A 143,334-nucleotide genomic window follows, 5' to 3' on the forward strand; every position below is an offset into this window, starting at 1 on the left:
AGTATTACAACCTTTATGAGGATTTAAATATGAAAAATAAATAATTTTTTTAACTTGTTTTTAAAATATTTTCTATATTTTTAATTGTCTTATAATTTATTTTAAAACAATCGATTTTCAAAACTATTTTTGTAAAAATTTGTTACACATGTTTTATGAGTCAAAAAATGTTTTTTGAAACTTGTTTTTAAAAATTATTTTTTATTGTTTAACTTAAAAACAATGTGTAAGAATAAATTTTTAAAAACATAACTAATCGTGTTCGTATTTTTCTTTTGTTTTTAAAAACTAATAAAAATAACTTTTACTTTTTCTCTAAAAATTGTTCTTTATTTTACTTTATTTTTAAAATTTATTTTAAGAGAATAATGGTCAAACAGTGTTAAAAAAATTTTAAAATAGTTTTCTCTTTTTAAAAATGAAAAATTGTTTTAAATCACATGACCACTAATTACTTTTTAAAAAAATAGGAGAATGATTATTGGATTTAAGGATCTGTTTGATCATATTTTCAAGAGTAGTTTTCAAATAAAATCTAAGGATCTATTTGATCATATTTTCTGAAACTTGTTTTTAAAAATTATTTTTTATTGTTTAACTTAAAAATAGTTTATAAAAATAAGTTTTAAAAAACATAATCAATTAGGTCCGTATTTTTCTTTTGTTTTTAAAAACTGATAAAAACAACTCTGATTTTTTCTCTAAAAATTATTCTTTATTTTATTTTATTTTAAAATTTTATTTTCAAAGAATAAAGTCAAATAGTGTTAAAAAAATTTAAAATAGTTTTCTCTTTTTAAAAACAAAAAATTATTTTTAAATCACATGACAAAACAGGCTCGAAGTTATTTGAATAATGTTTTTAATCAAAATAGTCTCTATGGATTAACGGGACAAAATTTTTAAGAAACCATATGATGCTAACATAAAGAGAGACAAAAAAGAAAGAAAATATTGAGAATGATGATAAAATCATTCACATAAAACCTTTTAAAGTGGATTTAGAGGAAGGAAAAGGGAGGAATATAGGTTACTATAGCTCTTTTTGATGCTATAATAAAATGATGAAATGGTGATTTTTTAATGGTTTGTCTATCATTTTGCCCATGTTATGTTTCTTCCTTTTTTTTAAAACTGAAGTTGTTAGTGAGTAGTGAATGGGACTAGAGCTTCATTTGCTCAACATGGTGATGGAGGATGGCACCCACATGTTTAAATTTAGAACTCCACTGGAGACACCTTGATTTGACAATCCTTTTGTCAAAAGTTGAGTGTCTATTATGACTACATATCCCTAAACTTTCTTACCATATTCGTCCTTACAACAATTTGTGATCTTTAGTCATGTTACTCTACATAATAAGCCACCAACATCCTAATTATACAAGATTCTATGAAGGTGATTATTTTGTATGCAATGTGTAGGGTAAATTTGATCTAACATCCCTTAGTTTAAGTTTCACCTATGGTGGTCCAAAATCTCGTTGGTCGGCTTCCTAGGGTTTTTCTTTAATTAAGTAGTAGGATCATCGGCTTTTTAGGGGTTTTCCTAATTGAGTAGTAAGACAATAAACTATAGTCACTATTCCAACACCATAAATCGATCATTACCTATATTGTTAAACCCTATAATCTTGATCTTCTTTGACAATTATAGCATACAAAGAGGCATAAGCTTAGGACTCCTTGTCTTTGGAAAAGTGACCCTACCGACAAAATACATTACATTATCGGGACATTAGTCATGTAGATAATCTATTAGGGCCTAGAGATAACAATTGAATAGTCATATTCGATTCGTGGCATCATGATTAAGTTATAAGATTCTGCACCCTAAATCATGATATAAGTCACAACTTTTGGAACTTTTTTTTGCCAACTTTTACTTTAAAGGGGGAAGAGGTCACCCCACATTTACCCTTTTCTTTTTTTCTTTACATTGTTGTCATCCCAGGGCGGATCATAGGAGTCCCCCCAAGACCCAATACCTTATGCTCTAAATCAGAGCCTACCATTGAACTTTTGTACTTCATCTGTCTGTGGTTGTTGGGCTCTCACTAGAATTTTACTGAATGGTTGGTTGGTCAAATGATTCTCTCCAAGGAATTTTTATGAATGGTGGGGTCTTTGTGTTTGCTATTTACAAGTGGATGACTAAGACAAAGCTTTAACTTAATTATTCCATAGTTAGGCAGTGGTTCAAGGTACTTTTGAATCAAATCTTAGTTATTCTTCAATCTTTATGTTCTCTGACCATACATGTTTTTCATTCATCATCCCTTTTGAACCAAGTAAGAAAAAGTTTTGTGAACACAACCTTTTAAAATATGTATATATTTTTATTTTTAGAGGGGGTTGTCTCCTTCCTTTTGTGTCACCTACTCTTCACCCTTTATAGACTAATTGTTAGAGATTCTTATCCACCTACATGTAATTCAGGCCATTGATGAGGAACAATCTTCTACCACACCTTTGCTATGATGCTTTGGAACACAAATCTTTAATTAAATTAAATTACCAAGTTTTAACAGTTAAGACATAGAGGTAAGAAGTTTATCCAATAAGCATAATAGTATTTGTCTTTTGAGAAAAAATTAATAGTTTATAGGAGACATGATTATGTCGTTAAAAGAGGGTTTCTTTGTGTTGTAAACACGGTATAGTACCATGAGATTTAATCCATCGGGCGTGAAAAATAATTTAGTCTGAATTATATAATTTGGTTGTGTCGGAAGTAGTATGGTGAAATTTAGAAGTGATTTGATTATATCTAAAAAGAATAACCTAATCATATTTGAGAAATAAATTCTTCATTTTTTTTAAAGCAGTTGATTTAAACTTAAACCTTACGATTTGATTATTTATTTATTTATTTATTTTAGCATGTCACAACTTCCAGGAGACCTAAAATTGGGTCTATAACTTTAAGTAAAAGGTTTGATCCTAGTAATTATACTATATCGAGACTGGGGTCAACTTAATTATTTTGATTACTTTAAAACCTAATTTCACATAACATTACTAAAAGGGGTTCTAATTAAGTAGATTCTCAAATCGATCTAACTAAAATACCTTTTGAATTAGTTGGACGTGTTTTAAAGTTATGAAGGCAACCATAAAGATTAAGGGCCAAAAGTAGACAATATTCACTTAATAATGACATTGACAATATTCACTCGATGTTGGCATCAACAATATTTACCCAACATTGACATCGATAATATTTATCCAATATTGTCAAAGATAATCTTTACCCGTTATAAGTGGGTTATGATAGTAATATTAGAGTCAATCCTACCCTAGAAAGTACGTAGAGTCGAACATATCTTGCAACGTATGGACGGACGAAGGTGTCAAATCTATATATGGGAAGGTGAGTTTTGATTTGGGGAGAAGAAATCTCTAATACTAATAAAGGTCTCTGAATTGGTTAGACGGTTTTAAAGCCGTGAGAGAAACCGCAAATGCAATGGGCTTGAAACAAATATAGAAGAATCGTGACATTCTAACTTAGGAAAACAAAAATATCCCTTAGTATTGCCACACGCATTTCAATGTGAACGCAAGAGGGGCTGTTGGGCTGAACACATAACAACAAAATGATACATAGTGTTGGACAAATATGGAGACTAGGCTTAAAAATCAGGCCTTAGAACGCATGAGGCCTTAGAACATAACTCTAGGTTGATTTGGAAGATTACTACCAAGGCCCATGTTATTGGCTATCAAAGAAATCACACTGATCCAAGCAGTGGACAAATCTTTCTCACCCACGACACTTGTTTGGATGCCCAGAAAGCAACTTCTCCAAAGTGTACCATTTTCCCACTAAAGACCATATTGGAATATATACCCAGAACAATTCTCTCCCCCTTGTTGAGCCAAACATGACTTAAAGGTGGCTGTAAGCTACTGTGAGCTTCCTTCAACTCCCCTCCCTTCTGATTCATTTTCTCACCAATTTTCCCAGCATTCATTTCATGTCTATCACCTGCACCTACAGTTGTAATCATGGTAACATGTTGATGTTGATTAATATAATGCAAGGGAAATCATTCATGATCCTAAATTTGATGAATTTGTTGTCAGTTAAAAACATTTGGAAACAAGTGAAAATACTAAATTAGCCCCATGGAATCAAAGCAATTCTAAATTGAAAAAAAAAAAAAAAATTGTTATTGCTTTGAGAATAGAATATTTTGAAGAAGTGATTAAATATTATAAATTAGTAGTGGGGAGCATGGTTCTGCTGAATGCTGATTTTCACAAGTGGGTTGCACGTACTTTCTCATTCATGTGATGAGATTCTCAACAATGTTCTTCTTTCTCTCTTTTTTTAAATTTTTAAATTTTTAATTTTTAATTTTTTTAAATTTAAGTCTATTCAAGGGGAGAATTTTGAAATACAGCCTCGATTATATTAAACTTTATCCAATTTTATAAATATGATAAAAATGAAAAATCATATAAATATAAATTTTTTTCTTCCCTTATATATTAACACAAATATATTTTAACATAAAAAACCAATAAAAAAAGAAAAGGGAAAATCCATTCTTACAATGAGTTTAATTTTTTTTCTTTTGGGTTTCAATTTAATTTTTTAATGACTTTTTATCACTTGAAATATCTTTACTTTATTTTATTTTATGATATATATCATGGTTTTAAAAATTAGATCGAATGGATTAATCCGACTTTCGATCAATCATTATTTTGATTTGAATGGTTTGATTCGATATTTTAAATTGTCTAGGCCTTGGACCGATCTCGACCTATCAGAACCGACAATCAATCTGGTGAATCAATTGATCGAGTGATTCTCCCTAAATGGAACAATTCAAAAGCTATCTTTAGCCCTTAAAATGACCTTATTTTGATGTATGCTCTCCATCCAACCTCCACGCTCTAACTGCAACATCGTCAGACCCGACACCACCAATTGATGAGGACGTCCACGCCGTAGATAGTCTCCCACAATGGGTTGCATTGTTGCAATTTACAAAGTTTCAATTGAATATTAAATATTTAATATTTTATTATATATTAAATATTAATATTTATTATTCATTAAATCATTTGAGAAAAATTTATTATTTTTATTTTTTAAATTATTTTATTTTAATAATATATAAAATATATATTTATGAGATCAAATATAATTTTGAAGATATATATATATATATATAACTCGTTTATAAAATTTAATGAATTTATTTTATATTTTAAAATTTTAATAACTGATAAAGAAATTTAAATTTTTTAATCTTTTATTTATTTATTTTGTAAATTATGGTACGTAGCATTTAACATTTAATAAATATCGAATCATGTCAGGTGGCGTCTGGTGATACTGATACCATCATGCTATTGTGTCCGTACACCACTAAAGTAACCATAATTCCATATCCCACCATTCACTTTTTGCCACGTGTCAATGATCTGGGATAAATTTGGCCGGCGACTTCACGGAGTAAACTGTGAAATTTTTAAATAACTAAACAAGAAGAAGACCGCCGTCAATGTCACCTCCGAAAACCTCGAACGGCACAAAACGGATAAATATTTGTTAATTATCTTTTTATTTTTTTATTTTTAACACCTGCATTTCATTGGGTTCCGTTATATTCGCTAGCCTACTAGACTCGGACTCCGAACCTCAGGCTCGGGTTCCCCCCTTAAAAACGGCTCAAGTCTTTTCTTGCTCTCAGCGTTCACTCAGTCGCCGTTAAGTTTTGTCCCCGGCAGCCAGGTTTTACTTCAGAGATTGCTTGCCGGAGTCTGATGGCCGATCATGCGGGCGAGTCCGAATCCGCCATGGAGTCGGTGATGGAAAAGATAACCGCAAAGCTTCATGGCCATGACTCGCCCTCGTCGTCAGACTCCGAGGACGGCAAGAAGTCGCTGGTGGAGGCTGTGAAATCGAAGAGTTACAGGCTTTTCGGAAGGGAAAAGCCTCTTCACAAGGTCCTAGGGGGTGGAAAACGTATGCCCACCTCTCTATCAATATAAACACGTCTTTTATGGAGTTTATTGAATCGTGATATTAGGGTTTTATAAATGATTTTCGAATAGAGGATTTTGGTATCTTTATTTTCCTCTTTTTTTTGGTCTATGTGGACGGGCATTTTGGTTTTGCGGCGTTTGGTTCGGGAGAAACCGGAGGAAAATAAAGGAAAGAAAAAACAAAAATTGAATTAGGTTGTTTCATATAAATGAATTACTTAAAAAGGAAGTGAACGCAATTAATCCGAACGATGAAACTTGTTTTCATTTATTTTCTTTCTTTCCTACATTTTCTCGGCAATGTATTGGTCGAATCCGCATGTTATTCTACTCTCTGATTGGTCATGTGGATTTGATTGATGATCTTTTCACGATGCTAGAGTAGACATGTATAAGGATTTGCAGAGAATAGTGGTTGCAGATTTGATCGGAGAAAATCTGCGAGGAACAGTCCTTGAACTTTGTTCCCACGCTTGTTACAGTCTCATTCTTGTGTTTGTCGCATCCAAAAACATTCTTGAAAATGATTCCAAAAACATATGATTAAATTTCTGTAGTCGCAGCATGAATCTGATTATATCATCTTACATTCATTTTTTATTTTTTTTTGGTGCAGCTGCTGATGTTTTCCTGTGGAGAAATAAGAAAATTTCAGCCAGTGTGCTCGGCTGCGCCACAGCAATTTGGGTTCTCTTTGAAATGCTTGAATACCAATTGCTTCCTCTACTATGCCACATTTTAATGCTCAGTTTGGCATCCCTTTTCCTGTGGTCCAATGCATCCATCGTCATCAAGAAGTAAGTAGTCGGTTTTGTGATGCATTCTCTTGTACGATTCAAATTGATTTGCATTCTCACTTTTTCTGTGTTCCATACCTAGGTCACCTCCAAACATCCCAGTGGTTGGAGTTCCTGAGAAAGCTGTCATGGAGATTACCTCTGCCCTGCTATATGCAATCAACCGAGGTCTAACTTCACTGCACAACATTGCATCCGGGAGACATTTGAAGCAGTTTCTTGCGGTACGTTGATTTTCATTCTCTTGCATTTGTGATTTCTAAACAAGCCCTCTAGTAGGGGTTGAACCGTGTTTCTGATTATCAGGTCACTGCTGGATTATGGGTTTTGTCAGCTGTGGGGAGATGGTGTAACTTCATCACCTTGTTCTACTTATGTAAGGAATTCAATTAGTAGTCATCTATTTTCTTAATTTTTTCACAATTATCCTCATTTAACTTTGAGTATCGGAAGACAGTGTTTGTTTTGCTACACACGGTGCCTGTCATTTACGAGAAGTATGAGGATGAAGTGGATTCGTCAGCTGAGAAAGTTAAGACCGAAATCAAAAACCAGTACAGACTCCTTTGCGAGAAGGTTCTCAAAGGACGACCTGGAGACGTGTTGAAGGTCAGGAAGATGTCTTAGGTTTTCATGAGTATCATTGGATTCCACTGTTTTAGGGTTTTGATAAGTAATAGTTTTAGGTCATGCTTCACTTTAGAGCTACTATAGAGCCTGTTTGGCATTCATGTATTGACATTGCTATGACACAAGGCAGCGTTCTTGGGGTTTGCCCCTTCTTTCTTTGCCTTCTGCTTCGGCACATCGTCTCAATTTGATTTCTTTGTAACCACCAAAAGAGCTCATTCGTTTTCCGCCCCCAATGGGATGGGGAATTTTTAACCCCCTATTTATACTTTTTGGCTCTTCATCTTTTTGAATCGGGGCCCGGCCCGGCTCGCATCGTTCCAAGAACCGGCGGGGAGCACCATCGTGCACAGTAACTGGGAGTCCTATTAGACCGAAAATTTAAAAATAATTAATTCTAAATTTTTTTAGAACTTATTTTAATTATATTTAATAATTTTTTGACAATTTTTTTAAAACAAGGTGTTTTTGTTAAAAAATATATATATATTTTAATTGTTTTCACTTGTATCTAGAAATTTTAAAAATAATTAATTATAAAAAAATTTTAGAATTTATTTTAATTATTTTTAATTGTTTTCTCTTTTATAGGATTATTGTAAAAAGTAATTATATAAATATAGAAAATGATTATATGTAAAAATATAAGTAAAACATTACAAATAAAAATTAATTTTAAAAATATAGAAAACATTTCATGTTTTCAAATAAATTTTTATTAGAAAATATGGTTTGATTCTCATAAGGAATTAAGAAAATAAAAAATAAAAAAATGATTTAATAATTTTTTTTTTCATTAGAAAAAAAATCAAATATAATTAGAATTAATTAAAAATTTATATATATTTTAAAATTAAAATTATTTAATGATATACGTATTCTCTTTAATTTTTTTATTCACTACTATTTTTCCTCTTAATTTTCTTTTATCCTCATTTTCCCTCAAATTTTTTGAGTAAACATAGCCTAAGAGACTTGTTTTTAAAATTCTTTTTAAAAACTATTTTTTTAAGAACTATTTTAGAAAATGTTCCCCATGGTTTTTTTTTTCTTCTTTAAAAAAAAAACATATTTTAATTGTTTTCCAAAATAATTAGACAAATATAAAAATATTAAAAATAAAAATTATTTTTAAACAATATTTAGAACATAAAAAACAGAGCGCTAACATTCCAAAATTCCAAACAAACTTAGAAAACATTCTCAAACAGTCCCCAGCTTTTGCAATTCTCCAATGCCATCCATTCATTCTTCTCAAATAAAATTCAACAAAATGTAGTGTTTTATACCTTCCTTACATAGTGTTTTCAGCTTTCAATCAATACCAATGTACCTTGGATAAGTCCACAGCTTGGAGAGCAACCCTCCTTCCGAATCACTATCACTATCCGAAGAGGATGTCATTGACAAAGAATCATCCAATATATATTCAACAATCTGGAAACAAAGAATATGTCAACAACAAGAAATACGAGTTATCGGTTATTCTGCCAATGCTGAGATTCCTGCTGGACACAGCAAGGAGAAACGGAAAATACCACGAATACGAAAATTACCTGCTGAGGTGATACAGGCTTAATCTGCTGATTTTCAGACTTCACTCCAGGGTGTCTTTTAGGACATTTCATGTTACTGAGCCAAACTATCGTGTGGCAAACTCCGCAATATCCCCTATTAGATGTGAATCGTTTTGCCCGCTTGCCTGAAATCCAGTCAGATAATCGTTATATTAGCTAGCAATATTTTCATTCTTTTTTGTTTAGTTTTGACAAAATAGTTAGTCCAAACTAGATTAGTCGGTAAATACTGGTTTTTCCAATGTTTTGCTACTTGGGAAGAATATGCTCTCCCTTCTAAGGGACTCTCTACACTGATTTTTGTTGTATGAATCAGCTTATTCTGATACTTTTTGACTATCAAGCAATCTTCTCTCTTCAAAGACTATGGAGCTTTGTTTTTGAATCCAAGTTCCATCAAACCCATCTTTTATTAGCCAATGTCCTTGATCATTCAAGTAGAAAAAGCAAACCAAAGCACAAAAAACACAAAATTTCCATAACCAGTCAAAAGGCCGATAGATTATATACTACTGAAATTGTGTGTGCTTCATTGACAAAAGTGCAGAAGTGCAAAATGAACATTTCAGCAGGGCAGAGCCTAATGTGAACAAACCAAAAGGCAACCCAACTGTGAGCTTGCCCAGCTGCATGGATTCATTTTTGCAACATGTATTTCACAACAAATCCAACTGAACTAGAGATCTTGAAAGACAATAGAGTAGCATACCTATATATTTTCTTTTGAAGGCATCTCTCCAGTCAATACCGGTTCTCGTGGCAATGTCCTCTTTTAGATTAGTTTCTTCCTTATCTTCAACTAGTTCACCATCCCTGTGCCCTTTCATCTTGGAAATATCTTCAGAATTACCAAAGCAAATAGTATATTGCAACTGCCACAAACAGTTATCGCTTGCTGCTGAGTTCCATGACCTTCACAAACATTCAAAGGTTATTAAACCAACAAGTTTGCAGAAAATTTGATGATGGGGGACGATTTAGCAAAATCATATACCAGGCAGTGCTTTTAATCCTTAGAGGAAGCCACTAATGGGCATGGCATGGTAAACTAAGACATGTCGGGAACTTACAACTCATCTTTAATTTTGTGAATGGTAAAGGAAGAAAAGATTACCAGCAGACTAACCCAACAGAAAGTAGGGATTGCATATCCAGGAAACCGAAGATATGCACAAGAACATCTTGAGGCAGATGGGCCAAACCTGAAAATAAGGAAAAAGATCGAGACGGTCCATGTGTGGCAGAAATAGAATCAGTACACATAAGTTTAGGACTGCAACTTAAGCGAGTTGGGTTGGGTTGGTAGCTTACCCAAGCACAACCAAATTAAGACAAAATCAACCCAAGCCATTTCTTAACTTAAATATTACCTTCTTCTTCCTGTCGAGCTTTAGAGCGCCTTTTGCAAGCAACCTTTGCATGCTTAAATTCTGTAACTGCCTGAGTTCTCTTCTGCTTTGGCAACACAGCCTCTGCACTCTGCAGGAGGAGATTAGCTGCTGAAACAGCACTCTGTGTCTGCATTCTAGGATTGAAACAACCATTAAACAATTAATAAAATTTTATCCAACATAGAGATAGTTAATAAGTCCAAGCACTTGAGCCATGCCCCACATTTGCAGGCCATTACTGGGCTTAAAACCAACTTTTACTATTAGTTTCAGCTTAAACAGGATAACTAAGTAAAATCCTTAGTACTTTTATATGCCTATGAAATTGGTTTACACTGAATAGAAATCTTTTAAATTCTCATGGTTTAGACAAATCCATGGTCCATAAAAACAGAGGTATGTTTTCAGGAGACATAGTGATAATTACTTATATAGACATATTCAAATATATATGCATGCATATACTCAACTATTCGGTCCACAAATTGGAACATCTAGATCATCAATTTTAAGCACTAATAATTCTAAATTACTTTTAAAACCAAGGTTTTGCCACCATCTTAATACATTTACCAATCGACAATATTCGCTTTGCATAAATCATCACACTTCTCATTTGGGCATAAAAAAAAATTAAAAAAAAGGTCAAGCTGCAACTTTGCTTGTTAGTGCTTATATGATGAAAAATGAAACAACTAAATCAATCCTGAATTAAATCATTTGAGCTTCCAAATGCAAATTTTTTAGGCAAACTCCATATTCTGCTAGGAATCAGAGCTTTCATCTCAAAGTTCCCAGACTGCCTACTCAAAAGGAAGGCTCAAGAATTTCAGATGGCATATAAAAATTGATTTTTCCAACAATTCATTAGATTTGGCTGCTAAATAAAAGCCCCTTCAGAATATAAAACCAACTTCTCAACAATTTGTTGGAAGATCGCTTATAAGTAAACAGCCCAACAAATACTGATTCAACATAGTCAAAGGGGCTAAATCATATTCAATAAGGATCCACTTCCGATTACCAGAAATCTATAGGAATAAATGCAGCTTCAACCACGAAAATTTCAAAATTAATTCCCAATTCACACCTTGCAGCTATTACAAAACCCAGAGAACCACAATTCAAAAAAGGATAAAAAAAAAAAGAAAAAAATTGTTAAGAACTATGAACAGAACAATATGAAACATGAAAAATCAAAACCAATTTTGAATCCACAATCTGGGACCATCACAAAATCCGCAATCACGAACTGGGTATCAAAACCCACACAACGAACAATTTGAAAACAAAATCAATAACTGGGTACTGAAATATAAAAATTGGAGGCATCACAAAACCCAGAAGCACGAACCGGGTATTGATTGAAATTCACCTAATAAGCAATACCAAAAAAGAAATATGGGAAAATTGGATACATACTGGGGAAGGAGACGAAAAGCAGCGAGGGTATCTTGGAAGACGAGAGACTGGAGATTTTTGGGGAGTTTATTATAAGCGCCTCTGAGAATGAAGCTCAACTCTTTGCAGACGAACGGATATTGATAGATTCGAGGGAGGGAGTCTCTCAGACCGAGTTTTTGGTATCTCTCCAATGGGGTACTCATCTTATTTCATGAAATTCTGAAAACAATACAGCTACTCCATTGCTGGGATCAACAAGAAAAAACCCGCAAGCAGAGGAAAACACCCACTTTTTTTTTCCCCTGTTCTTTTCTTTTCTTTCCCGTCCTGCTTAAAAGGGAAAATGATTTTGAGGGTGGTGAAGAAAATTTGCAAACTCCGAAAAATTTTCCTCAATGAGATTAGGGGCGCAGGTTGGATCCAAGGTGCTTTACCTCAAGTGCGATCCAACTTTTGATTCTTCAAGCTTGGGTTGAGTTTGAATTATACTCGAATTTTTACATTTATAAATTTAAATACTAAATTTAGAAACCTAATGCATTTATTTAAGAAGCCCTACATAATTTTTTTCCTTCTTTCCATAATTCCTTGAACCTCATACAATCTAATTTACATTAACACTATTTTTGAAAACTATTTTTTAAAATAGTTTTCTTTTTTAAAAAAGTAAAAATAAAAATGTATGAACTCGTGTTTGACAACAAGAAAATAAAAAAGGTTTTTTGTTATTAAAAATAAAATATAAGAGTAAATGTTTTTAAAAATGGTTTTTTGTTTTTCAAAATAAAAAAATAAGAAAACACATTTATCATTAGAAAAAAATTATTTTCTATTTTTTATTCTTAAAAATAAAAAATATATTATTTTCATAATATTTTTAATTATTTTCACTTATTTTCATTTGTTTTTTAATACTATTCCTTAAAAAATAATTATAAAAATAAAATATATATTAAAAATATTAAAATTAAGTTTAAAATATTTCAAATTTCCAAGGAGACTTCGATGTTATAAAATATTAGAGAACAATTTTTAAAACCGTTTTTGAAAACAGATACTAAACAGGGTTGAGTGTTTTCAGATAACACTTTTAGTAGCTGTTTTTAATTATTTTCATTTGATTTTTTAATACTATTTTTAAAAAGTAATTATACAAATATGAGAACTATTAAAAAATATATTTTAAATTTAAAAATATAGAATACCCTTTTTAAAACATTTCGAGTTTCAAAAACAATTTTCTGACAACATTTTTCAAAGGCCTTAATTTCCAGCACTATCTGCAAATGGATAGAGATCTCCAAGTAGCACACATTTACATAAACATTACTAACAAATAACCAGAAACTGGTGGCAGTTTGTTTTGTATTCTGTAGAATGGCTTCTTAATAAATACTGACAACTGAGGATATACTAAAGCCAAAGGAACCAATATGAAGGATAAACTAAACCAACCCCATTCAAGCTTCTCAGGGTTTTCCAGATTTGTTTGTCCATCTCACTCTACAGCTTTCAATTCAATGTTGCATGCCCATAACCAGCTGGTTTCAGGTGAAGGGCTTTCTGGCTTCCCAAACTCTCATTCCTTCTCACAGAGAATAGTATTGCTGCTGCTGATGTGTGTATAGGATGTGGCCTATAGGAAGTAGGCCAGTTGTTTCTTCTTCCTTGAACCGCCATCTCCATACAATTCATTCCACTGCTTCAGCTTGTTCATTACTGCTTCATCAGAAGCAAAACTAGCAGCAACCCGATTCTTTGCCTGCTTCATGTCTTCCATGTTTAAGGGCCTCTTAACAATTACCTTTTCCCCTTTGGCTTCTTCATTGGTACCCGAAGCATCCTCTGAGCTTTTCCCTTCATCAGCTTTCTGCTTCTTTTTCTGTGAAAAGAAATATCAGAAAAAAAGACCTTGCTCTACTGTGGAAAACTAGTTGGAAAAAGGGAAAAGGAGGAAAATGATACTTGGAAGAGGTAAGAGAGTTCTTACCTTATCCTCCTTCAATCTCTCTTGTTGTAGTAGCTCCTTTACAGGACGATAAGCTGCTGTCATGCACAAATTCTGTTTCAACGATTAATCCCAAGAGTCAACACAACAGCAGATTCTTAATCAATTCACCATTGATATCAGTAGAAGTACAAACCTTAAGATCACTTCCAGTATAACCTTCTGTCATGGTTGCAAGCTCCTTAAAGTCAAGATCCTCTGCTTTTTCTTTTGCCAAGAGAGTCTTCAATATCATCTCCCTGCTCTCCACAGATGGTAGACCAACCATAATTCTGTTCATCACAGATACCATTAGTTTGCCTACTCGAAGCATGGTGACACATTCATCTATCTTCAATATATCCTTCTCCGTACAACACGGCTTTAGTTTAAATGAGGTAAAATGATGAAAATGATGCCGAGTGTGACACAATATGCAAATCTACCTGTGCTCAAACCGCCTGATAATCGCCTCATCAAGGTCAAATGGCCTGTTGGTTGCAGCAAGAACGAGGACCCGTTCACCAGCTTTTGTCAGTAGTCCATCCCAATGTGTCATGAACTCATTCTTAATCTGTCGCATAGCATAATGCTCTCCAACTTCGGTCCGCTGCCCAAGCAAGCTATCAGCCTCATCCACAAAAATAATAGTTGGGGAGATCTTTGCTGCGAGTGTGAACAGAGCTCGAACATTCTTCTCAACTTCACCAAACCATTTTGAAGTGACGGTGGACATTGAGACATTGATGAAGCGTGCTCCAGCTTCATTGGCAATGGCCTTTGCCAGCATAGTTTTTCCATTACCAGGAGGTCCGAAGAGTAATATCCCCCTGCAAGGCTTCAGAAGCCCACCCTTGAAGAGGTCTGGCCTCTGAAGAGGGAGCATAACCAGCTCCTGAAGAGATTCTTTAATGTCATCCAAGGCACCAATGTCCTCAAATGCCACTCCTATCTGATTTGCTGGGATAACCTCTGGCCTTATACGCCTCTCAAATTCATTGTAAGGTGGAACCAACTGTGGGGAAACAATTAAAAGAGTAAGGGAATATTGGAAAATTTTCTTAGTAAAATTTTCTGCAACAAAAAGGGGAAAACAAATGCAAGGGAACCTCCTTACAGTATGCACCAAAGAAATCTACAAAATCTGCATCATCTTCTCTTTACTTTGTTGTTAAACTTTCGGAAGAAAGTGGCATTTGTGACATGCCAAGCATCTCAAAGAAATCTTGTGGGTGAATACCCACAAGATTCAGTAGGAAACAGAAGCAGCATACAAATAAAACACATTGATACAGTTAAGACTTAAAGAGTCGATGTCAAGATGTAAAACAAACCTTAGAAGATTCAGCATTTGTCTTTCGTGTGTCTTCCTTGAATATACTCAATCCATGGGACAAACTGTACCAGGGCCACAATTGTAGTTATATGAAACTTTGTCTACAATAAGAAGCTAAAAAGACACAAGCATGGAAACAATTGTATCTACCTCTTGGAAGATATGACAAGCTTTCCATTTCGGTATTCTGGATTTTTGTTATGCATCAAATGATAAGATAGTGCAGATATTACAATCTCTTCTATGTGATCACTTAGAATCATGGAGTCTGCATGGCAGATTGAACCCAAATTATCACAGCCAAGATCATTTGCTGCAAGCACCTCAGCAATATGATTTTTATTTTCCTGAAACTGGATCATCTCTCTCTCCTTTTCCAGTTGGGCTTCCCAGATATCAAGACAAGTCTCATCCTCGGGCTCCTTGATTTCAATATTGTAAGGGAATAAGAGACTCACCCTTTCATCCATTTCTTCGTCCTCATCATCAGGGTCTAGCATGCGGGAACCAAGTATCAGAACTGATCCTGATAATCTACCCAACATTTTCTGGAACAATTTGTATAATCTTTCTGATTGGAGAAGAAGCTTCTCGACATCCCTGAGGTATAAAATAATGGGACATGTTTCTGATACTGAATCCAAGACCTGTTAGTAATATAACACATCATCAAAACAAGATCAAGCATGAATGTGATAGCTAGGACTCTCAGACTTAGAACAGAAAACCGATTCCTCATAGATTACCTTGTAAAGTGACTGCAATAGATGCTTCTCATCAAAAGCCCAGTTGCTTGTGCGCTTGAAATGAGCTACAAAAGAAATGAGCAGCAGTAAGAATAACATCTACTTCCAGAGAATAACATCATAGCATCGGATGTTCTCTTCTTAGGACAAAACTAGTAACCTGGACTTGTAGTAACACGTTGAGAAACAACAGTGTTCTTTGTATTAGATGGAGTAGAAGCATTCCTACCATGCTTTGGGGGATTCATACATCTGCAAATGTGTATAGGTGTAGGTTTAGAAGTAATGCATGAGAGACTTAATACCAAAATAGACAACCATTGAAGCCCAATTGTTTGAGGCCCGTATAACTAATTAAGAGTCCAAGTGGCCTACCATACCTTGATTTAACATGGGCACCACTGCTTTGCCTAGACAATGTGCCGGCATTAGAAGTCCTGACCCGAGCTAAGTTGCGGATAAAATAAAATCAACAAAAAGTTAAAAAGAACAAGACAGCAAAGAAAATCAGAAGGCGTGAGTTGAAGTTGGTTCAAAGAATGTAATGTCTGGATCAACTAAGATGGTGTAGTATATCAAGACTAATGATCAATGCTAACAACAAAATTAAGCATCTTTAAGAGCATAGTTATTCCTCCTCTGCCTAATAACAAAATATTATGAACTATATATGGAAATTGTTAGGGCTTTAGCACCAAGTGTAAAATATTGACACGACATACACATTAAGCTAGCTTTGGGATCAATTGGTCACCTAACATGGCATCAGGACCTTTGGTTTCCAAGAGGTTATTCTTTTTATTGTAACCACTCTTTATTTCTCCATTTATTAAGCCTATGTGCAAAACTAAAAAAGATTGCCTAGGACATGAGGTATTATAGATTAACCCAAATATAAGTTGGCATGACATACATAGTTGGCACGTTACCTAATAGTTTAAATATTTAGGTCAATTGGTAGTGCCATGATTTATGGAAGGTTTTGGATCGGGTTTTGACAATTTCATTTGAAAACTAATTGATGGTCACTAGGATAGGTCAAATCTTTTATGACATTCGACATCACATCCTATGGGCTTATTCTAAGAGTCATCATTTAGGTGACTCATCTTCAAGCTTAAGAGTGGCATTGTTACACCCCAACAATCCCTCCCTCAACATGACACTCTTGTAACTCGAATTCATGACCCTAACTTTGATATTAATTTTTGGATCGAACTTTTGACTATCTCATCTGAAAACCAATTAGAGGTCAATGAGGGTAGGTCAAACCTTTAATGGTATTTAACATCACACCCCGTGGGCCTATTTTAAGAGTCATCATTTAGGTGATCCATCCTTGAACTTAAAGAGTAATATTGTTGCACCCCAATAGAAAATAATATGTTTGAACCTTGCCAATGTTTATTTCTTCATTAATTAGGCCCAATTGCAAGCCCAATAAAGAATTCAGGTGAGAGGGTAGCAAGGTCTTTAGCCTAAGTTTAAGTTGGCACTAGTACACGTAATTTGCCGAAAAGCTATAGCTTTGAGGTCAATTGCTAGCCACAAAAAGTTAAAAACAATAAAAGAAAAATCACAAGGCACTCTACAAACCACAAGTTGTACAACTTGATTCTTATGAACATTAAGGAGGGTATTCTGTTGATAGTACCTTTGGTTTCTTCTTCTTCACTCTGGGGAAAGATTGAGAAAGAGCCAAGAAAACCAGACATCGGCCCCAGTGTCACCTCTGAGATGGACTTCTTGGAAGACTACGAAAAGAAAACTAAATGAGAGCGGAAGTCTTCATGGATGGAAAGGCATTTTTATTCACCAAGCAAAGAAACATGCTTACAGATTCTCTTTTGGGGCTTCCATATTTGCTCTGCATCTGAGAAATGACAATCATAGCAAGATTTAGCGATATATACAGTATGAAAAGCTAAATTTAAGGAAGATTGAGTCTCTACATATTAATTTCACCTTCAGAGAAAAGTCATTAAGGTCCAACAGCAGCAACTTTGCTTGGAAGAAATGAGCTAGAGCTTTGGCGAGTGTTTGCTGGTACAGTTCTGTAAAGGCAACCAAGTTAATTAGGCCATTGAAAGGACTCAGAACCATAGTTAAATATCCAAATGCAGGGTCAGATCACATAGTCTAGACGGCATACCAGCAGGTCCTGAGAGCAAAATAGCTCTGCTTGCAGGCGTAAGGTTTCGGGTGTGCTTAGAAAAGTCAGACTGCCTTAGATGGAAATGTGCAGCACTTGTCAGTAACACTCTTGTCTGCTTACTGTCATGGCCATTGACAACTACATTAGTTTGTGTAAATATCAATATTACATATGGAAGTAATAAATCATTACGCACCTGAGGAAATAAGGAAACTTGTCGAAGGTGATCTTGCTTTCCCTTCCATCCATGACCTGTCGCCGTAGCTCATGCTCAATCTGCTCTTCTGTAATTGCGTCCGGCCAGAGTTTCAGCCCCGTCCATCGACACACTGTCTGTCCAGAAGCCAAACCAAGGCCAACCGAGACGCCCACCCCAACGATCAAGGCAGACAACAATATGTGCTTCTGTTCCATCACTTGAGGCCTCCACCATGAAACTATGCGCGCGGCTCCTCCATCCAACCTTAACACAAACAAACAGAAAACAAACAACAGTCGTTTATACTCTTGCCCACTAATCACACTAAAACAAGCATTCAACACAAACCCATCAACCAAAGGCCTCTGAAAAACTTCATCCCCAACACATTTGTTTTCACACCAGATAAGTGGCATACTGTCACAACTCAACACACCCACCCTAGAAACATGACCTCACAGACATTCATAATTTCATATATACTAAGAAGAATTGAGACTCAACAAAAGACCCACCAACAAGCACGTTGATGAAGAAACTTCTCACTAGAAAAGTGTAGAGGTTTGGACACAGAAATGTATGAATCTCTGTTTGGACAGGTTTATAACTGAGAATTTGGCTGTGTTCTTTGTTCTTCCGGGGCTACTTATATATATATATTTTCATTTTTGTTTTTTAGCATGGTTTTGAAAGTGGGACAGATCGGATTAAGCGCCCTTTTCCCCTCTCCTGCGTGTCAGTGCACTCCTCCCAACGTTTGAAACTGCCATTTTTATTTAGGACATGATTTGTAATAGTAAATTTAGACTGTACTGAAAATTTAAGCCATGCCGACATCAAATATTTGTATATATGCCGACATCAAATATTAATATATGGATAGATAGTGTTGGTGTGATCTTGTAAGTGCGGTTGGGCAGTGACCAGGTCGACACCGAAATACATGACGAGTGGATAGCGTTAGGATGTGTTTGATTGCACGAAAGAACCAAAGATCTTAAGTGCATATCATTTTAGGAAAAATTAAAATACGAATGAAGACAAACCATAACACATCAAAGAATTCAAAATTCTAACCATTGTAAGCTTTGATTTAAGTAAATTTTTATTTTTAGTCTCGTCTCTAGTGAGTATTCTAACACAATCATGAATGACAAATGGAAAATCCTCTCAAACGATACTTTTGCCCAATGCTTTATTTTTGGAAAATAGAAAAAAAAAATTAATTATTTTTTACGATTTTTTTTATATATATATAAAGATTATATAGTTTTAAATTTTTAACTAATTTTAATTATATTTGATTTTATTTTAATATTTCATTGGATAAATCAAATTTTAAAAAAAAAATTATTATTATTATTATTATTATTTCACACCAAATGTAATTTGAATCATTTGATTTCATAATTGTATCATTTTTATGGTGAAAATAATAGTTGTTCTAATTTTTTAAACCCCAACTCTCATCTCTAGTGCATTGAGAATCACTTTTAAAAATTTAAATTGAGAGAATCATTTGAAATGATTTATTTAGAAAAAAAAGGAACAAAAGCCATAGCTCCCCGGAGCCATTCACACCCCTCCGTAGGCCCACAGTCTGTCCAGAAGCATACCGAAGCCCAATCGAAACACCCACCACGCTCAACGCAGACAACAAAAAGTGCTTCGGTCCCATCTCCCTTTAGGCCTCCACCAACAAACTACACACAAACAAACAGAAAAACAAAGCTCAATCCCAAGAACCAAACACACAAACAAGCAGTGTTGATGGCAGAATGTGATTGAAAACTCAGAGAAATTTGGCAAATACTGAGAAGGGTCTTCTGGGGTTGGTATTTAGAGCCTACCCTTTTCGCATGGTACGAGTTTGGACGCAGAAATGGCATCAATCTCTGCCTCCTTCGCTCTTTCTTCTCTCACTTCTCTGTTCTTCGAGGGCTACTTATAACGGTGCGTTGTTTTGTTTTGTTCTGCTTTGCTACTTTGTTTTGTTTTATTATTATTAAAATATATTTAAAAATATAGAGTGCAGTGTGGGGACATTCCAAGTTCCAACTACGCTAGGAAAAAACTATTTTTGAAAACATTTTCCAAACAACCTCTCACTTTCTGCAAATCCATTGGCATCTCCAAGTAGCAAACATTTACAAAAACATTACTAACAAATACCCAGAAACTGGTGGCAGTTTGTTTATATTTTGTAGAATGGCCTGTTAATAAATAATGACAACTCCCCTCTAAGAATGATATACATAAGCAAGGAACCAATATGAAGGATATTCAAGCTTTCTCTGGGTTGTCCAGATTTCCTTGCCCATCTCACTCTACTGCTTTCAATTCAATGTTGCATGCCCATATCTAGCTGGTTTCAGGTGAAGGGCTTTCTGGCTTCCCAAACTTCCTATAGGATGTGCCCTATAGAAAGTAGGTCAGCTGTTCCTTCTCCCTTGAACCGCCTTCTCCATACAATTCATTCCACTGCTTCAGCTTGTTCATTGCCGCTCCATCAGAAGCAAAACTAGGAGCAACCTGATTCTTTGCCTGCCTCATGTCTTCCATGTTTAAGGGTCTCAGAACAATTACCTTTTCCCCTTTGGCTTCTTCTTTGGTACCCGAAGCATCCTCTGAGCTTTTTCCTTCATCAGCTTTCTGCTTCTTTTTCTGTGAAAAGAAAAATCAGAAAAACACCATTGATCTACCATGGAAAACTTGTTGGAAAAAGCGAGAAGGAAGAAAATGATACTTGGAAGAGTTAAGAGAGTTCTTACTTTATCCTTCTTCATTCTCTCTTGTTGCACTAGCTCCCTTACAGGACAATAAGCTGCTGCCATGCACAAGTTCTGTTTCAATTGTTAATCCCAAGAGTCAACACAGCTGATTCTTAATCAATTCATCATTGCCATCAGAAGTACAAACCTTAAGATCACTTCCAGTATAACCTTCTGTCATGGTTGCAAGCTCCTTAAAGTCAAGATCCTCGGCTTGTTCTTTAGCCAAGAGAGTCTTCAGGATCATCTCTCTGCTCTCCACAGATGGTAGACCAACCATAATTCTGTTCATCACAGATACCATTAGTTTGCCTACTCAAAGCATGGTGACACATTCATCTATCTTTAATATATCCTTCTCCATAGCTTCAGAGTAAAAGGATGAAAATGATGCTGAGTGTAACACAATATGCAAATCTACCTGTGGTCAAACCGCCTGATAATCGCCTCATCAAGGTCAAATGGCCTGTTGGTTGCAGCAAGAACAAGGACTCGTTCACCAGCTTTTGTCAGTAGTCCATCCCAATGTGTCATGAATTCATTCTTAATCTTTCGCATACTACAATCCTCTCCAAATTCAAGTCGCTGCCCAAGCATGCTATCAACCTCATCCAGAAAAATAATAGTTGGGGAGATCTTTGCCGCAAGTGTGAACAGAGCTCGAACATTCTTCTCATTTTCACCAAACCATTTTGAAGTGATGGTGGACATTGAGACATTGATGAAGCTTGCTCCAGCTTCATTGGCCATAGCCTTTGCCAGCATCGTTTTTCCAGTACCAGGAGGCCCGAAGAGTAGTATCCCCCTGCAAGGCTTAAGAAGCCCACCCTTGAAGATCTCTGGTCTTTGAAGAGGGAACATGACCAACTCCTCCAGTGATTCTTTAATGTCATCCAAGGCACCGATGTCATCAAATGTCACTCCTATCTGATTTGGTGGGATAACCTCTGGCCTTATACGACTCTCAAATTCATTGCAACGTGGAAATACCTACAGGGAAACAATAAGAACAACAGCAATTAGAAGAGTAAGGTCATGTTTGGTTCCAGAAAATACTAAAGGAATAAAAAAAAATACTAAAAAAAATTATTTTCTCATGTTTGATTTTATTTTAGAAATATGAAAGAAAATCAAATATAATTAAAATTAGTACAAAATTTATATATTTTTAAATTATTTAATCTTTTTATAAAAGAGCTAAATAAGTTAAATGACTTTGAAGTAAGATATGAAAATAATTTACTGACTTTAAATTTATTTTTTATTTTTCTTCACTTTTTCTTTCCTTTACTTTTCCTCTCTATTTTTGTTCCCTCACGTTTTCACTCAAACTTTCCAAAAATCAAACACAACCTTAAGGAATTGGAAAATTTTCTTGGTAAAATTTTCTTTCACCAAAAAGGAAAAACAAATGCAAGGGAACCTCTTTACAGTATGCAACAGAGAAATCTACAAAATTGGCATCATCTTCTGTTTAACTTTGTTGTTAAACTTTCAGAACAGAGTGACAGACTAAGAATCTCAATTGCATTAAAATTCAAAGCATCCACCCACAAGATTCAATAGAAAACAGAAGCATACCAATAAGCACATTGTTGCTGTTAAGGGTCAATATCATTCACACTATGCTCAGATTGTTGAATGGTAGAATGTTGAGATGTAGAACGAACCTTAGATTCAGCATTTGGTGCGTCTTCCTGGAATAAACTCAATCCATGGGACAAACTGTACCAGGGCCACAAGAATATTTATATGGAACTTTGTTTCAAATAAAAATAAATAAATAAATAAAGAAGCAAAAGAAGACACAAGCATAGAAACAATTGTATCTACCTCTTAGAAGATATGACAAGCTTTCCGTTTCGGTATTCTGGATCTTTGTTATTCAACAAATGATAAGATATTGCAGATATTACAATTTCTTCTGTGTAATCACTTAGAATTTCAGAGTCTGCATAGCAGATTGAATCCAAATCATCACAGTCAAGATCATTTTCTGCAAGCACCTTAGCCATATAATTTTTGTTGTCCTGAAACTGGATCATCTTTGTCTGCTCTTTCAGTTGGGCTTCCCATCTATCAAGATGAGTCTCATCCTCAGGTTTCTCGATTTCAATATTGCAAGGGAATAAAAGACTCACCCTTTCATCCATTTCATTGTCCTCATCATCAGGGTCTAACATGCGGGAACCAAGTATCAGAACTGATCCCGATAATTTGTCCAACATTTTCTGGAACAATTTGTAAAATCTATCTGATAGCAGAAGAAGCTTGTCAACATCCCTGATGTATAAAATCATGGAACATGTTTCCGATACTGAAACCAAGACCTGTTAGTAATATAACACATCTGCCTGTCAGTAACTAAAATAAGCAATATTTGTCACTCTCAATCATGATAAAGCATCATCAGAACGAGATCATAAATGAATCTGATAAGACTGTCAGATTTAGAACAGAAAACTTATTCTTAGATTACCTTGTAAAGCGACTGCAAAAGATGTTTCTCGTCAAAAGCCCAGTTGCTTGTGCACTTGATATGAGCTACAAAAGAAATGAGCAGCAGTAAGATAACATCTAGTTCCAGTAATTTTTTTAAACAAACAGACTTAAAACTATAAATACACAACAGAAAAAAGTAAAGAAATAAACTGTATGAAATGTAAAAGAGACGACATTCAAAGGAGTAAGAGGGACAAAATAAATATTCCTGGAACAAAAGTTCATAGCATTGGATGTGCTATACCTAGGACAAATCATATTCATTGATCTATTTGGTGAAAAATAATGTATATAATGGATGCTCAATAGTTGGGATTGGATATGTTCATGAGGTTGAGATGGTTCAGGGATAATCTCCCTCATAGGATCCATCCAATGTGGAATTCTTATAGATCTGTCATTGAATGACAGTGATGCAGACGAAACCAAGAGTATTCCAATTTAGTTCTAAGACGTAACCTGAACTTGTAGTAGTACATTGGGAGGAATGGTGCTCACATTAGATGAAGTAGAAGCACAGCCACAATGCTGTGGAGGATCCATACTTCTGCAAATGCATATAGCTACAGGTTTAGAAATGATACATGGGACTCAATACCTAAATAGATGACCATTGAATCCCAATTATTTAGGGGCCGGCAGAATTAAGAGTGTAAGCGGTCTACCATACTTTGACTTAATATTGGCACCAGTGCTTTGCCTAGATAATGTGTCTGTATTAGAAGTTGGGATCAAAGCTAAGTTGTGGAGAAATTAGAATCGACAAGAAGTAAAAAGAACAAGACACCAAAGAAAATCAAAAGGTGTGAGTTGAAGTTCATTAAAAGAATGTAATGTGTGGTTCAAATAAAAAGGTGTAGTATATCACGACTAATGATCAGTGCTAACTACAAAAGCATCTTTAAAACCATAGTTATTCCTCCTCTGTCTATTATGAGTTATATGGACATTGTTAGGACTTTAGCTTAAGCGTAAGTTGGCATAACATACATAGTTGTACCACTTTAACTGAGCTTGTATCAAAATTAAAGTTTTAAATATTAGGAGCTGCAATTCTATTAATACCTTGGGTTTCTTCTCTTTGGGGAAGGGTTGAGAAAGAGCCAAGAAACCTAGAGATTTGCTTCAATGTCGTCTCTGGGATGGACTTCTTGGAAGACTACAAAAAGAAGCCACCCGTTCAGGAAATACTCCACTTAGAAAACGCAGGGCAAGTTAAACATGAAGTGCTGGAATGAACAATATTTAGTTCACAACAAAGAATGATGATTGCAATGTTACATGGTTAACCTTGATCAACCCTACTAAATCAGAATGCAAGGATTCATGGATGGAAAGGCACTTTCATTTTCAGCAAACAAAGAAATACACTTTCATCATCAGAATAATTCAGCGAAGGCTTACATATTCTTTTCTGGGACAACCATATTTGCTCTGCATCTGAGAAATGCCAATCATAGTGAGATTTAGTGATGTAGTATCAAAAGCTAAATTTGAGGAAGATTGAGTTAGTGCATATTTCACCTTTAGAGAAAAGTCATTAACATCCAACAGCAGCAACTTTGCTTCAAAGAATTGTGCTAAAGCTTTGGCAAGTGCTCGCTGATAAAGTTCTTCAGAAGATAAACAAGAATAAAAATGAAGCAAAAGGCAACCAAATTGGGCCAATTAAAAGGACTAAGAAACATAAATATCCATATCAGATCACATATTCCAGACAACATACCAGCAGGTCCTGAGAGCAAAATAGCCCTGCCTGCAGGCATAAGTTTCTGGGTGTACTTAGAAAAGTCAGAGAGCCTTAGATGAACATGTGCAGCACTTGTCAGTAATCCTCGTGTCTGCTTACTGTTGTAGCCATTGATAGAAAGGAACAACATTAAAATAAATATAAAAAGAGATCACATTGTAATGAATATGCTTAGAATTATAGTGTCTATGTAAACTAGAACAATATGAGAGTGCTCTATAGCTACTTCAGAATATGCACCATCAACATTTATTTTGTGTTTCAAAATAACAGTGATCTTAGGCCATTTAACAAGAAAACTCAAATCACCCCAAATTGCATCCTAGTCTGAACTTTTTCGTTAGGTAAGGGACCTTCAGACAAAGTCTTAAACATATGTACCTCAACAAAGGGACCCTAATCCCCAAATAACTACTCTTCTCTTTAGTCCATTAAATCTAAATAATGAAGCTTAGTACCCAAACTGAAAAATCACAGTTTGATTGCTGCAGAGGCAAATGCAATAGCTAATTGGTGAGAAGGAAAATCAAACAGAAAATTTCCATATTCACTATACAATTGAGTGACACAAACCAGCAATATGAAACAAAAAAAAAAAAAAAAAAAAAAAAAAAAAAAAAACAAAAACAAAAAACAAAAAAAAAAAAAAAAAACAAAACAAAAAGAAATATAAATATGGGGGAAAAAAATGAAACCCCCATCAATCAGAATCCCCAAAAGAAGATTATTAAAGGAATTTCAAAAGGGTATAGAAGAACCAGTACTGTGATAGCAGTACATAGTGACAGAAGCAGCATATGCAGCATACAATTTTCTCTAATACAACCTTTCATATAGACGTAAGAACAAACAATACATATGCAAGTAATGAATCATTACCTGAGGAAATAAGGAAACTCCTCAAATGTGATCTTGCTTTCCTTTCCATCCACAACCTGTCCCCGTAGCTCATGCTCAAGCTGCGCTTCTGTAATTGCGCCTGCCGAGCAGTTCAGCAGCCCGGTCCATCGGCTCATTGTCTGTCCAGAGGCCAAAGTAAGGCCAACCGAAACACCGATCCCAAGGCTCAGAGCAGACAGCAAGATTTGCTTCTGTTCCATTACTTCAGGCCTTCCCCAACCTCAAATTCTCTCCCAAAAAAGACTATACCCTCCTCTATCCAACCTTAGCAGACAAAACAAACAGAAAACAAAGCTCAATTCTAAGAAGCAATTAAACAAACAACACTTGTTTCTACTCTTTCCCACTAATCACACTTCTTCAATACTCAATCCACATGGAAAATACCAGAGGAAAAAAAAAAAAAAACAATTCAAACCCATCACCCAAATTCCTCTTTATAATAAAAAAAAAAAATGATTGTTCTGTGGAAAACTTCAACCTCACCACATCTGTGTTCACACCAGATAAATGGCATGGTAGTACCACTCAACACACCCACGTGAGAAACAGGAACCCAGAGGGTTTCACACCAAGATAAAATGGAATCAATGATGATTGAAACAAAACAAAAGACCACTAAAATGTACGTTGGAGAAAAAACTTCACTCTAGGACAAGGTAATACTATGAGCAGTGTTGATGGCAGAATATGTTTGAAAATCCCGAGAAATTTTTGGCAGAGATTGAGAAGTACTTTTGGGGTTGGAATTTTCAGCCTACCCTTCCAGTATGGTAGAGGTTTGAACACAGGAATGCATGAATCTCTGATTGGCACGCCATTGGTGTACCAGTTTGGACAGGTGTGTAACTAGGGACTGGTTTTCCTTCTTTTTTTATAATTTTATTATATATATATATATATATATTTTAATAGGTGTCATATTATGTTTGGGCTGACTTGTGGTGGGTTGCCGTTGACGCCGAAGTCGATCGGGTCCATTGCTTTGGCCTTTTTTGCTTTATTGGTAATTATAATAGTATTATTATAGAGCAGGTATAGGGCTAAAGTTATGCACACGGTCAAGGTTTGAAATTCCGGAAAATTTCGTCAAAATATCGGATATTGGTCAATCCCGAAGCGAAATATCGGTCAAATTATAAAAAGGGGTGGTTTTTAAAATTCTGAATTGGGCTTCCATGGACCGGCCCAAAGGATGGCCTTCATGCGCACTCACCACAGCCCAGCCCGGTAGGCATTAAACCCTTGATTCCATGCATGAAATGAAAGGCCCCACCATTAAGCCAACCTTGCTTAGGGTGTACGCATCACGAACCACCATTATATCTAAGGTTTATAAATGTAATTATATTATAAATTAATTAGAATAAAATTATTGTAAATAAATTAATTTCAAATATAATGTATTTTACGTAATAATTAAATTCAAAATAAATATAATTCTATAATTAAAATTATCAATGTTTTAAAATAAAAAATATCAATACATATGTTATCATTTCTTTTATATCATTGAATACATCCTACATTTAAATTTTTGAATATTATTATTGGTTGTCATAAATTATATCTTACATATATTATTTATTTTTAATAAAACAACTTTAAAATTGTTAGGTTTTAAGGGTATAGAAACAAATGACTAGTCCAAAAGACACAAACAAATAACAAAATTAATAAGAATAAAAACTTATCGACTGAAGTGTAACAAACACTATCCTTAGAATAGATCACCATCTTCGAAGACGAACTTGGTGCACTAGGGTACCAGTGGTCTACCTCTAGGATTCAATAGCCAAATCTCGTATTGGGTGCACTTTGTAAGCTCGATTCTCAAAAAATTCCTCTAAATAGATGTATGAAAGACTCTGAAAAACTCTCTAAAAATATAAGACTAATAGAATAAAATAAAATAAAAATAAAAACTATTTACATTCTTCCTACAATCCCCCACAGAGTGTAAACGTAATTTTTTTTTTTTTTTTTAGGAAAAAAAAATCCAATGCATCAGTACTGGTGTCCAAAGGCTATGAAACAGTCTTAAGACAAATTAAGTATTAAGTCACAAATCACGGTGAAAATAAATTTCTATGAACCAGTGTTTCTTGATGTAACTCAAGAGACTTTTATCCACATTAGTTTTCTCAACTACACTACGAGTTGTACAAAACGGGTTGGCACAAATAGGTCATGCACCTTGCCTGGATATTCATGAGAGCTCTAGAGAACCTGCCTAAGTTCTCATTGGAAGTGACCCCACCTCCACTCTCATATAGGTGAATCCATCAAGTATGTTTTGCATTTAAACATACCATCCATAAGGAATATAGTATTCATTAACAGTAAACACTCAACCTTAATTAATGCAGAATACGCTCTATCTACACCATATGGCTAAACTCTCATACAATTAGAGTTGATAGAGCACATCAAGTCAACAATTTGTTAATACCCATATGAACCTACTTCATGGAATTTCCATTCTAATAGGTTGGGTTACGATCACTCTTGACTTCTATAATAGGCATAAGCCTCATCCCCCTCGATGTTTCTTCCACTAGTTTCTTATTTAGTGGTTTGGTCAAAGGATCGACCAAATTCAACTATGACCTCACAAATTCTAGGATATAACCCCTGTTTCAAGTAACTGCTACACAATATTGTACCTTAGGCGTATATGCATGTTCTTCCCATTAGATATTTTACTCTTAGCCTTATCAATTACAGCTTGGCTATCACAATGCATAGACACAGACGGAGCTGGTCTCGTCCATCAAGGGATATCTACTAAGAGGTTTCTAAGCCACTCAACCTCATAACTTGTCTTTTCTAAGGCAATATCTATGGTAGACCGAGTAATGCAAGTTTACTTAACAGACTTCCAAGAAACTGCACTTCCACCAAGGATAAAAACATATCCATTAGCGGATTTCATCTCAGCTGAATCCGAGATCCAATTTTCATCTCTAAATCCTTCAAGGACACTTCGAAATCCACTAAAGCACAAACCATAGTTAATGGTGCCTCTCAAATACTAAAGGACTCTACGAACAACAATCTAATAGTTCTAATTAGGACTTTGGGTGTACCAACTCAATCTACCTACTACATAAGCAATGTCAGGTTTGGCACAGTTCATTAAGTACATTAGGCTCCTTATGATCTGAGCATACTCTATTTAAGCAATACTATGTTCTCTATTTTTCTTCAACTGTGAGCTAGGATCATAAGGAATTGACACTGGTTTACAATCAAAGTATTCAAACTTCCTTAAGATCGATCTTTTCAACATAGTGCTCTTGAGAAAGTTTAAGCCCATTAGGTGTTCTAGTTATTTTAATTTCTAGAATCACCTCTACCTCTCCTAGGTCTTTCATATCAAACTTAGAACCTGGGAATTTCTTGGTCTCACACACAACCTTTAGGCTAGTTCCAAATATCAACATCTCATCAACATAAAGGCAAATGACTAAACATGTGTTATTCTCATACTTGCTATAGATACACTTACCAACATCATTAATGGAATATCCATTAGTTACTAACACATGATCAAACTTGTTGTGTCACTGTTTGGGAGCTTGTTTTAACCCTTCCACAACTCATAAGGAGTTTTACCAGTTTTTTTGTAGGGTACTCTATTTTAAATATGACATGCGGATAGGATAGCTTCCCCCCACAAGTTCAAGGGTGCTCTTAAACTTACCAACATTGCAGAGAAAACCCTTTCCTGCCATCTCTTAAAGAATGTCTCGTTGAATGGATCAATTTTAGAGGTGTCAGGACGGGTGTGAACTAGGAAAGCTTCCATTTGGATATATTTTAAGATTGTTGGGTTTTAAGGATATGGAAATAAAGGACTAGCCCAAAAGATACAAACAAATAACAGAATTAATAAGAATAAAAACTTATCGGTTGAGGCGTAACAAACACTGTCCTTTAAATAGATCCACCCTCCTCGAAAACGAACTTGATGCACTAGGGTACTAATGGTCTACCTCCAGGATTCAATAGTCAAATCTCGTATTAGGTGCACTCAGTAAGCTAGGTTCTCAAAAATTCTCTGAAAATTTGCTATTCATATATAGAGAGTGAGGGGCGACCTACTTTTATAGGCTATTAACACAGTTCTAATGAGAATCTACTTGTAATCAGAACAAGACTCAAAGTGGAAGGGAATTTTACTTCTAAAAGGAATGAGACTCCACTAAAAATAATTCCCAAGAAGACTATTCCCAAAAATATAAGACTAATAGAATAAAATTAAATTAAATAAATACAATTTCTAATAGGACTCTTCCCAAAAATATAAGACTAATAGAATAAAATAAAATAAAAATAAAAATTATTTACACTCTTCCCACCAATATTTTTCAATATATACGTAAAACATGTTATCGATATATTCGTAAAAACCTAATATTTTCATCCTTGTATATTAACAAAGCACTTAGAAGCAAGGAAAAATCTCAAATCCTAAGATATTTCAAATTCTATTAATATTGTTGATGACGAGTTTGATAAGGAAGGTGATGCTTTTTAATTATAGTTGCTAAAAACTTTGTTAACTCTTGGATTTTGGATTCTTGAAGTTCCTTTTACATGTGCCCATATAAGGAGTAGTTTGATATCTATAAGGAATGTAATGCTAGTACTATTTGAATGGGCAATGATTCAAGCTCCAAAGTCACTAGGATTGGTTCCATAAAAGGTGAGGATGTTTGATGGTGTTGTGAGGATATTGAGTAATGTCAAGCACGTTTCTAAGTTGAGGAAAAGTTTAATTTCTTTAGGGGCTTTGCACAATTTAGGTTATGATTTTTATACAAAGAACAATATTATGAAGATCAACAAAGATACTTTGATAGCTATGAAAGGGAAAAGGGTGAAAAAATTTTACGCATTGATCAAGAAAACAATTTTAAGTAGAGCTATGAAGGTAAATCCAAGTCATGAAGAGTCTTTTGCGAGTGTTGAAAGAAATTGTCAAATTAGAAGAGCACAACAAGATGATCAAAACTTTGTTTTTGTTAAGAGTACTCATTGGCACAAAGATGAGAGTAATTGTAAAATGAATGAAGTTATAAAGAAGATCAAGATGATTTTTCGAGTCAAGTTTGATGAGAGTTTAAACTTGACACATGCTTGTTCTCATTAATAATACAGGATTGAGAAAATTTGAGTCAAGTGGAGTATATTGGGATTTGACTCAAATTTATTTATTTATTTTTAACTTTTAGAAAAGTCAATATTCATAGAGTTTGTATTTTGATAAATTACCTTTTTAAGTTTGATTAGAATTAGGAAACAATAGTTTTAAGGTTAACAAGTAAGGTTCTATAAATATTTGGTTTTATTTTAGAAATAGAGAAAAAATACTGGGTAAGAAAAGTGTGAAGAGAAATAGATAAAAGGACGTATCGGGCTTTAGGTAGAGAAAGGTTGTGAGAGTTTAAAATGTGTAATCTTGAAAGTTATAATAAATTTGATTTCTCTTTCGCGTGGACATGAGTGCTTACACTAAACTATGTAAATAGTTTGTCTTCTCTATTTTATTTTATTTTTTTCCATTGCATTTAAATGTCGTGATTCTTCCTAACAAGTGATATCAGATCTTCTGTATACTCAACAAATGGCATCAGAGCTAACACCTATGAGAGTTCTTGGGCCGTTTTCAATCCACACTACCTAAACTCAAACTATAGCTCCAAGTGCTAATCATCTTGTCTACTAGATGAACCGGGAACGGAGCCGGCCAAAAGCAAGTCCATAAAGACTTGAAATTTTAAGCTATAATAAAAGGACTATCTATTCACAAACACCCCCCCACCCCTGGGGAACCAAGATTCAAACCTTCACCCCCTCTCCCAAATCAACTCTAAGTTATTTATCGATATCATACCAGTACTACAATATGTTTGTCATATCTGATGAATAAGCAGTGAAATATTGCAGCAAATGCAAATCATTCAAAATGTGAAAATCATTTTGTAGAATCTAACTACAGCTACTGTACCATGAAGTTTACACTACCAATGTACAAATGCTACTGCATGAAGAGAGTCCACACAGAAATAGCCAAACCCAATAGTAGTTTCTCTCACTTTCTGCAAATCCATAGGCATCTCCAAGTACCACACATTTACATAATAATCATTACTAAGAAACACCCAGAAACTGGTAACAGTTTGTTTGTATAATGGCCTAATAAATACCGATATGAAGGATACACTAAAACACCCCTATGCATGCTTTTCTGGGCTGTCCAGATTTCTTTGCCCATCTCACTCTACAGCTTTCAATTCAGTGTTGCATGGCCATAACTAGCGGGTTTTAGGTGAATGGCTTTCTGGCTTCCCAAACTTTTTCAACCCTTCTCACAAAGAATGGTGCTGCTGATGCGTGTGTATAGGATGTGGCCTATAGGAAGTAGGTCAGTTGTTTCTTCTTCCTTGAACCACCTTCTCCATACAACTCATTCCACTGCTTCAGCTCATTCATTACTGCTCCCTCAGAAGCAAAACTAGAAGCAACCTGCAACCAGGTTAAAGATATTAGATGCATGTCCACTCCTGTGAAAGCCAGAAGTTTTGTGCATTGCATTTCAAGAAGAAAAATGAGACTCAGAAGTAGTTACCTGATTCTTTGCCTGCCTCATGTCTTCCATGTTTAAGGGTCTCAGAACAATTTCTTTCTCCTCTTTAGCTTCTTCTTTGGCATCCAAAGCATCCTCTGAGCTTTGCCCTTCATCAGCTTTCTGCTTCTTTTCCTGTAAAAAGAAAAATCATGAGGAAAAAAAAAAAAGCCATTGTGTTCTACTGTGGAAAACATGTTGGAAAGAGGGAAAAAGGAAGAAAAGAATACTTGGAGAAGCTAAGAAAGTTGTTACCTTATCCTTCATCATTCTCTCTTGTTGTAGTAGCTCCCTAACAGGTCGATAAGCTGCCGTCACGCACAAGTTCTGTTTCAATAGTTAATGCCAAGGTTAACACAGCTGATTCTTAATCAATTCACCATTGCCATCAGTAGAAGTACAAACCTTAAGATCACTTCCAGTATATCCTTCTGTCATGGTTGCAAGCTCCTTAAAGTCAAGATCCTCTGCTTTTTCTTTTGCCAGGAGAGTCTTCAAGATCATCTCCCTGCTCTCCACAGATGGTAGACCAACCATAATTCTGTTCATCATATAGACCATTAGTTTGTCTGATCGAAGCACAGTGACACGCTTATCTACTTAAAACATTTCTGATATTTTGATTTGATAACACAGAAGATGATAAAGTAAAGGGAAAAGTTTCTCTTAGAATTTGAGATTGATAGTCAAAGGAGAGACATGTTTTCTAGGGAGTCAAGTGCAAGCTCAAGGGAGTAAAAGAGAATGGGTAAAAGTGGAAAACGTCACAAATATTACTACATGGATTTACTTAAAACTATTTGAGTTTTCATGCTTTGATGAAGATCTGGCCTTTTTTGTAGTTGAAGATTAAGGGATGCAGTAAAACGATGAGAATGATGCTGAGTGTAATACAATATACAAATCTACCTGCGCTCAAACCGCCTGATAATTGCCTCGTCAAGGTCAAATGGCCTGTTGGTTGCAGCAAGAACAAGGATTCGTTCACCAGCTTTTGTCAGTAGCCCATCCCAATGTGTCATGAACTCATTCTTAATCTTACGCATTGCTTCATGCTCTCCAACTCTAGTCCGCTGCCCGAGCATGCTATCGACCTCATCCACAAAAATAATAGTTGGGGAGACCTTTGCTGCGAGTGTGAACAGAGCTCGAACATTCTTCTCATCTTCACCAAACCATTTTGAAGTGATGGTGGACATTGAGACATTGATGAAGCTTGCTCCAGCTTCATTGGCAATGGCCTTTGCCAGCATGGTTTTTCCAGTACCAGGAGGCCCAAAGAGCAATATTCCCCTACAAGGCTTAAGAAGCCCACCCTTGAAGAGGTCTGGCCTTCGAAGAGGGAGCATGACCAGCTCCTGAAGTGATTCTTTAATGTCACTCAAAGCACCGATATCATCAAATGTCACTCCTATCTCATTCGCTGGGATAACCTCTGGCCTTATACGCTTCTCAAATTCATTGTCAGGTGGAACGTCCTGGAGGGAAACAATTAACAGTTCAACAGTTAAAAGAGTAAGGGAATGATGGAAAATTTTCCCAATAAAATTTTCTTTTACAAAAATCAGCATTGTAATCGCTTAGCTTTGTTTTAAACTTTCAGAAGACAGGGACATTTGTGACACACCTAGAATCTAAGTTGCATTAAATTCAATGCATGAACCCACAAGATTTATCTCACATCCCCTATTCTATCCCTCTTTTCAAACGAACATTGAAGGAAAAGGACTTACTGCAGCTTTTGTTGCAGGTTGATTCTCACCATCCTTCTTTGCTAGTGCAGATTTCTCAGTCTCACTCTTGCTTCCAGGTGCTGAAGTCTCAGCCTTTCCTTCAGGCTTTCCACCAGTACTCTCTTCCCCTTCAGTATCCTAAATTCAATAGAAAAACAAAGCATATAATTAAAGCACATTGGTATAGTTAAGTTCCAATATCAACCACACTATGATCAGATTGTTGAATTGTAGAATGCCGAGATGTAAAACAAACCTTAGAAGATTCAGCATTTGTTTCCAGTTTTAGTGTATCTTTTCCACCACTTTTACCTTGCTGGAATATATTCAAGCCATGGGACAAACTGTACCAGGGCCACAAGATGAGTTATATGGAACTCTGTTTAAACTAAACTAAATAAATAAAGAAGCTGAGAAGACAGAAGCATAGAAACAATTGTATCTACCTCTTGGAAGATATGACAAGCTTTCCATTTCGGTATTCTGGATCTTTGTTATTCATCAAATGATAAGATATTGCAGATATTACAATCTCTTCTATGTAGTTACTTAGAATCATAGAGTCTGCATGGCAGATTGAACCCAAATCATCACAGTCGAGATCATTTGCTGCAAGCACCTCAGCAATATGGTTTTTGTTTTCCTGAAACTGGAGCATCTTTATCTCCTCTTCCAGTTGAGCTTTCCAGCTATCAAGACGTGTCTCATCCTCCGGTGCCCTGATTTCAATATTGTAAGGGAATAGAAGGCCCACTCTCTCATCCACTTCTCTGCCCTCATCATCATTGTCCAACATGCGGGAACCAAGTATCAGAACTGACCCTGAAAGTTTGTCCAACATTTTCTGGAACAATTTGTAAAATCTATCTGATTGGAGAAGAAACTTCTCAACATCCCTGATGTATAAAATAATGGAACGTGCTTCCGATACTGAAACCAAGACCTGTTAGTAATATAACACATCTGCCTGTCAGTAACTAAAATAAGCAAGATTTGCATCTTCTCTCAATCATGATAAAACATCATCAAAACAAGATCATGCATGAATATGATAGGACTCTCAGATTTAGAACAGAAAACTTATTCGTCCTAGATTACCTTGCAAAGTGACTGCAAAAGACGTTTCTCATCAAAAGCCCAGCTGCTTGTGCGCTTGACATGAGCTAAAAAAAATAAAAGAAATGAACAGCAGTAAGAATAACATTTCTTTCCAAAGAGAGGTGAGTAGCTAAAAATTATGGAGTGACAATTAAATAACACCAATATAAAAGCAAGAAAATAGAGCATGTCACAGTACTATATCCCAAAGGACAAATAGGGCCATGCTTAAACTACTCAGTAGCTGGTCTCAAAAATTTCGAAATAGGAACAAATATAAATTTGAAGGGAAATAGTCAAATGCAAAAGTTTACAAAACTTAAGAGATAATGTTTTCATTTAGCAAAATAACGTGACTAGTTATATCAAAAAGCTGAAAATTCATAAAGGAAGGGTACTTATAGCTGTATATTGTGAACATTCAGACCCAAAAAAATGAATAGCAAAATAAAAACAACTTGCACAAAATTGTGAGTTCAAGTGTTCTATTGGTTGAATGCTAGACAATTGGTTCACTAGTTGCAAACCTTCAAATGTAGCATTTATGAAAATAAAGTCAAGATGGGAAAATGGATTCAAATTAAGCATCACATGATAAGGAGAACCCCATCTCATATGCTCCCTAATGCTCACATGTAGTAAAACAAAATCCAGATTGATTGGAAAAACTTAACTACCATATTCATTGATCAATTTGGTGAAAAATAATGGATAAACAATGGATACTCAACAATTGGAATTGGATAGGTTCATAAGGTTGAGATGATTCAGGTGATATTCTCCTTGATAGAATCCATCCAATGTGGAATTCCTATAGATTTGTGTTATTGAATGGCAGTGATGCAGAGGAAACTAAGGGTATTTCAATTAAGTTCTGAGATGCAACCTGAACTTTGAGTGGTAGATTGGGAAGCAACAGTGTTCATATCAGATGAAGTAGAAGCATTCCTGCGATGCTTTGGAGGATTATTAGCACCTTCCATACATCTGCAAATAAGCACAGCTACAGCTTTAGAAGTGATACATGAGACTTAATACCTAAATGGACAAACCCTTGAATCCCAATTACTTGGGCCAGCAGAATTTAGAGTATGAGTGATCTACCATACCTTGATTTAATATCGGCACCACTGCTTTGCCTAGATAATGTGCCTGTAATAGAAGTTCTTATCAGAGCTAAGTTGTGGAGAAAATAGAGTCAACACAAAGTAAAAATAACAACACAGTAAAGAAAATAAAAAGGCATGAGTAGTAGTTTGTTAAAAGAATGTAATGTTTGGTTCATCTAACCAGGTATAGTATATCACAATTAATGATCAGTGATAACTACAAACGCATCTTTAAAACCGTAGGTATTCCTCCTCTGCCTATTATGAGTTATATGGACATTGTTAGGGCTTTAGCTCAAGTGTAAATGGATATGTTACACATATTTGGCCTAGTACTCAACAAATTAAGCTTTTAGGTCAATTGATCACCTAACATGGCATCAGAATCTTGGTTTACGGGAGGATATATTTTTTGTTCTAACCAATGTTTATTTCTCCATTTATCAAGCCTATGTGCAAACCCAAAAAAGACTGCCAAGGACAAAGGGTATTAGGGCTTTAACCCAAGTGTAAGTTGCAATGACATACATAGTTGGCACATCACCTAACAGTTTAAACTTTTAGGTCAACTGGTACCCTAATACGGTATCAGTGCCTTGTTTTATGGGAGGCAATATGTTTGAACCTCACCAATGTTTATTTATTCATTGATTAATCCTAAGTGCAAGCTCAAAGAAGTCTTCATGTGACAAGGGTTCTTAGGACTTGGGAGTGTAAGTTGGTATGATATACATGGTTGGCCCAAAAGCTTAAGTTTTTAGGCCAATTGCTAGCTTAATTAACATGAACAAAAACCAAATGTTTAGCAACATAAACTATAGCAGGTTTTACATGAAGAAGATTTGGCTCAACATGTTCTATTCAATACGGGTAGGAGAGGAACCCGACTCAGTATTCTTAAAAATATACAGGAATCAAAAAAATCACAAAGCACTCAACAAACCACAAAGTTGTACCACTTGAATCTTGTGAAAATTAAAGTTTTAAATATTAGAAGCTGGAATTCTGTTAATACCTTTGGTTTCTTCTCTTTGGGGAAGGATTGAGAAAGAGCCAAGAAAACTAGACATTCGCCCCAATGTTGTTTCTGAGATGGACTTCTTGGAAGACTACAAAAAGAAGCTTTCCAGTTAGGAAATACTCCATTAGAGCCCATTGGTTAACTTATTTAACACAGGGCAAGTTAAACATGAATTGCTGGAATGAAAAGTATTTAGTTGACAACAGAGAATGATGATTGCAATGTTACATGGTTAAACTTGATTGACCCTACTAAATCAAAATGCAAGTATTCATGGAGGGAAAGGCGTTTTCATTTCAGCAAACAAAGAAATCAGAGAAAGCTTACAGATTCTTTTTTGGGACAACCATATTTGCCTTGCAGCTGTGAAATGGCAATCATAGCAAGATTTAGTGATATAGCATGCAAAGATAAACTTCAGGATGATTGAGTCTGTACATGTTTCACCTTTAGAGAAAAGTCATTAACATCCAACAGCAGCAACTTTGCTTCAAAGAAATGTGCTAAAGCTTTGGCAAGTGTTTGCTGGTAAAGTTCTTCAAAAGATTAACAAAAATAAAAGTAAAGCAAAAGGCAAACAAGTTAGGCCATCAAAAGGACTCAGAAACATAAATATCCAAATGCAGGGTCAGAGAACATATTCCAGAGAGCATACCAGCAGGTCCTGAGAGCAAAATAGCCCTGCTTGCAGGTGCAAGGTTTCGAGTGTGCTTAGAAAAGTCAGAGTGTTTTAGATGAACATATGCAGCACTTGTAAGTAATACTCGTGTCTGCTCACTGTCATAGCCATTAATAGAAAGGAACAACATTAGCATAAATATAATAAGAGATCAAGAGACGTTTAGATCAATGTAATGAATCTGAGTTTAGAATTAGTGTCTATGTAAACTAGAATGATATGGGAGTGTTCTATGACTACTTCAAAAAATTGCGACACTCTGCACAGTCAACATTTTACATGGCATTTCAAAAAAGGCCTATTAGAAACAATAGCTAAGAACTCCATGTATATCTTAATAAAGAATGATAAATGTAACATCTCAAAAGTAACAAATTTGTGAAAGCTAAGACCTTGGAAGATGCCAATGCTGTCAAGTTTCTACTTCCTCAAACCATGATTTGCATACTACTAACCTGATCACAGAAAAAGACCAAAAGAAAATCCTTGGAGTACATTTAATTAAGAGGAAAATTTGAAGTTTCAGACTTGAGGATCAAACAGTGTCAACAATTTGCATAAAAACCCAAGAATACAAAAATAAATATTCTCATATAGAAAAAGTGCTTTCAAAGTGCTAACACCAGTTACAACCTTTCATGGACATCCATACGCCCACATGAAGTGGCAAATACACAAACTGGACCAGTTTTACAAGATGCAAGTTGCATATGACAGCAGATATTAAAGGGTAACTTAAAGACAGCACTGGTGCATGAAAAAGAAACCGACAAGCCTGGAAAGTTGGATTGGAAATGATGTGCCCAACATCTCACTTCCAGTGCCACATAGTGCTCATGGTCACCAACCTTTCTTCTGGCATCTGCACTTACCAATATTGAGAAACACCAAAACAAAATACAGAACAGACGGCTCCAAGGAACTTCCATTTTTAGAATTTCCTCACCAAAATGCCGAATGGTTTACACAGAGATTAATTCTAATTGCAAAAACTAGAATTGAGAAGAATTGGTACTTGAGATGGATTGATCGTCTCTCATCAGCTACTCTATGAGTAAACTATGTTATAACGGATATTCACAACAACCAGGAGCAACTGTTGTTGATATGCCCTTGACTGAAAATCATACCTCTAAATATGTAATATTAGCATACATCCGATAAGTATGGGAATAATAGGTAGATCCAGTACTGCTACAGGATGAAGCCTATGTGGGAAAAAAGGGGGAAAGGAAGAAGATGCTTTATGGGCACTTTTGAGATTGAGTGAACTTCTTTTTGAACATAAGACTTTAGAAGACATGAGAGTCTCAAAAAGAAATAACAGTGATCTTAGGCAATTTAACAGGGAAACTCTAACCACCCCAAATTGCATCCTAGTCTAAACTTTTTCCTTATAGGTAAGGGACCTTCAGACAAAGTCATAAGCATATGTACCTCAAAAAAGACACCCTTCATTCCCAAATTCCCAAATAATTACTCCTCTTTCTAATCCATTAAATCTAAAAGATGAAGCTTAGAACACAAAACTGAAGTGAAATGGAAATCAAAGAGAGAATCCCCAGATTCGCTTGGATTCAATAACACAAACCAATAATATGACAGGAAAAAAAAATCCAGAAAGATGGGAAGAAAAAAAAATGAAACCCCCATCAATTAGAATCCCCAAAAGAAAATTATTAAAAGAATTTCAGAAGGGTATTGAAGAATCAGTAGTTTAACAGCAATACATCATGGGTGACAGAAGAAGCATATGCAGAAAATATCTTAATACCAGATCATCCACATGGTGGTAATAACAGACTAAATTGATTAAAACAATCAAACAATAATATTAGTTTTACACTAAATATCAATACAATTTTCTCTAACAAGGCCTCTAAATTTTCATATGGATTTAAGAATAAGGAATACATATGCAAATAATGAATCATTGGGGATGAAAAATTCATCAATCTCATTACCTGAGGAAATAAGGAAATTCATCAAAGGTGACCTTGCTTTCCCTTCCATCCACAACCTGCCGCAGAAGCTCATGCTCAATCTGCTCTTCTGTAATGGCGTCCGGCGAGCAATTCAGCCCTGTCCATCGACTCACTGTCTGTCCAGAAGCCAAACCAAGCCCAACCGAGACACCCACCCCAACGCTCAGCGCAGACAACAAAATGTGCTTCTGTTCCATCACTTTAGGCCTCCTCCAAACCAAATTCAATTCTCTCCCAAAAAAGCAATACCCCTCCTGTCTCTCTCCAACCTTCACACACAGACAAACAGAAAACAAAGCTCAATCCCAAGAAGCAAACAAGCAACAGTTGTATATACTATTTCTTTCCCACTAATCGCACTTCTTCAATATTCAATCCCACATCTTTGAACACAAGTACCAGAGAAAAAAACAAGCAAACAATACAAACCCATCTCCCAAAAGCCTGCTATCCAATCAGAAAATGGTTTGTTTCCTGGAAAACTTCATCCCCAATACATTTGTTTTCACACCAAATAAATGACATACTAGTACTACTCAACACACCCACACTAGAAACATGAACCCACAGGGACTCACACCAAGAAGAAATGAAACCAATGATGATTGAAACTGAAGAAAAGGATACCCAAAAGTACGTTGGTGAAAAAATCTTCACACTAGAACAAAGTAATATTATGAGCGGTTGTTTATGGCAGAATATGATTGAAAATCCAGAGAAATCTGGCAAAGATTGACAAGGGACTTTTGGGGTTGGAGTTTAGAGCCTACCCTTTCAGTAAGGTAGAAGTTTGGACACAGGAATGTATGAATCTCCGATTGGTACGACGTTGGTGGACCAGTTTCGACAGGTAAATGACTTGGAATTTGGCTGTGTTCTTTGTTCTTCGGGCTATTAATAGGTGCAACTACAGAAGGATTACCGGAGACTGGCAACTCTCGGTTGTTTTTTTTTGTTTTTTCAGTTTTTATTTGTTTATTCTTTATTTTTTATTTTGGTTTTTTTTTTTTTCTTGCCTTTTTCTTTTTTGTTTTGTTTGTTATTATAATAATAATAATTGTAGAGCTGGTATTCAGGTAAAGTTGGTACTCACTTCTCTGTCTCTTTCCTCATTCTGGTTGGCATTCTTGCTCCTCTTTTTCTCTTAAATTTATTTTCCTTTTTTAGGGTTTTAGTATTTCATTTTCGAAATACAAATCATTTCCCTTATATAATAAAACTACGATGGATTAGTTGCATTAATACAAAAAATACATACTCTCGATTCCCTATCATACTAAATTTTGAATCAGGATTTGTTTTAATTATACGAGAAAACTTAAATCGTTGAATAATGACACATATGAAATATTTAAGTACCAATAAGTAAAAACAAGTAATTAGGATAAAAATACAAATTAATAAAATCAGAGATAAGATACAAAGTAATAAGATATTAAATATAAAACGATCAGGATCGAGATGTGCACTGACTTTTTTTTATTAACAATACAATAATATTTTCGATATTAATTTGATAGGAATGTTATATCACTATACCGGGTTTTATTGAATTCTTATTTAAATTATTTCAATAATACATTTAATGCAAATGTTACAAGGCATATTATAAGATAAAGAATATTTGATACCCGAAAAATGAATTAAAATGTGTTGTGAATTATCACATTACATGAAAAGAAAAGAATTAAAATACAAGTAAATTATAATATTATGTGAAAAATTAAATTAACAAATAATAATTATTGAAATTTTGGGTTTAAACCCTAATCCTAAAAAAAGAAAAAGAAAAAAAAGAGGGTTTAATTAGGTCACTTTTTGGTTCTTTTCTTATAAATAAACCAAACTTGAGCCTCAAGCAAATGCAAATTCAATGAAATATCATTTAGAACTTTAGTATTGGGCCCAATACTTTTGACCCCACATACATGATGTACACAAAAGTTGTCCAAAACATAATTTTCCTTTAGGCATTCCCACATTTTATGCTAGAAAAAAAATCCCCTCTCTGGTTTTTTTTTTTTCTTTTTTTTTTTCAAAAAAAAATCTTTTAAAAAAGGGAAAAAAAAAAAAAAAAAAAAAAGGTTAAGAAGCAAAAGGAAGCTTCTCAATCTTGGAGTTTTTTGAAATGTCGTTTGGTGGACAAGTTGATGTTGGGGGCATTGACAAAGGTTCAACGTCCCTGGTTCTACATTATTTGATATCCCACTTGATCAAACTTTATAATTCATCCTACCCTTTTACGTCTTTTCACATCTCAAATTTTATAAAAATATAATTGTATGTGATGCTTTAATTAATTTAATAAAAAAAGAAATAAAATATTTTGAAAAATGCTTTCTTAAATTGACCGTTGCAAGTGTTTTTATGGAAATCACTTTTTTGTTATAGATATAAATAAAATTAGTAAAAAATAAATCGTATAACAATCTTTTATGTGTAAAAAAACTATAAATCTTATCTAGATCGTTAGATAATTCACTAAATATGAGAAAAAAAAAAGTATATAATTTTACCTAATTGTTTGTGCTCTTTGACGGTTATCAAAGTTTTACAGCAAGATCTCTGACTTTTACTATAGTCAAAAGTTACTTTTAAGAAAGATCTTAAAAGTTTGCGAGTTGAAGAATCAAGTTTTTAAAAATACTTGTACTCTCTTAAGATTTACGAAAGTTCATCGACATCATTCAAATAAGATATATTTGTTTATATTTATATATATTTTTAGAATTATAGAGAGTTTCCTAATTCTAAAATATTTTAAAAATCATTTTTAAAATCAAATACTAATTTAGAGTCAAATACAAATTTCAAAACTTATTAAAAACAAATTTTGAAATTAGAAATATAGTAGAAATCAAATTACATAATACAAAAACATTATTTTCCTAATTTCTTATATTAGTCGTTCTAAAAACTTTACCACCCATAAATACAAGCTTATATTAAATTTTACAATTTTAATTAACCAGAACTTGATGAAGTTCAAAATTATCTTAAAAATGAATAAGATCCAATAAAATAAATTACATATAACTAATAAGAAATAAATAAAACTAACAACTAAACAAAATACCCTAAGAGAAATCAAAGTATATTTAACCTAAATAAATGTAAATATTTTTAATTATTTAAAATTTTATTATTGTGTATAATAACACCCTAAGAAACAATGAGAAGAAGAGAGAAAAATGCAAGCAAAATTTTAATAATAATTTTAAAGTATTTTTTTATATTTCCAATTATTTCTCAATCAATTCTATAAAAACTATTGATAAATTTCTCAAATTTATTTTAAAAAAAACAATATATTTTAGAAAAAATAAACCTTTAATTGATAAAAAATTTTTTTTTTTTTAAAAAAGGATGCTTTTGAAATTAACTTTTACTTTCTGATGGGCGGTATATTACTTTACACGTGTGCAACGGCTGCATAAAAGTTTAACGCACGTGCCTTCTTTTTGCCCTTTTTTTCTTTTAAAAATTTTAAATTTTGTATTATTTATTGCTTTCCACGTTACAGCTCCCCCCACCATAATTTTAATGGCGGCTAAAAACATAATTTTGTAAAGTATAAAGTCCTACGTTTCGTCAATCCGAAAGTTTTATTTGGTGGGGGCGGCTCCAAATTAATGAATTTTGCAAAACAGTCTCCACGTGTCCAATGGGCCCATCCGTACAAATATTAAAAATATTATTGTCAAAAATATAATAATTATAATATGGTATGAGGCTAGGGAGCGTGACATTAAAAATAATATTTATTGAGTTCGAACCCATTGAAAACTCGTTAATTAATTTTTAATCACTAGTGTATTATAGCCCATTTTGCACTTTAGTGTAGCCATGATGAGTGACCATAAATTCCATTTTCATGGCCTCGTGAACTCAAATTTATTTCACAAACTTTGACAATGACAACACGTGGATATTTTAAGAGATAAAAGTTATTCTGTGTTTCGTCGGACAAATAAATTTAATTAAAATAAATTATTTTTATATGTTATTTTAAATTTATTTTTTATTGGGTATGTATAAATTTTTAAATAATTTTAATATTATATTTAAATACCGACCGTTGGGACCCGTAAAAGAGAACCAAAAGCGAAGTTCTATGAAGGAAGATGTAGTAGAGAAATTTGACACAAATTTGAAGCAAATGAAAAATATATGGGAACCAAGCATGACCCAAAGGAGAAGGATTCATGGATCTAAAGAGAGCAAACAAAGGAAGAAAAGAAAGAAAGAAAGAAGGAAAAGAGAGAGTAGTTGGGTTGTGTTCATGGAGAGAGACCCATTCATTGGATTCTTTATCTTTTTGCTTTTTGTTCATTCTTCTTTACAATTTTCATTGATGGGTGAGTGGGGATCTATGCATTGCTCCCCCACCCTCCACCCTCCACCCCAACCCAACCCCACCCGCCCATAGTACAAATGGTGATTTTGTTTTTGTTGTTAACTTCTTGTTGGGTCCTCTGCCTCACAAAGCCCCTTTACCCTAAACCCTAAGGCTTGTAGTATTTTAATATGTTGTGGAAAAAAATAGTGAAAAAAAGTGAGCAGTGATAGCCTTACCAAGTTATCAAAAGGGATGGGGAGGGAGGGGGCTAATAAGAGAATCTTGAGGAAAGTTGTTTGGTAAGAAGACAGGGGAAATGAGAGGAGAGATACCGCCCAAGCCAAAAAGCAATGATCCCACAATGTTTCATAGTCCTTTGAGGCCCCCTCTTTTCCAACTCAGACTCACATGCTATCCTTTGATTTGTGGGTTACACGCAATGCCACTATACTTTTCACTACTTTATTACAAGCCCACACACCCACACCCACACCCACACCCACACCCACACCCAAAAGCTCCTTTTTTTCTTCATGTCAATACAAAAACCCTAAGTGGTCCTAGTCAACATAGTTTTCTTCTTTGGTTTATTACCCTCCTTTCCCATTGATTTTGCTTCATTTTGTGGGGGTTTCTTGATTTTGGTATTGGTTAATTGCTTTTGGTACGAGAAAGCTATATTGGGTTCACGAAAAATTTGAGTGAAAAATGTAAGAGAATGAAAATAAGATTATTTTTTAATATAGTTTTTGTTTTCCAAAAGAAAAAAATATGAAAAATAAAATATTACACAAAAATTTATTTTTAGAATATATTTAATAACATAAAAAGTAGGTTTAGAATATTTTATATCTCTAAATATAAAGAATAATTTATAAAAACTATTTTTCATAATTATTTTTAAAAATATTTTTTAAATAGAAGAAATGATAATAAAGAAGCATCTTTATCATTGAATTCTTATAGGAATGTCATAAATGACTGGTTCAATAAAATTAATAATTTTGTTTGGAATTTGGAAAAAGTATAAAGTGAAAAAAAGAAAAATAGATGGTAGACTTTGGAATCATATGTTACTTGCATAAAGGGTTAGGAATATTAGGGCATGGTGAATTTATTTTATTTTATTTTTAATTTCTTGGTTGCTTCCTCATGAGGAATTCCCTATAGAAGAAGAAAATCTTTTAAGCCTACTTTTTGGTCTTTCCCTTTTGGTCATGCACTTGTGCTTAATGGGGGCTTGCTTTTTTTTTTTCTCCCCCCTTTCTAATGAAAGCTATGGGCACAATGAACGAATGCTTGGGCTTTCCTTGCATTTTAGGTCAAGGCTTTGTTCACATTTTTTTGATTGATATGATACCTAGAAAACAAATGCCATGAGACCAAATAATCCAATGAATATTACTATATAAAATCATTTTAATTATATTTAATTTTTTAAATATTTTTTATAATAAATCAAATCAAATATAAATTTTTTTTTTCATATGGGGTATTTAGAACGCTGCCCGATAATATTTGTAATGATTCATTTCTTCGTAGTTTATATTTATTATTTTAAATGTGTTTACATTTTTTAAAAAATGGCTTATAATGTCATAAACTTACTTTAAAAAAACCGATAATAATTTCAAAGCTATGTTAAAATGTATATTCCAAGAATATGTTTGGAGAAAAATCAATAATATGGTTATTGTCAAACATTCATTAATGAGTCCCCAAAGCATGGATAATAGATTCGTGCACTTGTCACACAACCACAATTATATAAGATGTCCCTCCCAAATTCCCAATGTTTTGCCCCCACCTTTATAGATGAACAAAGTAACAACTTTCTAGTCAACCAAACATGCCCAATTAGAAAAAGAAAAGAAAAAAAGGGTAAAAATTTGGTAAAGCTCTCAATTACCATGGAGTCTTTGACCCAAAAGACAAGACATTCCAATTGAAGAAAGTGTGGGTCATTGAAAACCAGGCCCTCCTCCCCCACCACCATGAACCCCTCCATAGAATATTTTAGAGTTTGTTAGCTGTTTCTTCCATTAATGCATTTATATACATTCCAATTGAATTATAGCCATTCATTGGGAGGAGCCCATATAAAGTTGAAAATTTGAAAAGAAGAGACCATGGTTGGAGCATAGGCACAATCTTGAAAAGATTCAATGATGTTTTGGGAGATTTTTGCCCAAGGCACAACCCTTTAGTGTCGGTAGTAAAGCCAAAATAGAGACATGATTGAAGGGGCACACACAATGGCCTTAGAGCCTTGTGAGCTTTTGGTCCATGATTAGCTTTGGGTTGGAAAGTTAGGGGATTTGAAGAAACATACATTTATCTTTGATTGAGTATTAATGGAACATATGTTGGTTGGTTTGAATCTTAATTTGGAGATTTATTTATAATAATAAAAAAAAAAGGAGTTGATAGCCTAATACGATTAAAAATTCACAAAAATCTAGGAGTTCGTCTTTTTATAGTTACATCTTGAATCATAATTAGGGTCTAAATCATTAACAACTTTTAATTTATGCAAATCTAAATTAAGTCATCTTAATGGAAATTAACACTTGATTATGAATAGTAAAAACTAAAAAATCAATATAATTGATTTGATTTTCAATTACTATAAAGTTTGATTCAATTTACGAGTTTTAAAAATCAATTTTATCGGTTCAGTTTTTTATTTCGTAATCTCCTAACTAGTAACAACCTAATCAAATCAAAATATAAGACTTTCATCTCTTATGATTTGTAATTGCTCGATGTTTAATGGTTTTTTTTTTATATATTTATTATTTACATATTTTTTAGATTTTGTTAAAATAATTTACTATCATTAAAAATTTTAAATATATTCTAAGCCTCAAACCCATATAATTTTTTTTTAAATGGGCTTTAGGTCTAAATTAATTTGAATATAATTGATCATATAAGCATAACCAATTCGACTTTAAACAAGTTTGGTTTGGTTTAGCTTTTTGATTACCAAAATGCTTGATCGATATTTTATTTAAATATAAATCGATCATGTTGATTCGACTACTCTTCCACTTATATGAACTACTAATGATGAATATTAAAACCTTAAATAAATATCCATCGTTACCAACCTTATGACAAAGATAACATAAAAAAAAATAATTTTTTAAGATCATGTGTTAGGAACATTTATAAATATCTAAGACCACGAATGTCAAAAACCCTAACACTAAATATTATAAACTACTAACTTTTGATGACACATTTTTAAGAAAGCATTATAAAACTAGAATAAATTCAGTAATTTTATATTATTAATTTAAAAAATTAAAAAAAGTACTTTTATTTGTTTTTTACTAGTAAGTTAGAAAATGTGGGTAAAGACACCACAAATCAGAACCGACCCACATGGTGGCCAACTTGAACCCCAGTGTGGATAGAGGCAGGACCAGCTTGGCCCAGCCAGAAAATTGTCTTCTGCCTCTTTCTTGGTAGTGGTGGTAGAGGCCAGGCAATAGGCAAACAGAGAGAGAGAGAGAGAGAGAGAGAGAGGGAGAGAGAGAGAGAGAGAGAGTAGTAATAACAACAACAACAATAATAATAATAATAATGAAATAGAAAAGAGAGAGAGGTCCGAGTAGGTCAAAAGGCAGGCAACAATACAGGAACTACCTAACTTAAGAGAAAGAAAGAAAAATAATAAATAAAAAAGAGGGGAAAAAAAATAGTGGTCCAAAGCAATTTCACATCATCTCCTAAAAGGTATAATCCCACATGAAACCCATCTTTCTTCTCTAATATACTCATTTTTTTATTGTTAGTGCACCCCTCTTAGAATATTGATTGAGAGTGACATGAGGCCCCCATTATGGAGGCCCTAGTCAAAATTTTGTTAAGGTGGTGGTAGTTCTTTACATGAAAAATTATCACTTTTTTTTTTCATACTGTCTTTAGGCGGAGGGCAGATTGGGAACATAATTTCTAATTTAAATCTACCTTAAATAATCTCGGAGTTAAAAATCAACCGAGTCCAATCCCAAGTGTATCATACCAAGTTTAGATGTGAGATATATTGGGATTTAACCAAAAATTCTCAAGCGGGCTCGAATTGGATTTTGGACATACGAGCCAGACTTACAAGTTATTTATAAAATTAAGAATATTTATTCATTATTAAAAAATGTGATAGAAATCGAAAACATAAATAAAAATTTCCACCTCCAAGTATATTTTTTGAAAGTTTACCACAATTTTCTTCTTTCATCTGGATGAGAATGTTAATTTGGAGGAAAATTTTGCTCCAAATCTGCTTATACCCTCAATTACATCATGGGTGTGTAGCTTCTAAATTCTATAATTTTGAGTTTGTATTTGGGTAAGGTGCTTGGCCCAACTTTGCCAGGCCTAATATACAACTTGATCATAAAAGTCCCAATCTTAAGACTATGAACTTTAGCACAAAAATTTCACCCGGGGCCCATTTTAATACTTTGGGCTAGGCCCAATTCAAGTATAAATCTCCCAAACACAAAATCTTTTTTGTGTACGTGACATTAAAGTTCTTTTAACCCTCTACATTGAGTTTAAGGTGAAGGGGTGCAATTTGGGCCTATTGGGTCGGATTGGAAGTCATTTGAGCCTATTAGGTCGGATTGGCAGTCAATTGGACCTATTGGGTCGGGTTGATAGTCAATTCGAGGTCAACTCTTACACGAATCTTTTTTTTTTTTTTTTTTATTTACTTTACACTTCCCTTGAAAGAGAGAAAGAAAACTAAATTTCTTGAAGTATATAAAAATGATTTATTAAATTTAAATAATTTCTAAAATTTTTCTCCAATTTTTTTCTCCTATTTGTCTACACTATTTCATTGATTTTTTGAGATTCAAATGTACAAAGTTGATTTACTAAGAAAAATACGGAAAAGAAAATCAATTATGATAATAATTATTTATTTTATATACCAGAAAAAAGAGAAATAAATTTGAAAAATTATGTATAAAAAATTTATTAAATTTAAAAATATGATTCTCCTTTTTCATTTATTTTTATTCCTTATATTATTTCCCTTACATTTCCATTTAAACCTTCCAATGGTCATTTTTTTTAAAATTAATTTTTTATATGTAAAAATGGAATATCACATACAAAAAGTATAAATTTTATATTTACATCTTAAAAAAAAAATCACTTCTAGATCGTAAAAATTTTGTTATTTATAATGGTATTAAATCAATATTTATTGAATTTCAAATTTAGATCATTGACAACATGGATCATTGAATAAAGGCATAAATATATGATTAGTGTATAAATAAATAAAATGAAGGTACAAAAGAATGAGAGCAAAGTATAGTGACTAATTATAAAGAAAAAACACCATTGACCGTGTCTGGCTAGACCATTTTAAAAAGAAGAAAAATGTTAAGGCATCGTAATCATGAAATCAATCAAGATGTGGTACCATTAAATGAGATCAGAGTACAATAATACAAAAAAATAAAATGTTAAGTTACTATAATGATGAGTTCAATCAAGATATGGTACAATTAAATGAAATCAAAGTACAATAATAAAAAAAATGAAATTAGGATATTAAGTTAAAGTTTAGTAAATCAACTTAATAACTTAAAATAATTTAATAATTTAAAATATTTTAATAACTTAATTTAAGTCGATAAAAAAATTAAGTATATTTAGTAAAACAACTTAATGATAGAAGTTAAAATAAAGAATAACTTCAAATAATAAGTAAAATAATTCATTTCTTAAGTTCATATTTTTATTTTATATTTTTATCTTTATTTATCATAATTACTTTCATGATCTTTTTTATTATTTCAGAATCTCCACTTTTACTTAACTTCTTTTATTCTAATAAATTTTATAAAAATAAATATGTTAATTTAATAATTTAGAATGAATTTTAAATTGACTTTATTAAACCATTTTAATACTTATAATAATAATTAAGTAATAAGTTTTAAGTTAAAGACTTAAGTGATGTTTATTTTTTGGTCGAATAGAAAAAACCAAAATATTTGACTTTTTTTATTCAACTAAAAGTAACTCATTGATATCAATCGATATAATTAAACTAAACTTATTAATAACAAGTTCATTTTAATTATGTTGGTTAATATCAATAAGGTATTTTTAGTTGAATAGCAAAAGTCAAATATTTTGACTTTTTTTATTCAACCAAAAAACAAACGTCATAATATAATTTAACTTAAAATTAATTTAAATTATTATATAATAAGCAAGTATGTGACGTGGATATATTTGTCAGAAATATAATAATTACGGTTTCATACTATAAATGGACCTAAAAGGAAGCATATCTTGGTATATTTTGGGTAGAAAGTGACGGAGAGGAAAGTCAGCAAGAGTCGGGTGATGGTACGGAGGCTAAGGAGGGTACGAAGAGGAGTGAAGGAGGAGGAGTTAGATTTTAGGTGAATTGTTGGAATTCCACGTCAATTAAGCCATCTCTCATTCTCCATTGACGCTTGGTGGAGCTTTTCCACGTCACCTCCTTCAAAAAAGTTCTCCAATTTCATCTCCAACCACCAGCCATCGCCTTTCCCACCTCCACATGTTCCTCTTTCTTCTTCTTTCCACGTTGGATATGGTTTTTAATTCTTGGAGGGCAAGCTTCTTTTCATAAATTTAAGTGCAAGATTTTCATAATTTTGCACACCATTGGAAGCATGTGGGCTGAGTTTCTTCCTGTTACATATTATTAATTCAGCTTTAATTTTTTTTTTTTAAGGATTTTATGTCATTATATATTGGGTTAGGGTTCATGAAAAATAAACAATATTTAGAACCCGATTAATAATAATTTTAAAATAAAAATAAAAATATTTTCAAACATAAAAAATATTAAAAACGTTTTTTAAAATTATATTCAAATAAAACTTTTAATGTAAAATTTAACAATAAATATTAAAAATCCTACATTATTTTAGAATCGTGTTCAACCTTGAAGCGATTTCAAAAAGATTATAAATATTTTTTAATATTTGAAAATTTTAAATATTTAAATATGTAAATTCACATTCTTTATATTTACACTCGAGTGGAGATTAGGTGGCATAATCTTTCCAATAAAGTAGTCAAAAAATTGAAATTTTTTTTCTAGCATGCTTTCATAGAAAATGCCAAGATCACTTCATGGATGGATGGTGGGTCTAATTTTTAATGCTTCCTCAAAGCTCAGCCAGTCAAAAGACATTGAGAGGTCGACCAAAATTTTGGGAAAAGTTTAAGGTAATAAAAAGTGATAAACTTTTTCAAGCTCCATATTAATCAAGATTACACTAAATTAAAAACAAAGTAGGATTTAGTGCAAAATGATAGGATCTAAATTTGGTAAACCGATCATGTTTTTCAATAGATACTGCACCAACTCGATTGGTCATGAATTTTACAAAGTAGCTTATGGTTTACTTTCTTTTTATAATATCAAAAGTAAGCATTGATTTCACTCTATTGAGCTTTTCTTCAAGGCAAGTACAAAGCTACTATCACTGCTAGCAACTTGGAGTTCAACAAAGGTTATGGAACAAATGATGGTTCTCTGGATACTTTTTCTTTTTTACTTTACAGTTGTTTGATACTCCTTTTTCTCCTTTTGGTTTATATATATATATATATGGATTGACCCAAGGAGATAATCCCACCTTTTCTGACTCTTGAAGCTCTGATCCAACCTTTTCTGAAATTCATTTTGGTGGTTTACCAAAATTTTGAAGCTCCCTACTCCCCAGTCCTTAAATTACATTGATTTAATGCACTCATTAGAAGGGTATCCAAGGAATGTTCCCAGAAAATCTGGGTCTGGACACCCATCATGTTCATCAGCCAGAAAATCCCAGAAAGAGGCGTGGTGGACTGTCCCATCTGGTGGTCTCAACAAAACTCTACTCTATAATTTATACATAAAACCACTGCTACATCTCAGTGTTCTAGCTGTATGTGGGCTCAGCAAAAATGATTTTTTTTTTTGTAGGTTTGGTGAAATTTTTGGCTCATTGTTGTGGTCCTTGATGCTTTGGTGTTTGATTTTCGACCTGTGAGGTCCTGAATTGGCGGTGGGAAAGCTCCATCCGCTGCATTTTGGGCATTTTTTTTGTGGGGTTGTCTGAATTAGCCTGACATTTTTATATACTTTCATACTAGTTTTTTGGATTAAATGTAGTTGTCAATTTGTTCAGACAGATAGACATTGTTTTCGGGTGATGTATGTGAATGTTTATCAAGATACACCTGTACAATTTTTCAAATTCCAAGCTAAGTGCCTGCTCATTTTGATTGCATTTGAAGTCATTGTTGATCCTTTGACTCTGTTGCCATTTCTTTTGTATTTGATTGCATATTGAAAACCCTAGATTTCTAATGTATTTTTACTAAGTTCCATTGATTATGTGCAAAGAAACTGGTATTGATTGAAATCAACCCTTCATTTTTCGAATTTTTTTGTCATATTTTATAGGTAAGGTAGTTTATGGCAAGGATTTTGATGTGATTAGCCTTTGATCCGTTGTAATCCACTGTAAGATTAAATTTATCTGTTTCACTATCAAGTCAAAACCTAATTTGCTTATTTAAAGTGAAAAGAGAAGGCCGATATCGATGACAAACTTTTCTAGCCTGTAGGTGTTTTGCTGACCTACCATTTCTATCTAGTTTAAGGCCAAAATTTGCTCATTTTTGTCTTTTGCATGGATGTGCCATTCTCAAACAGAGAAGCAAATAAGTATTGTATAATCACACATGGGCAGTGCATTTCACATAATGGTGGCGTAAACACGCCCCTTTGGACTATTTATACCGCCTCCTTTGACAGAAAGGCGTGCGCTTGTTTCGGGTTTTTCCTTCAATTGTTGTTCTGCTTTGAGTTTTCTTGACACCCTTCTGGTCTGGATAAGAGGAGGGATTGCCTCTTTTCCTGATCAGCCTTCCTGTCGAAAAACTCAATCTGCTTGCTGGGGAAAAACGATATACACTGAGAGGCCTGGATTGGTTCTAACACTATCTGTACGTAGCAGAAACTTTTGGAATTATAGTTTCTGATTTTTTTTTGTCTTTATATATGCATCATTTCTGGTATGTTCTTGGTTTCTGATGTGATAAAGTCCTATATTATTTTACTTAAAAAAAAAGAAAAAAAAGATAAAGTCCGATATTATTTCAACATAATTCTTTCATCACCTGTTTCTGGATTGCTCCATTGCATAATCTCATTTTTCCTTCCCTTTTCTCTCACTTTTAGAGGGACTGAAATCTCAGATGACAACCATGCCTGCAGTTGGGCAACTTCTAATCTTGAAGTTTAGTAAGAAAAAGAAATTTTCATCTAATGTGATGGTCATAGTTTGCTGAAACCTCAAAATTGATCAGAGCACAGTCAAAGAGGGAAAATTAATGATAGTTGAATTTGAATTAGCGCGGAATATTGCATTGATAGTATATGAGTTGATGGTGAGGCCTTAGAACTTGTTCTTGACATTAGTGTTGTGAGGGACCCAATATCTGGTCTCTTAGTAGTTTTTTTTACTTTCCCTTTCTCCTTGTTGTTTTGGGTTCATCTTGAAAGGTCTGTCATGCTTTGCTTTGGTGCTTTTCCTCTTCTGTGGGAAGCACATGGGCTCAAGTCCTTTCCAACATTTGGGACCGGTGGATCATATTTTGGGTTTGTTCAGCTTAACTTTAACGGCCACCTCACACTTGGCTTGAGTTCCGTATATCTTTACTTGTTAAAGTAACCAAAATATTTGAATTCCAAACTCGTTGATTCTACGATCATGTGTCCACTTTAGTGGAAAGAATTTTTTTTCCACAATTTACACACCATTATATGATTTTGTAGGCTGATTTATTCTTCTCCAGAGCTATTCACCAGCTATTCACCAAGCATGTGAATGTTCCTTTCTGATAGAATTTGTTCCAATACTGTCTGAAAAAAACACCTGATTATCATGCAACATATACTGAAGACTTTAGATGGAAATAGGAAAGAACAATATTTCCATGTCATAGAGGAGTTAAATTGCATATTTATCTACCCTGTCCTGAGGGGTATTGAATTGATCGGGTTTATCACAAATGATTCCATCCAAAGTGGCACACTGTTTCTCTATTGCACTCAACTGTTTGTGGTTATTACTTGACTTGGTAGCAAATTTTGAAGATCGATAAATTGATGCGATCAATTTTCTGTTTGATTCCTTCAACGCAACAGGTTGGCCACTTGTTTTTTACACTGTTTCTTTTGCTTCTCCTGCATCTGTTATTATCAACCTTAGCATCTAAGATTGTGTTGAAGTTCCATGGGACAGCAATCAAAGTTCTAGAAGCTATACATCGACATCTCTCTCACATAAATCAGTTGGCAGATGAAGCTTAGATGTATTTTATAATGACAACTTTTAGTTAAAGAGGAACTTCTGGGTTTATTTGATGCTGTATCAGTTAACATCCATGTATATATGTGGTATTTAAATTTCTTAACTTGTTAGTAACTGTGTTTGATAAAGATAGTCTCCTTTGTTTTCTCTTCAATTAGTTCAAGATCTCCACATAGCTGATCTGTTTAGGCCTTTTCTATGCAGTTGCCTTATTATGGAACACAATGAAATTCTTAGTTCGACAAAACAGGATTCTCCTGAAGTTATTCCATCACTCATCAAATTTATAGCATCAAATGAAGTGGCCGGCTTTGATAGTATGGAAGACATTTGTAGCTTGAATAACCAGTGCCAAATGAATGGCTTTCAGCCTGTCAGTTTGTCATCTGAAGTAAGTAATGGCTTATTTATTTTTGGTAATCACATTAAAATATATATAAAATAAAAGGATATGTAGAAAGAGATATAACAAAGGTCAAGGGCACACCATAATACACAGGAAGTACACAAAGGACACCAATCAAAAAGGCAAAAAAAGAGGGTCTTGAAACTAACCCTCTTCTGCTATGAACCTAACCAATCAACAAAATCCAACTTAGACATAGAAGCCTCTGCTATGCCATTCCTAACACAAGCCAAGAAATTATACACAAAAAAGGATTGTTAACTTGCCTTGAATGCTCCACATTATCAAATGCCCTGTGATTTCCTTTTTGTGAAATTGTCCAAAATAATCACAAAGGGGCTGACATCCATGCTCTCTTCCACCTCTTCCTGACATAAGACCCATTCAAACTTAATAACATCAGCCTTATAGAGGAGTGGATCACCCACCTAATCCCAAACACAGAGAGGACCATATGCCACAACATTATTGCTCAATGTAAGAGAATGTTGTCAACAGGCTCTTATTCCCTTTTACACATGAAACATCTGTTCCTTAAAGACAAACCTCTCCTTTTCAACTGATCCAACATCAAAATCCCTTTCCATGTAACTTCCCATGTAAAAAATCTCCCTCTTGTTAAAATCCACAAGTTCCAAACAACATCAACTGGGAAAGGATTTGATCCTCCTGGTGGCAAAAAGGAATAGAATACTTCAACAGAGAACTTACCTCTCTTAGTATCCCTCCACATCCCATATCAGTACTGGCTCTTGAATTTGTCTCCACTGTCCCTAACTCCCAGTTGTGGAACTGTCTAAAAAAACATGGCTCCAGTGTCCCCTCTCACCAACATGCTCCCAAGGATCTGCCACACATATCTTTTGAACTGGCTATGTCAAATAAAGTGGGAAGGAGTTCTGCCTGTTGAAAAAAGACTTGGCTGTACTATTTTTCTGTACATGTTTAGAATAATTAGATAAGTGTTCACATCTAAATTATTTCTTCTTGTGCTTTACATCCAGATCTTTCTTCAAGACCAAATATGTATTTTTCCGAACTGTCTTGGAAAACAAGTTATTTTTGTCCACCTGAAATTTTTATGATAGTTCTGCTGAGTTCCACTGTATTTCATCTTGACTTGATATGGGATCTAATTCTTATATGAAATTTGGATATTCACAAACACCAGGGAATGTTTAACCATGATGTGGATTAGACTTGTACTTACATGTTACATTGTGAATGTTAGCATATCAATTCCAAACAAGAGCAATCTGAAAACCTCTTGGCCTGGCAAACTAGACTTTGGAATCTCAGGTTTAGAACAGGCCTAAATTTGATAGGGAAAGGCTCTTTACTATGCAGCCCCACTTAGGCTGGTACGGTTGGGTGGGGGTGGCTTACTATGACGGTTTTGTTGCTGATACAGGAAAAAAAAATTTCATTTCATGATTCAATCATAATATCTTCTTTGTGTATTTATGCCAGGAAGCAGCTGCCATCCTAAGCCAAAATGATGTGTCTCGACCAATCAAATCCCACCTTGCGAGTGCTATTTCTATTAGCATGCCATCTTCTCCCTTGGAAGTCCACTTGCAGAACACTAAAAGAGTTCTGTTCAGTGATCATGGTGAAACAATGTTCAGCAATGGGATTCTGGATTCATCAGCTGCATGTAAAACAGCCAGCACCGAACTTCCAAGACAGGCAAAATTTCATTCTCAGCCAATGCCGACTGGTTCTACATATCCTGAGGCAATTGTGGGTGATAAATTTCCTAACCAGTCAGAGTCACAGGCTAGAAATCCAAGGATTGAGAGGTTGAAAGATAAACGATTTGATTCTTTTAAAACATGGTCTGGGAAACTTGAAAGGCAGTTATCAAATTTACGTGGAAAACCACGGGAAAGCGAACTAGAGAATAACACCACACAGAATTCAGAGATGGAAATTTTACCTGTGGATCGTTACTTTGATGCATTAGAAGGACCGGAGTTGGATACCCTGAAGGTATGTGTGTCTCCTTCCTAACCCTTTTATAAAGTACACATAATTTTCACTCCAACCTTTTGGATTAGTCAAATCATGTAATTAACACCATTTTCACATCATGGTCATCAAACAAAACCTTCATTTTTGAGTAAACGAGGGGCTGTTTTTCTTGGAGTTTGATGTATTGATGCCTATAAACATAGCCCTTCATTACTTCAAATTGTTAAATTTTGTATATGATTACTATCTTCCACAAACCAAATGTTTACATTGATATAGAATGGTGGCAGTGTTTGAAGAAGATAATCTTTTTCTTCCTCTTACAGGTCTCAGAAGAATTGGTGCTTCCTGAAGACAAGAAGTGGCCATTCCTTCTCCGATATCCTATCTCATCTTTTGGTATCTGCCTTGGCATGAGCAGCCAAGCCATTATGTGGAAAACTCTGGCAACCTCCCCCTCCATGAATTTCCTCCATGTAAGCTCAAATGTAAACTTCAGTCTCTGGTGCATCTCTGCTGCTCTCATTGCCATTGTCTCTTTCATCTACCTGCTGAAAGTAATTTTCTACTTTGAAGCGGTTCGTCGTGAATACTACCATCCAATTCGTGTCAACTTCTTCTTTGCCCCATGGATAGCTTTCCTGTTTTTAGCTCTTGGTGTTCCACCTTCAGTTGCTGAACACCTGCCTCCAGCTCTCTGGTACATTCTCATGACTCCAGTCTTCTGCTTTGAGCTTAAGATCTATGGACAATGGATGTCAGGAGGGCAACGGAGGCTTTCAAAGGTAGCTAATCCTTCAAATCATCTCTCAATCATTGGGAATTTTGTGGGAGCATTACTGGGTGCATCAATGGGGCTAAAAGAAGGACCTATATTCTTCTTTGCTATTGGGTTGGCTCACTACATAGTCCTATTTGTGACTCTCTATCAGAGACTTCCAACCAATGCAACACTCCCAAAAGAGCTCCATCCGGTATTCTTTCTGTTTGTTGCAGCACCCAGCGTGGCTTCTATGGCATGGGCAAAGATTCAAGGTTCCTTCGACTATGGGTCACGGATTGCTTACTTCATTGCATTATTCCTGTACTTTTCACTGGTAAGCTCCACCACTCCAAAAACACGAAAATAGCTCTGCATTTCCATTCTATCTTTGTATTCTCCATGCACATACTGGAGCATAGGAAGATGCATTAACCATCTGAAGATGATATCTAGAGATCCTTCTTGGCAGTGTTTTCTTGCATCTGCAATGGTGATAATCATGAAACCAGCACAAATAAGAATTTTCTTTTTCTTTTTCTCTCATAGATAGCAATAAATTAACTAGTTAGGCCATTCAAGCATGGGTCTAAAAGTCTGAAAAAGCATACTTGGGCACCTTTTTTTTCTCTAGGCCCCCCCTGCTTGTTTTGTAGGGAAAAAAAAATGTACCAAAGCATATGAGTGACAAAATCCTGGCAAAAACGTAGCCAACAAGTGGAGAAAAAAAATATATTGCATCAATTTTTTGTTGCTAGGATTTTAGAATTGGTTATATAGGTGATTTAAAGGGCATGCTTTGTTTTTCTAACAAATGTGAAAGTGCTGATAGTAGCGGTCGTTTAGTTGGTTATAGGTGGTCTCTAAGCTTCTGTTTTTTTGTTTGTGTGTTTTTACAGGCAGTTCGAGTCAATTTTTTCCGAGGGTTCAGGTATAGTTTGATTTACATTTCTGGCCTCTGAAACTATCAAGCTTCTTGTGGTCCGATTTTCTCAAATGCATTTTGATTTGAACCTGCAGGTTCTCATTGGCATGGTGGGCTTACACTTTCCCAATGACTGGGGCTGCCATTGCAACCATCAGATATTCAAATGAAGTCACAAACATAGTGACCCGATCTCTCTCAGTCACACTCTCTGCCATTGCCATTCTCACAGTAACAGCTTTGCTGATAACAACTATCCTTCATGCATTTGTGCTCCAAGACCTCTTCCCAAATGACATTGCTATTGCGATTAGTGAGAGAAGACGAAAAACAAGCAAGAAGTGGTATCACTTGAGGACTGGAAGTTCAGATACCAAAGAGATTGAAAATTTCCTAAAATTTGGAAGCTCTGATAACAAGGACATTGAAGCTTCCCTGAAACCTCCAAGCTGCAAACCTGAGGAAGTTTGAGCTTCTAGCCTGACTAACATCCAAAATGGACAGGATCATCATGTATCAACACTCTAAAATCCTTTTTGCCACTTCATAAATCTCCATCACTCAGACAAGTGGGGACACGGGTTAGAAGTTTTTGCAGTTCATGTGAACATATGTACAAATAGAAAATGCAGATCCATGCAGTAAGGGGAGAGCAATGTACCAACACTTGCTGAGTTGTTGATGTAACATAAAGGTGTTGGCATCATTTCTACTTTTGTGAATAAAATTCCCATTTCTTCATGAGAAAGAACCCCTTAGAAATCTCTACCACTATTTGTCTGAGCTCAGGACTGACCCAGCATTCTGATATTCAATTTTTTTGGGGTTTACTCATGAGAGATCTAGGAACAGAATTACCAATTTTCCTCTGCATTTCACAGTGATATGAACACTCTTCCATACAGGATGTGGAATTGCTTACTGGAAAATTTGGATTGGCGTTATCTAGAGGTAATCCATGCAGTTAAATTTCTTCATCCTACCTATTTGACTTTGATACTTGAATGAACATAAACTACATGGTTGAATCTCCAAAAAATTTGTGAATCATTTATGGTGGTTCATGATGTAGCAACAATGTACTGTACTATTTAGGTGAAGAAATGTTGTAGTTTGTATAAATTAGTTGGTTTTGTACTTTTCCTACCTACTATGCCTAATATTCACTTGGTTTGTAGCTTTGCATTGGGATTCTTGAGATTATGGCTTAGATGGTTTCCAATCTGCCTATAAGTCTAGTTAATGGTTTAGAAATCACATTTTAAAGTCCGCTTTACAATATACAGACAAATCATGGTCAAAGTATGAAGTTAGATGGCTTGTGGTCTGCTCTGTTGCCATTGCAGTATACAGGACATGACCAGTGTTTAATCTCTGTTTCAGTCATTTAAGTGTTTTATCTGGGGTTAATCATATAAATTGAATTAGCAGCCTGCTAGTTCAACTTTGGATGCAGATAATCTCTGAGCAGTAAAGGACTTTTTATCCAATTCTTCCTCCCTAGAAGAAGAAGATTTAGCCTGTGAGTCCTCAGACAAGACATTGCAGTCCTAAGGACGTAACCTTTACCATGTAGAAATCACATAGTTTTGGTTTTCTTACCATTGAATCAAAGCTACAAGTACAAATGGGTTATCTCTATCAGGTTTGAGAATCTGTAAGTCTAAGATGGCATCCCTTTTGGGATATTGTTTTGCTTGTGACTCACTTTCTCCTTATGGGACCTGCAGACATAAGATATTTCTGTCATACACCTGTAAACTGTTAATGCTAGGTCTGTTTACCACCTCAAAATCTAAGGCCCTTGTCCCACTCCAAGTGAGGACATTACCATCTGCTCGGTATATTGTACAATGTCTGTCTAACAATGATGCATGCGTTGGCAACTACCCTGATAGAATCTGGGAATGTCTTGGTTCCCCTAATCAGAGGGCATTTAAGGGACTGTATGCATTGTTTTCACGCGGTATACACTTAAGGGTCGTACATGGTCAGCTCAAAAGAGGATGGAAGCAACCAAACTAGAAAAGTTTCTCTTTCTTCATACTTAGCCAATACCAAACTGCGCTGAAAAAAATAGTGTACTAGACTGCTATATGATTCACCAAAAGCCATAAAAGCAGAACAAACCAATGAAAGCATAACAACTCATCGATATTGACCCTGTCTTAGTGCAATGAATGTTCAGTTAGCCTATGGTCTGAACCTGAAATAAGTTCTATGTATTATTCGTTGTCCTCTAACTTGTAACAGTGACCTTAGGCTCAGCCCTTCCGACATACAGCATGCACAAAGGCCTCAGTACGCCTAGCTTGTCTGTTTCCTTATCCCTTGCCTAGTTCGTCAACTCTTAAACTGATGCTCATTAGTCTGGATTTCCAAATTTGTGAACTAAATTTCTGGGTTATTTGCAAATTTGTTAAGTAATTCTCTTTCATTTCAATGGGCCTTATTGCTTTATGCTTCTAATTCTATGCCATGCTGATTATTAGATGTTTCATGTACTCCTGTTGTGTAATGGAAGAGGGATAATGTCTTATCCTATGGTCTTCTTTTCAGATCCGATTAATGTCTTATCCTATGGTTTTCTTTTCAGATTCGATTAGTGTTTTCTTGGTATGCAATCACTTCAAAGAATCTAGAGTAGTCCTTGGCTTCAGGCTTTGTTTAAGATTTTGTAATCTGTAATTTTCATAGCATAAGCTTTCTCTAGAATGGTTGTTGAGGTCAACCTCTATCAGGACTCTTGTTCACATTAAATTCTGCGTCCTCAATAGTTCCACGACACTATCTTAGAACCCTCAAAGCCATGGTGTTACATCTGAATGCAGTGCTTTCATGAGAAGCACTGGGATGTCTCGGTTAGTGTCTTGTTAGTAGCAACAGTGACTAGATGATTAAGAGCAGCGACAAGGAGCATGTAAGAGGTTTTGGTCCCCTCATCCCCAAACTAAGATGATATAGTGGGACGGGAAAAACAAAATATTAAAGCTACTCCTGGTTGTGCTGCTTTTGTGAAGAAGGGGAAGATCCAAGAGGGAAAACAAAAAGAAGTAGATAGAAACAGAAAATCAATGTTATTGAGCTTTGGCATTTCTCCTAGCACAGTTTGTCCATGTCTCCCTATCTTGCTTGGTGACATGTGACAAATTTCTCAGTCTTAGCCAAATCCTCTTTACCATCCCTTGGCTACAGTTGAGCCAACTAAACTAGGCAATGTTCCATAAGGTTGGATTACCATTGAGCCTTGAAGTGAGAGCATGGGTTCTCATGAACCATAACTATAGCTATTATACATGTTCAGAACTGCAGGACCACTGCCCATTGGGACCCAGAATGAAGGGGACTGTTGGCTTTGTAAAATATGGGAAACTGCTAAGGAAAACCCTTGAAGATGACACGGTAACTAGAAGAGAAACCGAATCAGAAACGATGTTGAAACTGATAGAGGTCTACATTGGGTAAATGTATGAGAAACTACAAATCAAGACAATTTACTTGAAACCCCATCTTGAAGGGCATTGCTTTCTCATTAGTTCCAAACCCCATCTTCGGTTTTTCATTAACTAAGGTTGAAAGCCCTGATCTAATTGCGTGTGTTGGCTTAATTTCTCATGGGGGTTTTACTAGAGCCCAGGACCAATACCATCTTTGTTAAGGACACCTCTTCTGGGTTCTAGCATGATGCTCTCTATAAGCACCTCCTGTACACCCAGCTGAGATACCGATGTTTTTGATATCTTCTCAGCAATGTTCCAGCATTGAAAGTGAAATGCAGAGGGGATGAGGACTAGTTTGAGTTCAATGATAACTACGAACTACACAGAAGAAGAATCAAATGAATGAAATAATTGAATTCAATCAACACCCCCTTTCTTGTAGGGTCATGGCTTGCCCATTAGGGCTGGTAGGACAGAAGCAACCTTAGAAAGTACTGAGAAGGACCCCTACTGTTGTCCTCCATAGCATTTCCATGAACAAGTTCATCAAAGAAAATCCTCAAAAATTGGGAAAGTTCTCACTTATGTTTCACTGTGGGGTTTCGCAATTGTATCAGCGACCCTTAAAATAAGTAAACATATGAGAATACGTGCAGAGATTCCATGGAATTTAATGGGTTCCTCCTGCTCCATGCAGTTTGATAAGTCAAGTCTCAAATAATTGTTTCAAATGAAAAAGGACCACAATTCCTGGAAGTTGATAATAAAGACAATGATCATAATCACATTATTCCTTCAAATTTGATGGACTTTACCCCATCGACTGTTTGTGTAGAGAGAAAATATATCATGAATGAAACAATCCTGATTTTCATTAAAAATTAAAATTTCACAGGAATAAAGGAGAGAGATTCTTTGCAGTTGGCCCATACGGAAAAGGACAAAAAGAAAATTTTAATTTATCCTTCTTTTTCTCCCTAATACCAGAATTTCCATGGCCGACTGTCCACACAGTTTCTATGACCTTAAAAAAGACAAATTTACATTATCATCCCAAAGGAGGGAGAAGAAAGGGACAAAGAACAAGTGACTGATGTTCTTCTTCAGACCTCTCATTTCTTCTCTTTCACATGCCTCTGGAATCACTCCCATTTTTCATTTTCGATGTCCTCATTTCTGTGTACAATAGCCTCCGTTCATTTTCCTGGGGAAAAAAAGCATTGTAAAGAATATCAGAAAACCCGAAATTGTATTGATTATCCTGCCAGTGTGATTGAAAACTAGGTAGAAATTGACATACCAATGGATCGCTTGCAATGGAGAACTGCCTCGTAAATTGAGCTCTCTGAATCACAAGACTTGCGCCAATCCCCAGTAGAATAGGCTGTGCTTGTTCTGGGAGATGCTTCTGGTGAATAAACCCAGCTCTTCCCTTCCTGCATTCTTGAATTAACACTTTCAGCTCTGGACCCAATTCTGCGACCACGTATTCTCCTGTAAAGGGGCCTAAGAAAATCCAGGTACTTCTGAAGGATTTGTTTTGATAATCTTCGGCATCTTCTCAAGGAAGAACAGCGAGTGTTGGTGGCTGACAGTACATGTTTTGGAGCATGTGATGAAGAGATGGGCGTGGCTGGAAGGGAATATGAGCCATCATATGCCTCCATCTTCAGTGGCTCCATGAAGATAGGCATGATTAGGCCATTAGAGAAGAGCTCATCAGCATGAACAAGACTAAGAGGGGGTTGGGAAATGGGGAAATCAAAGTTGAAATCCTGGGAATTTCTAAAGAATCTCTTAGAGGGAGGCATTCTTGGGTCCATCTCAATGAAGGAGGCTTCATCGGACACATCAAGGGAGGTTCTAAGGGAATCATCTAGGCTCTCAAAGGAAGGTTTCAGGTTTATTAACCAACTATATGAAAAGCTTTCAATGGAGAGAGGTTGGGAGGCCTCCATGCCTGTGCCACTCTATACTATGGTGTATAGAAATGAGAATTGAGAGAAGAAAAGATGATACACACTTTATAGTACAAGGTGGGCAAGAGCAAAGTCCCTCCTATTATGGAACATATCCCTAATGCATATATATAATGCCTTAATATCCTCTCTTTCCCTCTCTCTCCCCTAACAATTATATATGTGGTTGTCCGACAAGAGACAATTTTAAATTTAATAATTGAAAAGGAGAAAAGGAGAAAAGGAGAAAAGGAAAAAAAGAAACACAAATGTGAGCCCCACAACCACCCATAACGTACTGTTGCATCTATGGCTTACCCTCCCATTTTCCTATTATTTTTCTATCAACTTCCTAAAGAAGATGGTTTCCCTCTATAAACCTATTCCACTTCTTCTCATACATGATAGGTCATGAAAAGTAATAGTGTTTATGGGAAACTCCATTATTTGTTCCAAGCTTCTTCCCAACCTATCACACATGAAGTACAACCACAATTGAGACTTTTGCTCTAAAATGTTTCCTATAGATCTATAAGCCACACACGATACACAAAATTGTTGAATTGCCTTCCATTGGTTGTCTTTATGTTCTAATTTTACCTTATTTATCAATTTCCGGTGGGTAAGACCGGCTTGAAAGGATGAGTTCACCCTCAGATGCTTACAACCTAACCGCTGCAGCACAAGGCTAGACCTAGATGATAAAATACTAAGCAAGTGGTGGTACAAGTATTATTCTATAATTGTCTCATAAAAAAATTTGAGTATCAGAAGGCGTGAAAAAAGATCCTTAGCATGCTGAGAAGTATTCTAAATATCTATATTATATTTTTCTATAATACTGTACTATAGGGTTAGTTTGCACATCCAGATGACCTTAATCTGATCAAAAGGGGTTATGTCAAACCAACTTTCACAAAATAAGAAAAACAGGTAGGACTCTAAAGCAGAATTTATAATTCATTATCTAGTTATGCTATGTGCACGCCTTTTCTATAGGGGGGGTGAACCCTTCCACAAATATGAAAAGGAGACAAATTTATGGAGAGGTCCATAAAACTTCACCAATATGGCCTGGCTATTCTAACTGAAGGCTTATTAAATCTTATCATATGAATATTACTGTCCTAACACATTTTCAGCATCTGGTAATGAATTCACGACCTCAATATTCATTATACTAGGCATATAAAACCAAACTAGATTGCGAGAAAAAAAGAAAGTGAACATTTAATGCCAATTGACGAGAATTAGAAAATGTTTTTGGACTACAATTGTATACACACTTTTGCATCATGACATCACAACAAAATACAACAAGAAGACACTTGACATTAATTCTACAGTTTAAATAAAAAGATAAATAACGGGTATCCATTTTCATGTGTAGCTATATTGTTATCCTTGAATCAGTAAAACAGATATATGAAAAATCTGAAAGGAAAAGAAAAGGAATACTAAATATCACAAACTTCTCTTGGCAAGGAAATTCCAGGCTTTTACAGCCACTCATAGTCTGAGTGGCGGTGAGTACAAATCTCTACAGGGCTTAATGGTAGAGGATGTTATGTTTTTCTCATCCAAAATTAAACTGATTATTATTTACAAACAATCTAAAAAACAAAAATAGCAGACAAGGGTCCCCTAAAGTTGTCGGAGGACGATATGGACATTAGCCAAAGTTTCAGGGACAACAGCCAGAAATAGAAAGTGACTTGAAACCTATTGGTCCCCGCACCGATGTTCCCCTTCAAGACATAAAGCAAAAGAATACAAACATTGGTAGAAGCAATTAAATTCCTAAATGGAATGTTTTTCATTGAGGGAGATTTGATTATAATTCTGTAAACCAAAAAGAAATTTCTTTCGGAGACACTGTTAACACTTCCATAAATACTGCTAGCCAGACCCAGTCGGTTACTTAAAAAAAGGAGGAATAACTAATTCAAAACAGATCGATCACAGGACATAGACCTGTCTTCCAGAACATTTCAACAGGATAAAATTTAAGGTTAGCAGTCAAGAAATTTCATATCTGGAAAGTAAAAGCCTGTGGTAGTAGAGAGATTTTGACTTTCAGTCTAGCAGCAAACTAGGAATGAAGCTTAACAAAATGGTCCCCTGCCTATGGCTATACTCTGGTTTGAGACTTACCAGCTGTCCTGATAAAGTCACCATGCACCAGATCACATCCCAAAAGAGTGCAGCTTTAGGTAAAAATGGGATGATTTGAGGGGAGTGGTGGTGGAAAGAGAATTACTGAGTAAACAAACCACCACCTTCCGCTTCCCCTTCGCCTTCCCCAACCACCTCCATCCCAACAAAAGAGTATCTTGTAAGGGAAACGAGAGCAGTGTCCTCCATACTGTGATGTGACATGCTCTCACTGGAAACAGGACAAACCCCATTATGCTCAAACCAGAGAATATATTTGGAGTTCATTGGCAGCTAGAGCATGATGGTTACGGAATGGATGAACAATATGAGGAACATTCCTCCAGATGAATCTTGGTAAAGCCCTACAAATCAATACTAACATTTTACACAATGGGAGAAGCAATGGTGGCTAAAACCTGACTGAGCAATTATAGAGTACAAAACAAGAATACTATTTCATGAGATCTATGAATACAAAGGCATTCCAGAGACTATGCAAGAGCATTGATGCCAACAGGTTCCTTGATCGTGCAAAGACGGCACCAATCAACATCCCAAGGAATATAAATGGTAGCATTGTCTGCAAGTTGAGATGTGCCGAGGCAAAAGCTACTGAACTCATAAGAATGGAGCACCATACAGGCATGTACCTGGTCAAGGAAGGGAGAAGGAATCCACGGAAGAAAATCTCCTCCCAGATAGGGGCACAAACTGAAAGAAACACTGCATAAAGGGCCATTGCCACCGGGTCTCGTGCAACAATTGATTGCTGAACGCTTGACCCAGTGACCGGAGTGGAGGGAGCAACAGGCAATAAATTTTCATTGATCTGCGAGAGACGGTTGACCAGGGGAAACATGAGGCAACCCAAGCCAACATCAAAGTGCCACTTCCCTTCAAGGCTTAACCTGAACCAATCAGATGGAAGGGGATGGAACCTTGCAAGGCAGATATGAAGAATTGCAATCCCAGAAAGACCTTCGGTCACTTCACCCAAGAGGCCATACAAGGCTTGCCCTCTGTGTGTCATGGTCTCCTTTCTGAAACCTGCTTTATGAGCCAGAAATGGAATTATCCAAGATCCCACCAACCAGAATGAAGCAATCCAGAGGAGCATAACCTGCAGGACCAGACAATTTCACTTAACAATCTTTATTCACCTTCTATTCATCTAACATGAATTTCAACAGCAAAATGATTGCTCGACCTCTTCCTTGCAAAACTAAATTTTCTAAGTGAATGATATAGCTTAATTTAGTTCATGAAAACTTTGCTCATAACACATTAAGATGTGAATCACAAGATGCAATATATATTTTACTATAAAAGGCAATAAAGTTTTGAAGCCAGTTCAGATAAACTTTTCAAAAAATACCCACAGATGACTCTGTTTACTGCTAAATGATTGATGGGTACAAAAGAAATCTATAGAGAAAAGTTTATTAAAACTTACTTAAAAGTTTTAGCACATGCTAACTTTTTAAGCAATTTAATAATTGATTCAATAGCATCTCATGATACCACCACCCTAGTTGCTGCCACCTAAAGAGATGATGGATATATAAACAATTCTAATATAATTAATAAAACAAAATGTTCACATGCTTTATTAATCCTTTTGATAATATTTCTGATAAAACCCAATCAATACTGCAACACTAGCTCCCTCCACTTCCATGCCATAATCACCATCAGATCTGCACTGCATTTTCATGCCACAGCAACAACACTATTTTACTATTTCACTGCTTGGGCATGTGTTAGCCCAGTATCACAATCACTATTGCCACATCACAGCTATAAACTCCAACCCACCATGGCCCAGCATTACCATGCTATAGTTGCTGCCATCCCACCACTACAACCAGACTAATACCTCCAACACTACTACCTCTTGCCACTACCAATACTACTCCTGCCGCCAAACAAACTGGTGGGTGAATCTCATGCTTTAAAGGGAGCCATTCATTTATTCACGAAGTTTGATTTATTCACATTTTAACCAGTTCATTTATGTTGACTTTGTACCCACTTTTTCAGCCTCCTTCAAGTAATTGGATTTTAGGGATTTGTATAGTTCGTGTGCCAGATATAAGAAAAGAAGAAATTAAATTTCAATTACCATTCATAAAAGTGATATAACTTGACTTAAACCTGGTAGTTATTAGAATTTGGAGAAAAAATTACTCGGTCAGCAGCAGGCACTAGATATACAGTGCCACTGCACTGCCAAACCACACAACTGCCATTTGTATCATCATCACCCACCCCTTTCATTGCAAAAGCAACAGCAAGTGCGCTCATATAATCCATATGTCCCATCCACAAGTTGTATCTAATCTAAGATCAGTTATAAACTTAATTATATTTTAGAATAATCTTGAAACTTACAGTTTTGTCATCAGCTCCTAATTTTCAAATCTACCTAGCCAACCACTCTTATCCTATGTTCAATTCCAGGATTTGTGGTTAAACCATTTTGATAAGGTTTCAAGATCATGATTCTTATTTTGATTAAAAATTGTGATTATGTACACATTTCTCCTACAACATTTCCAGTTTTTCAATAATATAAGGACTTCAGCTCAATGTAAGAAAAGACCAAAATTAATTCTAGAACTGAACCCAAAAACCTTGGATAGATGGTTTTACTATTGGTGTACTACATACATCCTAAAGATGATCCTTTATAAGAAATTCAGGTCAATGTGCAATAATTCAACAGTGAGAACAGGGAAATTATGAAATGGATTTACTTGTACAAGAAATAGATTTTTCTTATTTTGAACATGTTTAAGTTATGAAAATAAGATAGATGGCGTGAACTTAATATATACTTGACAATTCCACAATATCTCATAGTAACCATGTGCTATACAGAAGCTGCTTTACCTGCAAAATGGTCATTGCTGTCCAAGGCACTGTCCAAGGTTTCATTCCAAAAAATGCATCAGCAGCCTGAAACATGACCACCCAAATCATTCAAAGATGCTGATTAATATATGAAATTTTCAGGAATTAGTCTTCCCATTTGATTATGTAAGTGGAAAACACATTGTGGGATGGCATTAATTTGAAAGCCACTTCCTTATTTTTCAATGGTTCTTGTTTTATCATGCATTTATAAACTTATTAGCATTGCAAGGACATATAATAACTTTAAAAAGGAGAAAAAGGAAGCAAAAAAGCAATACAATCACCACAAGTTAGTAATCGCCATGCACTCCAAAGAACAGACGTCATTTGTTGGAGTGACTTCTGTCAAGTCGGGAACGGAATGGGCTACATTATTCGTTCAATTTTAAAGAATAAGTAGGCATTGTTACAAGGATTAGTTACTTAAAAGGTTAATTTTGAAAAAAGTTAACAAAGATCTTTGAAGGACTAAATTGGCAGTATCATGAGTTTAAAAGAGCACTTCTATGTCTTCCCTTCCACTTGATTACATATTAGATTAGATAAACAAATGTAAGTCTTTAGCATGTTTCTTTTCTATTTGGATAGATTCATAGTACTAATCGTAAATTTTGTGAAACGGCATAATCATTATTTGACAATGAGAAATGACATACATAATGAAAACTACACCTTTAATGCCTTTCGAACCTTTGAAACCCAATCTTTTTTCAATTTATCAGATTGTTCAACTTCAGGCTTTGCCAATTCTTCTGGCAGCTTATCTTCTACAGTCTCAAACTCTGGAATTTCTGCAGAAGATTCTTCCTGCCTATGGCATGAACCTCTCCATTTCTACAAGACAATAAAAACTAAAAATGATAAAATGACATCAATCCATATAAATCTGCAAAATCTATCTCTCATTCCGACCAAGAATACACCCAGCCGTGCATTTGGGGCTGAGAAAAATTTGGACAATGTTGTTTTGGTTTCAAGAAAATGGAAAAGATTAATCTTAATTAAGTCATACAGTTAAACTTATCTTCAATTAAGCACAGGTTTCATTTTCTCCTATTCCAAATGTCAAGAACCTAAAACTCAATATTGGTTTCATTTCTCTCCTTCAATTTCCCAGCAACCATAAAACGCAAATATATAAGTGTGGTCATTGAGAAACCAGAAAGAAATACTCCAAAAAAAAAAAACGATTTTTGTATTCATATCAACCTTCGCTTACCCTCGTGGAAGCATTGCTTGTACACGTGGAAATAAAAACTACTTTGGTTTTGCCAAGATTATCGCTTTCCCAAGCAAGAAATCTCACGAAATGCAAACCAAGCAATACCCGCCGACAAACATAGATTTTCAAATTCATTTTCCTCGTCAGTTTTCTCGGGAACCAGACAGAAAGTAAAGGAAAACTTTAGATAGAGGAGAGGACCGAAAGAAAGGTTAAGTGCATACAGAACACAAAACAAGCGGCATAAAAACAGAAATCTTAAAATTCATGTTCCCTTTCTCGGTAACCTAACAGAAAACAAACGGAATGTGAAATTTAGAAATGGAGAACTCACATTCTTTGAATACCTGGAGAGAGTATCGACAATACGAAATCTTTGATTCAGAGAAAGTGAAGTTCTTGGAAGATTCGAAATCCTGATTCTTGAAATTGGAGGAGAGATGAGAGAGGGGTAGTGAGAGAGAGTGCGGCAGCATGGGGCTGACATTGTGGCGGCATCGGATTGGCCGAAATCCGTAGATGGAGGGTTTAGGTGGAGGAATGCGATTGATGGAAAAACCCTAGCTCTCTGCATCAGATTTGAAACCCTAGTCTTGCTTGGTTTGACGAAGACGAAAGACGGCTAATACGTCGCCGTTTCTGCGGATGCCGTGGCCAGTGGCCACCAACCTGGTTCAGTGAATCTTGACGCTCACGAGCTTCAATGTAGCGATCACAAGGCCTCTCACCTGAATGCTTAAAAACGACGTCGTTTCTGAAAGAATTAGAGAAAATACTCTGGATTATTATTTAGAAAACTCCTTTTAAAACTTTTTAGTTAATCTTAATCATTGAATTGATCTCGATCCTCACTATTTAAACTTGAAATTTTATTTTAGGGTTAAAGGAAAATCTTAATTGTTGAATTGATCTCAACCTTCACTATTTAAACTCAAATTTTTAGTTAAGAATTACAGGAAATTGTGTTTTCCGACTTTTCTGATTTTAGAATGTTTCGTACAAAAAATCCACCCCATTTTGAACTATGAAATTATTTTCTATTCGATTTTCTCACAAAATATGGGTTGATTCATTTAATTCTTCCGTCTCATCACTCTTTATTAGTTTGAATTGGGGTAAAACAATTTTTCCTCATAATTGGACTTTAAGAAGTGGTTGAGGTCGAACTTGATGTTGATTTCAAGTTTACTTTTAAAAAAAGAAAGTTTGTAGTCGAAGTTGGAATGTGCTAATCAAATAAGTCCAAGAAATAATTAAAGAACACGAGTTATGTAAACCCACATATTTAGTTGTTTCTCTTTATGGTAGAATTTGTCGTTTGCTTGTAGGTCCATGACTTTTAATCTCTTTGAAGATTTTTTATATTAAACCTCGATATCATTGTCTCCCTCACTTTTTTTTTATTCTTTTGATTATTTCTATTTATCTATGTTTACTTGTGAATTACACTATTGCAATGAGTTGATTGATTGGATTTGATAATTTAAACTTTAAAAATTTATAAATTAATTTCTATTTTAGTAATTGAAGTTAGTGGATTGATTTGGGAGTGTTGCCTCGTTTTCCTTGTAGTTTTGATTGTTTGTCTAATAATCGAAAGAGACCCAAAAAAAATAAAAAAATAAAAAGAAAATAAAAATCAATGGAATCCCAATGATTCATTTTCAAGATTAATAATGATGGTGGCGATGGTGATAATAATAATAATAATAATAAGATTAATAAATGAAGATTTTTCAACCAATGATGTCAAAGATTGAAAATTTGCAAATCAAATCCCAATGTCAAAGCTTGATTAATGCGACTTTAGTATTGGGCCCCAAGCCATGCTTTTAAATGTCCATTTCTCAACAACTTATGTTCTTGGCTAGTCATCCATCATGACCCTGGTGTCCACAAATTAAATAAATGAATAAAATAAAGTTAAATTACAAGAAAAATGGATCCCTCAATTTTTTGCTTTCAATATCAGCTTGGTTGGCTTTGTTGGGAACTTGGGAAATGGAAATAAAAGAAAATTGAATAAAATAATAAATAGATTTAAAATTAATAAATTATTTTTTACTTATTTTTTTCAAACTCATTTGCTTTTCTTTTATCTAAAGATTAAGATAATATTTGGTTTATGAAAAATGTAAGGAAAAAAAATAAAGAAAAAAAATGAAGAAAAAAAAAGTTAATAATTTTTTTTTTACATTTAAACTTATTTCATTTATTTTTGTTCTTTTACGTAAAATTAAAAAGTTTGAAAATGCATAATTTTTGAATTAATTTTAATTATATTTGATTTTTTAATATATAAATTTTGCTGAAAATCAAATATGAAAAAAAAATCATTTTCTTTAATATTTATTGTTGTTTTCTTAGTATTTTCTCAAGAACCAAATATGATTTAAATAATTTAAAAATATATAAACACTGAATATGATAAAAATATTTTTTTTATGTATTTTACATAGTAAATACAAAATAAGAAAAAATATTTTTTATTTTTTTAGTTTAATGAAACAAATTTCTACTACAGTGATTATCCATCTTCTTAGTTAAAAAAAAAAAAAAAAAAAAAAAAAAAAAAAAAAAAAAAAACCTTTTGTTCTAGTAAAAGCATCATGAAATATATTTCATTCAAGTAAATTTTATATTTCATACAAGGGTGCTTTTTGTCTAGTTATTATATTAGCAATAAAACATTTGTAAATAAAATAAATTTTCTAAAAATTTAAGGAAATTTGACAAAATATTTTAAAGAAAAAAACTCCAAAAAACCTTAAAAATATTTTGCTCAAACAATTAAAAGAAAAAATATATATAGCCCCATGGATTTTGATAAAAACAAGCTATTAGGTCGATGACATGCTTGTCTAGGTGTCACACATTCGTCATTCCCTCCCTCGAAATCCCTTGCTATAGGAATGTGGAATGGGCGTAAACATTGACCTTATATGGACACCATTTTTCGTTGTTGATCGAAAATTAGTTCCATAATACGTACACCATGATCAGTGATGGTTTTACAAACCCCTTCTCACAGAGCAACTTAGTGTCATATGCACCGTGCTGAATAAGGAGCCCAAGAATGACTCCTAAACCCTAAGTCAAGCGGGACCATTCATCAAGTTCAAGTATATGAATAAGAAGTATAAAATTTCTTAATGATCGATAAAATTGATATTCAAAAATTGAAAGATACTAATTAAAGTCCGTGATCTTTAGATATATTAGTTTTGCATAAATTAGTGTTAAAAATACAAATTTATCGAAGTTGTGCACTCATAAAGGGAAGGGATTAGTGTATCAATTGATTAACAACCCATATGAGAAAGTGTACAATTGAGGTTTTTGATGCACTTATAATGATGATTTCTGAACTTCGATTAATTGTGTGTTTTTCTCAGAAAATAATATATTTTCATCAATTTTATCAATAACGTATCGATCTCATCCAATTTTATATTTGAAAACCTAGTTAGAAATTTTGTTTTGATGAAAATCATTAAAAAATGAAGCAAAATCATAGGGTAATTTAATTATACCTTTGTCATACTTCTTGAGGCCTTTGAGGATGATGTCTTGACTTGATGCTAGGGGCTTTTAAGAAATGATTTTCAATTTATAACCTACTCAAATAATTTTAGACAAATTTTTTAGAAATAAATCATAATTAAAGAGGAATTAATACATCATATATATGTCAAATCCAATAATCCATGACCAACCTTACATGCAGGTGTGAATATCAGAAAATCATTCTTATGCGGGCATTAATTGAAAATAAAAATAAATACGTGTCATATAGAATTGACACTTTCGGCTTCTCCCACTTCAATTTGAATACCACAAACACCCACCACGTGCCCACATTATCCAATAATTCCTCTCACACGACCATTGGATCCACCTTTGTCAACGTTGTAGCTCAACACCACTCTACACGTGGCGTGATCCATCTCATTTTCGCATAAATGTAACTCTCATCAAATACTTGGGGGAAAGCCTCTCTTCTATTAAATACTTACATGCCAATAATTCACCATCTACATTACACATTTTCTCATCTCCATGGCCTCTTCTTCTTCTCCTACCAGGGTTTTGTTCTTCTTGGCTTTGGCCGGGCTCGTCGGTGTTGCGACTGGTAGCGTTGGGTTGGGCGCGAGGTTGGTGGCTAAGGAGAATCGTGCTTGGGTTTCGGAGAATGGGACGTTTGCTTTCGGGTTTCTCCGGTGGAGTCCGACGACCGGTATCAGTTGGGGATTTGGTTTGAGCAGCTTCCGGGAGATAGAACCATGGTTTGGTCTGCTAGCAGGTGAGTTTTTACTTTTTAGGGCAAGTTGATGATGATGTGATAGTGTAATATGTGCATGGTTTTGAATATTTCTGAGAATTTGTTGTACGTGGTATGTGGACTAGGCCCCAAAGCTTGTTTAATCTGGGCCCCGTCGTACCACACCAGGAGCTGTTGAATGTTGTGGCAGACGGTGGTGTCTTGGGGCCTTTGGCCCAGACAGTGATGAGAAGATGATTAACTTGATGAACAAATTCTTTAATCCATTTGGTGTGATTTTTTAATTTAAGGGAAATATTAGGAAAAGAAAACTAGCGAGATGAAATAGTAGAAAAGAAAAAATAAGAAAAAAATTTAATAAAATTATTATTATTATTATTATTTTAAAAAATTATTATTTAATCATTGTGTCTATATTCAAACTATATGTTATTTGATTAAGCAATTTGTATATCATTTTTCATAAATTGACTATTGAAAGAAATAATGGAAATTGTTTTTTTTTTTTCCAAGTCTAATTAAGAAGATGTCAGTGTCGTTGAATTCAGAAACATGCTCTAGTCTTTACCAAGCTTTTGCAGGTATATATGTGAATGTGAATGTGATCACTACTTAGCCAACAATTTCATTTTCTCTCAATCATCTGCATATATATAGAAACTCCCCCGTCGGGAAAGATGCAGTACTGGAGCTCGACAGCACAGGAAACCTTCTCCTGCTCGACGGAGATGCAACAGTTTGGTCGTCAAACACCTCCGGCGAAGGTGTTGAGACGGCATACATGTCTGAATCCGGCAACTTCATCTTGTACAATGGCACCAACTTCCCTTTATGGCAGAGCTTTTCTCACCCTTCAGATACTCTCCTCCCAAACCAACCTCTCACAGCTTCAATGCAGCTCACATCCTCCTCACCTGCGCATGGTGGTTACTACACTCTCCAGATGCTGCAGCAGCCCACTTCCCTCAGCCTTGGACTCATCTACAACTTGCCCGACTCTTACATCACCTCGTTGCAGTCTTATGCCAACTACTCCTACTGGTCTGGACCCGATATATCAAACGTAACAGGCGATGTAGTCGCGGTTTTGGACGAGGCGGGGAGCTTTGGGATCATGTATGGGTCGTCATCTGATGGGGCGGTTTATGTTTACAAAAGTGATACTGATGAGAAAGGGCTGTCTTCATCTGTGAATCAGACAGTTAGGCCATTAGTTCTTCGAAGACTGATACTCGAGATGAATGGGAATTTTGAGGCTGTATCGTTGGGACGATGATGTGAACGGCACTCGCCAATGGGTGCCTGAATGGGCTGCAGTTTCTAACCCATGTGATATTGCTGGGGTTTGCGGAAATGGGGTGTGTAGCTTGGACAGAAGCAAGACTAATGCCTCCTGTACATGCCTGCCGGGGGCTTCTAAGGTGGGAGACAGCGGCCAGTGCTCAGAGAATTCGTCGGTGTCAGCTGGGAATGTGATAATAATCATCGGAATTCAACTGCTTCCAAGCTGAAGATGTCGATAGTACAGCAAACTAACTACTATTACCCTGAATTTCGATTATAGCAAATTATAGTAACATGTCCCCATTATCAAAGTGTGGGGATGCTTGTTTATCAGACTGTGATTGTGTTGCTTCCGTGTATGGGCTGAGTGAGGAAAAGCCTTACTGTTGGCTGCTGAACAGCTTGGAGTTTGGTGGATTCGAGGACACGAGTTCGACCTTGTTTGTGAAGGTTGGGCCTAATGGGTCACTGAAGGCAACGCAACAGGATCTGGGGATTCATCTGATGGCCTCCGGGACAAGGTCTTGGTTTTTCCAATTGTTCTCAGCATGATTGTCCTTGTAGCACTCCTCTGCTTGTTGTTATATCACACTGTGTACAGAAGGAGGGCCTTGAAGAGATCCTGGAAGCTCCTTGATTGTGTCCGGTGCTCCAATGAATTTCAGTTACCGCGATTTGCAGTCCAGAACCGGCAATTTTTCGCAGTTGCTCGGCACAGGTCAGCATGTACATATACATATACTTTGAAAGGGATGAAATTGTTTGAAAAAGCCAGTTGGACTTGGTCAATTTGGATTAATGTTGTCTTCTCTTTTTTTCCAGGAGGGTTTGGGAGTGTATACAAGGGAAGCCTTTCAGATGGGACATTGGTTGCAGTGAAGAAGCTTGACAAGGTTTTGCCTCATGGGGAGAAGGAATTCATAATGAAGTGAACACAATTGGCTCTATGCATCACATGAACCTGGTTCGCCTATGTGGCTACTGCTCGGAAGGCTCTCACCGGTAAGCATTCATTTCATCGCCTAAAACCAATTACCACTAACCATAATTAAATTCTTATCATCCTCTTTGGGGTCAAGCATACTATAATTTTCGGGCTTATAATGGGGTTGGAATTTGATGATTCTTCACAGGCTTCTGTTTATGAGTTCATGAAAAATGGTTCCTTGGACAAGTGGATATTCCCCTCAAAGCATTGCCGGGACAGACTGCTAGATTGGGGAACTCGTTTCCATATAGCCATTGCTACTGCACAAGGGATTGCTTATTTTCATGAGCAGTGCAGGAATCGGATAATCCACTGCGATATCAAGCCTGAAAACATACTTCTAGATGAGAATTTCTGTCCAAAAGTTTCAGACTTTGGACTAGCAAAGCTGATGGGCAGAGAGCATTCACATGTTGTCACTATGGTGAGAGGAACTAGGGGCTATCTGGCTCCAGAATGGGTTAGCAACCGACCTATTACTGTAAAAGCCGATGTCTACAGTTACGGAATGCTTCTCCTGGAGATCGTTGGTGGCCGGAGAAACCTTGACATGACCTTTGATGCAGAAGACTTCTTCTATCCTGGGTGGGCTTTTAAGGTATAGATCAGTCAAGTTCTTGCTTCTGTAAATCACAAATTGTTCAGTGTTTGATATTTTATTAACGAAAATGCCAATTCCTCTAGGAAATGAGTAATGGGACGACAAGAAAAGTTGCAGACAGGCGACTGGAAGGGGCAGTGGAGGAAGAGGAGCTAGAAAGAGCATTGAAACTGGCTTTTGGTGCATTCAAGATGAGGTTTTCATGAGGCCTTCAATGGGGGAAGTGGTGAAGATGTTGGAAGGATCACTTGAAATCAACACACCGCCAATGCCACAGACAGTTCTGGAGCTCATGGAGGAGGGCTTAGACAATGTATACAGAGCCATGAAGAGAGAGTTCAACCAGTCCAGCTTCTTCACCATCAATAATAGTACCCATCCTTCATCAAGGGCTACATGTAGTTATTCCACAATGTCACCTAGATAGCAAAGGAGAAATGGAACAAATTTTGTTGTTGTCCCGGAATTTTATCACCTTGATAGATACTGTCCAGAAACATAATTCTTATTGATCAATTGTTACCATACATACTAATGGGCAATGAAATTAGTAGAGAACTTTGCATAGGTTGAGGTACGAAAATCTCGGTCTTTTAAAGGAGATTTAAGCCATTTCTGGTTTGACAATTTGAGTAATTGGTGTACTTGACTTCTCTTTGATTTGTCCCCACAAGGATACGATAGTCGGCCAAGTGATTTGTTGCATAGCTCACATCAATATCCATAAAGCATAGAACTTAAGGCTTCACAAAGGGAAAAAAGAAGAAAGGAAGAAAACTAAAAAATGTCTAAAAAACATGACATTAGGAGGATGAGTCAAAAGACTCATCATAAAGTTTAAAATCTTCAACAATTTTGAAAGAATTCAATCTAGCTCTTTAATTTTTATAAGCTAAATCCCATTGACATAAATGATATTTAATACTTCTCAATTCCCATAATTTTACATTAAATTGTAACTACAAATTCAATAATCCATTATGCCAACTTTAATCCCCTTAACTTTCATATATAACCATAATGTTGGTAGCTAGTTTACATTGATAACTTTGTTCCAAACTTGTTGGATCTAACTCTAATATTTAATTACTTCATGTGACTTTACATTGGACTTGAAAACTTCAAATTATTATCAATTCCTCCTTAAGGTCGTTCTGGTAACTATGATTAAGTTTGTTCGGATGAATAATGACATCAAAAGGTATATGTTGGTTTTTATTAGATGATATGAAAATAATAGGGAAAAAAAGAAAAAAAGAATCGGATTTTGATGAGCAATCAAGTGATCCTTATGAGTGCTTAGGTGCCCATAATGACTTTACATAATTTTTTACTAATTTTCTTATTCCATTTTTTCATGATATTTTTCTGCTACGATTTTTAAGATTATGATTACACCTTATGTTATTGATTTGATATATGTTTTTTTAGAGTTATATGCTATTATTCTCTAAGAGCCCCATCGCGGATTAAGTTCAGTTTGTGGTGATTTCTTTCATTAAGGAACACACACTCTCTCTCTCTAATTGGGAAATATCATCGATATGTTGGTGGACATTGAAGTGACAAATAGGATAGTTTGTGGTGATTTCTTTCATTAAGGAATACTCTCTCTCTCTCTAATTGGGAAACATCATCGATATGTTGGTGGACATTGAAGTGACATAAGGGGAGATGGATAGATATTGAAGTGACATATAGGGAGATATATCCATCTACCGAAGTTTAGGTTATTTTTAAAAATTTTGATATTTTTTCCATTCACATATTTAAGAGAATAAAATATAAAAGAGTTAAATATCTTAATCCTCGTAAAATTGAAATTTCAACTTTTGACATGTCAAATTACAAAATTATAAAACACATTAAATTTTGATATGCCTTAGAAAAAACATATTTAATTCTTTTTTTTTTTTAATTTTCTTTGTTATTGTATTAATTAAGTTAGCAAATTACATTAAAAATCAAATAACAATGGATCAATTGAAAGATATAACACTATGTTCGGTTGTCTAAGATTTGAAAGTAATGACAACAAAAAGAAATTAAACAAAGAAAATAATAAAGAAAAATAAAAATATATTTAAAATTAATAAATTATTTTTACCACTTAATAAATTATTTTTATATAATTCTTATTCATTTTACTTATTTATACTCTTTTATATAAAATTAAATAATTTTAAAAATATATAAATTCTTAATTAATTTTAATTATATTTGATTTTTCTTTACACTTTTTTAGAGTTAATTTTGTTCACCTTCTAGAGCTTTGGGCTAAATATATTTAGCCACCTTGAGTTTAAAATTTTATCAAATATCTTTCTTTTTTCTTTTTTGAGTTAGAGGTAGGGGCATAACTTGAGTGGATCGGCCCTACTCAACCTGATGTTTTAATAGCTTGAACAATTATTTTCAATACTTGAGTTGTGATAGATTAAATATTTTCAATTGGAGCTCAATTTGGATGACTAAAGATTCAAACAACTCAAACCTAATCCAAATCGGATTTAATATTTTTATAATATTTATAATATAAAATATCAAATATTATTATTACATATCATATCTTGAAATTTTGTTCTATTAACTATTTAAATTTTGACATAAATATATGAGTTTATTACACTTTACCCCTATAACCTATAACTTGTTTTGCATATTGTCCCATCAAGTTCAAAATTGAGTAATGTACCTTCCATATTTAATAACTGTATATAATGTGCATTTTTTTTAAAGACTATTATTTTTTGGACGGAAAAGTACGTGCTCTTTGCGAGATTGAGGGCAAAAGTGTCTTTTTTCCTTTTTAGCTCCCTCTTTCAATCGTTACTCCCCTTTAGAACCCCAAATTGCAGCTCACTTCTTCCTGACCCTGTTCTTCTTTCCTTCCTTCAAAGCCTTAGAATGCGAATCCCAAAAAGTTGCTACTGAAGCCCTAGATAATTCTCATGTTTGTAGGGTGGAAATGTTTCTCCAAATTTCCCTCAAAAATTGTCCAAAATTTTCCTAAAAATTTCCCCAAAAATTCCCCCAGTTTTTTGAAACACGAAAACAAAACCCCAACCCTAAACTAGAAGCATAACAAAAAAATTTAAACCCTAACATAAAAACCCTAGCCCTCAATTTGCCCTAGTTTTATTCAACCATAAATTCCCCAAATTTCCCCCAAAAATTGCCCTTAAATTTCTGCAAAATTTCCCCCAAAATTCTCCTAGTTTTTTGAAACATGAAAACGAAACCCTAACCTTGAACTAAAATCATAACATAAAAATTTAAACCCTAACATGAAAACCCTAACCCTCAATTTGCCTGAGTTTTATTCTTCCATAATTTCCACAAAATTTCCCCAAATTTTCTGAAAGATCCAAACAAAACCCTAGCCCTAAAGAAATTGGAAGATAAAAAATACCTTTGAACTTCATGTCTCTCTTCAATGTTAGCCCTGCATTAGCTTCGTTGGGATTCTAGGGCTTCGACTTTGAGTTTCACTAGTAGCTACAAGGGAGGAACAGTACATGCTGGAGAAGATGAGGGTTTTAAAATAACAATGACCCCTTTGCCCTTACTTTATGGGAACAAAGACATTTTTTGCCTCAGTCACGTGGAGAGTACATGTCTTTCTGTCCAAAAAAATAACGTCGTATTTAAAAAAATACATATTGTATGCAATTATAAAGGATTAAGGCAACATTATTCGATTTTGTACTTAAGGGGGCAATGTGTAAAATACGCTTTAAGTTGAGGGGTAAAGTGTAATTAATTCTAAATATATAGAAATTTTTTTTTTTTGAAAAACATTATTTGGGTAAATTTTGAATTATGCAACTGATTATTTTCTCTTGAATAACCTTATGAATCTGAACTCAATCTAATTTTTTTTTATCGTACTTTAGATATATATAACTCATTTGTCTTGTCTCGGTCACTTCGTCCCAATCACATTCATAAATTTTCTCGGGAAACTTATGTTTGGGGCTAGTAATATTAAAATATTATGAGATTGGAAACCCAATTTTTTATTTTTTTAATATAACTATTCTAATCCCAAAAATAATATAGGTTCATGCACTTTGAGTTGAACTATTTTTTAATGTCCAATATGCCCTCTTCTTTCTGCCAGGTCAACCTCCACACGTGAAAAAAAAAAAAAGGGGTCTTCTTCCATCTCCAGCATCACCTGTGAAAAAAAAAAGGGTCTTATTCCATCTCCAGCATCACCTCCATTCGCGGACTCCCCACTGTCGGGTCAACTTGTTTCATCTCAGTCATCGCCGCGGCTCATCACCAGCGACGACCAAGGGAACCTCGACTCTATGTACCGCATCAACGTCTCCCCGATCCTGAAACGGTGTCAGAGCCACACTGCAGAACCAGCATATCGGGTTTGAGAATCGGCGTCTCGGCCGACACCATACAGACGGATACGCATTTGTGGTGCAGGGGCGAACCGGATGTAGGAGGTGAGAGGAACCGCTGGAGACAAACGACACCAAAATTCCTTTCCCATCTTCCACTCCCTGATTGTAGGTCTCGTCATAGGAAACAAACTGCTGAGACTTAGTAAATTGGGAGAGGAAGCATGCTAGTTGTAGGTGTGAGAAGTTGCGGGAGAGACATGGACGAAGGTGTTGGGGGGGGGGGGGGGGGGGGGGAGAGAGAGAGACTTGAAGAGGTTAGGTTTTTTTTTCGGATTTGGGTTTCAAAAGGGAGCAGAGCAGATGAAAAATTTTAGGCAAAATGTTTTATGTTTTTTCGGTTTTTTGATTTTTTGGTTTTTTTTTTTTTTTAAATACGTGGAGGTTGACTTGGTAGAGAAGAGAGGGCATATTAGGTATTAAAAACCAGCTCAGCCCAAAGGGCATGAAACCCAAAATATTTTGGGTTCAATATTAAAAAATTAAAAATGGTGAAAATGAGTTTTGGTTTTCATAATATTTAGATATCACCATCCCAAAACCTAACTTTTCCGATTTTCTCTTTCGTGCTTGCTGTGAAAGTCACTTGCTCCGCAATTTACGCGCAAAGACTCTATTACCATTGACTTTATTACAATTTCTACAAGAAAAATCGAACTTCAAGACTAAGCAAATATCCTAGGAATCAAGCTGGAAGCTACAATGCTGTTTCAGGGAAGCACATGATATACAAATACAACCCTTATATGTTACAGCTTCGGAACTGACCAGGAGACTGTAAGTACTGGCCATGGAGGCAGAAGAAGAAAGGCTAAGTAAAACCCACATCCATGGCCAATTGGTAGAGATAAACCACAATCAGGAGAAACGAATACGCCACGAAGAAACAAAGGCGCAGAATCTGACAACTGGGTTTGCGGTCGTCCAAGCTTTAATTCTCAACACAGGGGTGATCAATAAGCCATCCAACAGATGCGAACACTGGTGGGTGCCATTCTTTCTCTCCTTATCAGTCGGTGTGATTTATTTCATCACCATTTTTGAGGTGTTGAGGAAATGGTACCTTCTGCTCTACCATTTGGACGTCAACTACCTGGAGCAAGAACTTATTCTACTGGAAATGCATGGGGGTGCTCCGTCCTGGCGAAATGATCAGCCATTGAAGCCAGATGTGGTGAAGCTCCTGAGGCGTAAAGCTTATATCACGATACTGATTTCTGCTATGCTCGCCTTTCAAGCTCTGATGCTCCACGCCTGCAGATCCTTTCTTTGCAGCTGAAAGTAACCATCTTCCCCTTTAAATAAATAAGAATAATGGGATGAGGGTGTTTCTTTCGAACATCGTGTATTTATAGTTAAATACTAGAATAAAAAAAAAATAAAAATTGTTGTTTATTATGCCAAATTTCTCGATGCCTTTGAAGAGTGTCATGGGAAAGGCTATTAAGATGCAAACTACATAATTCAAAATGCATTATATGCAACGAAATTATTTACCATGAAATTTATTTATATTGTTTTTCTTTCTAAAGTATTCAAAATGCATGATATGCAATCGAAAAATTTGAGGGAAAATGTTATTGAAAGAAAATAGAGAGAAAAAGTAGAATAAAAAAAATAAAAACATATTTAAAGTCAATAAATTATTTTTATATCTTATTTCAAACTCATTTTACTTATTTTAACTCATCGATATAAAAATGAAATAATTTTAAAATATATAAATTTTAATTAATTTTAATTATATTTAATTTTATTTGACATTTTTCATGATACAATCAAACATGAGAAACTCGTTTTCTTAAACATTTTTCTTTTCCTTTTTCAGTAGTTTTTGGCAACCAAACATTACCTAAAATTTTGTTAGTGCGTCTCCCTAGGTGTTTGTGCTCACATATTGGGCCCAAGAATGGGTTCATGCAACCAAGAATAAAAATATCGGTAATCACGGATATATCGGTACTTCGATTTTACGGATATATCGGATATATCGGAGATATATCGGCGGATATTTTGGAAAAAAATATTGATAAGCTTAAAATTGTTAAAAACTCATAAAAATGTAAGGAAAACCTCATAATAATATAATTAGAAGTATAATAGACATTCTAAAGTTATTTTATTGAAAATTTTGATATATGTATATCATGATTTATTATATTTGATAATAATATCGTATGTATCGATAAAATATGAATTTTATAAGTGTATATTTATTATTAAATTACACCTAATATTATGATATTTGATTATAATATGTCTAATTTTAAAATATATATTAATATTAAAATATGATCCATTTAATTCAATTGTATTAAACAATATAAAATAAATTATGATATATATATATAATTTTTTTAATATTTAATTAATTATTAATGATATTAAAAACATTATGAAGAAAATTATATAATTTTTATATTTTTGGTAATTAATTAAAAGATCTTGCATTTAATTATAATTAATTTGCATTTTAAAATATTCTTTTAATATTTTCATACTGAGTTTAAGTATATATATATGTTTTGCACATTATATATCAAAAGGCTAGTTAGCCCAAATGGTAAGTGGTTGAACCCCAAACCAAAAGGTTTGGGGTTCAAATCCCCTCGGCAGCAAATGGGAAGCGTACTGTAGCGGACACTGTAGCGCGTTGACTGCACTGTAGTGGGTTTGACTTCGTTTGACCCGCGTTGACCATGGGGTGTAAGAACCCTTTTATAGGATTCATAATATGAACTCCCATTACTTATCTTAAAGATGAGTAAATGGAGTTCATAAATGACCATCAATGTAGTCATTCATCACTTCATTTACAACATTCCCCCTTGGATGACCACCATATTAAAAGAATATGCCTCATTAAAACCTTGCTAGTAAAAATTTTTATAGGAAAAACTTAGTGAAGGAAAAAGAGTACAATATTCTTTTCTTGGTATATTAGGACTACCTCGTTAAAAACCTTGCCAGTAAAACCCAGTAGGACAAAACCTGGACGAAGGAAAAAAGAGTACAGTACACTAACACCCTTTTACAAGCATACTCCCCCTCATGTCGATATCCTTGAGTTGACGCATTCCAATCATGTATATTAATTTCTTGAATGTTGAGGTTGACAATGATTTTGTGAATAAATCTGTTAGATTATCACTTGAGCGTATTTGTTGCACATCAATTTCACCACTCTTCTAGAGTTCATGTATATAAAAGAATTTTGGTGAAATGTGTTTAGTTCTATCTCTTTTAATATAACCCCCTGTTATTTGTGTAATGCATGTAGCATTATCTTCAAATAATATTGTCGGGTCACCTTTGATAGAGGAGAGTCCACATGATTCCCGAATATGCTGGATCATAGATCTTAGCCTTATACATTCATGACTTGCTTCATGAATTGCCAGTATTTCTGAATGATTTGATGATGTGGCCACCATTGTTTGTTTGACAGATCTCCATGAAATAGCAGTACCATTACAATTAAACACATACCCTGTTTGTGACCTACTTTTATGTGGATCTGAAAGATATCCCGCATCTGCATATCCACGCAATTGTTGCTTTGATTCCGTTGAGTAAAATAAACCCATATCAGTAGTTCCGCAAAGATAACATAATATATGTTTGATACCATTCCAATGTCTTCGAGTTGGAGTGGAACTGTATCTTGCTAATAAATTGACAGAAAAAGCAATGTCTGAACTTGTACAATTGGCAAGATACATAAGTGCACCAATAGCACTAAGATATGGTACTTCAGGACCAAGTAACTCTTCATCTTTTTCGCAAGGACGAAATGGGTCATTTTTCACATCAAGTGATTGGACAACCATTGGAGAACTTAAAGGATGCGCTTTATCCATATAAAAACGCTTCAAAACTTTCTTAATGTATGTTGATTGATATACTAAAACTCCATTTGGAAAATGCTCGATCTGCAGGTCGAGATAAAATTTTGTTTTTCCAAGATCTTTCATCTCAAATTCCTTTTTCAAGTAATTTGTTGTTCTTGTGAGCTCTTAAGGAGTTCCAACAAGATTTAAGTCATCGACATACACTGTAATAATTGCAAATCCGGTTTCTGATTTCTTAATGAAGATGCATGGGCATGTAAGGTTATTCACATATCCTTCTTTTAGCAAATATTCGCTAAGACGATTGTACCACATGCGTCCAGATTGCTTTAATCCATTCAATGATCGTTGTAACTTGATTGAGTACATGCTACGAGACTTTATACTATTTTCTCCAGGCAATTTAAATCCTTTAGGGATTTTCATGTATATATCATTATTCATGGATCCGTATAAATATGTTGTAATAACATCCATGAGATGCATATCCAATCCTTCTGAGACTACCAAACTGATTAAGAAACAAAATGTGATTGCATCCATGACAGGAGAATATGTTTCTTCGTAGTCAATACCAGGTCTTTGCGAGAAACCTTGTGCTACTAATCACGCTTTATATCTTATGATCTCATTATTCTCATTGCGCTTTCGTACAAATACCCATTTGTACCCAACAGGCTTTACATCTTCAGGTGTTTGAACTACAGGTCCAAAAACTTCTTGTTTTGTTTAATGAGTTTAACTCTGCTTGTGTAGCTTCATTCCATTTTGGCCAATCATTTCTATGTCAACATTCTTCCATATTTCGTAGTTCGGGATTTTCATCATTTCTTTTGACTTTAGAGGCCACTTGGAAAGCAAAAATATTGTTAATAACAACATTATTTCGATCCCATTTTTCTCCCGTGTGTACATAACTTACTGAGATCTCACAATTTTCAGGTACCTGTGCCTCTTCAGGGGCTTTTCATTCAATATGTGGCTCTTCATGGGCTTCTTGTTCAATATGTGCCTCTTCAAGGGCTTTCTGCATTATTTATGCCTCTTCATAGGCTTCTTGTTCAATATGTGCCTCTTCAAGGGCTTTCTGCATTATTTATGCCTCTTCTAGGGCTATAGATTTATCAATTTTAAATTGATTAGTCATTTTGATGGCCTCTTCTAGAGTGCCAAGTTTTTCTTAGGTTCTCATCTTTTGGGAAGTTACATCCTTTGAGTCGACAAGTTTACCACGCTTCAGGCGTATCTTAGATTCATTTGTTAAATGTCCTATAGGGACATCAATCCGTGCTGGAGTATTTGCAACCGGGATATGTGACTTTGTCACTTTCTTTGTATTAATGAATGCATCTGGTAATTGATTTGCAAAATTTTGCAAATGAATGATCCTTTGGAAGAAGGGTCATAGTAGATGCCTTCCAACTAATTTCTCATGGTTCTTCAGGAATCAACTTTTCTCCCCCTAATGACGGGAAAACACTCTCATTAAAATGACAATCCGCAAAGCGGGCAGTAAAAACATCGCCTGTCAAAGGTTCAAAATATCTTATGATAGATGGAGAATCAAAACCTACATAAATCCTAAGTCTTCGTTGGGAATCCATTTTAGTGCGTTGTGTAGGTGCAATTGGTACATATGCTGCACAACCAAAGATTTGTAAGTGAGAGATATTTGGTTGTTTTCCAAGCACAAGTTGTGAAGGGGAGTATTCATGGTAAGTTGTAGGTCGAATACGGACTAAAGCTACAGCATGCATAATAACATGTCCCTAGGTAGAAGTAGGTAATTTGGTTTTCATTAGTAATGGTCGATCTATTAATTGGAGACGTTTGATGAAGGATTCTGCTAAGTCATTTTGGGTATGAGTATGAGCAACAAGATGCTCAATATTTATCCCTACTGACATGCAATAGTCAATGAATGTTTGAGAAGTAAATTCTCCAACATTATTAAGACGTATTGTCTTAATTGGATAATATGGAAATTGTGCTCGTAATCTGATTATTTGTGCAAGAAGTCTAGCAAAGGCAACGTTACGTGTAGAAAGGAGACAAACATGTGACCACCTAGTAAAAGCATCTATTAGGATCATAAAATAACGGAATGGTCCACATGGTGGATGGATAGGCCCACATAAGTCCCTATGTATTATTTCTAAAAAGACTGGTGACTCAGATATGACTTTAGTAAAAGATGGTCTGATTATCAATTTACCTTATGAGCAGGCAACACATGAGTATTCATTGGGTGAAAGAATCTTCTAGTTCTATAGTGGATGTCTATGTGAGTGTTCGATTATTCGACGCATCATTGAAGACCCTGGGTGACCTAGCTTGTCATGCTAAAGGACAAAAACTTTTGGGTCGTTGAACTTCTGGTTCACGACAACATATGATTCAATAGGCTTTATAGTTATATGATACAACCCAGAGGAGAAAGTCGAGAGTTTTTCCATTATAAGCTTCTGGCCAGATATAATGGAAGTAATGTAAAGATATTCTATATTATCTTCATTCATAGTTTCAATATGATATCCATTTCTATGGATATCTTTAAAACTGAGCAAATTTATTCTGGATTTGCTAGAATATAAAGCGTCATTTGTATGGAATCTAGTTCCATTTGGCAACGTTATGTTTGCTCTTCTAGAACTTTCAACTAAGTTTGTAGTACTAGATATGGTACTTACATTAGCTTTTATTAATGTCAATTCAAGGAAATATCTTTTATCTCGAAGAATTGTGTGTGTGGTCGCACAGTCTGCGAGACATACATCATCCTTATTCATCTTGAGACCAAATAACACATGGATTTCAGATATAACAAAATAAAACAAGGCATAATGTAAATAACAAAGTAAATCAGATGTAAATATAAGACATAATAATATATTATTTCATATATAAAGTAACATCAATTAATGTTAATTTTCTCATCATTTATCAAATGGTCTGTTTTTTCATTGGGACCTCCAAAGAAATCAATGTCATAGTAGGTTAGGTCCAATCCATCACCATCGGTAAAGTTCATCTCTATCTCTTTTCCTTTTGCTTTTATTGATGCTTGGTAAAGGTCGACTAAATGTTTGGGCGTACGACAGGTACGCGACCAATGCCCTTTCATACCACATCTATAACAATTATTCTCATGGTTCTTAGGAGGTTTATCTTGTAAATGCTTCCCATTTTCTTGTATTGTCTCAATATTGTTCCATTTCTGGTGGTGCAACGAGACTTTCATTTTCTGAGAATTATTACTATAAGAACCATGGTATCGGGGATTTCTTCCACGATCATGACCACGTCCATGAGTTTGGACGATATTGCATTCACTTCAGGGAATGGTTCAGATCCAGTTAGACGAGATTGGTGATTTCTCATCAAAAGCTCATTATTTTGTTTAGTAACAAGAAGACATGATATTAATTCAGAATATTTTGTAAATCTACACTTTCTATATTGCTGCTGCAGGAGCACATTCGAGGCATGAAACGTAGTAAAAATTTTCTCTAACATGTCTTCTTCTGTGATTTTTTCTCCATGTAGCTTTAATTGAGAGCTGATTTTGAAAAGTGTGGAGTTGTATTCACTAATAGTTTTAAAATCTTGCAACCTTAGGTGCATCCAATCATATCAAGCTTTTGGGAGAATCACAGTTTTCTAGTGGTCATATCTTTCCTTCAAATTACTCCATAGAGTAAAAAAGTCCTTTACTGTAAAATACTCATTTTTTAAACCTTCATGGAGGTGATGACGAAGGAAAATCAATGCTTTTGCGCAATCCTGCAGGGATGCTTGATTTCCTTATTTGATTGTAGCTCCAAGGTTCATTGCATCAAGATGTAATTCAACATCAAGGATCCAAGATAGATAATTCTTTCTCGAAATGTCAAGTGCCACAAATTTGAGTTTTGTGATATTCGACATTGTCAAATAACTTCATATATATGACAAAACAATATTATTAGAATCAATTATAATAACTTGATAGCATTGGTATAACTTTGATTATAAACAAAATCAAATAATTTGTTTATAACTTTTAACAATATGTAACAAAACAAATCAACAATAATATAAATATGTAAAATTTTATCCTATATAAATAACTTCAAGTTTAAGATACGTGAATTACCTTCAGAACAATTCGTGCTGATAATGTGTTGTAAAAGGAGAATAAATGTGACTCAGATAATAGTAGGGGTGACTATATATTACTTTAATAATATATATATAGAGGGGAGGGGGTGAAGAAATCAAAGAGAAGTGTTGAGAGAATGAAAGAAAGAGAGAGAGAGAGAGAGAGAGAGAGAGAGAGAGAGAGAGAATGAGAGGAAGGGAATTTATTTCTTTTGCTCGGGATGCTCTTACATGGGGTGTAAGAAGCCTTTTATAGGCTTTATAATATGAACTCCCATTACTCATTTTAAAGGTGAGTAAATGGAGTTCATAAATGACCATCAATGTGGTCATTCATCACTTCATTTACAATGTATTACTTAGAGGGGGTGAATGAATTGGAAGCACTATGGAGGTAAGCTTTTTAGTCTTTTCACCTTATCCTCTTTATACATAATGTCTCCATCAATGATGTTCAGTATATTCCTTATTTTTGTTTTACTTAAGTGTTCTTGTATTGTAGCCCTCTCAAGACTCTTCCTCTTTACTCCAAACAAGTTAATTGTCTTCATATCAAAGTAACATAAGTTGATTTTCTTAGAGGGCTAATGCTACTTATGTGATTATTTCCTTTACAAAAGTTGCAAATAGTATTTGAGGATTCCTTGACAAAATAATTTTTAAATTTTTATTTTTTTATTTTTATAGAGCTTGTATCCTAATCCCTTTATTGCAAAGATTATTTTTTTACTTGCCAAAATTATCAAAATTCTTGTCCCCATTTGAGAATTTTGAAAGAGAAGAGATTAACTAATGAATTTTCTTTTCAAGTAAGTATATATTTTATTCCAAGGAAAACCTTAGCCTTTTTTAGATATTTTAAACTCCCCTTTTAAGTCATTAATTTCAACTTGAAGAGAGATGATTTTCTTTTTAAGATAAACCTGAAAGTTATTTGATCTAGTTTAGGTAACACCTAGAGGAGTTGAATGGGTGTTTAAACTTTTCTGCTAAAAAATGAATTATTTTATAATCATATAACAAACATTTTTTCAATTTAGGAAAGCCTAAAAACACTCAATACAAAAACATAAGATTTTTATATGGAAAACCACCCATATCATGTGCGGATGTAAAAATGACAAGGTCAGACTTTTAATCATTAATAAGCTATTTGAAAGTATTATACATGGTTTTAGTTGGTGGAAGCTATCATTAAGTCTTACTACCCAACACCTACAATGCACTTCACATTTGCGATATAGCACTACATGTGCTCTTAGTGGATCTAACCTCAGTGTTTGAGAGGATGTAGATTTCCTTTTCAATCCAACATAAGCGAGAACAACATTCCTTGAGAGTTTTAGGAATAAGATGACGAATTTGGTTTTTCAAAAAATTTGCATCAAACCAAAAACCTTTTTAGGTAAAACATTTATAGGCATAAGAAGCTGGCGGACTGGATCTAAAATTTTCCAAAATAAGACCTTAAAAAAAAAAAAAATTAGAAAATCAAAGTTCCAAAAATTTTGGAGAATTCTATCATGGGTGTTTGAGTGCTCATGGGAGCACTTGAGTGCTTAAGGAGATTTTTTTTAACTTTTTAAAAATTCTTTTAGCTCGGTTTTAAAACCATTAGTTCGCACCATGCCTTAATAAACACCAATTTGTCATTCTTGAACCTTTTGATTTTTACTTGTGCCATCCTGATTGATCACATAACAACTTTGAGTCTTCAATGAAGAGTAAAACACAATTTAGAAAGATTCTAAACTAGAATGAAAGGAACAAAATTGTTAATCTTAAATTATATAGCCTAATGTACCAACAATCTTCTCCTATAATAATTTTATGAAAAAAAAATACAAATTACATAAACGCCCTAATACTCTTCAATGGAGTTTAAGAATCTCAATAACTCTCGTCTAAACCAAATCATTCTTGAACATGAAGATGATGATAAATCACATCTAAAAGTGGGCAATACCCTACTACTTGTAGTGAGAGACTTAAAAAGCCATGTATAACGGGTCTTCTTTTCTTAAGTCAAGTCAATAAAATAAAAGTAGAAGAAATAATGAACTTTCATTATTGTAGTTTGTCTTGCTAAAAGCCATGTATAACGGGTCTTCGTAAGTCAAATCAATAAATCAAATTAAAAGAAATAATAAACTTTCATTATTCTATTTTATCTTGTAGTGAGAGACTTAAAAAGCCATGTATAACGGGTCTTTTTTTTTAAAGTCAAGTCAATAAATCAAATTAAAAGAAATAATAAACTTTCATTATTCTATTTTATCTTGTAGTGAGAGGCTTAAAAAGCCATGTATAACGGGTCTTCTTTTCTTAAGTCAAGTCAATAAATTAAATTAAAAGAAATAATAAAATTTTATTATTGTATTTTATATTGTAGCAAGAGACTTAAAAAGCCATGTATAACAAGTCTTCCTTTCTTAAGTCAAGTCAATAAATCAAATTAAAAGAAATAATAAATTTAAAGTGGATCTAACTTTCTTTACAAGTTAAGATATCTTCATTAAGGGATAAATAATGGATTGTAATATTTCAACTTTAATTAAGTTAATTTATCAATATTCAAACTAAGTTGGAGAAAAAAACAAAAACAACACCTCAATTTTAGTTTTCCATTACACATGGTTATTTCTTTTTCTTCTTTTTCCTTTGCTTCTTTGCCACGCAATGACAGCTTTAGTCATCATACCTTTCAAGACTCTAAGCTCACAAAAATTTTCAGTCTTTTCATCATATCTTTTAAAATTCTTGTCACTCAAAGTATTTAAGACTTCATTTTAATAAATTCATATTTTTGCAACTATAACTAAGAGCTTTGACCTATTAAAAAATGAATCAAAAATACTTTGCAAGACATTAAGGCTATGTTTGGTTCCGGAAAGTACAAAGGAAAGAAAAAAAATGCTAAGAAAAATGATTTTCTCATGTTTGGTTGTCCTATGAAAAATATCAAAGAAAATCAAATATAATTAAAACTAATTAAAAAATTATGTATTTTTAAATTATTTAATCTTTATATTGATGAGTTAAAATAAATAAAATGAGTTTGAAGTAACAAAAAAAATAATTTATCAACTTTTAATCTATTTTTTTTATTTTCCTTCACTTTTTCTTTCCTTCTACTTTTTCTTTGTATTTTCTTTCCCTCGCATTTTCCCTCAAATTTTCCGGGAACCAAACATAGCCTAAAAGTTCATAATTATTTCTTTTACCTTAAATGTAGTTGTTATGTGTTTGCTAGTTCACATATTTGAGCGTGGACCGTGGCGACTTGCAGACCCGGAGGGGCAGCGTTGTCTAACAGATTTTAGAAAATTCATGCAACTAGCCATATGGATTTTGGACTAAAATAAAAAATAAGACTTTATTTTTGTTATTTCTTTTATCAAGATATCTTAATTAATAATTCAAAAATGTTAATAATAAATTATAAAAGAGATTTTTGCTATACTTCGAAATTATAAAAAAGTTTATATACTCATAAAACAAATAAATGTATCTTCTAATAAATAAATTTTTATTAAAATAAATAAATAAATAAATATCTACTTTGACTTTATTAACATGAAGTAAATTGTAGGTATCTTAAGTTGGATTTCTTATTGATTAAAGAAAAAGACCATTCAAGGTTTAGCTAGATGGAAAAAAAATCTTTATTTATTAGAAAATTCAAATTTTTTTTTTTTGAATGATGAATCATTGATAATGATATATAAAAATAATTTATATATCATATATTAATATTACTTTATAAATATTTTTAGTTTTTCTTTTTTAACCATAAATTTAATTTATAATTAAAAAATTTATTTTATAAATAAATATTTTAAAAAATAAATTTATGATATATGAGATATGCATATCTTATATCTTAGTATGGAATTAACATATCTCGTGTAAAAGAAATAAAAAAAGAGTGAATAATATATTTCACCACTTAAACTATCTTATCATTAATTAAATAAAAAATTTGATGTAATATCTTCTCTTTTATCCTCTATGATGTTATATTCGATCAACCAAACATAACCTATAAAGCTAAAATTATAGAAATGAAATACAAGAGACCTTATTGAAAAATTGAAAGTAAAATTATTGATTTTTGAAAGTAAATATTGATAATATTATAAAATTTTCACTAACATAAATTAAAAAATTCAAGGAAAAAAAAAAAACACATAACACTATCCTCACAATTCCATGATATTGTTTTTTTCATATTAGAAATCCTTATAATCAACTTTCCTTTTTATACGTTTTAAAAAGATTTTTTTATTACTAATTTAAATTTAAAAAAAAAAAGAAAAACCTTTCAACCAACCACACATGTGACACATGTTGGTGGTTGTTTTTAAATTTCAATAAAAGATTTTATAATTATTAAGAAAAGAAAAAAATGTTAAAAAACATGCTTATTTTTATTTGATTTTATTATGAAATATACGAAAGTAAAAATATATAATTAAAATTAATAAAAAACTTATATATTTTAAAATGATTTAATTTTTATTTTTAAAAATAAAATAAGTAAAATAAATTTAAAATAAAATATTAAAATAATTTATTAATTTTAAATTTATTTTTTTATTTTTTTTTCACTTTTCCTTTAAGACGTGTTGCATGTAAAATACCATAAAGCAAGTCATATCATTTCACCATGCTCAAGATTTCAACATGGTAGGTGTAGCTTTTGAAGACTTTTCCATGTGATTAATACTTGGATACCTGGATTTTCTTTGGGTGGGGTTGGGCTTTTGTAAGTTTCTTTGCAATTTTCTCCTAATTGGAAACAAATGAATGGTCAAAGAGAGGAACTCAGTGAAGAGAAGATTGAAACGAACTGGATACACCCTCGCCTGCTCCGAAGGTTGGTATGATCTTCATGGTCGGCAGGCCTTCTCAAGTCTCCATACATGCCTCATTTTTCCCATATGATAAATCAATGGTCGGAAGAGTGAGCTTAACACGAACAAACATAATAAAATCATTAAATTTTTGGAATAATAATAATAATAATAATTTGATGAAGTTAATCAATGATAAGGATTAGGAAGATGTTTAATAAAATTTTAAATTAATAATAATTAGATGTATTTAACCCAAACTTTTGGAGAAATTAATGAAATTAATCATATAAAAATTTCTCTAATTTTAATTTTAAAATAAATATTAACAATATTTTTTTTTCAAATATAAATAATAATATTTGAAAAACATCATCAATAAATTGCCTTTTCAATTTTTTCTCTAATTGTCATTTTAAATGAATATTAAATTCCTTTTAGTAAAATTTATGAATTTAATTAGTAAAATATTAATAGCTATATTTTATCATTTTTAATAATAAAAAAAATTATATAAGTTGTGTTTGTCTTATTAGTATCACTATTTACAAAATTTATCTTTAAATTATTTATTTTAAAAATTATTAATTATTAAGAATCATTTTTATAAAAGGTAAAAAATAATTACCATATAAATATAAATTAAAAGTGGAGGTTATATTTGTTAATTATTTTTAAAAAGGGATTTCAAACATTACTTTCTCCAAAAATAACAATAATAATAATATAAACACAATATTGACTCAAAATATTATGTAAATGAAAAACTTAAAAATAATATATATTTGTTTTTTTTAAAATATTTTTAGTCATAATTAAAGGTCATCTACTCAACATGTTGGTGGGAATGGTATATAAGTCAATGCCTGCTTTGCTCACAAATCAAAAACCAAAACTTGCTAATCCTTGTTATTACACACTATCCTTGCTCTGTGTTGAACATGGCTACAAGCCCCTTTCGTTATTTTATTTCCCTTTTTCTGCTTTTGCTCTGTTTCGAAGCCTGTTTGAGGGTGGGTGATGCCAAAGCTGGGTGCATAGAGAGGGAGAGACAGGCTCTCCTTCACTTCAAAAAAGGTGTTCTCGATGACTATGGACTTCTTTCTTCGTGGGGGAATGCGGAAGACAAAAGAGATTGTTGCAAATGGAGAGGAGTGGAGTGTGACAACCAGACGGGTCATGTGATCATGCTTGATCTTCATGGAACGGGTCAAGATGGAATGGGTGATTTCCAAATTTTGGGAGGTAGAATATCTCAGCTTGGTCCTTCATTGGCAGAGTTGCAGCACTTGAAGCATTTGAACCTCAGCTGGAATGATTTTGAAGGTAATTATATACATATATACCTTGTGAAAATTCATCAGTTTGTCTCAGCAGAATATAATTCTCTCTTTTCCCAATTTTACAGGAAATCTTCCCACTCAACTTGGAAATCTTTCCAACTTGCAATCGCTTGATCTTGGCTATAATTCGGATATGACCTGTGGAAACCTTGACTGGCTTTCTCACCTTCCTTCGTTAACACACCTTGACTTGCGTTGGGTTAGTCTTAGTAAAGCAATCCATTGGCCCCAAGCAATTAATAAAATGCCTTCCCTAACTGAGTTATACTTGAGTGGTACTCAGCTTCCTCCGATTATTCCAACAATATCCATTTCCCATATTAATTCTTCTGCTTCTCTTGCTGTGCTTGATCTCTCCGAGAATGATCTCACTTCTTCAATATACCCATGGTCGTTCAACTTCAGTACCAGCCTTGCTCATCTTGACCTCTCTTATAATGATCTAAATGGTTCAATTCCGGATGCTTTTGGAAACATGACTAGTCTGGCATATCTTGATCTCTCTTGGAACGAGCTACGTGGTTCAATTCCGGATGCTTTTGGAGACATGACTACTCTGGCATATCTTCATCTCTCTTCGAACAAGCTACGTGGTTCAATTCTGGATGCTTTTGGAAACATGACTACTCTGGCTCATCTTGACCTCTCTTATAATGATCTAAATGGATCAATTCCGGATGCTTTTGGAAACATGACTACTCTGGCATATCTTGATCTCTCTTCGAACCAGCTACGTGGTTCAATTCCGGATGCTTTTGGAAACATGACTACTCTGGCATATCTTGATCTCTCTGTGAACGAGCTACGTGGTTCAATTCCGGATGCTTTTGGAGACATGACTACTCTGGCATATCTTGATCTCTCTTCGAATCAACTTGAAGGTGAGATTCCGAAATCCTTGAGAGATTTATGCAATTTACAGGAATTATTATTGTCTCGGAACAATCTCACTGGACTGAAGAAAAAAGATTATCTGGCCTGCCCTAATAACACATTAGAGGTTTTAGATTTATCTTATAATCAATTGAAAGGGTCATTTCCCGATCTTTCTGGATTTTCACAGTTGAGAGAATTATTTCTTGAATTCAATCAACTAAACGGAACTTTACCTGAAAGTATTGGACAACTAGCTCAACTTCAAATGTTGTCCATTCGTTCAAATTCATTGCGAGGCACTGTCTCGGCAAACCACCTTTTTGGTCTCTCCAACCTGATTGAATTAGACTTATCTTTCAACTCCCTTACATTCAACATAAGCCTTGAGCAAGTTCCCCAGTTTCAAGCCCTATATATAATGTTGGCCTCTTGCAAATTAGGCCCACGTTTTCCTAATTGGCTTCAAACTCAAGAAGTTTTGAGGGAACTTGATATCTCTGCTTCTGGAATTTCAGATGTCATTCCCAATTGGTTTTGGAATTTAACTTCAGATTTACAATGGTTAAACATTTCCAACAATCACATCTCGGGCACTTTGACCAATTTACAAGTAACGTCTAATTTGGGAATGGATATGAGTTCAAATTGCTTGGAAGGTTCAATACCACAATCTGTTTTCAATGCTAGATGGTTGGATCTCTCCAAGAACTTGTTTTCAGGCTCAATTTCTTTATCGTGCGGGACTACTAATCAGCCTAGTTTGGGTTTGTGTCATCTTGACCTCTCAAATAATCGACTATCAGGAGAATTATCCAATTGTTGGGAGCGGTGGAAAGATTTAATTGTTCTTAATTTGGCAAATAATAATTTTTCTGGGAAAATTAAAAATTCGATTGGCTTGTTACATCGGATGCAAACATTGCATGTACGTAACAATAGTTTTACTGGAGCACTGCCTTCGTCCTTAAAGAACTGCAGAGCTTTGCGTCTTATAGATTTGGGAAAAAATAAATTCTCAGGAAAAATAACCACATGGATGGGAGGAAGCCTGTCAGATTTGATCGTTCTCAACCTAAGATCTAATGAATTTAATGGAAGCATACCTTCAAGTCTTTGTCAACTGAAACAGATTCAAATGTTGGACCTCTCTAGCAACAATCTATCAGGAAAGATACCAAAATGTCTCAAAAATTTAACTGCCATGGCTCAAAAAAGAAGTCCGGTCCTTTCTTACGAAACATATTACAATTTGAGTATCCAACATTACTATGTTGATAGTACATTGGTTCAATGGAAAGGAAAAGAACAAGAGTACAAGAAAACTCTTAGATTCATCAAGAGCATTGATTTTTCAAGAAACAAATTAATTGGTGAAATTCCAATAGAAGTAACTGATTTGGTAGAATTGGTGTCATTGAATTTATCAAGAAACAATTTGATTGGATCAATACCTACAACAATTGGTCAATTGAAATTATTGGACGTTCTTGATCTATCTCAAAACCAACTTAATGGTAGAATTCCGGATACTCTTTCTCAAATAGCCGATCTAAGTGTTTTAGACCTATCAAATAACACCTTGTCAGGTAAAATTCCATTAGGCACTCAATTACAAAGCTTTGATGCCTCCACATATGAGGGAAATCCTGAACTTTGTGGACCACCTCTTTTGAAAAGGTGTCCTGAAGATGAACTTGGGGGAGTCTCATTCACTAGTGGTCTTAGTAGTAAAAAAGAGGACATTCAAGATGATGCAAATAATATATGGTTTTATGGAAATATTGTTCTTGGATTCATCATCGGATTTTGGGGAGTTTGCGGCACTTTACTATTCAATAGTTCATGGAGATATGCCTATTTCCAGTTGTTGAGCAAGATAAAGGATTGGTTGTACGTGATAACAATTGTAAATATGAATAGAATACGAAGAAGCCTGCAAGGTTAAATGGTAAGACTTCTCAAATTCTTCTTTTAGTTTTTCGAGTAAAATCTGTTAACTTCTATTTATTATCCAACAATTAAGAATAAAAAGTACACTTTATGCTACATCTCAAATCCCTCTTCTATTATTTGATTGACCTTCCACAATATATTGATGAAAGCTTAGATTTTGCAAATAGAAGCATCGATAAAATAAGCAAGCCTAGAATATTTTAATATAATTTTTTGTAATAGTTGCGCATATTTAGCTTTCATTGTGTAAAGATTAATCTTATAGGTCGAGGATCATAGTTGAAGAATTATGATTATCAATATTTTTATTTCTATCTTACTTCAAGTTACAATTTTTTCTTTTAAATGTTAAGTTAATTTGTTGTCTTCAAATATTATAAGTACATTAAAAGTTCAATTGTAAGTAACATACTAAAACCTTCGTTTCTACTAATCAAGAAGAGTAACTCCGCAACTAAGAAATTATTCCAAATTGATGAGCTTTGTTGCATTTCATCTTTGTATTACAGGACTTCAGCTGGGTTGCATCTCAAGGATTAGTAGGTGATATATGCTTTTGAGTAATGGGAGTATTTATGATGGGATAGTTACATGCCTTAATGCAAAAGCTTGCCATCGGATAAATGACATCGGCATGTATTAAGTTTGCTTATTTGGTAGTTACCATGGCTTTAAGTTTCTCGTGTTATATTCTATTTAGAACTTTTTAAACATTAATTGTTGCTATTATATGTACGACTTTGTATTTTGTTGCTCTAAAATTTATTTGTTATTTTTGTAGAATCAAATATTAGAGGCCTTTGTAGGGGATGCTAAAAAAGACTTCGTCTTAGAAAAATATTTTTTTTTTTGCTCAAAAACATAGTTTATTTTTGGGGAAATGCAATGTGATAATACCCATTAGTATGAAATGGGATATGCTACTACTAAAAACAGAGCACTCTGTTTTTCTGGTGCTCAAGCATGAAAGCCCCTGTAACATAGAGAGGTCTGATTTCCAACCGTGAATCAAATTGCTTGAGGTACTCCATATGCAGATTGATGGAAGTCACTTTGGGCATCAATCATCTTCAAGGAACGATGATGATGGGAATTGGATCAGCGGCGGTAAAGACCAACTATGGAAAGTTTGTTAAAAAGTTCCCATTTCTTTATTTTGGTTTCTGCTTTTGTAAATAACAGTGTTATCCAAAATTTGTGTTGGTTGCTCAAGTTTTGTAAGAGCTATTCAACCAATATGAATCGTTACATAATATGCATTTTGCAGAAGATCTGTGATGATTTGGAGCTCTCTCCAATGCTATACCAGGTTAGAATTGAAACAAGCATCTTATTTAGGAATAGTTAACAACGACGAAGAAATGCAATTTATATGTGTTTTTTGTTCCACTGAATTTTGCAGTAATCAACTTATGGAAGAGCTAGAGCTATTGGAGAAGAAAGTGTTCTTCATGTTTGCTCAAACAATTCAGAGGGAAGTTTAGTGAGACAATTTTTAACTTTATTTCCATTTACTCTTTGTCATGAGAGCAATTTTTTGTGCATACTTGGAGCTTGAGTTTTTGCTTTGGTAGTTGTGAAGTTGCAAACTGTTATTGGAATAAGAAGCCTCTACTTTTGCTTGTTACTGAATATGATTTTTTTTTTTTTTTTAAGAAGTAAATTTGCTAATTATTGTTCTTTTTCTTAGGCACCCAAGAAAAGAGTATGTACCGTTAGCAAGACCAAGAGGAAATTATTAAAGCTTTATTTGAGCAGTGAGTGCTTAATTTGTTCCTTTTGGTGGCATATGCATATAGTCTTAAATTTGATTTTCTTCTACATAATTGATACTGAATATTGTGATTTTGGAAAGATTAATGTTAGTCCCCTTTTCGTCTTTTAAATTAAATTAGATTTGTTTACGTATATGTTTAAAGACCATAAAAGGTGCACCTACATGATTGTAAGTGCTCTAGATGGTGATGATACGTTCACAGCTGCCCAAGTTTCCCATAAACTTAAGCAACAATTAGCTTATGTCCCTCATCAGAAAAGAGCTGAAGACAACATGCATTTGAGAGATAAAGATCTTAATGGATGTGATATAGCCAAAGCACAGTATTCCAACAATGAAACGTTGTTTTCCCTAAGAAAAAGGTAACTATATCTTTATGAATTTCATGCAATTTTGTGAATTAATCTTATTTGTGTGATATCCCACATTGAATGGGGGAAAATTTGTGTTATATATATATATATATATATATATATATATATATATATATATATATATATATATATTCTCTTAGCACGTTTTAAAGCCCATAAGGGCCCCTTAAGCCCAGAATAGATAATATCTACACTGTTAGTAGCGGGTCGTTATAGCTTGTATGCAAACTTTGTCACATTGTCAATTGCATCTCTATGGTTGCAGACTTGTAGTATATTTGCCTACATTTGTCAAGTACTAATCATAAATTCATAACACTCAAGTCTTAATCCAACTGACATGTTTTTTTTTTACTAAATGCAACCTGTTGTCATTCACTACCATAGGTTGGCCACAAAATTTCAAACTTTCCATTCTTTAGGGCCTATGTTTGTCATTTCTTGGTTCAAACCCAATCATCTTTGGTACTCATGTATGGTTTCTGTTTCTAGGTTCTCACGATCGAGTGCATTGATTGCTACTTCTTTCTTTCTTTTTTTATTTCTTTTTTTGGTTCTTGCCTCTAGTCCATTTTCTCACATCATGTTCTCCTTGCTGCTGAACATTTTCTTTCTTGATTACCCATCATTCTATACCTTAGGGCATAATAAGTCTCCTAGCTGCCTTAAGAAATTTGTGTAACAATATGCATCAATCAAACAACATCCTAGAATCATCTTTCCGTTCATGTTAGGATTCATGCTTTAGTCCATTTATAAATTTGAAATAAGACAATTAAGAATGAAATTGAAGATAATTATCCAAGACTTTCTCAGTAAAGTGGAATATAAAAAAGGATGTCCAATAGATTTCAGGTAGTTGATAAATGTTTTCTTGAATTTTGTTGTATTTAAAATATTTCTTCTCAATATTGATAGATTTTCTAAGGTGAATCAAGCACATGTTTCTCTTTTTGGGTAAGCTTATTCAGCTATATGATTTGTAACTAAAATCCCGACTAACATTGGACTCATCAAGAGCATTGATTTTTCAAGCAATAAATTAATTGGTGAAATTCCTATTGAAGTAACTGATTTGGTAGAATTGGTGTCATTGAATTTATCAAGAAACAATTTGATTGCATCAATCCCTACAACAATTGGTCAATTGAAATTATTGGATTTTCTTGATCTATCTTAAAACCAACTTAATGGTAGAATTCCAGATAATCTTTCTCAAATAGCCGATCTAAGTGTTTTAGACCTATCAAATAACACCTTGTCAGGTAAAATTCCATTAGGCACTCAATTACAAAGCTTTGATGTCTCCACATATGAGGGAAATCCTGGACTTTGTAGACCACCTCTTTTGAAAAGGTGTCCTGAAAATGAACTTGGGGGAGTCTCATTCACTAGTGGTCTTAGTAGTAAAAAAGAGGACATTCAAGATGATGCAAATAATATATGGTTTTATGGAAATATTGTTCTTGGATTCATCATCGGATTTTGGGGAGTTTGCGGCACTTTACTATTCAATAGTTCATGGAGATATGCCTATTTCTAGTTGTTGAGCAAGATAAAGGATTGGTTGTACGTGACAACAATAGTAAATATGAATAGAATACGAAGAAGCCTGCAAGGTTAACTGGTAAGACTTCTCAAATTCTTCTTTTAGTTTTTCGAGTAAAATCTGTTAACTTCTATTTATTATCCAACAATTAAGAATAAAAAGTACACTTTATGCTACTACTCAAATCCCTCTTCTATTATTTGATTGACCTTCCACAATATATTGATGAAAGCTTGGATTTTGCAAATAGAAGCATCGATAAAATAAGCAAGCCTAGAATATTTTAATATAATTTTTTGTAATAGTTGCGCATATTTAGCTTTCATTGTGTAAAGATTAATCTTATAGGTCGAGGATCATAGTTGAAGAATTATGATTATCAATATTTTTATTTCTATCTTACTTCAAGTTACAATTTTTTCTTTTAAATGTTAAGTTAATTTGTTGTCTTCAAATATTATAAGTACATTAAAAGTTCAATTGTAAGTAACATACTAAAACCTTCGTTTCTACTAATCAAGAAGAGTAACTTCGCAACTAAGAAATTATTCCAAATTGATGAGCGTTGTTGCATTTCATCTTTGTATTACAGGACTTCGGCTGGGTTGCATCTCAAGGATTAGTAGGTGATATATGCTTTTGAGTAATGGGAGTATTTATGATGGGATAGTTACAAGCCTTAATGCAAAAGCCTGCCATCGGATAAATGACATCGGCATGTATTAAGTTTGCTTATTTGGTAGTTACCATGGTTTTAAGTTTCTCATGTTATATTCTATTTAGAACTTTTTAAACATTAATTCTTGCTATTATATGTACGACTTTGTATTTTGTTGCTCTAAAATTTATTTGTTATTTTTGTAGAATCAAATATTAGAGGCCTTTGTAGGGGGATGCTAAAAAATACTTCATCTTAGAAAAAAAAATTTTTTTTGCTCAAAAACAAAGTTTATTTTTGGGGAAATGCAATGTGATAATACCCATTAGTATGAAATGGGATATGCTACTATTGAAAACAGAGCACTCTGTTTTTTTGGTGCTCAAGCATGAAAGCCCCTGTAACACAGAGAGGTCTGATTTCCAATCGTGAATCAAATTGCTTGAGGTACTCCATATGCAGATTGAAGGAAGTCACTTTGGGCATCAATCATCTTCAGGGGACGATGATGATGGGAATTGGATCAGCGGCTGTAAAGACAAACTATGGAAAGTTTGTTAAAAAGTTCTCATTTCTTTAATTTGGTTTCTGCTTTTGTAAATAACAGTGTTATCCAAAATTTGTGTTGGTTGCTCAAGTTTTGTAAAAGCTATTCAACCAATACGAATCGCTACATAATATGCATTTTGCAGAAGATCTGTGATGATTTGGAGCTCTCTCCAATGCTCTACCAGGTTAGAATTGAAACAAGCATCTTATTTAGGAATAGTTAACAACGACGAAGAAATGCAATTTATGTGTTTTTTGTTCCACTGAATTTTACAGTAATCAACTTATGGAAGAAGCTAGAGCTGTTGGAGAAGAAAGTGCTCTTCATGTTTGCTCAAACAATTCAGAGGGAAGTTTAGTGAGACAATTTTTAACTTTATTTCCATTTACTCTTCGTCATGAGAGCAATTTTTTGTGCATAATTGGAGCTTGAGCTTTTGCTTTGGTAGTTGTGAAGTTGCAAACTGTTATTGGAATAAGAAGTCTCTACTTTTGCTTGTTACTGAACATGGATATTTTTTTTTAAGAAGTAAATTTGCTAATTATTGTTCTTTTTCTTAGGCACCTAAGAAAAGAGTATGTACTTTTAGCAAAGACCAAGAGGAAACTATTAGAGCTTTATTTGAGTAGTGAGTGCTTAATTTGTTCTTTTTGGTGGCATATGCATGTAGTCTTAAATTTGATTTCCTTCTGCATAATCGATGCTGAATATTGTGATTTTGGAAAGATTAATGCTAGTGTTCTTTTCGTCTTTTAAATTAAATTAGATTTGTTTATGTATAGGTTTAAAGACCATAAAAGGTGCACCTACATGATTGTAAGTGCTCTAGATGGTGATGATACGCTCACAGCTGCCCAAGTTTCCCATAAACTTAAGCAACAATTGACTTATGTTCCTCATCAGAAAAGAGTTGAAGACAACTTGGATTTGAGAGATGAAGATCTTAATGGCTGTGATATAGCCAAAACATAGTATTCCAACGATGAAACGTTGTTTTCCCTAAGAAACAGGTAACTATATCTTTATGAATTTCATGTAATTTTGTGAATTAATATTATTTGTGTGATATCCCACATCGAATGAGGGGAAAATTTGTGTTCTATATATAGGTTCTCTTAGACACGTTTTAAAGCCCATGCAAGCCCCTTAAGCCCAGAATAGATAATATCTATACTGTTAGTAGTGGGTCGTTATAGCTTGTATGCAAACTTTGTCACATTGTCACATACTTGCATATCTTTGGTTGCAGGCTTGTAGTATATTTGCCTGCATTTGTCAAGTACTATACTTTAGGGATGAAATCAGAAATTCATAACACTCGAGACTTAATCCAACTGACATGTTTTTTTTTACTAAATACAACCTGTTGTCATTCACTACCATAGGTTGGCCACAAAATTTCAAACTTTCCATTCTTTAAGGCCCATGTTTGCCCTTTTCTGGTTCAGACCCAATCATCTTTGGTACTCATGTATGGTTTCTGTTTCTAGGTTCTCACGATCGAGTGCATTGATTGCTATTTCTTTCTTTCTTTCTTTCTTTTTTTGGTTCTTGCCTCTAGTCCATCTTCTCACATCATGTTCTCCTTGCTGCTGAACATTTTCTTTCTTGATTACCCATCATTCTGTACCTTAGTGCATAATAAGTCTCCTGGCTGCCTTAAGAAATTTGTGCAACAATATGCATCAATCAAACAATACATCCTAGAATCATCTCTCCGTTCATGTTAGGATCCATGCTTTGGTTCATTTATAAATTTGAAATAGGGCAATTAAGAATGAAATTGAATATAATTATCCAAGACTTTCTAAGTAAAGTGGAATATAAAAAATGATATCCAATAGATTTCAGGTAGTTGATAAATGTTTTCTTGAATTTAGTTGTATTTAAAATATTTCTTCTCAATATTGATAGATTTTCTAAGGTGAATCAAGCACATGTTTCTCTTTTTGGGTAAGCTTATTCAGCTATATGATATGTAACTAAAATCCCTATTGACATTGTAGGCGCAAGGAGAATCATAGATTATCGAGTAAAGAGGTACCAGAACAGAAGATTAAAGAAAAGCTTTTGCAAAGTTTCGATGATGAAACCCTAAGCTCTGTTATCAAGATGTTTTTCTTTTGTAATATGCATGTTTTTTTTTTTCTTCTTTCTAAGATTCAACCTTCAATAGAAATTATTCTTCCATGTTGCATTGATGAAAACCTGCTTGTGACACCTTCCATTTCTGCATGAACTTTAGTTGAGGTTATATTCGGCTTTTGTTATTTTTATTTTTTAATTCTCTACTGTTTACATGCTTCTTGTATCCGAACAGGCGAATTGTTCATGCAGTTGAATTTTGCAACATTTTCTTATTGTTCGGGGCTTAAGCTTCTATTCATTTTTTCATTATTATGTTTTTATGCTTTGTTTTTACGACTAATCCTATGCCACACAGTGAAGTGATCACAGAGAATGACTGGAAATTTGTCCAGCTTGGGCTTGCTCTATTTTAGAACATTTTAGCCATTCAAGACATCTCGTTGCAGTAGAAGGCTGGGAGTCTGCATGCCACTCAATTTTTATCTCTGAGTATCCAATTTTTGGAGCTGTTATTCTTCATTGATTTAGAAGATGAGCTGTTATTTTTGGGAAAATCTGTGTTATAATGCACAATAGTATGAATTGGGATATGCTACTACTGAAAATAGAGCAATATGTTTTTGTGGTGTCCAAGCATGAAAGCTATTGTCACACAGCGAGGTCTGATTTCCAACTGTGAATCAAATTGCTCGAGGTACTTCATATGCAGATTGCTGCAAGTCGCTTTGGCCATCAATCACCTTCAGAGGATGATAATATTGAGATTGCAGTGAAGGTTTGGGTGTTTGTCACAATGCCTGTTGAGGCGTCATCAGATGATATTTAATGACAGATGGGTTATCTATGGGGTTTGAAGTCTCATTACATGTGGCAACACAGTTCTCGATATTTAATGACAGAATGGTAAGCGAACTTTATGCGTAGTTTTTTCCTTTCTCATGGGTTCATTTGTAAGTGTCCCAATTCTCAAACAGATGAATAATGGATGGTGAAAGTATCCTACACATCATAGAACAAAGAACAAGCAACAAGGATTAGGAGTTCCCTTTACCTCTTGGAAATTTGACACATCCATCTCAAATTTCACTACTTGCATTTTCTTTTGGGAAGTTTTTATTGAGGACAGAATAATAAATTTGCATATAGCTCTATGATATCTGTCTAACCATCCTGGCTTTTCCATTTTGCAGATTTGCATGGTAGATTTAGTGCTTAAACTATCACTGGAAGATTCTAAAGAGCCTCAAACAGCTCACATCATTCTTTACAAGTTAGATTTATGATCAGACTGATCAAAGGTGACTCATTTTCCCTTGAATCTGATCAAAACCTTCGACTCTCATGCTAACCCAAAAGGTTTCCCCTTTCATTTCAACAACTTAGAAGTTCATTGTTGATGATGATGTTGCTGTTATATTTATTATTATTACAACTAATTTGATAAGCAATTATTGTTATTATTTTTCTTTATCTTATAACACAATCATATGATAAATTGGGGAATATAATGTCATGACTGCATTGAAATTCTTGACCAAATAGAAAAATGGGAAATTTTGCTGTCTATTTTAAAGCATTGTAATCAATATAGGGTATCATGATGATGAATTAAGTCAACCTTGCCCCTACATTTTTGTGGTTATGAATGCATTGAAAGAAAGTAATATTTCATTCTGTGAATCAAACAGGCCATTAGTTCTTCGAAGACTGATAGTCGAGATGAGTGGGAATTTGAGGTTGTGTCGCTGGGACGATGATGTAAACGGCACTCGCCAATGGGTTCCTAAATGGGCTGCAGTTTCTAATCCATGTGATATTGCTGGGGCTTACGGTGTGTAGCTTGGACTGAAGCAAAACTAATGCCTCCTGCATGTACATGCCTGCTGGGGGCCTCTAATGTGGGAGACGGCGGCCTGTGCTAAGAAAATTCTTCTGTTTCAGCCGCGAAATGTGATAATAATCATCGGAATTCGATTGCTTCCAAGCTGAAGATGTCGATAGTGCAACAAACTAAGTATTATTATCCCATTTCTTCTATTATAGCAAATTACAGTAACATCTCGCCATTATCACAGTGCGGTGATGCTTGTTTATCAGACTCTGATTGTGCTGCTTCCGTGTTGGCTGTTGAACAACTTAGAGTTTGGTGGATTCGAGGACACGAGTTCGACCTTGTTTGTGAAGCTTGGGCCTAAGGGATCACCTGAAGGCAACGCAACAGGATCTGGGGATTCATCTGATAGCCTCCGGGACAAGGTCTTGGTTCTTCCAATTGTTCTCAGCATGACTGTTCTTGTAGGACTCCTCTGCTTCTTGTTATACCACAATGTGTACAGGAGGAGGGCCTTGAAGAGAGCCCTGGAAAGCTCCTTGATTGTGTCCAGTGCTCAAATGAATTTTAGTTACCGCGATTTGCAGCGCAGAACTGGCAATTTGCACAGGTCAGCATATACATATACATATATAGACTTTGAAAGGGATGAAATTGCTTGAACAAAGCCAATTAGACTTGATCAATGAGGTTTAATGTTGCCTATTTTTTTTTTCATGAGGGTTTGGGAGTGTATACAAGATGGGACATTGGTTGCAGTGAAGAAGCTTGACAAGCCTCTTAGGAAGAAGGAATTCATAACTGAAGTGAACACTATTGGCTCTATGCATCACATGAACCTGGTTCGACTCTACGGCTACTGCTCAGAAGGCTCTCACCAGTATGCATTTCATTTCATTGCCTAATACCAATTACCACTAACCATATTTAAATTCTTATCATCCTCTTTGGGGGTCAAGCATACTATATTTTCGAGCTTGTAATGGGGTTGGAATTTGATGATTCTTCACAGGCTTCTGGTTTATGAGTTCATGAAAAACGGTTTCTTGGACAAGTGGATATTTCCCTCAAAGCATTGCTGGGACAGACTGCTAGATTGGGGAACTCGCTTCCATATAGCCATTGCTACTGCACAAGGGATTGCTTATTTTCATGAGTAGTGTAGGAACCGGATCATCCACTGTGATATCAAGCCCGAAAACATACTTCTAGATGAGAATTTCTGTCCAAAAGTTTCAGACTTTGGACTAGCAAAGCTGATGGGCAGAGAACATTAACATGTTATCACTATGGTGAGAAGAACTAGTGGCTATCTAGCTCCAGAATGGGTGAGCAACTGACCTGTTACTGTAAAAGCCGATGTCTACAGTACAGAAAGCTTCTTCTGGAGATCGTTGGTGGCTGGAGAAACCTTGACATGACCTTTGATGCAGAAGACTTCTTCAATCTTGGGTGGGCTTTTAAGGTATAGATCAGTCAAGTTCTTACTTCTGCAGATCACAAATTGTTAAGTGTTTGATATTTTATTAACAAAAATGTCAATTCCTCTAGGAAATGAGTAATGGGACTACGAGAAAAGTTGCAGACAGGCCACTGGAAGGGGCAATGGAGGAAGAAGAGCTGGAAGAGCATTGAAAACCGGCTTTTGGTGCATTCAAGATGAGGTTTTCATGAGGCCTTCAACGGGGGAAGTGGTGAAGATGTTGGAAGGGTCACTTGAAATCAACACACCGCCAATGCCATAGACAGTTCTGTAGCCCATAGAGGAAGGCTTAGACAATGTATACAAAGCCATGAAGAGAGAGTTCAACCAGTTCGGCTTCTTCACCATCAATAGTACCCATCCTTCATCAAGGGCTACATGTAGTTATTCCACAATGTCATCAAGATAGCAAAGGAGAAATGGAACAAATTTGGTTGCTGTCCAAGAATTTTATCCCCATGATACTTTGATACTGTCCAGAAACATAGTATTTATTGACCATTTGTTACCATATATAGGAATGGGGAATGGAACTAGTAGAGAACTTCGCATATATTATTTTTGGGACACAAGGTGCATAATGTTGTTGCTAAGATTTCAAATGGTAAAAGAAATTATATTAATTGCGAAACAAAAACATAAACAATTAGGTTGAGGTATGGAAATCTCGTTCTTTTAAAGGAGATTTAAGCCATTTCTAGTTTGACAATTTCAGAAATCGGGATACTTGACTTCTCTTTGGTTTGTCGCCTCAAGGACACAATGGTCCAAGTGATTTGTTGCTTAGCTCACGTCAATATGTATAAAGCATAGAACTTAAAGCTAGCGCTTCACAAAGAAACCTATTTTTTTTTTGCCAAGAGAAAAAAATAAATAAATAAAGAAGAAAGAAGAAAGAAGAAGGCAGAAGATGACTAAAAAAATGTGTTAAGTTATATGACATTAGGAGGGTGAGTCAAGGCTAATCATAAAGTTTGAAATCTTCAACAATTTCAAAATAATTCAAGCTCTTAAATTTTTATAAGATAAATCCCATTAACATAAATGATATTTAATACTTTTTAATTTCCATAATTTTACATTTGTAACTACAAATTTAATAACCCATTATGCCAACTTTAATCCCTATAACTTTCATATATAACCATAACGTTAGTAACTAGTTTAGATTAACAACTTTGTTCCAAATATTCTTGAATCTAACTCTAATATTTAATTACTTCATGTGATTTACATTGGCCTTGAAAACTTGAAATTATTGTTAATTCCTCCTTAAGGTCATTCAGGTAACTATGCTTGAGTTTGTTCAGGAGAATAATGACATTAAAAGGTGTATGTCAATTTTTATTAGATGATGTAAAAATAACAATATATATATATATATATATATATCGGATTTTGGTGATGAGTGATCAAGTGATCCGTATGAGTGCTTAAGCACTCATAAACACTATTACATATTTTTATTAACTTTCTAATTCCAAATTTTTCATGAAAATTATTCAACAAACTATGAAGAGAATCAAAATATTTAATTTCTAAAATTTAAAGGATTTTCAAAATTTGACAAAATTAACGTATAAGTGAAGAAAGTGAAACTTCAAGGTAAGAAGAATGCGAGGAATCCTCATATTATTTGTACCATTTCTCACATTCTTTACACTTTCTCCAATTTTTTAGTGTTTTAATTTTCTATTTTTTAGGATAATTTACATAATTTCTAAGCTTAATTAATATCAATAAACAATATTATTGTATTTCTAAGTGGAAAAAAAAATTCAAAAAATTATAAAATTTCAAAGGTACGAAAAATGTGAGACATCCCAAATCTCCATTTCTTTGAACTTTTAAAAACTTTTTTGGACCTCATATGACTTGGATATTGATTTGATAGGTTAATTATACTTAAGGGGGTGTTCAATTGATGCTTGAAAAAAATCAAAATAAAAAAAGACTAAGAAATGAGCAAGGATACAAAGAATGTCAGGATGTGATATCCCACATCGGATATGGGGGAAAGTTCTTGACACTATATATGTAAAGACTCCTCTTAATCATGTAGACGTGTTTTAAAGCCATGAGAGTCCCTTTGGGTTCAGAACGAACAATATCTACACGGTTAGATGCAGGTCATTACAAATGGTATCAAAGTCAATCCCTGACCCTGATGTGGGGGTTTGTTTGACCCTATAGGGGGTGTTTGTCTATTTGGCCCTACAATCCTATGGGACACAACAAGGATATTTTGTCTGCATGGAAGGGTGTTTGTGACATCCCACATTGGATATGAGGGAAAGTTCCAAACACTATATATATAGAGACTTCTCTTAATCATGTAGATGTATTTTAAAGTCGTGAGGACTCTTTTGCGTTTAGAGAGAACAATATCTATACGGTTGGGTGCCGAATCTCTACTTCTTTGAATATTTTTTTTTTTACCCAAAAAATCGAAATTCAAAAATACTAAAAAATCAACAAAGATACGAAGAATGTGAGGAATTCTCGCATTCTTTGTACCCTCCACTTTTTTGAACTTAAAAAAAAAAATTGAACATCATATGATTTTGATATTGATTAAGTAAGTTAATTACACTAGGTGGGTATGAGATTGATCGATGCCCGAAAGAATTGAAATCGAAAATTTTAAAAAAAATTAGCAAGGGTATGAAGAGTGTGAGCAATCCTCACATTCTTCATACCTTATCAAATTTCCACTTCTTTCAATTTTTGAAATCTTTTTTGAATGTCATATGGATTGAATATTGATTAAATAAGTTAATTTAGGAGGTGTGAAATTGATGTCTGAAAAAATTAAAATCCAAAAATATTAAAAAATTATCAAAGAGTGTGGAATTCCATATTGTTATTAATTATATTATTATTATTATTATTATTATTTTGTATTTTCAATACTTCAACAATATTTGATGTGATTAAATTTAAAATATAAGAAAGAATTTATTAATACAATTTTCAATTAATAATTAGCACACAACTATCTTAATTTTTAAACACTGTATACTTATTTAAATTTATTTTCATATTTTTATAAAAGTGTAATTACACTTACAATTTATTGAAATTTTTGTAACCATCTTCCCCTTCAAATAAATAAGAATAATGGGATGAGGGTGTTTCTTTCTAACATCTTGTATTTATATTTAAATACTAGAATAAAAAAAAAATTTGTTGTTTATGGTGTCAAATTTCTCGACGCCTTTGAAGAGTGTCATGGGAAAGGCTATTAAGATGCAAACTACATAATTCAAAATGCATTATATGCAACCAAATTATTTACCATGAAATTTATTTATATTGTTTTTCTTTCTAAAGCATTCAAAATGCATGATATGCAATGGAAAAATTTGAGGGAAAATGTTACTGAAATAAAATAGAAAGAAAAAGTAGAATAAAAAAAATGAAAAAAATAAAAAATAAATTTAAAGTCAATAAATTATTTTTACATCTTATTTCAAACTCGTTTTACTTATTTTAACTCATCGATATAAAGATTAAATAATTTTAAAATATATAAAATTTTAATTAATTTTAATTATATTTGATTTTATTTGACATCAAGAGAAACTCATTTTACTAAACATTTTTTTTCCCTTTTTCAGTAGTTTTTGGCAACCAAACATTACCTAAAATTTTGTTAATGCATCTCCCTAGGTGTTTGTGCTCACATATTGGGCCCAAGAATGGGTTCCTGCAACTACCATCAATGGGCTGGGCTGCCCAATCAATAACAAAAGGGCACTCACCTGGGCCTCATGGGCCGAAAAAAATGGAGCCCATACACAACAGTTTTGAACCCAAACATAAATTTCAAGTTCATATATACTTTTAATCTCGTTTATTCATTCATATTAGAAATCTAGATTTAATTAATTCATTCATGTAGATCTGTCTATTAGGAATCAAATTAGAGTGCATAGAAACCAAAATTAAGAGAGAGGATTATACCCAAGGAAGTTTTGTGTGATATGTTGAACTGAAAGTGATAAAAACTAAGACTATGTTTAATTCCGAAAAAGCAATAAGGAAAGAAAAAAAAAATATGAAGAAAAATTATTTTCTCGTATTTTATTTTTCTATGAAAAACATGAAAGGAAAGAAAATATAATTAAAAATTTATTATATATTTTTAAATTATTAATTTCCATATAAAAGAGGAACAAAATGTAAGATGAATTTGAAGTAACAAATAAAAATAATTTATAAGTTTTAAATCCATTTTTTTATTTTCCTTAATATTTTCCTTCTTCTACTTTTTCTTTCTATTTTCTTTCCCTCACATTTTCTCTTGGATTTTCTAAGAACCAAACGTAATATAAAAAATATTTAATATAAAAAACAAATAATATATAAAAAAAACCCAAATAATTTGACATGTGGTATATTGTTGCTAGTCGAAGTAATGGTCGTGGGTGACTTTTAGAAGCCTCCAATAAGAAATGGCCAAAAAACCTATGAGCTTGGCATTTATTTGAGTATCTGGAGGACAATATTTTATTTTTAATTATGTGTTTTAATTCATTATTTTTTTTCTTTAATATTATTTTAGAAATATGTTTAGAGATATGCTAATTTTAGTGCTTATAGTAATATAAAGATTTTGATAATTAAAAATTCGTTTGAAAATGATTTTAGGAAACATTTAACCTATTTAATCTTTAAAATTTTTATAAAAGAGTTGTTTTCAAGTGCTAAAAAGATTAGAGATATTTTCTAAAATTACTATTAAATAAATTCTAAATATAATCGAGTCGTGTGACTATAAATTGCTAGACTTTTCCATGTGATTAATCCTTGGATACTTAGGAATTTGTTTATGTGGGGTAGAGCTTTTGTGAGTTTGTCTGCAATTTTCTCATACTAGAAACAAATGAATGGTCAGAGAAATGAACATAGAAAAGAGAAGATTGAAACACCTTCACCTGCTCCGAAGGTTCGTATGATCTTCATGCCAGCCTCCATGCCTCATTTTCCCGCTTATAAAAAAAGGCCACAAAAGACTTGACTGGTCTGATAAAGCAGGGCCGGAAAAGCGAGCTCGACACGAAGAAACGAAAGCCGGCCAATGCAGTCCGAGAGATCACACAGCGAACTGTTTGAGTCTGGGCTTTTGTTTCTTCGTGTCGATCTTGCTTCTGTCTCTGGCCGGAGGAACAAAATTGTACAGACATGGATGGGAAGAACTCCTATAATATCAAGAGTCCTATCTTTGGATTGTTATAATAATATTATCTTCAAAACAAAATTTATGCAAGTGGGGGTATATTTTTTATTTTTTGTTTTTGAAAATAGGAAGTTTTATACAAAATATAAAAAAATCTTATATGAAAGATAGGTATAATATTGTTATGTTATTTGAAAACATTTTTTAAAATTGAAGGAAGTAAAAAAATTTCAATTCCATAAATTTTTAAATTTTGAAAAAGTCTTTAAGAAGGGTAGGTAAGAGGATGCTTGTTAACGGTTAGAAAATAGTTTTATATGTTTTAGAACAAAAGAATAATAAAAAAAAACATGCTTAGTGATTAGAAAACAGTTTATGCTCTTAAAAACAAAAAATGGGAGTGTTTTTAGATAATATCTTTTAATTTTTAAAATTATTTTTGTTTATTGAAAAATAATCATACAAAATGCAGAATGATTATGAGTAAAGTATTACATGTGAAACTTATTTTTAAAAAATATTTAAAAACATAAAAAAAAGTTAATAACAGTTCAAGTTTCCAAACAAACTATTATTTTACAAAATATTAAATAACAATTTTAAAAAATAGTTTTAAAAAATACTTTTCGAACACAGTTTAAATTTTTTTCTTTTTGTATAAAAATTCTTATATTTTGTATAAGAGTTTTTATTTTTAAAAATAAAAAAATAAGAAATATATTCAAAGATATTTAATAAACAATAAGAATTCAAAAGAGAAAGCCTTAAATTTTATGTTATTGTTGTAAAATGAGAATAAATGTGACTCAAATAATAGTAGGGATGACTATGTATTACTTTAATTATATATATATATATAGAGGGGGGAGGGGAGGAAAAGAAATCAAAGAGAAGTGTTGAGAGAATGAAAGAAAGAGAGAGAGAGAATGAGCGGAAGAGAATTTCTTTCTTTTTCTCAAGATGCTCTTACATGGGGTGTAAGAAGCCTTTTATAGGATTCATAATATGAACTCCCATTACTCATCTTAAAGATGAGTAAATGGAGTTCATAAATGACCATCAATGTGGTCATTCATTACTTTGTTTACAACATTCCCCATTGGATGACCACCATATTAAAAGAATATGTCTCATTAAAACCTTACTAGTAAAAAATCTTATAGGAAAAACCTAGCAAAGGAAAAAGAGTACAATATTCTTTTCTTGGTATATTAGGACTGCCTCGTTAAAAACCTTGCCAGTAAAACCCAGTAGGACAAAACCTGGATGAAGGAAAAAAGAGTACAGTACACTAACACCCTTTTACAAGCATACTCCCCCTCATGTCGATATCCTTGAGTTGACGCATTCCAATCATGTATATTAATTTCTTGAATGTTGAGGTTGACAATGATTTTGTGAATAAATCTGCTAGATTATCACTTGAGCGTATTTGTTACACATCAATTTCACCACTCTTCTAGAGTTCATGTGTATAAAAGAATTTTGGTGAAATGTGTTTAGTTCTATCTCTTTTAATATAACCCCTTGTTATTTGTGTAATGCATGTAGCATTATCTTCAAATAATATTGTTGGGTCACATTTGATAGAGGAGAGTCCACATGATTCCCGAATATGATGGATCATAGATCTTAGCCTTATACATTCATGACTTGCATCATGAATTGCCAGTATTTCTGAATGATTTGATGATGTGGCCACCATTGTTTGTTTGACAGATCTCCATGAAATAGCAGTACCATTGCAATTAAACACATACCCTATTTGTGACCTACCTTTATGTGGATCTGAAAGATATCCTACATCTGCATATCCAAGCAATTGTTGTTTTGATTCCGTTAAGTAAAATAAACCTATATCAGTAGTTCCGCAAATATAACATAATATATGTTTGATACCATTCCAATGTCTTCGAGTTGGAGTGGAACTGTATCTTGCTAATAAATTGACAGAAAAAGCAATGTCTGGATGTGTACAATTGGCAAGATACATAAGTGCACCAATAGCACTAAGATATGGTACTTTAGGACCAAGTAACTCTTCATTTTTTTCGCAAGGACGAAATGAGTCATTTTTCACATCAAGTGATCGGACAACCATTGGAGAACTTAAATGATGCGCTTTATCCATATAAAAACGCTTCAAAACTTTCTTAATGTATGTTGATTGATGTACTAAAACTCCATTTGGAAAATGCTCGATCTGCAGGCCGAGATAAAATTTTGTTTTTCTAAGATCTTTCATCTCAAATTCCTTTTTCAAGTAATTTGTTGTTCTTGTGAGCTCTTCAGGAGTTCCAACAAGATTTAAGTCATCGACATACACTGTAATAATTGCAAATCCGGTTTCTGATTTCTTAATGAAGATGCATGGGCATGTAGGGTTATTCACATATCCTTCTTTTAGCAAATATTCGCTAAGACGATTGTACCACATGCGTCCAGATTGCTTTAATCCATACAAGGATCGTTGTAACTTGATTGAGTACATGCTACGAGACTTTGTACTATTTTCTCCAGGCAATTTAAATCCTTTAGGGATTTTTATGTATATATCATTATCCATGGATCTGTATAAATATGCTGTAATAACATCTATGAGATGCATATCCAATCCTTCTGAGACTGCCAAACTGATTAAGAAATGAAATGTGATTACATCCATGACGGGAGAATATGTTTCCTCGTAGTCAATACCAGGTCTCTACGAGAAACCTTATGCTACTAATCGTGCTTTATATCTTATGATCTCATTATTCTCATTGCGCTTTCGTACAAATACCCATTTGTACCCAACAAGCTTTACATCTTCAGGTGTTTGGACTACAGGTCCAAAAACTTCTTGTTTTGTTAATGAGTTTAACTCTGCTTGTATAGCTTATTTCCATTTTGGCCAATCATTTCTATGTCGACATTCTTCCACATTTCATAGTTCGGGATTTTCATCATTTCTTATGACTTCAGAGGCCACTTGGAAAGCAAAAATATTGTTAATAAAAATATTATTTCGATCCCATTTTTCTCCCGTGTGTACATAACTTACTGAGATCTTACAATTTTCAGGTACCTGTGAATTTTCAGGGGCTTCTCGTTCAATATGTGGCTCTTCATGGGCTTCTTGTTCAATATGTGCCTCTTCAGGGGCTTTCTGCATTATTTATGTCTCTTCTAGGGCTATAGATTTATCAATTTTAAATTGATCAGTCATTTTGATGGCCTCTTCTAGAGTGCCAAGTTTTTCTTGGGTTCTCATCTTCTGGGAAGTTACATCCTTTGAGCCGACAAGTTTACCACACTTCAGGCGTATCTTAGATTCATTTGTTAATTGTCCTACAGGGACATCAATCCGTGCTGGAGTATTTGCAGTCGGGATATGTGACTTTGTCACTTTCTTTGTATTAATGAATGTATCTGGTAATTGATTTGCAAGATTTTGCAAATGAATGATCCTTTGGAAGATGGGTCATAGTAGATGTCTTCCAACTAATTTCTCATGGTTCTCCAGGAATCGACTTTTCTCCCCCTAATGACGGGAAAACACTCTCATTAAAATGACAATCCGCAAAATGGGCAGTAAAAACATCGCCTGTCAAATGTTCAAGATATCTTATGATAGATGGAGAATCAAAACCTACATAAATCCCAAGTCTTCGTTGGGAACCCATTTTAGTGCATTGTGTAGGTGCAATTGGTACATATACTGCATAACCAAAGATTTGTAAGTGAGAGATATTTGGTTGTTTTCCAAGCACAAGTTGTGAAAGAGAGTATTCATGGTAAGTTGTAGGTCGAATACGGACTAAAGCTACAACATGCATAATAACATGTCCCTGGGCAGAAGTAGGTAATTTGGTTTTCATTAGTAATGGTCGAGCTATTAATTGGAGACGTTTGATGAAGGATTCTGCTAAACCATTTTGGGTATGAGTATGAGCAACAAGATGCTCAATATTTATCCCTACTGACATGCAATAGTTAATGAATGTTTGAGAAGTAAATTCGCTAGCATTATTAAGACGTATTGTCTTAATTGGATAATCTGGAAATTGTGCTCTTAATCTGATTATTTGTGCAAGGAGTTTAGCAAAGGCAATATTACGTGTAGAAAGAAGACAAACATGTGACCACCTAGTAGAAGCATCTATTAAGACCATAAAATAACGGGATGGTCCACATGGTGGATGGATAGGCCCATATATGTCCCTATGTATTCTTTCTAAAAAGACTGGTGACTTAGATATGACTTTAGTAAAAGATGGTCTGATTATTAATTTACTTTGTGAGCAGGCAACACATGAGTATTCATTGGGTGAAAGAATCTTCTAATTCTTTAGTGGATGCCCATGTGAGTGTTCGATTATTCGACGCATCATTGAAGACCCTGGGTGACCTAGCCTGTCATGCTAAATGACAAAAACTTTTGGGTCGTTGAACTTCTGGTTCATGACAACATATGATTCAATAGGCTTTATAGTTGTATGATACAACCCAGAGGAGAAAGTCGAGAGTTTTTCCATTATAAGCTTCTGGCCAGATATAATGGAAGTAATGTAAAGATATTCTATATTATCTTCATTCATAGTTTCAATATGATATCCATTTTTGCGGATATATTTAAAACTGAGCAAATTTCTTCTGGATTTGCTAGAATATAAAGTGTAATTTATATGGAATCTAGTTCCATTTGGCAACGTTATGTTTGCTCTTCTAGAACCTTCAACTAAGTTTGTAGTACCAGATATGATACTTACATTAGCGTTTATTAATGTCAATTCAAGGAAATATCTTTTATCAAGAACAATTGTGTGCGTGGTCGCACAGTCTGCGAGACATACATCTTTCTCATTCATCTTGAGACCAAATAACACATGGATTTCAGATATAACAAAATAAAACAAGACATAATGTAAATAACAAAGTAAATCAGATGTAAATATAAGACATTATAATATATTATTTCATATATAAAGTAACATTAATTAATGTTAATTTTCTCATCATTTATCAAATGGTATGTTTTTTCATTAGGACCTCCAAAGAAATCAATGTCATAGTAGGTTAGGTCCAATCCATCACCATTGGTAAAGTTCATCTCTATCTCTTTTCCTTTTGCTTTTATTGATGCTTGGTAAAGGTCGACTAAATGTTTGGGCGTACGACAGGTTCGCGACCAATGCCCCTTCATACCACATCTATAACAATTATTCTCATGGTTCTTAGGAGGTTTTTCTTGTAAATGCTTCCCATTTTCTTGTATTGTCTCAGTATTGTTCCATTTCTGGTGGTGTAATGAGGCTTTCATTTTCTGAGAATTATTACTATAAGAACCATGGTATCGGGGATTTCTTCCAGGATCACGACCACGTCCATGAGTTTGGGATGATATTGCATTCACTTCAGGGAATGGTTCAGATCCAGTTGGACGAGATTGGTGATTTCTCATCAAAAACTCATTATTTTGTTTAGTAACAAGAAGACATGATATTAATTCAGAATATTTTGTAAATCTACGCTCTTGATATTGCTGCTGCAGGAGCACATTCAAGGCATGAAACGTAGTAAAAGTTTTCTCTAACATGTCTTCTTCTATGATTTTTTCTCCATACAACTTTAATTGAGAGCTGATTTTGAAAAGTGTGGAGTTGTATTCACTAATAGTTTTAAAATCTTGCAACCTTAGGTGCATCCAATCATATCGAGCTTTTGGGAGAATCACAGTTTTCTGGTGGTCATATCTTTCCTTCAAATTACTCCATAGAGTAAAAAAGTCCTTTACCGTAAGATACTCATTTTTTAAACCTTCATGGAGGTGATGGCGAAGGAAAATCAATGCTTTTGCGCGATCCTGCAGGGATGCTTGATTTCCTTCTTTGATTGTAGCTCAAAGGTTCATTGCATCAAGATGTAATTCGGCATCAAGGATCCAAGATAGATAATTCTTTCCCGAAATGTCAAGTGCCACAAATTTGAGTTTTGTGATATTTGACATTGTCAAATAACTTCATATATATGACAAAACAATATTATTAGAATCAATTATAATAACTTGATAGCATTGGTATAACTTTGATTATAAACAAAATCAAATAATTTGTTTATAACTTTTAACAATATGTAATAAAACAAATCAACAATAATATAAATATGTAAAATTTTATCCTATATAAATAACTTCAAGTATAAGATACGAGAATTACCTTCAAAACAATTCGTCCTGATAACGTGTTGTAAAAGGAGAATAAATGTGACTCAAATAATAGTAGGGATGACTATGTATTACTTTAATAATATATATATAGAGGGAGAGAGGGGAGGAGGGGGAAGAAATCAAAGAGAAGTGTTGAGAGAATGAAAGAAAGAGAGAGAGAGAATGAGAGGAAGAGAATTTATTTCTTTTTCTCGGGATGCTCTTACATGGGGTGTAAGAAGCCTTTTATAGGCTTTATAAAATGAACTCCCATTACTCATCTTAAAGATGAGTAAATGGAGTTCATAAATGACCATCAATGTGGTCATTCATCACTTCATTTACAACAGTTATTAATTTGTTGTATTACTTAGAGGGGGTGAATGAATTGAAAGCACTATGGAGGTAAGCTTTTTAGTCTTTTCACCTTATCCTCTTTATACATAATGTCTCCATCAATGATGTTTAGTATGTTCCTTATTTTTGTTTTACTTAAGTGTTCTTGTATTGTAGCCCTCTCAAGACTCTTCCTCTTCACTCCAAACAAGTTAATTGTCTTCATATCAAAGTAACATAAGTTGATTTTCTTAGAGGGCTAATGCTACTTATGTGATTATTTCTTTTACAAAAGTTGCAAATAGTACTATTTGAGGATTCCTTGACAAAATAATTTTTAAATTTTTTTATTTTTTATTTTTATAGAGCTTGTATCCTAATCCCTTTATTGCAAAGATTATTTTTTTACTTGCCAAAATTATCAAAATTCTTGTCCCTATTTGAGAATTTTGAAAGAGAAGAGATTAACTAATGAATTTTCTTTTCAAGTAAGTATATATTTTATTCCAAGGAAAACCTTAGCCTTTTTTAGATATTTTAAACTCCCCTTTTAAGTCATTAATTTCAACTTGAAGAGAGATGATTTTCTTTTTAAGATAAGCCTGAAAGTTATTTGATCTAGTTTAGGTAACACCTAGAGGAGTTGAATGGGTGTTTAAACTTTTCTGCTAAAAAAATAATTATTTTATAATCATATAACAAACATTTTTTTTCAATTTAGGAAAGCCTAAAAACACTCAATACAAAAACATAAGATTTTTATATGGAAAACCACCCATATCATGTGCGGATGTAAAAACGACAAGGTCAGACTTTTAATCATTAATAAACTATTTGAAAGTATTACACATGGTTTTAGTTGGTGGAAGCTATCGTTAAGTCTTACTACCCAACACCTACAATGCACTTCACATTTGCGATATAGCACTACGTGTGCTCTTAGTGGATCTAACCTCAGTGTTTGAGAAGATGTAGATCTCATTTTCAATCCAACATAAGCGAAAACAACATTCCTTGAGAGTTTTAGGAATAAGATGACGAATTTGGTTTTTCAAAAAATTTGCATCAAACCAAAAACCTTTTTAGGTAAAACATTTATAGGCATAAGAAGCTAGCGGACTAGATCTAAAATTTTCCAAAATAAGACCTTAAAAAAAAAAAAAATTAGAAAATCAAAGTTCCAAAAATTTTGGAGAATTCTATCATGGGTGTTTGAGTGCTCAAGGAGATTTTTTAAACTTTCTAAAAATTCTTTTAGCTTGGTTTTAAAACCATTAGTTCGCACTATGCCTTAACAAACACCAATTTGTCATTCTTGAACCTTTTGATTTTTACTTGTGCCACCCTGATTGATCACATAACAACTTTGAGTCTTCAATGAAGAGTAAAACACAATTTAGAAAGATTCTAAACTAGAATGAAAGGAACAAAATTGTTAATCTTAAATTATATAGCCTAATATACCAACAATCTTCTCCTATGATAATTTTATGAAAAAAAAATACAAATTACATAAACCCCCTAATACTCTTCAATGGAGTTTAAGAATCTCTCAATAACTCTCGTCTAAACCAAATCATTCTTGAACATGTAGATGATGATAAATCACATCTAAAAGTGGGCAATACCCCACTACTTGTGACCTGCACACACAAACCAACCAAGTACCCAAGTAAAACAATATGTGAGAGAAAACACAACTCATAAATTCTATCAAATCAAGGTAAGAGTAGATGGATGTGAGTCATGCATACAATGGATATCAAATCAATAGTATCAATAAATTGTCTTCCCCTTTTTGTCACAAAAATGACAAAGAAGGAATAAACAATGAATGCACATAAGAGAAAGAGAAACAATTAAGCAAAAGAACTTCAACTTATTTTTAGAATGCTTCTTTCTTGGTAAGATCTCTTAAGAAACCCTTCTTGAAAATAGTATTTTTTTCTTTTGTTTTGTTTTTTATGATGGAAAATTGTTTTCTACCTTAAAAACTATATTTGGTAAAATTTCACTAAAATAAGTTTTTGAAAATAAGTTATTTTTTGGAACAAACGCTTTTAAATATCTATATATATATATATATATATATATATATATATATATATATATATTGTAGAATATTTCTAGAAATAGTTGAAAATATGAAAAATGTTTCGAGAACCTTTGTATTTTAGATTTGTGCACTTCAGTTTCATGAACAATATTAAACTAAGAAAACTGTTTTTTATATGCTAATTTCTAAATAAAATTTTGTTGTTGGAAATAATTAAAATTTATTTTAAAAAACTATTTTTCAAGAATTATTTTTGAAAACGTTGCTAAAAAGACAAAAGTCCTTGGTCATTTTTTTTTTCTTTTATATTTTTATCTTTATCTAAGAGGCCGGTCTTTTTTTTTTTTTTTTTTAATGTTCCATAATCCTTGTGATATTATAACGTGTAATTCATTTATTTGACTTCAAAAGTTAAGAAATAATGACACTTTCATTATTGTAGTTTGTCTTGTAGTAAGAGACTTAAAAATCCATGTACAAGAGGTCTTCGTTTCTTATGTCAAGTCAACAAAATGGAGGTGGAAGAAATAATGAACTTTCATTATTGTAGTTTGTCTTGTAGCAAGAAACTTAAAAATCCATGTATAAGAGGTCTTCCTTTCTTAAGTCAGGTCAACAAAATGGAAGTGGAAGAAATAATGAACTTTCATTATTGTAGTTTGTCTTGCTAAAAGCCATGTATAACGGGTCTTCGTAAGTCAAATCAATAAATCAAATTAAAAGAAATAATAAACTTTCATTATTGTATTTTATCTTGTAGTGAGAGACTTAAAAAGTCATGTATAATGGGTCTTCTTTTCTTAAGTTAAGTCAATAAATCACAATAAATCAAATTAAAAGAAATAATAAACTTTTATTATTGTATTTTATATTGTAGCAAGAGACTTAAAAAGCCATGTATAACAAGTCTTCCTTTCTTAAGTCAAGTCAATAAATCAAATTAAAAGAAATAATAAATTTTCATTATTATACTTTGTTCTTGTAGTAAGAGACTTAAAAATCCATGTACAAGAGGTCTTCGTTTCTTAAGTCAAGTCAACAAAATGGAGGTGGAAGAAATAATGAACTTTCATTATTGTAGTTTGTCTTGCTAAAAGCCATGTATAACGGGTCTTCGTAAGTCAAATCAATAAATCAAATTAAAAGAAATAATAAACTTTCATTATTGTATTTTATCTTGTAGCGAGAGACTTAAAAAACCATGTATAACAGGTCTTCTTTTCTTAAGTCAAGTCAATAAATCAAATTAAAAGAAATAATAAACTTTTATTATTGTATTTTATATTGTAGCAAGATACTTAAAAAGCCATGTATAACGGGTCTTCTTTTCTTAAATCAAGTCAATAAATTAAATTAAAAGAAATAATAAACTTTTATTATTGTATTTTATATTGTAGCAAGAGACTTAAAAAGCCATGTATAACAAGTCTTCCTTTCTTAAGTCAAGTCAATAAATCAAATTAAAAGAAATAATAAATTTTCATTATTATACTTTGTTCTTGTAGTAAGAGACTTAAAAATCCATGAACAAGAGGTCTTCGATTCTTAAGTCAAGTCAACAAAATGGAGGTGGAAGAAATAATGAACTTTCATTATTGTAGTTTGTCTTGTAGCAAGACACTTAAAAATCCATGTATAAGAGGTCTTCCTTTCTCAAGTCAAGTCAACAAAATGGAAGTGGAAGAAATAATGAACTTTCATTATTGTAGTTTGTCTTGCTAAAAGCCATGTATAACGGGTCTTCGTAAGTCAAATCAATAAATCAAATTAAAAGAAATAATAAACTTTTATTATTGTATTTTATCTTGTAGCGAGAGACTTAAAAAGCCATGTATAACGAGTCTTCTTTTCTTAAGTCAAGTCAATAAATCAAATTAAAAGAAATAATAAACTTTTATTATTGTATTTTATATTGTAGCAAGAGACTTAAAAAGCCATGTATAACGGGTCTTCTTTTCTTAAGTCAAGTCAATAAATCAAATTAAAAGAAATAATAAAATTTTATTATTGTATTTTATATTGTAGCAAGAGACTTAAAAAGTCATGTATAACAAGTCTTCCTTTCTTAAGTCAAGTCAATAAATCAAATTAAAAGAAATAATAAATTTTCATTATTATACTTTGTACTTGTAGCAAGAGACTTAAAAATCCATGTAAGAGGTCTTCATTTCTTAAGTCAAGTCAAGTCAAGTCAATAAATCAAATTGGAAGTTTTTCCTTTTTTTTTTTTTTAAACCAACTTCTACTATTACTTTTATTAGTTATTTTGATCATTTGATTAAATATTGAATTATTATTATTTTTTTTAAATTTTCAAGTACAAACCATTTCATGTTAAAAAATTTAAAGTGGATCTAACTTTCTTTACAAGTTAAGATATCTTGATTAAGGGATAAATAATGGATTGTAATATTTCAACTTTAATTAAGTTAATTTATCAATATTCAAACTAAGTTGGAGATAAAAAAAAAAAAAAAAAAAAAGACAGCACCTCAATTTTAGTTTTCCATTACACATGGTTATTTCTTTTTCTTCTTTTTCCTTTGCTTATTTGACACGCAATGACAACTCTAGTCATCATACCTTTCAAGACTCGAAGCTCACAAAAACTTTCAGTCTTTTCATCATATCTTTTAAAATTCTTGTCACTCATAAAGAATTTAAGACTTAATTTTAATAAATTCATATTTTTACAACTATAACTAAGAGCTTTGGCCTATTAAAAAATGAATCAAAAATACTTTGCAAGACATTAAAAGTTTATAATTATTTCTTTTACCTTAAATGTAGTTGTTATGTGTTTGCTAGTTCACAAATTTGAGCGTGGACCGTGGCGACCTGCAGACCCGGAGGGGCAGCGTTGTCTAACAGATTTTAGAAAATTCGTGCAACTAGCCATATGGATTTTGGACTAAAATAAAAAATAAGACTTTATTTTTGTTATTTCTTTTATCAAGATATCTTAATTAATAATTCAAAAATGTTAATAATAAATTATAAAAGAGATTTTTGCTACTCTTCGAAATTATAAAAAAGTTTATACACTCATAAAACAAATAAATGTATCTTCTAATAAATAAATTTTTATTAAAATAAATAAATATATATATCTACTTTGACTTTATTAACATGAAGTAAATTGTAGGTATCTTAAGTTAGATTTCTTATTGATTAAAGAAAAAGACCATTCAAGGTTTAGCTAGATGGAAAAAAAAAATTTATTTATTAGAAAATTCATTTTTTTTTTAATGATGAATCATTGATAATGATATATAAAAATAATTTATATATCATATATTAATATTACTTTATAAATATTTTTTAGTTTTCTTTTTTAATCATAAATTTAATTTATAATTAAAAAATTTATTTTGTAAAATAAATAACTAAAATAATAAATTTATGATATATGAGATATACATATCTTATATCTTAATATGAAATTAACATATCTCGTGTGAAAAGAATAAAAAAAGAGTGAATAATATATTTCACCACTTATACTATCTCATCATTAATTAAATATAAAATTTGATGTAATATCTTCTCTTTTATCATGTTATATTTGGTCAACCAAACATAACCTATAAAGCTAAAATTATAGAAATGAAATGCAAGAGACCTTATTGAAAAATTGAAAGTAAAATTATTGATTTTTGAAAGCAAATATTGATAATATTATAAAATTTTCACTAACATAAATTAAAAAATTCAAGGAAAAAAAAAACATAACACTATCCTCACAAGTCCGTTATATTGTCTTTTTCATACTAGAAATCCTTATAATCAACTTTCCTTTTTATATGTTTTAAAAAGATTTTTTTATTACTAATTTAGATTAAAAAAAAAGAAAAAAAACCTTTCAACCAACCACACATGTGACACATGGTGGTGGTTGTTTTTAAATTTCAATAAAAGATTTTATAATTATTAAGAAAAGAAAAAAATGTTAAAAAAGTGATTATTTTTATTTGGTTTTATTATGAAATATACGAAAGTAAAAATATATAATTAAGATTAATAAAAAACTTATATATTTTAAAATTATTTAATCTTTATTTTTAAAAATTAAATAAAAAATAAATTTAAAATAAAATATAAAAATAATTTATTAATTTTAAATTTATTTTTATTTCTCTTTCACTTGTCCTTTAAGACGTGTTGCGTGTAAAATACCATAAAACAAGTCATATCACCATGCTCAAGATTTCAACATGGTAAGTGTAGCTTTTGAAGAGTTTTCCACGTGATTAATACTTGGATACCTGGATTTTCTTTGGGTGGGGTTGGGCTTTTGTAAGTTTCTCTGCAATTTTCTCCTACTTGGAAACAAATGAATGGTCAAAGAGAGGAACTCAGTGAAGAGAAGATTAATGAAATTAATCATATAAAAATTTCTCTAATTTTAATTTTAAAATAAATATTAACAATATTTTTTTCAAATATAAATAATAATATTTGAAAAATATTATCAGTAAATTGCCTTTTCAATTTTTTTCTCTAATTGTCATTTTAAATGAATATTAAAATCCTTTTAGTAAAATTTATGAATTTAGTAAAATATTAATATCTATATTTTACAATTTTTAATAAAGTTTTATCATTTTTAATAAAAAAAAATTTATATAAGTTGTGTTTGTCTTATTATCATCACTATTTACAAAATTTATCTTTAAATTATTTATTTTAAAAATTATTATTTATTAAGAATCATTTTTACAAAAGGTAAAAAATAATTACCATATAAATATAAATTAAAAGTGGAGGTTATATTTGTTAATTATTTTTAAAAAAGGATTTCAAAACATTACTTTCTCCAAAAATAACAATAATAATAATATAAACACAATATTTACTCAAAATATTACGTAAATGAAAAACTTAAAAATAATATATATTTGTTTTTTTTTTAAATATTTTTAGTCATAATTAAAGGTCATCTACTCAACATGTTGGTGGGAATGGTATATAAGTCAATGCCTGCTTTGCTCACAAATCAAAAACCAAAACTTGCTAATCCTTGTTATTACACACTATCCTTGCTCTGTGTTGAACATGGCTACAAGCCCCTTTCGATATTTTATTTCCCTTTTTCTGCTTTTGCTCTGTTTCGAAGCCTGTTTGAGGGTGGGTGACGCTAAAGTTGGGTGCATAGAGAGGGAGAGGCAGGCTCTCCTTCACTTCAAACAAGGTGTTTTCGATGACTATGGACTTCTTTCTTCGTGGGGGGATGCGGAAGACAAAAGAGATTGTTGCAAATGGAGAGGAGTGGAGTGTAACAACCAGACGGGTCATCTGATCAGGCTTGATCTTCATGCTCCGTTTGATCGAATGGGTTTTACCCAATCTTTGAGAGGTAAGATATCTCAGCTTGGTCCTTCATTGGCAGAGTTTGTCTCAGCAGTTTGTCTCAGCAGAATATAATTCTCTTTTTTCCCAATTTTACAGGAATTCTTCCCACTCAACTCGGAAATCTTTCCAATTTGCAATTCCTTGATCTTGGACGTAATTATGCTATGACCTGTGGAAACCTTGACTGGCTTTCTCACCTTCCTTCGTTAACACACCTTGACTTGAGTTTGGTTAATCTTAGTAAAGCAATCCATTGGCCACAAGCAATTAATAAAATGCCTTCCCTAACTGAGTTATACTTGAGTGGTACTCAGCTTCCTCCGATTATTCCAACAATATCCATTTCCCATATTAATTCCTCCACTTCTCTTGCTGTGCTTGATCTCTCCTCGAATGGTCTCACTTCTTCAATATACCCATGGTCGTTCAACTTCAGTAGCAGCCTTGTTCATCTTGATCTCTCTTCGAACGAGCTACGTGGTTTAATTCCGGATGCTTTTGGAGACATGACTACTCTGGCATATCTTCGTCTCTCTTGGAACGAGCTACGTGGTTCAATTCCGGATGCTTTTGGAGACATGACTACTCTGGCACACCTTGACCTTCAGTCTAATCATCTAAATGGATCAATTCCGGCTGCTTTTGGAAACATGACTACTCTGGCATATCTTGATCTCTCTTCGAACGAGCTACGTGGTTCAATTCCGGATGCATTTGGAGACATGACTACTCTGGCATATCTTGATCTCTCTTTGAATCAACTACGTGGTTCAATTCCGGATGCTTTTGGAGACATGACTACTCTGGCACACCTTGACCTTCATTCTAATCATCTAAATGGATCAATTCCGGATGCTTTTGGAAACATGACTACTCTGGCATATCTTGATCTCTCTTTGAACGAGCTACGTGGTTCAATTCCGGATGCTTTTGGAAACATGACTAGTCTGGCATATCTTGATCTCTCTCGGAATCAACTTGAAGGTGAGATTCCGAAATCCTTGACAGATTTATGTAATTTACAGAAATTATTATTGTCTCGGAACAATCTCACTGGACTGAAGGAAAAAGATTATCTGGCCTGCCCTAATAACACATTAGAGGTTTTAGATTTATCTTATAATCAATTGAAAGGGTCATTTCCCGATCTTTCTGGATTTTCACAGTTGAGAGAATTACATCTTGAATTCAATCAACTAAACGGAACTTTACCTGAAAGTATTGGACAACTAGCTCAACTTCAAGTGTTGTCCATTCCTTCAAATTCATTGCGAGGCACTGTCTCGGCAAACCACCTTTTTGGTCTCTCCAACCTGATTTACTTAGACTTATCTTTCAACTCCCTTACATTCAACATAAGCCTTGAGCAAGTTCCCCAGTTTCAAGCCCAAAATATAATATTGGCCTCTTGCAAATTAGGCCCACGTTTTCCTAATTGGCTTCAAACTCAAGAAGTTTTGAGCGAACTTGATATCTCTGCTTCTGGAATTTCAGATGTCATTCCCAATTGGTTTTGGAATTTAGCTTCAGATTTACAATCGTTAAACATTTCCAACAATCACATCTCAGGGACTTTGCCAAATTTACAAGCAACTCCTTTAATGTTGGATATGAGTTCAAATTGCTTGGAAGGTTCAATACCACAATCTGTTTTCAATGCTGGATGGTTGTATCTCTCCAAGAACTTGTTTTCAGGCTCAATTTCTTTATCGTGCGGGACTACTAATCAGCCTAGTTGGGGTTTGTCTCATCTTGACCTCTCAAATAATCGACTATCAGGAGAACTATCCAATTGTTGGGAGCAGTGGAAAGGTTTAATTGTTCTTAATTTGGCAAATAATAATTTTTCTGGGAAAATTAAAAATTCGATTGGCTTGTTACATCAGATGCAAACATTGCATTTACGTAACAATAGTTTTACTGGAGCACTGCCTTCGTCCTTAAAGAACTGCAGAGCTTTGCGTCTTATAGATTTGGGAAAAAATAAATTGTCAGGAAAAATAACCGCATGGATGGGAGGAAGCCTGTCAGATTTGATCGTTCTCAACCTAAGATCTAATGAATTTAATGGAAGCATACCTTCAAGTCTTTGTCAACTGAAACAGATTCAAATGTTGGACCTCTCTAGCAACAATCTATCAGGAAAGATACCAAAATGTCTCAAAAATTTAACAGCCATGGCTCAAAAAGGAAGTCCGGTCCTTTCTTACGAAACATATTACAATTTGAATATCCGACGTTACTATGTTGATAGTACATTGGTTCAATGGAAAGGAAAAGAACAAGAGTACAGGAAAACTCTTAGACTCATCAAGAGCATTGATTTTTCAAGCAATAAATTAATTGGTGAAATTCCTATAGAAGTAACTGATTTGGTAGAATTGGTGTCATTGAATTTATCAAGAAACAATTTGATTGGATCAATCCCTACAACAATTGGTCAATTGAAATTATTGGATTTTCTTGATCTATCTCAAAACCAACTTAATGGTAGAATTCCGGATAATCTTTCTCAAATAGCCGATCTAAGTGTTTTAGACCTATCAAATAACACCTTGTCAGGTAAAATTCCATTAGGCACTCAATTACAAAGCTTTGATGCCTCCACATATGCGGGAAATCCTGGACTTTGTGGACCACCTCTTTTGAAAAGGTGTCCTGAAGATGAACTTGGGGGAGTCTCCTTCACTAGTGGTCTTAGTAGTAAAAAAGAGGACATTCAAGATGATGCAAATAATATATGGTTTTATGGAAATATTGTTCTTGGATTCATCATCGGATTTTGGGGAGTTTGTGGCACTTTACTATTCAATAGTTCATGGAGATATGCCTATTTCCAGTTGTTGAGCAAGATAAAGGATTGGTTGTACGTGACAACAATAGTAAATATGAATAGAATACGAAGGAGCCTGCAAGGTTAAATGGTAAGACTTCTCAAATTCTCTTTTTAGTTTTTCGAGTAAAATGTGTTAACTTCTATTTATTATCCAACAATTAAGAATAAAAAGTACACTTTATGCTACTACTCAAATCCCTCTTCTATTATTTGATTGACCTTCCACAATATATTTATGAAAGCTTAGATTTTGCAAATAGAAGCATCAATAAAATAAGCAAGCCTAGAAGATTTTAATATACTTTTTTGTAATAGTTGTGCATATTTAGCTTTCATTGTGTAAAGATTAATCTTATAGGTTGAGGATCATAGTTGAAGAATTATGATTATTATTTTTATTTCTATCTTACTTCAAGTTACGATTTTTTCTTTTAAATGTTAAGTTAATTTGTTGTCTTCAAATATTATAAGTGCATTAAAAGTTCAATTGTAAGTAACATGCTAAAACCTTCGTTTCTACTAATCAAGAAGAGTAACTCCGCGACTAAGAAATTATTCCAAATTGATGAGCATTGTTGCATTTCATCTTTGTATTACAGGACTTCAGCTGGGTTGCATCTCAAGGATTAGTAGGTGATATATGCTTTTGAGTAACGGGAGTATTTATGATGGGATAGTTACATGCCTTAATGCAAAAGCTTGCCATCGGATAAATGACATCGGCATGTATTAAGTTTGCTTATTTGGTAGTTAGCATGGCTTTAAGTTTCTCGTGTTATATTCTATTTAGAACTTTTTAAACATTAATTTTTGCTATTATATGTACGACTTTGTATTTTGTTGCTCTAAAATTTATTTGTTATTTTTGTAGAATCAAATATTAGAGGCCTTTGTAGGGGGATGTTAAAAAATACTTCGTCTTAGAAAAATATTTTTTTTTTGCTCAAAAACAAAGTTTATTTTTGGGGAAATGCAATGTGATAATACCCATTAGTATGAAATGGGATATGCTACTACTGAAAACAGAGCACTCTGTTTTTCTGGTGCTCAAGCATGAAAGCTACTGTAACACAGAGAGGTCTGATTTCCAACCGTGAATCAAATTGCTTGCGGTACTCCATATGCAGATTGCTGGAAGTCACTTTGGGCATCAATCATCTTCAGGGGATGATGATGATGGGAATTGGATTAGCGGCAGTAAAGACCAACTATGGAAAGTTTGCTAAAAACCTCCCATTTCTTTATTTTGGTTTTTGCTTTTGTAAATAACAGTGTTATCCAAAATTTGTGTTGGTTGCTCAAGTTTTGTAAAAGCTATTCAACCAATACAAATCGCTACATAATATGCATTTTGCCGAAGATGTGTGATGATTTGGAGCTCTCTCTCCAATGCCATACCAGGTTACAACTGAAACAAGCATCTTATTTAGGAATAGTTAACAACAACGAAGAACTGCAATTTATATTTGTGTTTTTTGTTCCACTGAATTTTGCAGTAATCAACTTATGGAAGAAGCTGGAGCTGTTGGAGAAGAAAGTGCTCTTCGTGTTTGCTCAAACAATTCAGAAGGAAGTTTAGCTTTTGCTTTGGTAGTGGTGAAGTTGTAAACTGTTATTGGAATAAGAAGCCTCTACTTTTGCTTGTTACTGAATATGAATTTTTTTTTTTAAGAAGTAAATTTGCTAATTATTGTTCTTTTTCTTAGGCACCCAAGAAAAGAGTAGGTACTTTGAGCAAAGACCAAGAGGAAACTATTAGAGCTTCATTTGAGCAGTGAGTGCTTAATTTGTTCTTTTTTATGGCATATGCATGTAGTCTTAAATTTGATTTCCTTCTGCATAATTGATGCTGAATATTGTGATTTTGGACAGATTAATGCTAGTCTCCTTTTGGTCTTTTAAATTAAATTAGATTTGTTTACATATAGGTTTAAAGACCATAAAAGGTGCACCTACATGATTGTAAGTGCTCTAGATGGTGATGGTACGTTCACAGCTGCCCAAGTTTCCCATAAGCTCAAGCAACAATTTGCTTGCGTTCCTCATCAAAAAAGAGTTGAGGACAACTTGCATTCGAGAGATGAAGATCTTAATGATTGTGATATAGCCAAAGCACAGGATTCCAACGATGAAACATTGTTTTCCCTAAGAAAAAGGTAACTATATCTTTATGAATTTCATGTAATTTTGTGAATTAATCTTATTTCTGTGATATCCCACATCAAATGAGGGGAAATTTTGTGTTATATATACATATATAGGTTCTCTTAGACATGTTTTAAAACTCATGAAGGCCCCTTAAGCCCATAATAGATAATAACCACATAGTTAGTAGTGGATCATTATAGCTTGTATGCAAACTTTGTCACATACTTGCATCTTTGTGGTTGCAGACTTGTAGTGTATTTGCATTTGCTTGCATTTGTCAAGTACTATACTTTGGGGATGAAATCATAAATTCATAACACTCAAGACTTAATCCAAATGACATGTTTTTTTGACTAAATACAATAACTAATTCTTAAGTTATAAATTATATCACGAAATTATTTTTTTACAATATATAGTTTATTTCAAATTTTATTTTATTTTTCTTCACCTCTTAGGTTTATCACTTTATATGACAAAATAAAATAAATTGCAATTTCCCTTTTCACAAGATTTTTATTTTTACAAAATATTCAATATTTTCCAACTTTTATAAAATAATTTCTGAAATTATATAATTGGCTGTTTATAAAGACTTTAAATTTTTGTGTTGCATGGGATTATTTTGTTGGAATGGTTGACCCGGTTGGTAACTTAGGTTTTTTTTTTTTTTTTTTTTTTTTTTTTTAATTCACCCAACCTTCACATGTGGCCTATTACCATTGGTGCAAAATTGTGGGTACGGTGAGATTTCGGTACCGAAGCTTGACCATATATATCCGTGAATTACGCAGAAGACTCGAAAAGTCAAAGGAAAAATCCTGGGAACCAAGCTGGAAAACACAGGACTATTTCAGGGAAGGTGTACGTTTGGAGGCATATTACAGCTTGGGTACTGAACAAGAGGCATGTAAGAAGTCTGGCCATGGATGCAGAAGAAGAAAAGTAAAGTAAAACCCACATCCATGGCCAGTTGGTAGAGATAAGCCACAATCAGGAGAAACGAATACGCCACAAAGAAACAAAGGCACAGAATCTGACAACTGGGTTTGCGGTCGTCCAAGTTTTAATTCTCAACACACTGGTGATCAACAAGCCATCCGGCAGATGCGAACACTGGTGGTTGCCATTCTCTCTCTCCTTATCGGTCGGTGTGATTTACTTCGTCACCATTTTTGAGGTAGTGAAGAAATGCTACCTTCTGCTCTACCATTTGGACGTCAACTACATGGAACAAGAAGCCATTCTTCTGGAAATGCATGGAGGTGCTTCGTCCCGGCGAGATGATCAGCCATTGAAGCCAGATGTGGTGAAGCTCCTGAGGCGTAAAGCTTATATCACGATACTGATTTCTGCCATGCTCGCCTTTCAAGCTCTGATGCTCCACGCCTGCAGCTCCTTTCTTTGCAACTGAGATTAACCATTAGCTATGTTCACATGTGATTAATGCTCTTGCCGTTTTAAATACATAAGAATAATGTTTTTTCAAAAATCGTCTGCTTATATTTAAATACTATTTTCTCTTTTCCAACTGTCCTTACAAATAGTCTTATGTTTATTAGTAGAAAAAAAAATATTAAGATGAAAATTATGTAATTCAAATTGATTGCATCAATGGAACCGAAATTATTCATCGTGAAATTTATTTACATCGTTTTTCTTTCCAAAGTATTTTCTAGTTGGAAAGAAAATTCCAACATTGCAATTTTCGTTAGAAAGATGGGACAAATTATAAAAGAAAAAAAAAATCAATCTTAAATACCAATATTAAAATGATTTATCAATTTATCAACAAAATTTGAGTGGAAGAACCATATAAAGACAGTGGAAATCTATATATCAGGAATCAAATAGGGCCCAAGATTGGGTTCCAACAAGAACCATCAATGGGCTGCCCAATCAATGACAAAAGGCCCTCGATGGGTCTCATGGGCCAAACAAAATGGAGCCAACACACAATAAGTTTAAACCCAAACATAAATTTCAAGTACATATTTTCAATCCCATTTATAATTTATTCATTTAAATTAGAAATCTATATATTAGGAATCAAATTAGAGTGCCTAGGAACCAAAATTAACATATCAGATTAGAAATCTTTACAATCAAATTTCCTTTTTCTAAATTTAAAAATATTTTCTATAACTAATTTAGATTAACAAAAAAGAAAAAAAAAACCTTCATCGTACCACACATGTGATACACCTTGGTAGTTGTTTTTAAATTTCAATAAACATTCTTAAATCAAAAGTATTAAAAAAAGAAAAAAGAAAAAAGGAAATGTTAAGGAAAGTTTGATTTTATTGTAGAAATTAAATAGAAAAAATGTTAAATATAATTAAAATTAGTAAAAAAAAAAAACTTAAATATTTTTAGATTATTTTAAGTTTAATGTAAGGTATAAAGATCATTTTTTAATTTTAAATTGATTTTTTTTATTTGCTTTCATTTTTTTTTCTTTGCTTCTATTTTTTTCTTTAATTTTTTTTTTCTCACATTTTTCCTTATCGAGGAACCAACCATAACCTGAAAGTTTTAAATATATAAAAAAAACTTCATATTATATATATATAAGGGTAGTTATTTGTGGACCCCGCATTTTGGCTCATGCGTTTCCCACTCGATGGCGAGCTTGATTTTTAATTTGAAAATGATTTTATTTTTTTGAAAAATGACTTGGAGTCACCACTTATTTTTGTTTTATTTTTAAAAAGGTAAATAAAATAAGAAAGAAAACCCTAAGTGTGACTCCTTATTTAGAAAATGTGGCTTGTGAAAAATCGGATCGAGTTCGGGGATCAGGTTACTTATTAGGAAGGTACGGTAAAGATCGTAGCACCCCTCTAAGTCCCTAAAGTCGGGTCTCTACTAATAAAGTGAAGCAATCATGGCATTTAATGAGGAGATCAATGAATACCTGAATCGATCATGCACATATGGGAATCAGAACATGCATAGAGAATGACAGGAATGGGAGCAGATGCGTACCTAGGTAACGAGCCACTATGCGCTATCAAGAGAGGAGGTTAATGCACAACCAAGGAATAATCTCATGCATGTCACAGAGCAGAATAAAATCAATCATGTACGGCTATCAATTCAATCAATCAATCATAAAATCATGTATGTGGGGCCCCCACCAAAGCCCGTTTATTCTTGAGCGAGTCAATTTCGTAAATTCTATCACTAAGAATTAGGAAAATAAATTCACACTTATTTTTAAAACATTTTGAGAATCATGAAAATTCGAAAGTGGCTTGCCGGAAAGAAAATGGCAACCAATTTTATTAAAAATGGAATTTTTAGAACCTTAAAAATGCTAAGGGTAAAAATGGAAGAATTGAAAAAAAATATTTGAAGAATTTGAAAATTTGGAAAACTAATTAAGAAAACAAGAAAAAAAAAACTTATTTGAAAATTGAGAGTGTGAGAAATCATTTATGAAAACAAAATAAGGATGAAGAAGTGAGAGTGTGTCACGTGGCCATAAGGTGGCCATGCAAAACCCAAATGAGATCATGCGTGTGCTTGTATGTTTATGAAATCCCCAATGGCCAGAATCACTTTCTCTGTCTAAGATGCAAGTTCCCTTGTGGGTGATAGGATCAATGCTTGGACCTCTCGGTTGGAAGTGTCGACCATCTGGCAAACGGTGAGAGCAAACATGGAGGTTTTGCCAGTACCGGACTGGGCCTGAGCGATGACGTCGTGACCCTGAATGATGGGCAAGACCGCTCTCTGCTGAACAGAGGAGGGTTTCTCGAAGCTGTAGGCGTAGATGCCCCGAAGGAGATCATCCTTGATTCCCATCGGGTCGAAGCTCATGATAGGCTCCACACCCTCCATGGTCTTGAACACCAGCTTTTCATCTTCGACGACGTTGTTCCGAGGACCGCCTCTGTTCGCCGGCACCACCGACGCTGTTGCGATTGTTGCCATTGATTTTTCTCGAACCCTGTATATCCCAATCTCTTTTGATTTCTATAACACTTAATAAATGGAAGCCTGACCGATTTGAGCTACAACAAAGGAAAGCTTGCTTCCTTATCAACGATACGAATTCCGGACACATTCAAATCTTCACAGAGCAATGCGCTGTCGAAAACCTCAGATGGCTCACATTCTTCAACATAAAGTGTAGATTGTTTTGTGCTTCTTTCTTCTGAATCATAACCATCAACCCGATGTTGCTTTTTCTTTCCTCTGATACCACCATTTTCCGCCTCCAGAGCTTTTCCCTTCGCTTCAAAAGGAATGGCTATATTGTTCTCCAGACCATAAATTACACGTTCAACAGATTGGCTCTCCCTGATTCACAAGAGGGGTTTGCAGGTAGGAGGCTTCAAACTGGCCCACCCAGTCCGATTCAACAAAGCTATTAGCAGTAGCATCGCTGTTACTATTGGAACTATTGCTACTTGTCATAGGATTATCATCTAGGCTCTCGATGTTTAGACCAATAGACTAAAGGGAATCGGGTTGAAGGAGAAACGACTCACCAAGAACATCATAGAAGGATTTCCCAGCAGCTAGGAGGGCCACGCTGTCCTACAACACGCAATTCTTATCCTCCAAGTCCTCTTCCACAAGAATATCACCTATGTACTTGTACATAGCAACGAAGAAGTCGCCTTCTTCAATTGGAGGCCCTTCCGGTGTCGCCCCAGATGTGGCCGAGTTACAAGGCTGATGATTAGTAGATAGGAAATGAGGATCCATGGTGCCCTGATTGAGCTTGTTGGATTTCTCAACAAGATTCTGATCTGAATAGTTAGAGACCGACACCGAGTTGTGGTCGAATTTGAATACTGGCATGGAACCAGAAAATTCTCCGAGAAGGGTATCCATGGATAGCTAGAGAACTTCAAAGCGGAGATTTCCCACAAGTCTAAAGCAGGTTGCCTCTGAAAGTAGGCTGTGTTATAACCGCTACAACGTCCATCCATCGGCGGCTGCTCCCGATACACTTCCGTCTGTCACCCTCCAGAAAAAAAAACCAGCCACCGGAATACCTCTCTCTCCTTAGCAACGAAAATCCTCCTCTGTTTCTTCCTCTTGCTTGCTCCACTCTCTGATCTTCCTTCAAAACTCTCAAAATATCTCTAAAACAACCACATAAATACCCACATCTCCCTTGAAAATACCTGCTCCCCAAGCAAAAGAATACCCTCTCCAAAAAGAAGCTAGAAATAGAAGGGAAAGTGAAGAAAAAAAAGAAGAAGAAGAAGGAAAAGCAAAACAGAGTATGTAGAAGAGAAGATAATGTCGTTAACCCCAAGCTCTATTTCGTGAAGATCAATGAGCTTTCCAAAAAGGACTGGTGGGAGGGTCTGAGTGAATTTAACACGCCAACATAAAGCATAACCAACATGCAACTCATATAGGGGAAAACAGGGACCAAGTAAACACAAATTAGAATCAGGTTTTTCTCGTTAGATAGTCAAAGCAAGCATCTAATATCAGCAAAATGCATAATGTAACTATGAAAATAGAGATCCTAAAATGTGAGATAGTTAAACCTGAATGACTCATTCCGAACAAAAATTCGCTTGGTCTCTAGCAACTTGCAGCCTGCCTCCTCTATTCTTCCCATCTTCTCTTTCTCCTCACTTCAGCCTCAAAACTTGTTCCATCGCCTGTTTTTTCTCCTAAAATAAAATATTTCTAACCAACACCCCAAAAGCCTCACCTATGCCAACCTCCTCCATCTCTCATCCGCTCATCCTCTGAAAAAATCAGCAACCAAAATCACCCCTCCCCCCCATAGCTCACTAATGCCCTGCAACTTTTTAGAATATCTCTTGACAGGTGTCTCATTCTCATTGGTTCTCCAGACCATTAGCCTGATTCCCTAGCAGCTATCCACGAGTGGACAAATGGCTCATTGAGAGGCCTCCATCTGGTAAGAAATAACCTGCAGAAAAAAAAAAAGAAAAGATATAATGAACCCCAAATGGGGGTTTACATTATTATATCGATTTATATAAGTAAAATATGATTATTCAAATCATATTACATGTATAGAATACGATAAATCAAGTCGTGTCATACTCAAGATTTCAACATGATAGGTATAGCTTTTGAAGACTTTTCCATGCAATTAATCCTTATACTTGGAATTTGTTTAGGTAGGGTAGGGTTTTTGGAAGTTTGTCCGCAATTTTCTCATACTTGGAAACAAAGGAATGGTTAGAGAAAGGAAGTTAATAAATCGAAGATTGAAACGGACTAAAGATAGACCCTCACCTGCACCGAAGGTTCGTATGATTTTCATGGACCGCAGGCCGCATGTCCTTCTCAAGCCTCCATGCCTCGCTTTTCCGCTTATAAAGAACAACCAAAAATGAATTGACTGATCTGAAAAATCAGTGGCCGGAAAAGCGAGCTCGACACGGAGAAACAACGGCCCATGCAATTTGGGAGATCACAGAGCAAACTGTTGGAGTCTGTGTAAGAAGTTTTCATGCAATATAATCAATCCAAGCATACGAAACTTCTGCCATTAAAATCATTTCTGAAAAATGAAAATGAATTTAGGATCATACTTACCTCCAGCCATTGTTTAGATTTCTATAATTGGTGCAAGTCTCGATTTCCAAACTTTGATCTCTCCTTTTAGATGGTGTCTTTCTAAAGATAAAAACATCAGAGACGAGTTTGGGACCATTTCAAATCTATATAACTATAGCTTCCATCATACCACGTTGCTCTAATTTGCTACCATGTTGAGTAGTTTGTGGAACGTGCACCTTAACCGTAGCGGAAGTGAGAGGTGGTGGAGGACGTGGTCAAAGTATTGGACCACATTAGAAGTGTTGGATGTGTGTGAATGTGTATAAGCTAACATTCTCCCACTTGGTCCACACCTTTAACCTAATGTCCTATTTCAGTCCATCAATTATCCCCATTAAGTAACAAATACATGAATCATGGCGATAAGTCCTCTATTTAACGAGTGTTACCTTCCATGTATTACAGTGTACTCATTTCTTAACATTATACTTTATATGGCAATATTACTTAATGAATAAACCCTATGTTCATTCTTGGTCCAATGAAGTTGAATTTTCTCAAAATTAAACAAAAGTGCACATCAATATGAGAAAACATCATAATAAGAGTTTGTACAATAGAAACTACATAAGGGAACTAAGTCCCATGTTCACTACATGATCCTTGAATTTCAACGGTGGCATGCCCTTAGTCAAAGGATCAGCGATCATCAATTCAGTGCTAATGTGCATAATAACCACTTCCTTTTCTTTAACACGTTCTCTTATGGCTAGATACTTAATGTCGATGTGCTTGTTTCGACTTCCACTTTTATTGTTCTTTGCCATAAAGACTGCAGCTGAATTGTCGCAATATATACTCAATGGCCTAGATATTGAATCCATAACTCTAAGCCCGAAAATGAAACTCTTAAGTCATACACCATGTGAAGTAGCCTCAAAACAAGATATGAACTCAACTTCCATAGTAGAAGTAGCAGTCAAGGTCTGCTTAACGCTCCTCCAAGATATAGCTCCACCGGCCACTATAAAATGTATCCAGATGTTGATTTACGTGAATCAGCACAACCAGCAAAGTCTGAATCTGAGTAGCCAACAACCTCTAAATTGCTTGTCCGTATGTATATAAGCTTGTAATCTTTGGTTCCTTGAAGATATCTCATCATTTTCTTTGCAGCTTTCCAGTGGTCCATACCTGGGTTACTTTGATATCGTCCTAACATTCCAACAACAAATGCAATGTTAGGCCTTGTGTAGACTTGAGCATACATCAGACTTCTGACTGCAGAAGCATATGGAATGTTCTTCATTTGTTCCCTCTTAAGATCGTTTTTCGGGCATTGGTCCAGATTGAACCTATCACCCTTCACTATAAGGGAAACACTAGGTGAACAATTCTTCATCCGAAATCTCTCTAAAACTTTATTGATATAGGTTTCTTGAGACAAACCTAAGATATCTTGAAATCTGTCTCTATGGATCTTAATGCCAATGACATAAGATGCCTCACCCATATCCTTCATATCGAAAATTTTAGAGAGGAATTGTTTCACCTCATGAAGTAAACCCTTATCATTGGTTGCAAGTAAGATGTCACCCATGTATAAAAAAAAAAAAAACAAACTTTACTCTCACTGACCTTAAGGTATATGCATTGATCTATAACATATTCTACAAAACCAAATGAAGAAATTATGTTATGAAATTTTAAATACCATTGGCAGGATGCTTGTTTTAAACCGTATATGGATTTCTTAAGCTTGCAAACCAATTGCCCACCATCACTAGAGGGGAATCCTTCAGGTTGTTTCATGTAAACCTCCTCCTCTAGCTCTCCATTAAGAGATGTTGTTGTCACATCCATTTGTTGCAATTCCAAATCAAAGTGGGCTACTAATGCCAATATAATGTGCAAGGAATCTTTCTTAGATACAGGAGAAAAGGTTTTTGTGTAATCAATTACTTCTTTCTAAGTGAACCCCTTTGCAACAAGTTTGGCCTTATATCTCTCAATGTTGCCTAATGAGTCTTTCTTTGTCTTAAAAACCTATTTACAACCAATGGCCTTTGCACCATTAAGCAACTCAACAAGGTCCCAAACATCATTGCACTTCATGGAACTCATCTCATCCTTCATAGCATTGTACCACAATTCTGATTCTTTACAACTCATGGCTTGTGAAAAAGATTTGGGATCATTTTCGGCTCCTATATTGTAGTCAGATTCTTGTAGATACACTACATAATCACTAAGAATTGTTGACCTCTTAGTTTGAGTAGACCTTCTTAAGGTTGCACCAATATCTTCTGAGGAAGTATGAGGTTCAACTTGTTGTTCAGAAGTGTCAGGCAACTCCTGATCAACTTGATCTACTGGAATGTTGTCAATAGCTTGTGGAACTTCAATGACTGGTTAAACTTCAGCGATTGTTCGTTCTACACCCGTTTGTACTTGAAGGGTGTTATGAACAATAAACAATCTATCACTTGAAGTGGAAGGTTGAGACTCTGTATGATCAATATTAGAAACTATGTTTCTGAATTGATCGCTCCCACTGACCAAGTCATATTCAAGAAATTTAGTATTTCTCGATTCCACAATCCTAGTGCTGTGAGATGGACAATAAAATCTGTACCCCTTAGACTTTTCAGCATATCCAATGAAATACCCACTAATAGTCCTTGGGTCCAGTTTTTTCTCTTGTGGATTATAAATTTTCACTTCAGACGAGCATCCCCAAATGTGCATATGTCGCAAACTCGGTTTCCAACCTTTCAATAACTCAAATGGAGTCTTTAGGACAACCTTGGTTGGAACTCGGTTTAATATATACACAACTGTCTTAAGTGCTTCAGTCCACAAGAATTTAGGAAGTTTTGAGCTACTAAGCATACTCTTCACCATGTCCAATAAAGTTC

The 143,334-nt window shown here is 33.8% G+C and overlaps 10 protein-coding genes, 1 long non-coding RNA gene and 3 pseudogenes across 28 annotated transcripts; 6 read left to right on the forward strand and 8 right to left on the reverse strand.

Moving 5' to 3' along the window:
• Nucleotides 1-5,700: 5,700 nt before the first annotated feature.
• LOC117934017 (reticulon-like protein B5) lies at nt 5,701-7,660 on the forward strand. Its single transcript, XM_034855612.1, has 5 exons — nt 5,701-5,986; nt 6,623-6,803; nt 6,886-7,027; nt 7,110-7,179; nt 7,261-7,660. Exons 1-5 carry the CDS (start codon nt 5,785-5,787, stop codon nt 7,428-7,430), a joined length of 765 nt encoding a protein of 254 aa, XP_034711503.1. The 5' UTR covers nt 5,701-5,784; the 3' UTR covers nt 7,431-7,660.
• Nucleotides 7,661-8,638: 978 nt separating this feature from the next.
• Nucleotides 8,639-12,296, reverse strand: LOC117933043 (F-box protein At5g52880). 2 transcript variants are annotated; one of them, XM_034854395.1, is made up of 6 exons: nt 11,824-12,296; nt 10,381-10,535; nt 10,137-10,212; nt 9,720-9,922; nt 8,990-9,135; nt 8,639-8,870 (listed from the first exon to the last, which is right to left on the reverse strand). In XM_034854395.1, exons 1-6 carry the CDS (start codon nt 12,006-12,008, stop codon nt 8,748-8,750), a joined length of 888 nt encoding a protein of 295 aa, XP_034710286.1. In that variant the 5' UTR covers nt 12,009-12,296; the 3' UTR covers nt 8,639-8,747. The 2 variants fall into 2 exon arrangements, with proteins under 2 accessions (XP_034710286.1, XP_034710285.1); XM_034854394.1 differs by having other exon boundaries at nt 10,125-10,212; nt 11,824-12,295.
• A 759-nt stretch (nt 12,297-13,055) lies between these two features.
• LOC117932965 (probable 26S proteasome regulatory subunit 10B) lies at nt 13,056-18,858 on the reverse strand. Of its 3 annotated transcripts, none has more exons than XM_034854294.1 (15): nt 18,744-18,857; nt 18,226-18,492; nt 18,027-18,148; nt 17,840-17,928; nt 17,712-17,747; nt 17,530-17,628; nt 16,255-16,298; nt 16,035-16,126; nt 15,875-15,939; nt 15,279-15,775; nt 15,127-15,190; nt 14,239-14,807; nt 13,950-14,085; nt 13,796-13,867; nt 13,056-13,687 (listed from the first exon to the last, which is right to left on the reverse strand). In XM_034854294.1, the coding sequence occupies exons 2-15, from the start codon at nt 18,441-18,443 to the stop codon at nt 13,442-13,444; spliced, it is 2,349 nt and encodes a 782-aa protein (XP_034710185.1). In that variant the 5' UTR covers nt 18,444-18,492; nt 18,744-18,857; the 3' UTR covers nt 13,056-13,441. The 3 variants fall into 3 exon arrangements, with proteins under 3 accessions (XP_034710185.1, XP_034710184.1, XP_034710186.1); XM_034854293.1 differs by having other exon boundaries at nt 16,255-16,321; nt 17,529-17,628; XM_034854295.1 differs by lacking the exon at nt 13,056-13,687 and having other exon boundaries at nt 13,797-13,851; nt 16,255-16,321; nt 17,529-17,628; nt 18,744-18,858.
• An 876-nt stretch (nt 18,859-19,734) lies between these two features.
• On the reverse strand, nt 19,735-20,165 carry LOC117933042. The gene is made up of 2 exons (XR_004654276.1): nt 20,079-20,165; nt 19,735-19,931 (listed from the first exon to the last, which is right to left on the reverse strand). It is a non-coding gene; the product is annotated as an uncharacterized LOC117933042 (long non-coding RNA).
• Nucleotides 20,166-20,317: 152 nt separating this feature from the next.
• Nucleotides 20,318-26,993, reverse strand: LOC117933086 (26S proteasome subunit RPT4-like). Of its 5 annotated transcripts, none has more exons than XM_034854458.1 (13): nt 26,913-26,993; nt 26,131-26,415; nt 25,228-25,349; nt 25,026-25,114; nt 24,906-24,941; nt 24,567-24,660; nt 23,479-23,543; nt 22,833-23,329; nt 22,670-22,724; nt 21,421-21,989; nt 21,148-21,283; nt 21,000-21,071; nt 20,318-20,892 (listed from the first exon to the last, which is right to left on the reverse strand). In XM_034854458.1, exons 2-13 carry the CDS (start codon nt 26,349-26,351, stop codon nt 20,647-20,649), a joined length of 2,202 nt encoding a protein of 733 aa, XP_034710349.1. In that variant the 5' UTR covers nt 26,352-26,415; nt 26,913-26,993; the 3' UTR covers nt 20,318-20,646. The 5 variants fall into 5 exon arrangements, with proteins under 5 accessions (XP_034710349.1, XP_034710350.1, XP_034710351.1 ...); XM_034854459.1 differs by having other exon boundaries at nt 26,887-26,967; XM_034854460.1 differs by lacking the exon at nt 26,913-26,993 and adding an exon at nt 26,638-26,880.
• Nucleotides 26,994-32,100: 5,107 nt separating this feature from the next.
• On the reverse strand, nt 32,101-41,260 carry LOC117933085. 4 transcript variants are annotated; one of them, XM_034854454.1, is made up of 17 exons: nt 41,181-41,260; nt 40,390-40,679; nt 38,402-38,523; nt 38,194-38,282; nt 38,074-38,109; nt 37,741-37,834; nt 36,726-36,768; nt 36,503-36,603; nt 35,617-35,681; nt 34,965-35,461; nt 34,775-34,862; nt 34,519-34,656; nt 33,695-34,263; nt 33,191-33,326; nt 33,041-33,112; nt 32,789-32,920; nt 32,101-32,685 (listed from the first exon to the last, which is right to left on the reverse strand). In XM_034854454.1, the coding sequence occupies exons 2-17, from the start codon at nt 40,605-40,607 to the stop codon at nt 32,572-32,574; spliced, it is 2,514 nt and encodes an 837-aa protein (XP_034710345.1). In that variant the 5' UTR covers nt 40,608-40,679; nt 41,181-41,260; the 3' UTR covers nt 32,101-32,571. The 4 variants fall into 4 exon arrangements, with proteins under 4 accessions (XP_034710345.1, XP_034710348.1, XP_034710347.1 ...); XM_034854457.1 differs by lacking the exon at nt 41,181-41,260 and adding an exon at nt 41,038-41,166; XM_034854456.1 differs by lacking the exon at nt 41,181-41,260 and adding an exon at nt 40,989-41,166.
• Nucleotides 41,261-52,430: 11,170 nt separating this feature from the next.
• On the forward strand, nt 52,431-59,959 carry LOC117934272 (S-type anion channel SLAH2-like). Of its 3 annotated transcripts, none has more exons than XM_034855941.1 (6): nt 52,431-52,642; nt 55,351-55,537; nt 57,023-57,544; nt 57,853-58,623; nt 59,186-59,217; nt 59,307-59,959. In XM_034855941.1, exons 1-6 carry the CDS (start codon nt 52,590-52,592, stop codon nt 59,680-59,682), a joined length of 1,941 nt encoding a protein of 646 aa, XP_034711832.1. In that variant the 5' UTR covers nt 52,431-52,589; the 3' UTR covers nt 59,683-59,959. The 3 variants fall into 3 exon arrangements, with proteins under 3 accessions (XP_034711832.1, XP_034711833.1, XP_034711834.1); XM_034855942.1 differs by lacking the exon at nt 52,431-52,642 and adding an exon at nt 52,715-53,776; XM_034855943.1 differs by lacking the exon at nt 52,431-52,642 and adding an exon at nt 53,799-54,980.
• Nucleotides 59,960-63,496: 3,537 nt separating this feature from the next.
• On the reverse strand, nt 63,497-65,961 carry LOC117933713 (probable membrane-associated kinase regulator 6). Its single transcript, XM_034855214.1, has 2 exons — nt 63,952-65,961; nt 63,497-63,855 (listed from the first exon to the last, which is right to left on the reverse strand). The coding sequence occupies exons 1-2, from the start codon at nt 64,607-64,609 to the stop codon at nt 63,848-63,850; spliced, it is 666 nt and encodes a 221-aa protein (XP_034711105.1). The 5' UTR covers nt 64,610-65,961; the 3' UTR covers nt 63,497-63,847.
• An 88-nt stretch (nt 65,962-66,049) lies between these two features.
• LOC117933712 lies at nt 66,050-71,622 on the reverse strand. 5 transcript variants are annotated; one of them, XM_034855210.1, is made up of 5 exons: nt 71,252-71,622; nt 70,902-71,055; nt 70,373-70,516; nt 69,659-69,724; nt 66,050-67,886 (listed from the first exon to the last, which is right to left on the reverse strand). In XM_034855210.1, the coding sequence occupies exons 1-5, from the start codon at nt 71,476-71,478 to the stop codon at nt 67,218-67,220; spliced, it is 1,260 nt and encodes a 419-aa protein (XP_034711101.1). In that variant the 5' UTR covers nt 71,479-71,622; the 3' UTR covers nt 66,050-67,217. The 5 variants fall into 5 exon arrangements, with proteins under 5 accessions (XP_034711101.1, XP_034711100.1, XP_034711103.1 ...); XM_034855209.1 differs by having other exon boundaries at nt 70,355-70,516; nt 71,252-71,620; XM_034855212.1 differs by having other exon boundaries at nt 70,355-70,516; nt 71,239-71,329.
• A 3,333-nt stretch (nt 71,623-74,955) lies between these two features.
• On the forward strand, nt 74,956-78,584 carry LOC117933498 (annotated as a pseudogene).
• Nucleotides 78,585-96,265: 17,681 nt separating this feature from the next.
• LOC117933818 (receptor-like protein EIX1) lies at nt 96,266-105,136 on the forward strand. Its single transcript, XM_034855369.1, has 5 exons — nt 96,266-96,650; nt 96,733-97,548; nt 98,563-99,491; nt 100,006-100,603; nt 104,680-105,136. The coding sequence occupies exons 1-3, from the start codon at nt 96,266-96,268 to the stop codon at nt 99,486-99,488; spliced, it is 2,127 nt and encodes a 708-aa protein (XP_034711260.1). The 3' UTR covers nt 99,489-99,491; nt 100,006-100,603; nt 104,680-105,136.
• Nucleotides 101,414-110,378, forward strand: LOC117933819 (annotated as a pseudogene).
• Nucleotides 110,379-128,570: 18,192 nt separating this feature from the next.
• LOC117933816 (receptor-like protein EIX2) lies at nt 128,571-132,773 on the forward strand. Of its 2 annotated transcripts, none has more exons than XM_034855365.1 (3): nt 128,571-128,923; nt 129,016-131,843; nt 132,355-132,773. In XM_034855365.1, exons 1-2 carry the CDS (start codon nt 128,623-128,625, stop codon nt 131,838-131,840), a joined length of 3,126 nt encoding a protein of 1,041 aa, XP_034711256.1. In that variant the 5' UTR covers nt 128,571-128,622; the 3' UTR covers nt 131,841-131,843; nt 132,355-132,773. The 2 variants fall into 2 exon arrangements, with proteins under 2 accessions (XP_034711256.1, XP_034711257.1); XM_034855366.1 differs by having other exon boundaries at nt 129,016-129,903.
• Nucleotides 132,774-137,419: 4,646 nt separating this feature from the next.
• Nucleotides 137,420-137,842, reverse strand: LOC117933387 (annotated as a pseudogene).
• Nucleotides 137,843-143,334: the final 5,492 nt, after the last annotated feature.

The sequence above is a fragment of the Vitis riparia genome, chromosome 16 (assembly GCF_004353265.1).
Source record: "Vitis riparia cultivar Riparia Gloire de Montpellier isolate 1030 chromosome 16, EGFV_Vit.rip_1.0, whole genome shotgun sequence".
Lineage (NCBI taxonomy): Eukaryota > Viridiplantae > Streptophyta > Magnoliopsida > Vitales > Vitaceae > Vitis > Vitis riparia.

Coding starts and splice junctions, on each gene's coding strand:
- LOC117933712 (XM_034855209.1), bottom strand. CDS start 71,478: ATGCAGAGAGCTAGGGTTTTTCCATCAATCGCATTCCTCCACCTAAAC. Junction 71,056..71,251: donor ATTGTCGATACTCTCTCCAG/GTATTCAAAGAA, acceptor CTGGTTCCCGAG/AAAACTGACGAGGAAAATGA. Junction 70,517..70,901: donor CAAGCAATGCTTCCACGAGG/GTAAGCGAAGGT, acceptor ATTGTCTTGTAG/AAATGGAGAGGTTCATGCCA.
- LOC117934017 (XM_034855612.1), top strand. CDS start 5,785: ATGGCCGATCATGCGGGCGAGTCCGAATCCGCCATGGAGTCGGTGATG. Junction 5,987..6,622: donor GGTCCTAGGGGGTGGAAAAC/GTATGCCCACCT, acceptor TTTTTGGTGCAG/CTGCTGATGTTTTCCTGTGG. Junction 7,028..7,109: donor ATTTGAAGCAGTTTCTTGCG/GTACGTTGATTT, acceptor TCTGATTATCAG/GTCACTGCTGGATTATGGGT.
- LOC117933043 (XM_034854394.1), bottom strand. CDS start 12,008: ATGAGTACCCCATTGGAGAGATACCAAAAACTCGGTCTGAGAGACTCC. Junction 10,536..11,823: donor GCTTTTCGTCTCCTTCCCCA/GTATGTATCCAA, acceptor TTTCAATCCTAG/AATGCAGACACAGAGTGCTG. Junction 8,871..8,989: donor AGCCTGTATCACCTCAGCAG/GTAATTTTCGTA, acceptor CTTTGTTTCCAG/ATTGTTGAATATATATTGGA.
- LOC117933713 (XM_034855214.1), bottom strand. CDS start 64,609: ATGGAGGCCTCCCAACCTCTCTCCATTGAAAGCTTTTCATATAGTTGG.
- LOC117933818 (XM_034855369.1), top strand. CDS start 96,266: ATGGCTACAAGCCCCTTTCGTTATTTTATTTCCCTTTTTCTGCTTTTG. Junction 96,651..96,732: donor CAGCTGGAATGATTTTGAAG/GTAATTATATAC, acceptor CCAATTTTACAG/GAAATCTTCCCACTCAACTT. Junction 97,549..98,562: donor CTCTTCGAATCAACTTGAAG/GTGAGATTCCGA, acceptor ATAAATTCTCAG/GAAAAATAACCACATGGATG.
- LOC117932965 (XM_034854293.1), bottom strand. CDS start 18,443: ATGGAACAGAAGCACATATTGTTGTCTGCCTTGATCGTTGGGGTGGGC. Junction 16,127..16,254: donor GGTGCCCATGTTAAATCAAG/GTATGGTAGGCC, acceptor ACACATTTGCAG/ATGTATGAATCCCCCAAAGC. Junction 14,808..15,126: donor CAAATGCTGAATCTTCTAAG/GTTTGTTTTACA, acceptor GTTTCCCCACAG/TTGGTTCCACCTTACAATGA.
- LOC117933085 (XM_034854454.1), bottom strand. CDS start 40,607: ATGGAACAGAAGCACATTTTGTTGTCTGCGCTGAGCGTTGGGGTGGGT. Junction 35,682..36,502: donor ATCTACCACTCAAAGTTCAG/GTTGCATCTCAG, acceptor TATTTTTTTTAG/CTCATGTCAAGCGCACAAGC. Junction 33,327..33,694: donor ATCAGGCGGTTTGAGCGCAG/GTAGATTTGTAT, acceptor TATGATGAACAG/AATTATGGTTGGTCTACCAT.
- LOC117934272 (XM_034855941.1), top strand. CDS start 52,590: ATGTTCATCAGCCAGAAAATCCCAGAAAGAGGCGTGGTGGACTGTCCC. Junction 52,643..55,350: donor GTGGTGGACTGTCCCATCTG/GTGGTCTCAACA, acceptor TTTTCTATGCAG/TTGCCTTATTATGGAACACA. Junction 59,218..59,306: donor AATTTTTTCCGAGGGTTCAG/GTATAGTTTGAT, acceptor TTGAACCTGCAG/GTTCTCATTGGCATGGTGGG.
- LOC117933086 (XM_034854458.1), bottom strand. CDS start 26,351: ATGGAACAGAAGCAAATCTTGCTGTCTGCTCTGAGCCTTGGGATCGGT. Junction 25,115..25,227: donor TTTGCTCTCAGGACCTGCTG/GTATGTTGTCTG, acceptor TATCTTCTGAAG/AACTTTATCAGCGAGCACTT. Junction 21,284..21,420: donor ATCAGGCGGTTTGACCACAG/GTAGATTTGCAT, acceptor TGTGATGAACAG/AATTATGGTTGGTCTACCAT.
- LOC117933816 (XM_034855365.1), top strand. CDS start 128,623: ATGGCTACAAGCCCCTTTCGATATTTTATTTCCCTTTTTCTGCTTTTG. Junction 128,924..129,015: donor TTTTACCCAATCTTTGAGAG/GTAAGATATCTC, acceptor CCAATTTTACAG/GAATTCTTCCCACTCAACTC.